Here is a 141,123-nt window from a genome sequence, read left to right on the forward strand (position 1 = left end):
AGGTAATAGCATTTTCTTACCTTCTCTGCACACTGAAACCTGACCCCTAAAAGCCTTAGAACACAGAAAGGAGGATCACTTCTACAGAAAGGCGGTTCATTTCCTTGGAGGCTGATGTCTACTGCTGGAGAATGGAGAAGCATGATTAATTTCCATTGAGATGACCAGGAAACAGTTCTGGAGAAGGGAGGGAAGGTGATACTGATGTACGAAAAAGAGATTAACTTCGTTTAATCACTGTTGTTTCTGGACACTTTTTCCATCATTACTAGACTAGACATTTAGCTGATAGGTAACAGTTCCAAAGAATTATCTATGCTTGATTTACCTAAACTGTGCATTATGAACTGTGAATGCTTTCAGTGTAAACTGTAAAAATGTTTTTGTCATGGTCATGTTAAGAAACATGCTAAACTCTTAGCTTATCTCTTAAAAGATCAACTGCTTCCCTCAGGACTTGCAGAAGAAAAAAAGCAATGTGTACAAATTCAAGCAGTTGTTTGTAGTCAGAGAAATCTGCAGATATCCAGACCTGCATTCTGAACAATCCCTTGTCAATTAGACATTTAGCAGAAACTTAACAGCCTTTTATTTCTTTGAAGGGAGCAGAGATAGCTTGTAGCTAGTATAATACAGGCTATTCTGCAGCTTTTTCACCCTACTTTCCCATTTTCTATCTCCCTGGGCTTTTTACAGCTTTTCTACACTGATCACTCTCTGAAATAAACTTCTTTTCTTAGGGGTTTTAAGTATGCCTGGAAAGAAGTATGGATCCTAGGAATGTAGTGTGTATTGCTGTGATTTCCATGCTTCTGAGTACAGAAGATTTGTGCTTTTCAGCACAAACAGCCTGGAGCACTCTTTAAAATGAGCAATCAACTCACTATGAATAAAACTAATTTTGTCTGAAGTCCGATAAGAAACTAGAAGACACCTCAGCTGCAAGATGATATGCTGAGAAATCTCCTTTCCTAGGGAATACACCCTGACCATTACAGATTTCTCATGAGGATCTGCAGTTCATTCACTCAACCCATGCACCCTTTTGCCAAGATCCGTGCACTGAATTGAATCCCTGAACAGCTAATGAGACTTGTTTGGACGTTGTCTTTGTGGACAGTAATGATGTTCAAGTCTTCCTTTTCCTTAAAAATATCAAATATATGGTTTATCGTCAAGTCTGAGATTTAGCAACTTACCTGCAAAAATTCAAGGACAGGTCGTAACTAAAAAAACTAAAATCAGAAGAATTTGGGCATAAGGTCTTTTCATATTTTATTTGACAACAGTGGGCGGTAAATTAATTACCAATTACATGGTAGTACTGAGGTTTTCTGGTCCTTCACACCACAACAAAATAAGCAGGTGCAAGGCTGAGGTTTCTGACTGGAGTAATTATTGTGTTTCGGGTAGTGGGCACAGTGAGAGTCCTTGACAGAGCCGGCATTACTGGTAGGCGGCATTACTGGTGGTTCTCTTCTTATTGCGTAAGAAGTTGCTGACCTCAGTGAACAAAAGTAAATGCAGCTGGGACAGAGAAGGCCTCATACACTAACAGGATAAGCAGGGCCAGGCCATGGACTTTGTAAAATTACTCTTATCCCAGAATAAGGCTTTTATTAAGTGCTTTCAACTTCAATGTCTCCAGATGTTTTCGAACTTTCTCTCCAAGCTCATTGTTTTGGGGTCGAAAATGTCCACCTGGACCATTGCACGTGTCTCTGCAAGAAATTTAAAGCATCATTTGTATTTATAATAAACAGGGAAACTACTTGGGAATGCTGACAAAATCCAAAGAGGCACTCATGATTTCTTTTTTCATAATGAACACAGAGGGTATTCCATTACTTATGCAGAACTGGAAAAGTAGTGAAACTGCAGAAAGAACACTTAACTGTTGGCTTGGCCAGTTAGGAAAGTTAACTATCTGACACAGGTAAACACAGACTGACCGAGTTTTACATTTTATCCCTGTAGGAACACAGGATGTGATTGCCAGAACAAGAGTAACCACATGAAAACCTGGTTTGCCTTAAAAACGCTGAAACTTCTGTAGAGGAGCAGTACGTTCTCTGTCATCTAGTGAAATACCGCCCCCTCAACAACAACAAAGAACCTTTCAGTGACAACATAAAGGATTGGGACTTCAGTGTTTGCTAATAAATTTTTGCTTCCCTCTTTACAAACCCAAAATAACAGGGAAGATTTCAACAAGTAAATATCAATACCCAGAGTTGTCTAACGTTGAAAACTATTTTCCTTTTTTTTCTGAAACAGATATCTAAGATTTAAAAAAGAAAGACACTTACGGTTATAAAACCACTCACCCAAGAAAGGCACCATCCCGCACTGTATTGCTGTGGAGGAGGAAGGTCACTCTTTAATTACACAAGCTGACCCAAATCCCCATGTTCTGACAAGCAGTGTCATAAAATGTAAAAAACAGCACTGAGGGTGACACATCTACATTTTTACAGCAAATTCTTTTCAATCAGTGCTGTAGTATTCACAAGACAGCAATCAGTGTTTTGTCAGAGACCTCACAATACTGTTTTAAGTTTAAAGGCTGAATGGGATTTCAATGCCAATCAAATTATTCCCCTCTAAAAGTAAAGCAGACATTCAAATCTCTTGACAGCTCTGAAAGTTTCAGGTTATCTTGCACATCCTGGTATCCAAGCCACATCATGACCACTTTAAAGAGAGGACAACTGTTGGACAGAAATGAATTCACTTGCTCCAAGTCCCACAAGGACTGTGAAAACAGAAGGTTAGAACTCAGGACTTTCACCTGTGCTGCTCTGCAGTCACTCATCACCCACACTGCCGGCTGCAATGTGTGCTCGGGGAGGGTGAAGCTCGACAGAGCAAATGTGAAACACTCCCAGGAAAAGCAGGAGAAAAAAGCACCATGCCAGGGGGAAATTCTAAGGGCCCTTTCCTCTGCAGGCTTTAATAAACACCTAACCAAAAAGGTCACTGAAAAGCAAAAGTCACTGGTCCAAGAATGTTGAATATCTCTTGAGAAAGCAAGCAACTGCCCCAAGTGTTAGATCATACTGATATAACCAAAGGCAATGTGTCATGTTCACAGCTGCTTTCTGAAGTAAAATGCAGAGACTGAATTTGCAGTGCAAATTTGCTCAAAGTACTAGATCTGCATCCCACTTGTGATAGAGCCCCTAGAGGATCTCAGTATGACTTTCTATGCAATTCTGAAAGGGATGCTTTGTTGTGCATAGGTAAAACCCTATAAAATGAAGGCCTTGTTGCCTTTGTAAAATCATGGCCTAGTCCTGTTACTTTGGCTAAGTAGAAAAGGATTCTGGGTAATGACTCAGCTGGAAGAGAGGTGGAAAACAAGTTACGTAACTGTAGAAAACAAGTTACATAACCATCATGTGTTTATGTCGTGGTTTATGGTAGTTGGTTAAATTATGTTTGTTGTATTTTAAAAGTATGCAGCTGATAAAAGCCTAATTGCTTAAAAAGGCCTGGTTTTTGCAATAAATGAGCTCCCTTTTGCACCTGCCTGAGGACTCTTCGTTGCTTCTTATCACAACAATGCTGACTTCAGATTCCTTTCCATTCCTCTCTCCTAATTTCAAATTATACCTACCTTGCTTTTTTTGCTGATTCTTCTTCATCTTCTTCTGAGAGTGCCTCCCCAATCTGTGGAAATTCAGCTCTCACGATCTCTGAAGTAAGAATCATGTTGAACTCAGCTTCGTCTGTCTCACTAAAAATTAGTAAGATGATGAACAGCTTGTTTTTGTCCTTTTGAAAGTATTTTTTTTAGCCAACAATAACAAAAGTATGTTTTATGTAAGAGGGACTTTGTGCTTTTGCCTTTGAGGATCTCTTGGGACAGGTTTTGACACATCCATACATCTTGGGACTGGTTTAGACACAGTCAATCACACCATATACAGAATAGAGGAGAAACTTACTGGTCAATTATGCTCTCCTTGTCTCTCTCAGGTAAGTCAGACAGCACTGGTGGTACATCTCTTGGAAGCATATCTAAACTGTAAGGATCCCTGTGATGGAAATGGTACCAGTTTAATGTATTAATACTAATGGTATTTTTGTATTTTGAAGCTCCACAGCAGTTGCAGTTACAATGAAGATGAGGTACTTTTAAATATTCGCAGAAAATTTGGGTGCACCAGAAACTGCTGTGATATGAGGGAATGTGAGCCTGAGAGATGTTGGCTACCACTGGGTGCAAGTGTCTGTAAGTTAAAGGTTTTACAGACAGACAGAGTTTGCACCTCCTGGGGTCTTCTAGGACTGAGTCAACAAGCTTTCAGGAGAGATGTTATTGAAAGCCCAGACTGGAATTCTCCTTCCTTGGGCTAGCCATTTCTTCTAATGATACTGCTCTTAATCTACCCTTCTAGGAGTCCAGTAGGAGTTTTTTCTGCTGGTTTTGGATTTCTGAGCAGCAATTAATTCCACCTGTAGGGCCACTTTCATGTGTGGGACTAGTGACGGATCAATATAGTTACAGGCAGCTGAAACTAGTGCAGGGTAGAGGCATTGTATATTCAAATTCTTACCTAGGTATTGTATTTGTCAATGTGGGAATGTTAGAAAAAGTGGAATATTCCAACGGTGAGAATTTTCTCCATTCCATTACTCCACAAATCACTTCCTGAAATGACAAGTGCTACAACAATCAGACCTCTAATACATAATGCAGTGGGGAGAGAGGTTTGCAGGACAGAGCATCTTGTCTGAGAATTGAATTTGGGGAGCTGAATATTTCAGATCCTTCCATCACTGTAAGGAAGTGAAAATACAACACTGAACATATGGAAAGAGCAAAAAACCACTCAGGCATAAATAAGAGACGTGGATAAAGCCTAAGTAGAACTAGTTATTCTGACTCGTGTACTGACTATTTAAGTGCAGGCATAATTTATATTTGAAAATATCTTCTATCTAGAATGTCTCCACCTTTCATTTTGATTCCTTAGAGCAAGTTCTCAGCAAGAACATACCCAAGGCAGGTACTCATACAACAAACCCAAAAGGCCATACCTTGTGATCCAGAAATTTCTTTTGTGTGACTGGAATACTGGATCCTTTGGGGCATTCCTTGGTAAGGGTATATTTTGGATGAGGACAAAGATGATATTCAATATTTGATTCACAATAGGCCAAAGGAAGTAAAAATGGAACTAATCCTGGAGTGGGGTTCTAAAAACAATGAAGAGATAATTTTAATAAATTGTTCTGAGCATCGTAACAAATAAAATTAGTGAAAATTCAGTTCTTACAATTAAGGTAGTCTCCCCAGACGAACAGCTTTGTCTCACTGTGACTGTTCTGTTTGGTGTGATCCTTCATTTTCTGTCTCTTCCCCTCATCCTACAATCTCGTCTGATTTATATGTGATCCCTACTGTCTAAAATACAGCAATTTAGCTGTTGTCTCCAAGTCTGGAAGAAAAAACTATTGCCTAATTACTCTGAAATCCATTGCTGATTCTCTGAACAGTTCAGAATCCAAGAAAGGAAGCTGGGCTCGCTGTGGTGGAAGCTAGTGAACATTTTGCCATCAATTTCCCTGCACTAGCATCTGTTTCTGGATAAAACCCAAAGCTGGGTAGTGTGGATCAAGCTGTGCCTGGCTTTTACACTGATATGACAGAGGGATGAAAGAGGTGCACAGAGGATCTCATCAGCAAGTCCACTGGAGTCCTGGCTGCGTGCAGGGGTGACAAGTCTACATCACAGATATTATGCCAAGATCACCAGACTAGCACAGTGGGCTCTGGCCCCTTGTAGCTAAGAAGTGCTGGGAGCCAGAGCCACCCAAGCCAGGCCCAGTGCCATGCTGGCTGGGAGATCTGCCTGTGCCCATGCACAGCACTGCTCTGAGCCCTACAGCTGTCTCTGCCTGATCAGAGGCACCTCGGGGACCTCTGGGCTGTGCTGCACTGTGTGGGAATTATCTCTTGCAGCTGGTGCCAAGTAGCACAGTCTACATGACAACAGTAACAGAAAACCCTCCCATGCAAGTGGTGGTGATTTCTTGAATCTCTGGGCCTAATAACTTGGAAATGTGGTTTGGGATGCTCTGAGAACTCTTAGAAACTGTAAGGCAGCAGGATGCAATGCGAACAGAGTTTGACTTCACTTTTCTCTGTTCACCCAAGGATTAGGCAGAACTGTAGTCCCCCAGCGGAACAGCAGGGAAAGACTGCATCTGTCCTACTGACCTGGGCAAGAGTGTGAGGTTACAGAAGGACTGAGATGCCAGGATCATGGCTTTTCCTCTAACATCCAAACAGGGAAACAAATGGAGAAGCAGGGAGGGGTTCCACGGTGTTCCCAGAAATCCTGTGATCACTGATCATTTGTGGAGTGTCAGACTGAAAGGGTCTCCAGTTCTCTGCTTTCACTGGAATTTTGTCTTATCATCCCTCCCCTAAACTGATCAAAATACACCCTAAACTGAAATGGTGCCCCTCTCAGTGGGATTGAGCTCTGTGACTCCTATCCACCAGAACTTGCACCATGAAGGATTACTCTCACTCTGGATAGTTTTATAACCAATCTGAGTAAGAAAACTGCCCATAAATTCCACATCAGGCTTCTGATGAAACAAGCACACTTCTGCTCCTTCCTTAGGTTCTTCATGGAAGTCAACTCGTACTTACAAAAATGCGAAGTGGGTTGCTCTCTGTTGGGTGGACTAAAGCTTGGGGAGGAACCAAGTTTAAGAGGCTGATATCCCCTTCTGCTGCTTTTTTGTGAAAATCTGTCCTCTGAGAGAGCTGCTTCTCAGGAGCAGGAACTACTTGAATCAATTCATCCTTGAAAAACACAGACATCAAAGGTTTTCAGAGTGTAGTAAATCTTTCAGTATAAAATGCTGAGGTAAAATTAATCAAATAATTGTAGAAATGTAGCATTAGGAGTGACTTTGTTACCTGGGCTCCCTGCCTCAGTGGTCGAGAAAGTTTTACAGGTTTGTAACTTGTAGCTGCATAGTGTGTACAAAATGGCTGATACTTCATAATGTTGCAATGCTGAGGAACCTAAATTCAAAGAAAAAAGATGTGCAGCAGGAAATGACAATAATCACTTTCTGTTAACTCATAAATGGAATGGAATGTTTGGCTTTATCATGGACACATCACATCTCCATGGTAAAAGACACTTGGAACACTACTGCAGAACACAGTAGAAAACCAAAACTCTGAGAAGCCATACTTCACTAGGACTTTGATGTTTGAGATACAATAATTCCAGCTGAGGTGATTCATCTCTGTCCGGAGAGAGGGGACTATTGCTGGCTGTAAGCTGGTTACTTATAGGAACTGGTGAGATTTGGTTTTAATAAAAGCATGCTAATCATACAGCCTCATTAAGGTAACATTTTTACTGGGCTGCACAGAGGCCACTGAATCAGGCTGAAAACGCTTAACTGGACAGGTAAGAGAAACATGAGGGAGCTGTACTGACTCACCTTCAAGTCGTAAAAAGGAAGAATGTGTCTGACTTTCACGTCTACAGATTCAATAGGAACTAGGCCAAGAGCATCAGGTGCCTGAAACAGAACAGTATTTAAAACCAGTAATATGGATGGCATTTTGTTTTGTATTGGCAGCAATCCATGAGTACAGCTAATTGAAAACATACGGAAATAATTATGCAAATATTTATTTTACATAGCTTGATATTTCTGCTGTTCCTTCTTAGACTTTGGCATTTCAGTTTTTTTCTTTCTTTTTTTCTGAAGAATGGATGTTAATCAGCTCTGAACATTAATGTATTGCTCACAATTTTCGGATACAATTAGGAGAATGAAAAGATTTTTTTACTGTTTTCAACAGAACCCTCAGTAAATCTGAAGTCCTGAATTAATTTGTCAGAACCCCAGAACACCAGCCACATTGTGAAATTTTAATAAAGGGACTACCAACCCTGGAGCCAATGTCTTCAACAAAATTCTATCTAGACTGCTGACTAACATTTTAGTTACTATACCTACCAAATAACTGTGTAGTTCATGTGAACCGTAAAAGGGGAATTCAAAAGGCAATATACGATCTTCAGATATGCTGGAAGAAAAGCCCTTATGTTCTTCACTCTTTTCTGGTTTGCTGAAACTCCTTCTTTCTGTCATGATTGGAAAGCAAATATTAAGATTTTGTAATATATCTTAATGCACTGTTTCAGAAATGGAATCAAGTCATAAAACATATTTAACATTTTCCTAAACCGGGATGTCTAGTAATTTTAATATAAAAAGTAAGTTAATACTTCCTAAAGACTTTAAATGTCTCATCTACAAGACATGAGCACAACACCTTGAATAGCAGACAGATTTCATTTCCCCTTTCCTAAAAAGACATTACAACCCACTCCATCCAGCACAGTTCTCATTAAGGCTGAAAGAAGTCAGAGGCCTTTCTTACACTTAATGTCATTACACCTTCTATTTGTAGCATTCTTGCATCTTCTGCATCCTGGGAATTAAAAGTACCTATCTGAAGGCCGGAGATGGAACAGTGTTATGGGGAATTATAAGGTAGAACTGGGTTGTGAGCTGTTACACCTGCCTGCAGAGGCACATGGCAGCACAAAGGAGCACATGGCAGCACACAGAGGCTCGTCTCCACCGGGCCCTGGGGGGAGGAGGTGTCACACGGCAGAGCCCTACGGAGAGGAGCCTGCCAGGAGCTGACAGAGGAGTGAACAGCAGCGAGCACCCCACAAAAGGACATTGAGAAAGTGTTGCTGAGTGGCAGCACGGGATAGGTCACATAGTGAAAATTGCCATACAAGGAAATACTGTGCCTTAGAAAAGAGTACAAAACCAGCTCATTCCTTCGAATAAACGATTCAGATTCCCTGGCGGTCTGGGTCCAGGATTCAACCACCGACAAGTGTCTCAGGAGCTGTCAAACTGTGTGTCTACAAGGGACTGGGAAATAAGAGATCCAAATTCTTCTCTGTCTCCCATATATCCAACTGTGACTCCCATCCAAAGCCAGTTTTCTTCTATGATCTTAAATAACAAGTCACTTTTCCAGACCAGCACTTTCATTTCAGTGTGATAAAAAAGTGATTGATTAAAAGCACTTCTATGAGAAAACAATGAGGACAAAAACTCAACCCAGTACTGGCAACCTGGCAATGTGTCTCATGGTTCCTACTGTATCATTTCACTGAGTTCAGACTTCACCACATTCAGGTGTCTTTCCCCCCTCCATCCCCCCTGCAATAAGCTCTTCTCATCCTGTGTCTCTCGCCTCTTGGGCTCCCCCTGATCTGTTCATCTCCCTGTTTCTCATGCAGTCCCATCTGCCCTTTCATTGTTCCTCAGGCCTATATGTACAATCACAGAACGGCTGGGTTAGAAGGGACCTTTAAAGACCACCTAGTCCAACCCTTCTGCCAGGGGCAGGGATATCCATCACTACATCAGGTTGCCCAAAGTCCCATCCAACCTTGCCTTGAACAGTTCCAATGATGAATCCACAGCTTCTGCCCTGTTATTATGTAGATAAGCTGCATGGCTCCTAAGAATAGGAATTTTAAAATCTGGTAAATACTGTGTATGAAAAATAGATGTATTTTGACTACAGCCATTTCCACCTTTTAGCAGGGCCTGTTGCCATAGGACACGGGGTAATGGTTTTGAACTAAAAGAAGGTAGTTTCAGAGTAGATGTAAAGAAGAAATTTTTTTGCAACAAGGATGGTAAAACACTGGAACAAGTTGCCCAAGGAGGTAGGGAATGCCCCATTCCTGAAAACATTCAAGGACAGGTTGGACAAGGCTCTGAGCAACCTGATCTAGGTGAAGATCTAGGTCTCTGCTCATTGCAGGGAGGTTGGACTGGATGGCCTTTTAAAGGCCGTTCAATCCAAATCACTCTATAATTCTACCTTGTCACACTTCTATTTTTTCTGGAAGACTCCTTTATAAGGACTCTGTCTTTAAGTTTATATGTAATGAATCTGACACTGCAGCAGAACCTGAATTATCATAGCCCATGGCCAAAATATCAACTTGTTCTTCTAATCCTTACCAGACACAGAGCCCTCCTCCAGACCTCCAGCCTCCCTGGTCAGTCCACGGAACAGAAGCAATAAACGATTTAGACGAATCTGAACTAAAATCTGAGAGAATGATTTTTAAATTTAGGTTGAACACCCTAAGATTTACAGCCATAGAAATACAGTGTATGTGTTACATCTGTATTTATTCTCCAGAGCTCACTCAGAAATCTCCATTTAAGAATTTTTAATATAGTTTTCTGTTCAGGAGAAAATGAGAAGGAAAGATGTAGAAAGGATCTCAATACTATAATGACATTACACAATAAATACAGTTAAAACCTTAATTTAGTCTTACACATTAATCAGACTTTTTGGCTAGGTCCTAATCCTTCAGCTGTGTTTACTGGCATATACAGATTAAACAGAGGGTGAACAGTCAGTTAACCAGGGCCATATGAATATTTGTGGCTCTGAGAATGAGGAGAGTAAACAGCAACCTGCACTGTGTTTTGCCCAAACCCCACAGGGTAATAATGAAGAATACAAGGTTTTAATACCACATGGGGCCATTTAGTTACTTCCTTATTTGTGCAATACAGAAAAGAGCATTTAATTTCAAGATCTCAATATTGTGAATAGATTGAAGAACATCCAAACTGGACACTAGAAGAACAGGACATTTCCATCTTGCTTACTACATTAAGATTTATTGGGGAAAGAGCAGTGGACATGCAAGATAATATTTAAACCAAAAGAAATAAGTGATTTTACTGATTAGTCTTTTTCTTCCAGGTCTATACCTCCCTTATTTAAATTTATACCTGTTGTTTCCCATGTTTCCATCATGTACCATTGCAAAGATCCTCCATCATCAGTAACGTCAGAGGAGTGTGAAGGTGCTGCCCTCTCCCTCTACTTTCCCTCTCCAGATTAAGTGTCTCCTTACAGAGTGAGTGCTCTAAGCCCTTGGTGGCTCTACTCACTTAAATAAACTCACTCCAGTTTATTAAAGTCTTTCTTGTACTGGTGCAATATTTTATATGCATTTTCAAATCTTCTTTTTTGTACAAAAGTATTCTTGAGTTTAAAAAAAAATCTGAATTTATCTGCATTTGTTTAGTATCAATTCCAATATGAAAGACCAGCTGAATACAAAACTTACTCCAGATCCTTATTTCCTGGTGAGGTAGGGGCATATTTACCAAACTACCAAATCCCTAGCAGGCTGTGAACACTCCTTATGTGCTGGTTGCACATTCTTTTGTGCTGTTTCCCAGGTGTCATGCCATCACACTATACTCTGGTTGTTTGCTTTACCTTGTATGCTGCTTGTTGGAATTTCCTGAGCATCCTCTTTCTGCTGTCCCAAGGGTCATTACGGAGCAAGTCGAATGTGGGATGGGCACTTGGTTGCTGCATGATGCATTTTTAAGAAAGGAAACAGAAAAGAAAAAGGACAACCCTTTTTACAACTAGATAAGGGAGAACTTTTCTCCATCCCAAGCCATTCCTTGGCTTGAATCCATATGTTACTTCTAAATACTGAAATTAAGTCCAGTGAAAATATTTGCAGCATTGGCATTTAACCAGAAGTCTTCACTGCAGGGCTTAATGGGAGGTAATCACCAAGTACTAGCAGATGTAGTATGGGGAATGCAGAGATAAGATGGCATGGTCTGCATCCACACAAATGACCAACACAGACTACAACTTAAGTGCACTCTATGGGCAGTTGGACAGCAGACAGAATGGACAGGGGCTCTACCAAATGCATACTTCATCTTGCACAGACATGAAGTTGGAATAGCTGTAAGGACTCAAACCAGGTGCTCAGCAAAACCTTTCTCCAATAATAGCACATACCCAAGGAAGGGTGAAAGATGCCCCAGAGAAGGGCAAAAAAAATCTAAGTACCAGAAAGGTTCCTGTCAATCTAACCTGCAGGCAGAGGCTGCAAACTTTGTGATATGCTTAACCTTACAATGAGGCATGGCAAAGCTTCCCCTGAGAGATCTTTCAGAAACAAGCAATATAAGTCTCAGGTTAGGCCTGCAGATCTCCACTTGACTCTCATACTAGATCAGAACATTAGAAGATGAGTTGTGCATGTAGCATAGTGCTTGCCCTAGCTAAAAGTAAAATGGGAAATAAGGCACTGATACAGAAGTAGGAATATCAGGAGGAAAAGTATTCAATGTCAAACATCTATGGCTGTTTGTTAGCTTGGGAGGTGATAATAGAGCATGCACATAGCAGGCTATAAAAACATATGAACAAACCTGCTCAACATGCCGGGTAACACGTCTAAAGGAGACTTCTATTTCATCCCTTTGGAACTCCTGTTCTATGACAGGTTCTCCTCTTCGGATCTAATTTGAAGAAGAAGCACATTAGCACAAAGCACCCAGGAAATTCTTTCCTCCATTACAATTAGTGAAACTCACAATGTAACATTATGGAGGTGCTTCACAAAACACAGACTTCATTCTCTTCTAGGGAGGGATTATTGCAACCCTTAAGCAAGTCAAACCAAGTAAAAAAAAGTATTTTCAGATCTGAGTTTCAATCAAATCTCTGTCCTAATGCAACATGGTTTTCCTTGCATAGCCAGAATCAGCAGGTAAGAAAATAGATGCTTCTAAACAAAGTTAACATACATCTAATTCAGTGATACACCAATCTCACAATTTAGATCCCTTTTTTACTAATTTCCTTTTTAGTATTAAATATAATGTTTTATATTGCCTAATTCAGTGTATAAATCAAGCCTTTATCCTATGTATAAATAATTTCACTCCCACAACCAGTTGGAAGTCAGTGGGATGTCAGAAGCTACTTGAATAGACAGGAGGCAGGATAAGAGGGACAGGCTCCACCTGTCCCTGAGGGCTGTGCCACACAAAGAAAGATATTTCGTGCCACCAAGTAGTGCTTATTGCTGTTATCACCTCTGTGGAAGAGGACCTGCAGTCTGTAGTGACTGGAAGAAACCAAAGAGAGAGAGGGTGAAGATGCAGAAGTACAACCTGATATTAATCTCCCCACGGCTCTGTGTGGGAGTACTGACTGGATCTAGCTCTTTGAATGTGAGCCATTCAGAACAGCAGCTCCTCAGAGGTACAACACAAACAGAGGTTTGGATGTGGTCTTGGTGCTGACAGGATTATGCTGGAATGTGGCATTCTGATGAGACTGGGTGGCTGGGTGCAAATCCGCTAGGTTGGGCAAATATTGTTATATTTCTGGTAATACCTTACCCTTCTCTCTGTCTACCTTAAAAATAAAACCATCCCTGAAACAGTGATGCCCAGGCACAATAAAGATATGACTGCAGTAAAAAGCACAACTAGCACAGGTTTGCATTGATTAACAAAGAAAAACTGAACATGTAGAGAGCTTGATACAATTCACTAGTGCACTGCATAATCTGAAAGTATAAGTTTGATTTCAAATTTACAGAAAAAACATCAAAGATTAACCTTGTATTGCTCTTCTTCCCTTTGTCGGCTTTCAATAATCTCTTTTTTAAACTCCACAGAGATTGGATCACTTCCCTTATGAACTTGCCTGCATTTGCAGTGGAGACAAGAAAAATGCTTTACTTAATGCACAGTTTGCTTTATTCAAAGGCTAACAGACTTACTCTCCTCTTCCTGAGGTGCCTAGGTGTCCATGACATTCAGTGCATGAGATGATCTGTGGATTTCAAATAAAACCATGATGTGCTTACAGACCCAACTACGTTCTGCTTTGCACCATTTGATGTACAACAGAATCATAAAATAAGTAAGGTTGGACAAATGTCTAAAATCATTAAGTCCAGCCATTAACCTAACACTGCCTAACACTCCACTAAACTATGTCCACATCTATCAGTGGGACATATCAGCACTACATCTACATACTTTTTGAATGCTTTCAAGTGTAATTCTGCTCTCACTTCATTATTCATTTTAACCTGAATATATTGACAACCATGACAAAATCTTCTTTTGCCCTTAAGGGGCACAAGATGAGATGTCTGAGAACAAGGTTAGGCAAACAAGATTTTGAGCAGGTTTCTTTTTGAATGGAACCATAAGGCAATCAAAGACTTCATTGGGTACTACTATGGATTACTACTGAGTCTGCTCTTAGCAGGAGAGAAAAAAAATTAAATAAAACAACAGTAACTTAGGCTTAAAACAAACCTATTGGGACACGAAATGGCACCATTCTGCACTAGCGGATATTTCATACATCATTCATAGAGACCTTGGTTAAGCAAATCCCAGTCTTGTTAACATGGTTAATTAACATGGTTAACTGACATGGTTAACTAATAATTACCGCTTTAGATGATTTGCTTCCTCTTCCTGAACATTTTGTTTGACTTTCAATTGAAATATAGTGTCCTTCATCTGCCTGGTTTTTATCCCTTCTTTGCCTTGGGACAGGGCTGCAGGAACATCAGAAAGCCATATACACCTCAGTCTAGATTGGGTTTTTAATTGTGAAATCCCTCCATTAAGATAACTGTACCCATTAATACATAAAGCTAAGGTGAGATTTCTCACAGAAACAACAGTTACATCACCTCAGCAATTCTGGAGCCAAGTTCCTCATCAGACCTACAAATAATGCTAAGACCAAGTTTATGCTGCTTAATTACCTTCTTTTATGTCCTTTATCTTCAATTTTCCTGGTTTCTGAATCAAAACACTAGCCACAGCATATGGATTTGACAAGTCGGTGGGGAATCTGAGGTTCTGGTATTCAATTTCCTATAAGATATAAATTAATAGGAAGAAATAGAAACATGGAAGATTTCCTGCCCAGAAAAGTACTTGTAATTATTATCTTTTCACACCTTTAGTTTTGCAATAGGCTTTGACTGTAGTTGGCTGAACCGGTCTCTTCTCCACACTATGGATTTTCCAGACACAGCTTTTTTCTCTGGATGACATTGTTGTTCATCAAAATGTTCTTTTCTAGATGTCAGAAGGACACATATTGCTTTCATAAGTACTCTCCAAATGGCAATAAGTCCAATTTTTTCCCAAAAAAATTAAGTACAGCCCAAAAGGCTCAAAACCCCCTGCATCTTGCAAGGCCTTAGCAATAAGAATAATAATGAGTGGGAATGATAGAAGCTGAGGATGCTCAATACTTCTTTAAGGATATGTAACTTCTCAATATATTTATTTTGCTTGTTTCACTTCATATAGATTAAGGATGTTCTGAGCAAAGAGTGTAAAAAAGGAGGTATATGTATCAAAAGTAGAATTACATCAGTGCACTGTAAGTCTCCGAAGATACCAATGCTTAAAATGATCATAGCAAAACGGTATAAAATCCTATTACATGAGTATTTTTTAGAACAGGGCAAAAATACTCAAAGACCAGTCAGCCACACATACATCAGAGCCAGATGTGGTGTTGATGTTCCTGTGAATACACACACATAGGGTTTTGAGTGAAACTCTAAAATCCGTAACTGCATGGCCATTTGTGCTGTTCCATACTCAAATGGGGAATACTTCACAGTTACTTTGACTTTTCCATTGCCTGGAATGATTCCTGTGATTAGAGGAGAAAAACAGTGAGAGTCCATATAACATGAGCCCACTTAAGTATGCTGGAATTGATTCTGGGCTACTTTTTTTTAAACAACTTAATGTTTGAGAGGATGGCAGGAGGCATGGAAAATATTTCAGGTCTCAAAGCATCTTTCAAAAACTATGTCCATTGCCAGATAATAGAAGATATTTTACAATAGCTGAGAGGTTTGACTGTAGACCTATAATGTTTCATACTGCTGTGAAAATGACTGCCTGTTTATATGTAGAAATTCTTCACTTGCATCTGCTAGACTTAAGTCTTTGGCACTTTCTGCTTTCATGGACAAAGCATTATAAACATATTCCTCTGTGCTTTTCCAGGCTAGGGGACTCATATGGATTTGATGCATTACCTGTCTCTGCTTGACCTTATTTCCTTACTACCTATTCCATTATTTTCTCAACCACTTTAACCACCATTCATATCCCTAAACATTCCCAACCTAAATGACTCTATGATTACTCTGAGCACAATGGCTTTAAGTAGGAGCTGAAACTTTTTAGTGCTTTAAAGATGGCCTTCAGCCATATTTTCAGGCTACCAAAATTTCTGACTTAAGTTTTACTGGGATGACCCTTTTTTTCAGAGATACTCTTCTGGGAAGACAAAGGCCACACAGACTGTTTGGAACATCACATATTTTGTCAGAGCTCGCATTTTGTCATAGCTGGACATTGCCTAAAGGAACTTACAGCCAAGTTGGCTATTTGCCATGAGGCTGCAAATGACTGGCTGCATTTACCTGCAAAAACTTTACCAGAGGCAAAGGTTTTTTCTGTACAGCACTGAATAGACTGTCACAAGTAACTACATTTCATACATACAGATTTAACATTTAGAATTTTAAAGAAGTCAGTCTACCAAATGTTGGCTGGACAGTGAAGGCTCTGTGAGGCTGAATAATATCAATGTGGAATTCAAAATCTATGGGACAGCTGCACTGCAACGGGATAACATACTCCTTACTGAAAAGAGATAAAAGAAGAATTAAATTAATCAAACTACAGTTGTTCATCAATTACAAGTTGGGAAATTGTATTATACACACCATGCACTAAATTACCTGCATTCAGAGGGGTGGGTTACTTATTAATGTGAAAATCATAATTCCTCACTGTTCCAAAATAGCAAAATATTTCAGATCTTTCATTCCCCCAGGAAATAAGAGCTGAATCTTGATTTGAATGCTGGACATTACTTTCTCCTACCCATACAGAATTTGATTACAGAAAAATTTTAAAAATCTGCTTTTTGAAAGTTATTTATGTCCATCCTCAAATTCTTGCAGACTGTAATATCTAGCAAGTACAAACAATGCAAACTGGAGCAATGAGTACAGAACCAGAAATCAGCCTTTGCCCATGGCCCTCCTTGTGAAAGATGATGAGAAAAGAAAGTATTGAAAACTCCAACACAGAATGACTGGACTTCAACCACTGTAGAAATTACGATGCTGGGGCCTAATTTTCGTAATAGCCCTTTATGTCTCATGCACGTTGTGTGAGGACTATTACTACACATCTTTTCAACCTGTCTTGCCTTTGTATGCAACTGTTTTCACAGACCAAACTGAAACACAAAAGCTTTGGTGCACCACCATTCATCACCCTGCACATCAAGATCCATTTACACAGGCTTATTTCTGGTTTTTATCAACTGTCTGACTGAAATCCTACCCTGCTGATCAGCAAAGAATGCATGCTACACACAGTGTTCCTCTGGAAAGCACATTTTAAAATGCCTAAAGAAATAAGCAATAATAGCCAAGTTCTTTTATCTCTGCCTTACTATGGCCTGTTCACAAAGAAGATGCAATGGCAGACTGGGCAGGCAATTTGTTTTAGGGTATAGTGCAGCTTGAACAGTAGCCAAAGTGCCTCAAAAACAAGCCAAATATGCCACCTGTTGCCTGATGGACCTTCTGTACCTAAGGGGAATGGTGGGTGGTAAAATACAGATTTTATCCTACATTTATGGAAGTAAAAGGCAGTTTTTCCATTAACTTCATGGGCTATGGACTGAGCCCAGATTCAACTGGGTTCTGTAAAGTACCAACTATCTCAGAGAGCTTTCCTCTTTTAGAAAGTTTTTAGTAGTTTAATGCTGAAAAATACTGGTAAAAATTAAGGTTTGAAACCACAAGTTTTCTCTTCAGGAATTCTTCCAAATTTCCTCAGGAGTATCTTCGAGCATCCCTGCTGTGTTGAAAAAAATTCTCATTATTTAAAATTATATTTTGTTCCCTTTCTAATATCTTCTCTGTATTCTGAGAATATGAAAGTTCTGTATACTTCAGTACTAACAGGAAGCAAATAACAGAATCACATCATGCCTAGAGGCCCCCAGAAAGTCAGGAGTTATGTTCAGTCCTGTGAGAAAGCTGCAATGTTACAATTCACTAAAGTTTAACAGACTAAAGGGGATTAGAAAAACAAACAAACAAAAAGACACAAATGTTACTCTGCAATGCTGGACTCATTTCTACTGCAGAATTTTGCATGTTTCTTATATGTGCTTTGCCTATTTATATTTCCATGCTTCAGTAAAATTCATGAGTTACTTTCAACTCACAGACTATGACGAAACCACCTGCTAAGACTTTCACTTCCTAGAAGTCACTCAAATCTTTACACTCATAAAAATCACCATAATTTTAACTAATATAGCCAATATAGTGCAGAACTAGACCCTAATAAACAGAACCTGCCTTCTCCTTTTCCTCTTCCCAGTTCCTATTAACAACTATTACTGATTACTTCGTGAGAACAGTCAGTGTTACAGCCATGCAATAGACAGAGTAAAATGAAGTCTAAGTCATTAAATACTTTTAAATACAAGAAGCAAAAAAACCCAGCTCCATCTCTACATATGTTTAGCCTGCACAGCATTTACTTTATGGTGAATGGCACCTGAAACAGTTTATATACAGAATTATTTTTCAGTCCAGATGGTAGCTGAGTTTCTTAAGGCTTTCAAGACATCAAGTTGTAAAAATAGAGAAAAATGAGATTTTTCAGTTTTTGGGCATGTCTCACAAAATGTGGACAAATGTCTGTCCTTAACTCACCTCTGACCAACTGATACATCAGACAGATTTATAAATGATGGAAATTCTACAATATTCATAGCAGGGTAAGCATGCATGGGAACAACTAAGGTATCATCTCCCTGCAAACAAACAAACAAACAGGTGCAAATATTTATCTCTTACAATTAGTAAGGCATAGAATCATAGAATGTTAAGGCTTGGAAGGGACCTTAAAGATCATCCAGTCCCAATTCCCACTGCCATGGGCAGGGACACTCCCACTAGACCAGGCTGACCAAGGCCTTATCCAACCTGGCCTTGAACACTGCCAGGGTTGGGGCACCCACAGTTTCCCCTAGGCAGCTGTTCCAGTGTCTCACCACCTTCACAGCAAAGAACTTCTTTCTAATATCTAACCTAAATTTCCTGTATTTCGATTTGTACCCATTACCCCTTGTCCTATCACTACATTCCTCATGAACTGTCCTTCTCCAGCTTCCCTGTAGCCCCTTTCAGATACTTGAAGGTTGCCATGAGGTCTCCATGCAACTTTCTCTTCCCCAGGCTCAACAGTACCAACTTTCTCAGTCTGTTATGGAAGTAAAAAGTTTCTCTAGTATTTGGCCAGTAAGACTTTGGGCATAGAACATCTTCAGGTTTATCACTGTGTTGTACCTCAGAATGTTACTATTCTACCTGCTTTCAGTATCAGTCTTTCCATACTTTATGCAAATCTCTAGAGCTCCTCTGAGCCTGCTCAGCTAAGAAATTACATCAGTGTGGCACAAAGACTGATCTACTGGCAAAGAATAGCAGAATAAGTTATATAACCTTACCTACAGCTCTGGGATGTTTACAGAGAAAAAATTTTAATGTTTAAAGTTAAATACTCCAGTCAAGACTTACTGGGAATAAATCCATGTGTCTCTAAAAGATTTTTATCATTATCATCATGCTCTAATAGTTGTTTCATCCGACTCCTCATCCCATTACAACTCTAGCTATACTTTGCAATGAATCCTCACCTCACAGTGAATTCGAATGCAGTCATAGTAGTATCGCCACTCATCAGGACAAAAATCAACAGTAACCACAAGGGACAAACCAGGGACAAGCCGGTGCTGGAAAATGACCCAAAACAAGATAAAAGGTGTGTAAGAGCTGCTTATATGACACAAAACCTGTCCTGCATGCAAAGAGCAGCGTGAAGATTTCCTGACACTTACTGTTTTGCTGTATTTTATCTGAAAATACATTGTCTGGGGTGGTATTATGTGAAGGTTTAGTGCATTGGTAGAAATATTTATCAGCTTCTGCAGAACAAAAGAACACAAAGACCACAAAACACTTTACAATATAAGAGGTCAATTAAGAATGCCAACGGTACTTTTTGTAAAACCTTCCATAGCAAAGACATAATCAATTTTACTTTAGTAGAAATAATACTAAATATGCTCTGAATTCAAAAGAAAATTATGCAAAACGTATATCCCATGTCTTTATTCTTTGGAAACAAGTCACAATTCTTAACCAAGGAATAAGTTAGTCTTGCTAGAAAGATGCTACTATTGAATCAAATTCTGGTGCTGTTTTTCTTACGTGCAAAAGGAACAAATAATGAAACAATTTATTGACCACTTCTAGGAACATCTGAAACAACAGGAATTGTATAATACTCTGTGGTTCTGTCTTGGTTTTCTAGCAACAAACCTTAGGATGGTGGCAGTTCAGCCAAGCCTATAAAAGCCTCCTGCATTTGTTTACTTTCATTATATTTGGAGAACCTAGGCCACCATAACCACCCAACCTCTGTCTCAACACACTTAAAACATGAATAAAAAAGGCAGACAAAGGCAGAGCAGAGAGTAGAAAAGGAAATACCCAAACCATTCACAAGGAAAGATAATCAAACCTATGCATACAATTTCCTTTCTCAGAATAAATTGTTCTTGGCAAAAGACCAGAGGTGCTTTCAAAACTTTCCCACCAGTGAACATGTCTGCAGACACAGTGACAGTCCAAGGACATTTTGAAAAAACAAGTCTCCTGTGGAGTTAAAGCCCAAATCCTTCACTCATGATGTGCAAACCACATATCACTAACACTGATGCAGACATGGGAAACAGGGAGTATAAAGGAGGGTGATGCTCACAGCCTGGTACTCGTCTCTTTTGTAACCGCAGGGCCACTGAATTTAAGTGCTGCTTTTTAGAGCGCTCCACAGAGCAAAGGCCTCATGACCACAAGCAGTCGACTCAGATTCTGCTGTCCTTTTATGAGCCCCAAGGGGATCCCCACTCCAAAACTTACCAGCATCTGTTGGTGATGTTTTCCAACTTCATACCCTCCATAGTGTAACACAGCAGGCTCAGCCTGTACAAACCTGCTCCTCTGAAGTTCTGAATAAATCTCTATATATCAAAAAATAGAGAGAAAAAGAGACCAGAAACACACATGATGAGTGGTACTTACATTGATGTAGTCTAGTTATGCTATACTGATGTATTACTGAAAGAAAAAGATATTATTTCTCCTTTTAAGTGGGCATGAGTTTATAAATGGAAAGTCATGGCAGCATCCACTACCCCAGCAGATCCATGATCCTGCCACTAGTTCATCTCTTGGCATCATGGCTTCAACAAGCCACCCCAAAACTTTAGGGTCAGCCAGGATCAGCACAGCCACTATTTACTTCCTGATTACCCCTCCCATTATTTGGGCTCGTAGGAAGCTGCAATTTAAGCAACAGGATGGGAGTTTTCTCAGTCAATTGCAAAACAAATAACAGCCAAGTGTCTCCCAGAATTGCCACGAGGCTGGGAACAGTCAGAGAGTAGGAACTTACTTGATTCCAGCAGGTGATGGGGGACAGCTTGTCTTTTTTCAGGTTCCTCCACGAGGTGGCTCAGGACACTGGGTACTTTCTTCAAGGACCCCCTAGAGACATTACTGTCTGTGGAGGCCGATGGAACCAGATCCATGTTAGGACAGAAACAGGATCTCAATGGCACTAAAATTCCTCAGTGCCTGGGGTCAAACAAAAACAACATAATGATCAAAATGTCTTCTCTTGCACTGGAAACATCTGCTGCCTAAAACTGCCTTGAAACATTTAGGAGAGGGAGCTACTTTTTCCCTGCTGAAGTAGATTACTCTGTGTGTGTGCTAAGTACAAGGAGAGAATGATTCCAGGAAACCTGGCTCCCACTGCAAGGCCTAGCACTTTGGGCATCTGTTCTAAGGCTTGTTGGGGACATCTGCCTTTCAGGTCTGTGTAAAACACCTCTCTCTTCCTTATCCCCCAGCAGAGAGGAAGAGAGGAGGTTCTGTCAATTCGACCATCTGAACTAATTTCTGCAGAGATGTTCTTCCAATGTCTCCTGGGTGTTTGAGTTGTTAACTTGCAGATTAATTTTTAATTTTTAAATATTAATATGAGGGATAAGAAAACTGGCATTTGAATCTTTTGTTTGGATAGCACCATCTGGGTTATTAGTTCAGTGAAGATAACTGTAAACGCTGAAAGCCATGGGCATTACAGATCCTGTGTTAAGTATGCAGTTATCAGAACATAAACTTCTCTAATGACGAGTGCAAATTTTACATAATAAAGACACCAGACACGATCCATCCACCAGAAACTATCTTTGTAAATATAGCACACAGAGCCCTTGACTCTTGTATGAACTGGAGAACTGCATGGAGAAAAAGACACGATACTTTTGGAACAAGTACTGAATTCAAAAGCCATGCTGGGATTTTCAGTCCTCATGCAGGCACCACTCAACAGTTTCAAAGCTGCATTACTCCACCTCCCCCATTACATTTTATGGTCTCATCTCTGGTATTTGTCTGGTTTTCCAGTCTGCTTTCGATCTTTCAGGCACAACTTGAGAGGTGCTTCAAGCTCATAAAATGCTGCTTTGACTTATGGCTCTGTGCAGTATTAAATAATAAATAAGCAAGAAGCTCAAGATAATGTGCCATCAGGACCCTGGCCTTCATAGTATTTTCCACTCAATAACTCCAAGCACAAATTTTCCACTCACAACAGAAAACCTGTAAGAGGAGCTGCATTATTGTGCACTGCAGTAAATTTCTTCTGAGGTAGCAAGACCAACCACACTCAGACAAAAACACTGCCAAAAAATTTCTAAACATAAGGATAAGGCTTACATTTTTTCCACTTGTGTTCTTCAACTTTAATTTGTACCACTGCCACCCTCCTCCTCCTGGTCAGCATTCCGCATCGGGAACGCAAGGTTGGAAAAGGTGTAGGCAGACAAAAGTCTCCTCAAAGGATTCCTGGTGTAACCTTTTCCATAATTTACAGTGATGATGCCATCACGGCTCACCAACTTCAATAACACTGCGTGTTGCTCAAAGGGCTAATACAGAACAAATCCTTAAGGTCCTGGAATGTCTGAACACCTGATATTCTTAAATTTTCCAGGACAGCTGTGTCTATCGACTTTTTGTGTGTGCGTGTGTGTGTGAAGCCAACAGAGCTGTGAAATCCTGAGAGCCCATGGCAAAATTCACCCCAAACGCCCTCAGACCCGGTTATCGCCCTTCTCCTTGTCAGCGCTCGGGCTTTCTAATCCCTTCTCGTGCCTCGGAGCTCCTCGCACTCCTCACCCCACCAAAGGATGCGGTGCAAAGCCATTACAACTGCGTGAGGCTGGAAAAGGCATCGCTGTACACACAGCACGTACCTCCTGCTGCCACAGCCGCCCAGCCCTCCCGGAGCCCCGGCAGAGCCCGGTTCCCCTTCTCAGCGCTCCCGGAGCCCCGGCAGAGCCCGGTTCCCCGGCAAAGCCCGGTTCCCCCTCTCAGCGCTCCCGGAGCCCTGGCAGAGCCCGGTTCCCCCTCTCAGCGCTCCCGGAGCCCCGGCAGAGCCCGGTTCCCCCTCTCAGCGCTCCCGGAGCCCCGGCAGAGCCCGGTTCTCCCTCCCAGCGCTCCCGGAGCCCCGCGGCCCGCCGCGGCCCGGCCCTCACGGCGGCCGCGCGGCGGTCGCTCGGCAACGAGGCAGCCGCGCTGGGCCGCACCAGTCGCGGCTGGGCGGGATCCCCACAGCGGCACTCCAGCTCCTCTCATGGCGAAAGTACAAAAACCAGGAAAAACAACTTCTCTCTTTTTTCTTTTTTTTTTTTTTTTTTTTTTTTTTTTTCTCCCCCCTAGTAAGGGTCGTTTTCAGGATTCCCAGTGTGGTCGCAGACAGAGCAGAGGCACTTCTTTCCCTTTAAAAACTTGGTTTAAAACATATTTTGAATGTTTTATTACAGTTTAAAAAAACCCCCAAAACCTTCTTCCCCCCCCCCCCCCTTCCCCCCCCGCTTCCTATATGTTCTCGCTTTCAGCATTAAAGAGCCATCCCTTGGAAAGTAATCCTGAAAACCTTTCTTCAGTGTATTTTTCATACCACCCATAAATTATGAGGGCTTTTTAACCTAAATGGGTACAGGGGAGAAGGGGAGGCAAAATTTTCTTCCTTTTTTTTCTTTTTTTTTTCTTTTTTTTTTTTTTCCCTTCAGACAGGCGATCTGGACCAAGAATAAAATGATTCACTTTCAGTTTTTCTAACACAGAGGTAAAATGTGTCCAAAAGTAGTGCAGCATTCATTTTGGATAAAAAAATAAGGAAAAAAAGCTTCAGATCATAAAATTCAGATCCCAGGACATAGTTCCCATACTTAGTAAGATGTAATTGCTCTTGGTTAGGAAAAATTATGCCTACAACCTTGACATGATGTCTTAAATATAGGCTTAATATAGAAAGCCAGAAATATTCCCAGAATGTTTTTCTTCCTAACATATTTGTAGAATAAAATTGTTCACTTTCAGTTTTTCTAACATAGAGGTAAAATAGAACATATTTCTCCTCCCAATTAACACGTACATCAGTCTGTTTGGACAATGATAGTTGAGTGTAAACCAAAAACCATGTCTGCTTTCGCATCAGAGGGTTTAAACATAATGCATCTCTGGAGAAGCACTTTGTAAAGTTTCCTGGAAAGCAGCAAATGAGTAGAAAAGGTAGATGAAAAGAGGGGATTATCAGTCAACAAACCTTCATATTTCCTTGGGAACGCTGATATAAATAAAGATTGTTAACCAGGATTTAAATAGGTGATTCTTGCCTCAGTTTCGTCTCTATATTCTAGACGTCAGATGAAAAATGTGTGGCCTGATTGTCAAGCTGTAGTAGAGGCATTGCAAACAATTTAATTATTTAGCAAAGGAAGGAGAAAAATTCGTTATTTCCAGCACTAATGGAATTTTTAAGTATTAATAAATAAATACGTACAATCAAAGTTGGTTAGTGTTTGATAAGTAAATAATCCTACAATCAGAGTAGTACAAAGCAAAGTAATTTCTTTTATTTACTCCTAAAGTTAAAGTGAAAAGTCCTTCAAAATTGTGTGAACAAATTCAGATGCTTTTTTCCTGGTTTTGACATGGGACTTGAAAGAAATTCCATCTGTGATAAATTTACAAGGGGTATACTTAGTAGGTATAAAAGCAAATGCACACAGACATTGTTTAATTAAACAAAATTCTAATTTGGGGCTCTGTGAATTCTTGATAATAATTCTCTGTAGTCTGCTGCTGCTGTTAGGTTTCCCAGCTCTCACTGTCTGTCCCACTGCGCTGACATCTGCTGCAGTTTAAGCGACGGTTTGCACAGGTAAGAATTTCCCAGGTTTTATTTTGCATCCATCTTCTTTCAAATGCTCAGCCTGACCATGAATAAAATGGGAGGGTCACAAAATATTCATTCACACCATTGGTGCTTAAATCTAGCATTCACTCTCCAAACTCCTAGGCCTATTTTGGAAAAAGCCCCACACTCCAAAGTACATTCAGAAGCAAAGCTCTCTCCATTACATAAATACAAGAAAGAGTGCTGGGTTTCAGGCAAAGATGCTGCAATATGAATGGAATAATAAAATATTCCTTCAGCCAAAGGAAGAGAGAGAAGGACTTGGCACCCCACTGAGATGATGCAGCATTGTCAGTGTGGTTTCTTCAGACTACTACAGTGACATTGTCTGGCTGCCTCTCAGACCCCCTTTCAACAGTTTGTTCAACCCTTTGATATTTTCAACCAAACTCTGTGGGAAAACACATGTCTTCAAGAAATGAAAGTCACTACAAATTTAGTGTGGACTAGGGCAAGGAAGACTGAAGCATTTGCCATTTTGGGGGGAAAGGATGCTGTGTGAATGTGGTGGATGAGCAGGACAGAGCTAGTGTGGGGTTAAGCAAATGCTGCCGCTTGCCTGACTGCTGCTCTGGGACTGTGGGGAGAGATGAGGGCGGTGTGTAGGGAAACAGGGAGCATTGCAACTCAGCGATCTTCCTGAGCACATATAGAGAGGAGCTGGAGTCAGAATGGGCATAGAAAGGACAGCACTTGCTAGGAAACCCAAATTCCTTCATTGTGCTGCTCGGCGCATGACTTGTTTAATCCAATGGCTAGATTTTCAGTGCACAGGCAATTAGCCATATTTTTTCTAGTCATTGACTTTACTGGTAAACCTGGAGCACATCTGTGTTCTGGGCACCCCTTCATTAAATTTGACCTGTCTGGTGGTGGTAAATTGGAAGAGGTGGTAAAAGATGTTTTGAGACAAGCTGAGGACTGTCGTGCTCTGAGAAAGAGCACTGGTACACAATGCAAACTTTGGCTCTTTTTTGAAGCCATATTCAGTATTGTGCTACAAGTGAATGTGACAAGCAAGGGTTTGGAGTGCCTGCCTTGGCAGCTGGGAGCTCACAGCCAGGTAAGCACACAGCCCCTTTACAATAGTTTTGCCACAGAAACAAAACTGGGAATAACAAAGCGTGCTCTGCTGATAGGCGAAGGGAGTGCCAAGGAACCATCTTTGGGGAACCCCGGATGTCTGGAATCTATATCCCAACAACGAGGTACCAATGGGATCCAAATGCAATGATACCTTGCAGCCTAAAGCAGTGGGATGAAATGCAGACTGGCTGTTTCTCCAGATATTGGATAAGAGGATGAAGTCTAGGGAGTATTTGGAGTCCTCTTTGGAAGGGGAGGGAAGAGCAGATCCCCTGTTTATCCCAGACTCGAAGTTGTCTTTGGCTCTGGCAGCTGTGCTCACCTGGGCTTGGTGGGACATGCAGGCAGCTGGCTCACCTGCAGCAGGGTCTGCCAGCTTCCTGATTTCTCAGGGATGTGTGCTCCCTATGGGAAGCATGTGCAGAGATGTCGAGAGCAGAAGCAATGCAGGCAGCCTGAATCACATTCCTCCAACTCGGCTTCTCAGCAGAGCACTTATTCCGGGCTGTACTTCCCCTTGATTGATTGCCCCTGCCATTATGGGGCTGACATCTTACAGGGGAGTCCTGCTTGGTCCCTTATTGTGGAAGCATGAGGAATGATCATTCCCCAGCGACACCCGTCGATAACAGTGAATAATAGCCAGGAAGGGAGGCAGACAACAGTAGGAACATGCTCAAGAGAAGTGCTGTAATTCTTGGGACAGGGCACTTCTGCAGAGGAGGAGGAGGAGAGCTTGCAGGGTGGACGGGAGGGGGGCGTCCTGTCACTGTTGATGCTCTCTAGAGCTCAGCAGCTGGAGACAAACATTGGCTAAGGATGGTCGAAGCTGGGAAGGAAAAAAAGCAAGGAGGGGAAAGGATGAAGTGAAAAGAGCTAGGAGCCACGCTGGAGAGTATACAAACAGCCTGGCAACCTCCGATGCATGAGGGATGAAGAAAACAGACTGTGATTCACTATGTGGACCATCTGGGTAATCTTCTGGATTTCAGCTGTCCCGGTAGGTGCTCAGATCTACTTATTCCTGTTTGCATGGAATCATATGTTATCTGAGTAATTCTGCACACCTCTATTCCATTAAGTTGTGGTGTCTCTGTTTAAAAAAATCTGTGTAGAACCTGGGATTTTTAAATTTTATCCTCACTTCTGCTGCTTGCTGCACTAGTTGACAGTGGCCAGGTGACTAGATGCTGGATGCCTCAGTTTCCCCACCTTTATAAAGACAGCAGTGTTACTAATCCACTTTGACAAACACAGCAGGTTCTGTGATGAAGGAGAAAAGATTTGACACCTTTCAGAGAAGCTTTACCGATTTACACCACCTTAATCCCTTAAGAGGCAATGCCCATGTCTAGCATTGCCTCCCTGGACTCAGATTGAAGGAACCTGCAGCAATGTTTAAACCACAAAGTTTGTTTTCTTTTTTTTTTTAGTTTTATCACTTTACTGAGATTTATGTGGCAGATTGTCACTGCTGAGCTCCAGGCATTGGATCAGTCAGAAAGGAGAGTGGAACCTGGGCTGTGATCTCCAGGTGCTGCTCAGGTTATGCAGATTTTGAATGCATATAAAACAAGGGGTGAAATATGTCCAGCTTGGGTGTGAGAAGTTAGGAAATTATCAAATCACTGTTTCATTGCAACTAATGGAAAAATCAATTTATTTGTCCTAGCAGGGGATTTGGTTCCAACTATGAGAAAACCTGAGCTCTGCCTAGACTTTTTAATTGCAGAGTGAATGCAATCTTCAAACCTTTTGCCTTTTAATCATCTTCTGCAATAGAAATAGTGACTGTGATGGTTTTCTTGTAATTTTAATTTCTTATTCTTAGTACTACCTAAAGAAAGGACTCTGTAAATAGATGTCATTGCTCAGGGTATCCCCAAGAGCACCTCCTTCTATTGGTTCTTTTTCTAGTCTTTCAAAATACCTATTTTGATTTTGCCAGGCATCTTTTGTTTTTTAAATCCTATCATTAAACTAAACCCACTTATTTTAAAATTAAATGGCTGTGAATTCTGTGAATTTGAAGTGTTTATATCCATTCATTTCACACTTTAAAAACTGCTGCTCCTATCAATATTACAAACTGCAGCTTTTTGCCCGTTCTGGAGATCTATTTATCACAGCTATCTCTGGAATGGGTTTGGTATCTTTAAACAAAATATGAGGATGTCTTGTTCTCTGTCCTGGTTTCAGTTGGGATAGAGTTAATTATCCTTTTAGTAGCTGGTGAAGCGTTAAGGAGATCAAAACTGTTTCAGGGAACTGTTTAGGAAGAGACATAGAAACCGCACGTAGAGGAGCGAGCCCCTTTCCCTGCTCGTTCTCAAGCAGCAGGACAGGCTGTTTGCTCCCACTTGTGGATGGTAAACACGAGTGAGACTGAGCACAGCTGGTAGCAGAGTGGGGTTATCTGGCCGTGGCATGGGAAGCGGACTTCGCATCACTCCGCAAACATCCACGTGCTCGCACCCAGCCTGCCCCGTCAGATTGCCAGCGCTGGCAAAGACTGGCTCAGGGACTTGTTTGTGGAAAACAAGGTCTTTAAACCAGCACCTGGAAGCTCTCTGCTTTAAAATGAAACAGGGATTAAAATCCTGTTAGCTGCATATCTATTACCAGGAAGTGGTATCCAGCTGATTAGAAATATAGGGTGAACATCACTTTGTGGGGTAAAACAGTAATTGTAAGGCACTACCTATGTTGTAATCCTGCTTGAACAATACATTTAATGTAAGAAAGTAATGCTGTATCAGATCATCAGGGTGGTCTTCACAACTGAGTGTGCTAAAAGCATGTGGCCTCATTCTAGCCATAAAGAAATAACACAGAATTTAAATCTTTCTAAACCAAAAACTTTCTTAGGACCCACATTTCTTAAAAGAAAACAGTGCCCACACAATATAGAGGCTTATTTAAGATGAAGTACTCCCCTATTCCTGAGATCATTGTTAACATGATTCCTTGCATTTATTTTTACATATGTTCAGTATCATCCTAACAACCCACACACAAACCAGACTGGTTATGTTGGCCACTTCAAATGCTCAGCATTCAAATCCTGGCATCAGAAGACAGTTTCTTTCATACAAGGTCTTGGAATGTGTGATTCCAGAAAATTCATTACATTGTGCAAAAACAGGTGGTTTCTAGTTTATTTATTTCATTACACACAAAGACAAGGGAGAAATAGAATGAAGTTAAACACACCAGACCAATTAGATGAGGTATGATACACTGCTGAAAACGTCAAACTTTGTTCAGAAATACAATACTCAAAAAATTTCCAGCCAAAATAGTGGGAATATGGTCTTTAATGTCTGGTATGCTAAAATTTAATTGTAGAAAAGGAATAGTTCTCATTACAAGGTTTTCAGGGATTGTTCTTTCTCCCTAATCTAATCTGAAAGTGATCAGCAATGCTACAGGATTTATTAGGTTGAGCAGTAATGTGATGCTGCTAGGTTAACTTTCTTGAACAAAGAACATAAACAAATTCTATCTGATACTTTTCAACTAATAGATCCTGATGATTGGCTTTTAATCTCCTAATTATGTGTATACATACATATGCATTTTTATATAAATGTACATAAAAGTTCCATAGTGAGAATTTATAGAGATTTTGGGTTTATCCATGAGAGAGAAATTTTCTAGTTCATTATAATGAGAGTCCACTTAAATTCAGGTTTCTTGTGTCAAAAAGAATAGACACTGGTAAAATAACAGAAAGGATAAAAATACTTTTTTTCTGAATGGTGTAACTGTTAAGACCTTGTTCTGCAAATAATTTTGCAATGATTTTCAATATTTGTCATTTTAATGGTCTGTAGCTGTTTGGTTTTTTCACTCACTTTGGTCCAGCTGCATAAAACATAAACACACATTTAATGGCTACATCAGGATTGAGTGAACACTAACATTTCCACACGGTTTTATGAGAAAGGAGGATGGGAAGATGAGAAAATAACCTTAGGACAAATTACCATCTAGGTTCTCACAAAAATCTGGGTGAGATTTTGCTTTCAGGTGGGCTCCTGCAGCTACCAGATGGTAGCAGTGAAACAGGCTTGGGTGGTCTGCAACCAGTAGGTGTATTTAGATCACTTGTGCCCAGGAAAATGACCTGCCAGGTGTATGGTTTAACACTGCTATGGGTGAGTGATTAATTCTCTGTTACTCTAGGAGACTCCAGCAGTGTCCTGGATGTTTCTACAGTCTTTTAGAAGAGCATCCTGCTCATGTACTTAATTTAGCAGAATAACACATTTTTCTCAATGTCAGTAATGTCAGCAAAAGGGAGAAGACATAAACTCAGTCTGTGCTTGCCTGCTGCTACTATAAAAATGCAGATTTAATTGGGAAAATTGTCTGTATTTAAAGGAAATATTGCCCATAGTCAAGTGATAGATTTGCATGGGGAATGTGAGCATAAAAAGGGTAAATTCTGTCGAGATTTTAAGTTTTGAGAGGAAAAATGATTCCACTGCTTTTAAAATTTGTAGATCAAATCTGTTCCACCTGTCTGTGACCTCCTGAGTGTCCTGAAAAGGGAGGAAGAAAAGTGTTTGGAGACTCTTTCCCTGGAGGCAAGGAACAGAACAACTGAAAATGATCTGCTCCTGAGCTCAGGTAAAGGCTGAACAAATGCACATGATAAAAGCTGCTCTCACATGAACTGGGTGGGTCAAACTCAGATACCCCTACATCCCTTCCCATAAGAGGCATGCACTTAGTATACTATGTCTCCTTTAGGAGCAGAAAAACAGGTAAGATCTGTTACAAGGTTTTGAGAGTGGGATTTGACCTTACTGTGACAGGAAGAGTTGTGGGAGCCTTCTAACCCAGTTGCTTGACTGCAGTCCTCACAACTAGGGAACACACCAGCAACAAAGTATTGCAAATTGCAATAATCTCTTTGTGGACAAGGATAATTTAAAAAGTCACCCTAGCAAGTGTAAATTTACTTAACTATATTTGCCTTAAAAATCAATGAAGACCAGCAGCCAACATTTAAATCACGTGGCTTCAAAGTCCTCATTACTTCCTCCTTGCTCTAAGTTACTGTCACTTAACAGAGTTCTTGAAATTCAGCGAGGATTTATCATCATATAAAGGAGTTTTTTGGCCTGGGAAAGTTGTGGTACTGAGTCCTCATCATGTAGACAGCTTTGCTTTCACAGCTGAGCAACTGGGGTCATGTGCAAGAGATTATTAAACCTTGCCTCTGAACTGTGTGTTAGTTCCCCCAGGCAGCTGCTGGGTCAGCATCTCAGAGAGAGCACTGGGTGTAGGCAACATATGTGACTATTTTTGGTGTGTGACCAGCCATCGCCACCAAGGATGGGGTTGTGTGACTCACAGCACCTCGCAGACTGAACTGATTCTGGGTGGCTTTTGTGAACTGTGACATGGGCAAAGTCCTCACCTGCATGAGAAAGGAAGGAGCTCCCATGAGATGTGCTGTGTGCAGGCTATCTGGGCCACAGACAGGCTACCATGCAGAGCTAAGGTGTTTTCTTAGTTTCAAAGCCTTCCTCTCTAACAGAGAGTGTTGGAGACACAGAACAGTCTCACTATGACCTGGCCCAAGGGCAGAACTCAGAGACAAGATCTATTGCCTTGTTTCTTAGGATGCCTAGCATTTTTCCCTGTCACTGTTTTATCCCTGTCCCTTGCAGACTGATGGGTGTGAGCACAGCTTCAGGACATTACAGCCACATAGCAGTGACAGGATACCTTATGGCAGACTTCCAGATACTCCACAAGGCAGACCTGTCTCATTGCGTATAAGAAGTTTGATGATATGAATAAATCAGTATTGCTTGTTTACTTCAGCAAAGAGGAAACCTATTTATTTTTCTGCTTAGATCCTGTGATATGGCTCTAACGTTCAGCTCTGTATTTGCTTTGCACCAGAGCTCCACAGATGCAGACAAGTAGAACTCCACAGGACTGTGCAGGTGTGGACCCACTCTAGCATTACCAAGCAGTACCATTGTACAGACAGTCTTGTTTTATCTCAGTCAAATAGTAGCTTCTCAGCAGAGATTTAATCCAATTTTGAACTGGATCCACATCTTAAAATTCCCCCAAGGCCTTTTGTTATTGGAATTTTTAAACGGGATAATTCTACCTAAAATTCTACCAAGCTCTAAGAGGGATTTGTTACCTTGGTAAATTAGGGAGTAATGCTTCTATTCTGGGAAATAACACACCTGAAAATACCTCCAGCTTTTAAGGTATCTGCATCCCTGAAGTCCATGTGGAGAAAATCCTATACAGGGATTTCAGTTTGAAGAAGAGAGAAACAAAGCTGAGGAATTTAGTGCTTACCCTTGGTGGGTCATGCAGGGAGAAAGAAAGGTGGCTTTGGAGGGTGTGGGGAACCTTCCATACCCCATCCTTCCTGCACCTGCCCCAGAAGCTTTGACTGGCATGGGCAGGGAAAACGACAAAGCAGGGGACAAGCTCCCACCATGCCATCTCTGCCACAGTGCTCACATCTCTGTGAAGATGGCACAAATAAAGGAATTCATTTCTGGAGAATCAGGCACAAAGTACCTGAGCAGTGAATGTTTCTTATCCTCCTGCAGTAAAAGGAAAAAGGGACTCTGCCCTTGTGATAACATTCATTTGGGAAAGGGAGCAGTGTAATATTAACGTAACCCAAGTCATGGTTATGGTCTTTTTTGTGCATGAGTGAAGACAAGAAAATTTTCTTGGGAGCAAGGAGCAGGGCAGGGAAGCTACTGGAGACCTGGAACTTCTGATCATGATGACACCATGTATTGCTGCTGGGAGAATGCTGTTTGCTACTTGAGCCCAAAGAGCACAGGGCTGTGTGAGAGAAGTGTTGCTGTCCTTTGTCTCCACCCCGAGGCTCTTTATCTAACTGGGGGTGGGAGGCACCAGCTTTCATCCATGAGGAGTGGCAAGAAGCCCACCTGCAGGAGGAATAGCTCAGCTGGTTTTTGTTTTCTCTTCCTGGATGGAAACCACCCAACATCATAATTTTGCCAGGTTTTTCTGTGCACTGAGTCTGATTTGGGGGTTTTATGCCCCTGGTGTTGGCATAAAGGTTCGATAACCCAAACAATGCAGCGCGTTAAGTCATAAATATCACCCAAGGTGAAGTTTTGCTTGCCTTTAAACTTTTGCTTTGAAGTAAATCCTTAGCAAGTCTTATAAACATTGGCACAGGGAGGACACCAGGGCTGAGGTGCCGCCCTGGCTGTGAACAGCTCTGTATTTTCAGGCACTAGGACTGTTGCGCAGGAGGAAATCAATACATTTCTAGAAATGTAAATATTTTTGTCAGGCTAATGGTGGTTGGCCTTATAAAGCATGAAATGTTTGAGGAGAGTGCTCGGTCAGCACTTCCTCCCCTCAGCTTTCAGGGAGCGTGCAGGGCAGTCAGCACACGTCTGGGTACAGCAGGCACAGGGCAGTCCTGACATGCCCCAGTGGCCTTTTTTTCCCCTGTTATGTTGCAGAAACCACAAAGAAGGATGTGCTAAAACCATTGGCCAGTGAGTGGAGGCAAAAGGGAATGAACCTGAATGATTTCAACCTGTATCTGCAGAAGAGCAAAATAAGTAAGGGTAGGATTGCAATTTGTCTGTGGTACAAAGAGCATCAAATGTAGGTATTCTCCAATAACACTCTGCACCTCAGGCCAGAATTAATCCATGTCAGCCTCCAGCACCTAAGCAAGATGCCTAAGTAGAGATCACCATCATACTGTGCTCCACTGACCACCAGATCGGCTCCCTGAGGCATCTCTACTAGCCCTGCCAGCAGGCAACAGAGTCAAGCTGAAGGTGCAGCTGGAAAAGCCTCCCTCTCTCCCTGACTGTGAGAGGGGACCACAACAAGCCCATCCTTAAAATAAGCAGCCCTTGCACATAACTGAGGGAAATGGGGTAAGTCTGGGCAGCCACATTCAGTGAGTTGTTTGTTGGCATTCTTCACTTCAGCACAGCCTAGGCATAGTGAAAGAGAGGAATATTTATGGTGATAAAAGGAAGACATCGATACTGTTCCTCTCTATCCTTTCCCTGGTATGATGAGATTAGCTCAGCTGGTTAGAGCATGGTGCTAATAATGCCTAGGTCGTGGGTGTGATCCCCAAACGGGCCATTCACTTAAGATTTGTACTCTCCTTGTGGATCTCTTGCAACTCAGAATATTCTGAGTTGAGTTAATTTAAGTTAAATTGAGTTGATTTAAGTGATCTGTGGTTTAAGTATCATTGTGAAGCTGTTTAGACTCCTAGTCACAGAATTGCAGAATGGGTGAGGCTGGAAGGGACCAGTGGGTCATATGGTCCAACCTCTCTGCTCAAGCAGGGTCATCTAGTTGCATTTTTTCCTGTTTACAAAAATATTATGTAAGGAAAACTTCAGGATGACTCAAAGTGGAAGCTTTAGAAACACTGAAAGTAAGGTAAAAAATTCCCATCTGTTTTCTTTTATCTTTCCAGGGCCATTCAGTAGTTACTAGCAAAAAGATACATAGCAAAGGGCCTGATGTGATGTTCAGAATGACTCTAATTGCTATTTGTGTGTCTAGTAGAGACCAGCGGGGTCAGTGACCAGACTGGGACAGGTCTGGGAGCTTGCTGGGGCTGGTTTGAAGCAATCAGGACCTCCTCTGTCCTATCCAGGTCTCAGCAGGACTTGCTCTGTCTCATCCAGCTTGTTTTTCAGAGCACTGAGCATCTTTGTTCCTGTAGCTGCCTTGGTGGGAGATGTTGCATGGCGTTGTGCTGCTTGGAGGTGTCTCCCAGTGTTTCATTGTTGGAAGAAGTTGGAAGGTGTTATGTCACTGGGAGATGCTGTATGGTATTTCCTTGTTGCCCCCCCAGGCAGATGTGCTGGAATGTGGGATAACATGAGTTGCTGGCCTTCATCCACTGTGGGACAGATTGTCAATGCTCACTGCCCTGAATTCTTCCAGATGCTGACTGGGAAAAAAGGTAATGCTAAAATGATGTTTTTCTTGCCCAGGTGCTTTTTATTAAACACTTATTTTTAAACACTTTATTTTTTATTTACAAAGACCCCACTCTCAGGTCTGAATTTGAAATGAATTTTTTTCCCTCCTTCTTTTAAAGAATGAAAGCTACTTAGCAGCTGTAAGTTTCCAGCACTAAGCTAAACATGAAAAAGCCTCGAATTAAAGTAGCAAGATCTTTTTAGTGTTTATTTTTTCTAGCCAGTTGGGAAAAAGTGCAGGAAGTAAATGCTATCCTGAAATGCAGGTTTTTAGCATAGTTTCTTAAGGAAAAGAGTTTTCTCCACTCAGGTTCTGTGTTTATTTGCGTCTTTCCCCTTTTAATAACTCCTAAAGCCAGTGGCTGGTCCCAGATGAGCTTGATGGGGACAAAACTTCACAGAGCATTAGGTTCACACAAGTTTTGGCAAACATCCAGCTTGGCAGGCAGAAAAGATCCCCTTTTTTGCCTTCATTAAGAGGAAATCTGCACTGGGGATTTCTCTCTTGGCTGTGACAGGAATCCACACAAGTGGCACAAACTCATGGAAATTCAGGTTTCATGGCTCATGAAACAATTCACTCAGAGGCGAGCTCAAGCAATGCTTTTTGTCCTTTTTCTCAGATATCTAAACTAGAAATGAAGTGAAATTTACTCCCAGTAGGCGACAGTAATCATGAGCTATTAAGTAAGCCTGCTTTCTGTTCATTTCTGCTTTTCAGTAATGCCTTAGAAATGTGTTTACATTTCTCTTTAGGGAGTTAATGATTCAAATGAGAAGAGGCTTTTGCATTCTTCAGTTATAGGACACAGATTAATGAGGTCCAGTACTTACAGAAAAGCAGACAGATTGATTTTATGAAGGGAGGAACAGGAGACAAAGTATTAGATTGTCTAATAAAGATTACATAACTCAGAGGAGAAGCACTTAGTGCTCTCTAAATGAAATCAGACATGAGCCACTCAGATTAAAATAAAAACCGTGCTACTTTCTGTACACACGAACATTATCTGCCCTTTGAGCCCTTTAATCTGGTTTAGAGTAAAGGATAAACTACACAAAGGCATAGATCGCTGTCTGGCATCCACATCTTTAGCATGGTGATCCCGGCCCTTAAATGCAGTAACTGAAATCCCTGCTGGTACAGCCACTAGAGGGAATTGTTCCCTGCCTCTGGCCTTCTCACCGGGGAGGAGGCAGGAATTTGTACATTCAAAGGTCATAATTACATCTCAAATGTTCACTGCCTTATCTTGGAGATAGTCCAAGAGCTTAAACTTTACTTGCCCTCCTTATCGAGAAGCTGATAAACAATAATCAGCATTACAGTGTTCAAAACAGAACCCCAAGACCTGGTCCATCACCACTAGCATCTTATTTCAGTCTCTGCATCTGGAATTTTGGGTCAAAATCAGCAATAGTTTAACCTCATTCTCATGGCCACATTTTTCTTTGATTTAATACTGGGGTTGGCTTTTGACTCCTGACTTTATTTACTGCTACAGTCATTGCCCTGTTTGAAACAATTTTGAAAAAGCAAAACAAAGATCTGCTTGCCTCAAAAGAAAAGCAAAGGTTTTCTCTCCTCACCACTTACAAAGCAGATGGGCAGCCACAAATGCCAAAGGCCCATATGTTAAGCCATGTGGATGGCTCTGAACTCTGCCCAAACCCTGATCTCTGTGCTGACATCTAGATTTGCATTTGCTGCCCAGACTGCCTGGTCCCTTTCTACATAGCAGACCAAAGAAACAAAATCATCTGGAACCAAGTAGCAGAATTGACCATGGTGTCTCGGGCAAGATATGAAGAAAGGTGTGACTATTGTGAAGATTCAGAGGCAAAGGCCACATCACATGGTCCCAGTTCCACAGCCATCCCTTTAGCCAGAGTTCCTTCTTGCCTAGGCAACTCCAAAAGCCTCCAAACTATGATTAAACACCAAGCACAATCCTTAGACAGACTGCAGACCCCCAATCTGCTCTGAGTGGGGCATGCTGCAGTTTCCCCAGTGGTGTGTGTCACCCATAACCAAGGAGCATTGCTAAAATTTTCCTCATGTCCATATGATGTGCCTGGCATAATCCCCTGTGTTTTGCATATAATGCAATAGCATGTGCACACCAACACAGAACTTCACCTCTTCTTGCCTGATCTGCTTTGACAGCCTCGGGCACAAAACAGTCACAGGCATGTTTACAAGTACAGTGCTTTGCTCCAAGTTAAGTAAGGGTGTCTTAGTAGTTGACACTGAAGTAGAGAATCTGCCACCACACCACCCCCTTGCTGGGTGCCAAGGCAGGCTGGGGAGAACCGTCTGGAGAGCTGTTTCTTTCCTGTTGTTGCTGCACTGCGGCAAGGCATAGAAAACCTGGCTTAGAAAGCAAGCCTGGCCCTTTCAAAGATGCTAAACTGGAACAGGATGTTCAAAAAAGCATCAGAATAATAGTCTGATAAGGACACACCCAGATCTCTTCCCACTCAGAGTTCTCAGCATGTTTGCTGTGCCTTGCAGGTTTACAGAGGTGAGTTCAACTCAAGTGCAGACATGTTGTCAGGTCATCAGCATTAGCCCAGAGGTAGCAGGAGCCCTGACTCTGTCCTGACAATTCCAGCAGGGCTCCAAAGAGGATAAACCATTGCCAAACATTGCTGCATATGCATCTCCCTCAGTTCCCTCAACACTGCAGGGATGTTTTGCAAGAGCCAGACAGCCTGAAGTCCTCATGGCTAAATATGTGGGGAAAAAAATGGAATTTTATAGAGCCCTCTGGCAAGGCTTGTACTAAGAAGGACTGCTGATTTCATGTCCCCTTTAAGTACCTGCTAGCATTGCCATCACTGCAACAAAGCCAGGATTTCACTTCATGTTTCTAAAGTATGATTCTTACTGGACAGATCAATGAGATTAGGACAGTGGGCAGTGGTTTTACTTCTTTGTAAAAGTTTCCCTTCAGCACATGCCTGCTAGGGCCACTTTCTTCCAGAGACATTGTAAGTGGTGTAGGGCAGGACTTCCCACTTCCACTTTAGTGCCAAACATTAATATGGACGAGTTCCAAACTGTCCTATTCAGCCACGTGCAACTTGCTGGGCATTCATCTCACTCAGCTTTAGGAGTTTAAAAGTCAGACATCCCAGCAGAAGAAGGTCAGACAAACTGCCCTTTGCAGATACCAGTCCAAAAAATGAGTTGAATTCTGCAAATGCCTACTTTTCCCTGAAGACAGCCACAAGGGACACAGTTGGACTCAAGTACTCAGCTTTCCAGAAACTGAGCTTAAATGAGGGAAATTTCCTCCTAACATTTAATTTGCAAGTAAGCAAGGAAATCAACTGGGCAAAATAATGCCCAGTGCGGGGAAAAGACTTAGTTTTCATTTAAATCCTACTGAAAATCTGTGACCATCTACAGTTTTGTGTTCTATTTGGAGCATGACAAACCACAGTAAGGAGGTGGAAGCATTCAGTAGAGTATCAGGTTTGCATGAAGTTTGAATCTGTGATTGAACAAGTCGTGTGTTTGCTGATCTTGGAATAGTGGCCAAGAAACACCAGATGTACTGAACAGTATTATTTATGTTGCAATTAATAAAAACACATCCATCACAGTCATCCCTGAGTGGGCAAACAATGTTATGACCCACACAAGTACACTGGGCAAGTATCAACAGAATTAGCTCAGCTGCATTTCGCCTCCAGCTATGCAGAGTGCACTGCCTGGGGGAACATACTCTCCTGGCTCCTGGAGCAACCCTACATGGTGATTGAACCCTGAGAACAACAAAAATACAACTGGAAATGATCATACCCCATTCTGTCTTTTTTATTGTTACCACACAGGTTTTGTGTACCGAAACTGTACAAGCGAGGGCTGGTCAGACCCATACCCGAGACCTGACATTGCTTGTGGCTACAATGTCAATGACACAACCAACGAGGCCAGAGTGAGTCTAAGTGCCCATAACCACAGATCTGCTGCTCTGGGGTACTGGGGAGAAATGTGTCAAGGAGAGACTGGTTATGTTGTGATTTAACTCAGGTGGGGCTACTGCTATTGGTGGTTTTCAGCATGAATGCTTCCTGCAAATGATTGGAAGTGGTTGCTCAGGCTGAAATTTCAGTAGCTGATTTTACAAGAAAATTTATTCATTAAATACAAGGAGAGATCTTTTTCTTGGTGTGGGCTGATCTCTACCAGACAGACAAGGTAAAGATGTGATTATATGTTCCCCTGCAGCGTTCCTATTTCATGACCCTGAAGACCATGTACACCATCGGATACTGCACCTCCCTTGTGACGCTGATGATAGCCTTAGTGGTCCTTGCCTCCTTTAGGTGAGGAGAAGTATCTCTGGTTTGTGTTTGGCCAGGACTTCTGGTCATCTCACCTGACACAAATCCTTCTACTTATTTCAGGGGAAATTAAAAATTGAAGTATTTCTGAAAACCTTCACAGAAATCAGTGACAAAATTTATCTCTGACTCCTGTCTCCCAGAAAATGTCAGGACTGCTCATTATGTTGTGCTCTCCTTTTCAAATTGTAGCTGGATGCATTTTGCAAATGGCATCTGCACCAACTCCCTGATGAGGTCTTCCCATGATTTCAGTGTCCCTTAGGCAGAGTGTCTTTCCCTCTGCTGCTCTTTTCCCCACTTGAGACTGTGGCTAAAACTTTGTTCTAAGTGCCACTGCATTGACTTCTGGAAAGGTGTTTCTATTAGCAATGTGACATTCAGCTTATCTTCACTCATCCCTGTAACCTGGAATTTGTACTGTGCTGCTTATTCAGTGAAATTAATTTCCCTTACAGTAAGTGTCAGGGCGGCTCCTCTGGGCAAAAGGAAACCAAACTACTTTGCAAATTTATATTCAGGCTGCATGGCCTCTGGACACAGATTATGTGGAGATTTAACACAGAAAACCCTGCAGGCACAAGTGCACTGTGCTGGCAGAATAAATAAATTCATCCAGGTGTGAATAAACACCCTGGGTTCATGTTACTCTGGAAAGGAGGGAGGAATGCCAGAACAAGCATATTGGCATGAAATCACAATTTTCCTGGCAACATTCAGCTTGTTTTAGTACCTGAGTGGAGCAGATGTGACTGTAGCTTTTTAAGGTCTTCTCTAGGATATCCCTCTTGGGAGATGCCTTAGCCTTCCTTTCACAGACAGAACAACACTGTTCTTTATTTGTCAGTTTAACACTACTAAGGATTGAAACCTGCTGTTTACAGCCACAGGCTCCTTACATTGGTAAAGAATGTCACTTCACTGGATCTCTCTCTCATTTTTTTGCAGAAGACTTCGCTGCACAAGGAACTACATCCACATGCATCTCTTCACATCGTTCATTTTGCGAGCCTCGTCCAACTTCATCAAGGATGCTGTTTTGTTTTCCTCTGAAGACACAAATTACTGTGGGGCATACACGGTAACCCTTTGCCTGCCAGCTTGCTCCACCCCTCAGTTTCCCAGCAGGATCCTAGCAGGATCTAGTGTGCAGGGAAGGAACTCTCCCTTCCAGCTTTATATTCATCATGAAGGGTTATGGGAGAAGAGAGGTATGCTTCTGCCCCTTCTCTGAGAACACAATAAATATTGCTGATGTACACTGCAGTGTGAGACCTGATAGTAAGATAAGGGCTTGCACTCAGAGAGTCTGGGACCTCTCAAATTTTGAAAGGTTTTAGCCTTTTTCTTTTTATTGGCAGCAAAATATTTTGAAAATTTGGGGCTGAGGAGGGGTGAGCAACACTGCAGATGATGGTCAATGCTTTAAACTAAAAGACAAGAATTAGGGAGAGTAACAAAAATAGGTTTGTTTTGTTTTACCCCACTGGTTTTGCTGGATTTCTGTTGCAGAAAAATAATACTTTGAGAACATTGTCTTTATCAACTGATTTTCTTGGGGAAAAAAGATTGACAATACATTCATCTGCTTCTCTAAGGTGATATTAGTGTTACTGGTACTAAGAAGGTAGTAGTAGTGAAATTCCCCTGAGACAGTAACCTGAATCCATGTGTCCATGACACATTCAGTTCTTCTAGTGAGGCAGTTGATTAATGCATTTAGGAGCGCCAGCTCTGCTTTCTTGTCATGTGAACCCCTGTCTCAAGGACACCCATTTAGTCCCCTAATTGCTATAAAATCTCTATTTGCCAATTAATTTACAGCTCGCTCTTTCTGTTAGAAGGTAGGCACAAACCCAGGCAGGAGCTAATTACCCTCTCTTTCCTCAGGCTGGCTGTAAGCTCACCATGGTCTTCTTCCAGTATTGCATCATGTCTAACTACAGCTGGCTCCTCGTGGAGGGACTGTACCTCCACACTCTCCTGGTGATTTCTTTCTTCTCGGAAAGGAAGTACCTCTGGTGGTTCATCGCTCTCGGATGGGGTACTGGTTCTCCCTTCAGCAAGAATAACTGGGTTTTTTCTGCCTCTGGGATGAACTCATGAAGCAGTAACTGGTTTTTCCAATTGCAGGTGCCCCAACAGTGTTTGTGGCTGCATGGGCGACTGCTAGGCAGCTCCATGAAAATATTGGGTGAGTGGTATGGAGGGGGGAAGCTGGCACGCCAGGGGAAGCATGCAGCCCCTGTGCAGGCAGTTCTATGGCATCCTGCTCATTTCTAATTGCTGGGAGGAGATAAATCAATCAACACCCTGCTGTGGTGGGAGCCTTCATCCGAGTGTGGGTGTGAGTAGAGGTACAGATGAGCAACATGAGAAGAAGCTTCCAATTCCATTTCAGCATTTTCAAGGGTAGGAGGTAGCATTCAAGTATGAATTCAGACCACAATGTTTTCCGTATCTGTATTTAACTTTCTGAATAGTGAAACTTTGTTTCTTTCTCTTCTCCCTTTCAAAATTTTGAACAGTGTTTATACTTTAAGGGAAGGACATATTTCTGTCCAGTGCAGGTGGGCAGCTTTCCATCAGACATGTTGTACCACTAAGTAAGAACAGTAAATTAGTTTTGTAGAGAAGGGAATAGGGGCCTATCTAAGGTACAAAACAGACTAAACCTGTTTGAAAAGATACCAATGTTTTGATAACTGACTGCACCTTCTCTTCTATTTTTACAGGTGTTGGGACATTAACACTGATGCCAATACCTGGTGGATCATTAGAGGCCCCATAGTTGTGTCTATTTTTGTAAGTCTTTTCTGGGACAAGCAGATTCAAACTGTATTTTCAAACACTGTGAAGTCAGAGCTCATCTACTCAACATGCTTTAGAAGTGTGTTAATGAACTGATCTTAGACATGTGTCTGAACTGGTGTGACCCATGAGTTACTGCTTAAGCAACTTCTGCTCAGCAGGACTTAGTAACTAATGCCCCAAAGCTAAGTTCACAAGGAAAGCTAGAATGTCCTCCCAAGAAGCAAGAGGCTGAAGATCAGGTTTCCACATCCTGTTGATTTCATATGAACTTGGCTGGTTTGTGGAAGCTTGTTTTGGACTGTTTCAAGGAAATCTCCGGAGGAGAAACGAGCGGCTGTACATTTCAGTACAATTACTTTTGTGTCTGCCGGTCAGTGCCTCTCTCAGCAAAGCCAAAACCAACTTGCCTTACATGACCACTGGCTTTTGTTTTCAGGAATGAAAACAGCTCACAGGCTGCATGCACCACGTATTAGTGGGCAGCACTGAGGCACTGCTCAGTGAATTAAGGCACAGGCGTTGAAACTCAGTGTGAGCCCACCCAGTGCAAGGCAGCAGTGATGACAAGAGCAGTTCGGTGGATATAATACTCAGCACCTGTGTTTTGAGCATTTGCTGATACTCTCCTTCAGAGCCTTAGGTACCAGGGGGCTGGAGCTGCTGCTTGGGATAGCTGTTCTGCCCGATGAACATGCTCTGGGTCAGACCATGCTTTAATGACCTGTCTAAAACCCTAGCCCAGAAACACGAACTGCTGGTTACTCTCAAGTAACCTGTTGACACTCCAAGTGAGACCCCAAGAGCTGGTTGAGGTTTTCACGTTTCCAGTACGAACCATTATGTTTGCAAAACACAAACTGCAACTTCTGCACACTCTCAGAAACCCAGGCAGCTGAGATGGTGGGTTAAAGTTCTGCTCCCACTGACCAGTGAGCAGTCCTGCATCCCCACAAGACAAGCACCAGACAGCACAAGTGATTTGGGATCAACTTAACCAGGCCATGGCACTTATTTTTCTTTATGAAACAACCCTCATGCTAGGAGCCACTCAGCAATATTTAAAAGCCAACAAGACCCAGGCATTCTGCAAGACAGAAAGCACAATCTTAATTTATCTTTTGGCGGTCCCCACCCGCTATCGCCTTCCAAGTGTCCTCAGAATGCTGATCCTGCCTGGTTTAGCCACTGAAGACAGAAGCCGGCTGCCTGACTCTGCAGGTTTTACCCAAAAGAGGCTTTACTCAAGCCCTTAACCAAACAGCCAGATCTTAAGAACCCAGATCTAATCTTTGTATTCCTCACAGCCCCGAGCAGTTCAAAGGGCAGAAAATCAGCGCCGATAAACACCTTTGTGCTCCCAGGCTCACGCTCATTCCTGCGCTGCCCGCGGGCAATGCCTCCCGGCAGGAATCGCACCGCTCCCCCTTCCCCGGTGGTTTTTATCAGTGAAAAGTCCTGCTCATTCTACACGGCTCGTCCCTGGCCTAATGGGTTAAAAAACCCAGAATACCCCGACCTGAACCTCCTTTGCTCCCCACCACTCATGAAATATTTTTTTCCTTCATGCTCTCCACCTCTACCTCCTCCCAGCTCTACTCCTTTCCTCGTCCCTCCCCAGCTTCCCCAAACTTCCAGCCCTCTCCAGACTCCCTCAGCAGCCACAGTTGCTCCCTTTCCATCCAGCAACTTTAAAGAACTCAAGGACTTCCTGGGTCTGTCCCATCTCCAGTAGGCCCGGTTCTTTTAGGAAAACCCACCACCCCAGAGCCCTGCTCCAGTGCCCACAGGCACGGACGACCCACCATGAAGAGGATGCACCTCTGCAGTGGTGTTTCCCGGCACAGGGAAGGGTTAAGGGCCTGCCGCGGTGCAGGGTGTTGCAGAAGGGGTGCAGATGTGGCGGCTGTGCAAGCCAAGGGCAGAGCAGACCGAGGTCGCTCCCCACGGGGTGCAGGGCACTGGCCGCGGGACAGACACACAGACACGCTCAGGCGGCTCTGCCTCCCTGCAACTCCCACTCTTTCCCTGAGGGTCAAACGAGCAGAAACAGCTATTGCCTCATCTGCACCCAAACTGAGCAGATCAGCATTTTTACCTGATATCCACCCTTCAAGACAGGGGAAATGCGAAAGGAAGAACTCCAGTGTCGACTCTCTCCTCTCCCCATTTTTAACTAATTTGCCTCGTGATCCTAAACCACACTGAGTGTTTCCGGCAGAGAGCACACAGCACTTGCAGTCCCAGATAGCAAGTGATAGCTCCAGTGCTGCCCCTTTGCTGGCATCCAAAGTGGGGCCAGACTGTGCAGAGGCTGCCAGAACCCTACAGCCACAAGGGGCCAAACCGATGCTCCTGGTCTCCCTGTCCTTTCGTGATTTGCCTGGATAATACTGCCTGACCATCTCCATAACTAAAGCTGCAGCAAACCAGCAGGGAAAGCAGCCTGCATCCAAGCCCAGGGTGGCCAAGCAGGCTGGAGAAGCAGGAACAAAGACTAGGATGGGAACATGGACACAGGCAGGCCAGCCCCAAGCCCTGTAATCGAATCCCCAAACTGGCTCTGCTGATACGTGGCAGTTATGTAAGTGGATACTGGGTTTGTTGTTTGGTGGGTTGCTTTTGCATTCTTACTTTGGGGTTTTTTTTCAGATTAATTTCATTCTCTTTGTCAACATTTTAAGAATCCTGATGAGGAAGCTCAGCTCCCCTGAAAAACGGAGCAGTGATTTCAACCAATACAAGTATGTCCCTTACACCCCTTATAAGACATGCAAGGCCACCTGAGCATTTCTTGCTCCTTCTACACCAGCTTTTCCCTCTGTTTTCATTCTCAGGAGACTTGCAAAGTCAACACTCCTCCTCATCCCTCTCTTTGGGGTCCACTACATCATCTTTGCTTTTTTCCCTGAGGACGCAAGCAGCGGCACAATGGAAATTCAGCTGTTTTTTGAATTGGCTCTTGGATCATTCCAGGTAATATTTGACAAGCTATTACTTCTTTAAAGTAAGAAAAGGAGGTAGAACATATAACTCTGCAACAGACTAGAGCTTCCAATGGCAAAGCCAAGCTGTCTGATTTCCCTTGAGATGCCTCATCCCCATTCAAAAGCTGAAACTACAGTTCTGTGACCATGGTTCTTTTATCTTTTAGGGCTTTGTTGTGGCTGTACTTTATTGTTTCCTTAATGGTGAGGTGAGTTTGGTGTATATAACACTCTTTTTTATTGCTGAAGCATGCCTCATTAATCAGTGGGATACATTCCCCAATGAATTACATGTTTTATCTGAGGGTTTTCTTCCCAGCTACCTAACATCACTCATGAAATTCCTCCTAGACCTGGCAAGCCTAGGTAATTGTATGCCAGATGCAAACTTCACCTCTCAACTACTGCAACCCTTTCATAAATCAGATAACATTATTACTGTCTGGGAACTGAGGGTGGGAGCACCGTCCCTCACACAGTCACACTGACAGCCGACTGGTTCTGACGTATGGTACCATTATCTGTCATCCCATCCATGGCCATTTTATTTACTCAATCCTTAGGAGGGAATTTATCAAAAGCTATACCCAGTCCAAGTATATTAGGACTCTTGTAAGGTAAAGCTTTTGGTAGAGAGACTGTTTCCTTTGTAGTTGCATGACAACTCCCAGGCTTCTGGGGTAGAACTTGCACTCTGAAATGCTGCTGCTGGTAGAGGTGAGGGGAAACATTACACCAACCTGGAAGATCTAGAGCTAATTGGAAGGGGAAAAAAAACCCAAACCAGTGCCTAAGGAGAAAAAGTCACTTTGAAATGACAGAGGGTTTTGAAATACCCTGACTGATCTTTTAACTGGGTTCAGAAAAAGTGGTTTTAAAAAGAAAATCTGTTTGGTTTTTTTTACCTTAGAGTGCCAAAATGTCCTGGTTTTATATCTAAACTTCAGATTCTGGAAAATTCTAAACCAAACACTTCATAAGGCCAACTAGATTCCATGAACAGTTTCACCTGCAGTTAAATAGCAGATTGTGTGGCTGAACAACAGTATCACTAGAAGTGTCAAGAAACAGGCCTTACCTTAACCCCTTAAACAGGGGGTTGGTTAAATAAATAAGCAAACCCAAACCTTGGCAAAGGTAACCCACTCTCATTTTCCTGTTATACTGCTCTCTGCAGTGCAGGGCTCCAACATAAACTAGCTGAACTAAGTATTTTGTGGCCTTTCTACCTAGGTTCAGCTGGAAGTTCAGAGAAAATGGAGGCAGTGGCATTTAAGCAAACACTGGCGTCAGCATCTCAGCACCTCAGTGAGTAACGGAGGAAGTGGCTTGACTCAAGAGATGCAGATGGTGAGGTCCAGCCCACCAGAGCACAGGAGAAAAACCCTCCAAAGGTCAAGTGTGCTTTAACACTGTGCACCTGAGGGTACCTCCATGCTCAGATACACATGGTTGTGTCCCATGGACTGAGCTGGGAGCCTTGTGTACATATCTGACAGCAGGACTTGGCTGTAGATCAGTGGTTCTTGGAGCACATCTGTTCGTGTATATCCTGTGCAGCACCACGGTTATTCTGCAAAGCAAAATGGGCCAAAAAATTATGCTTCTCCTTGAGTTTCTGGCCACAGTAATTTCTGTTTCTTTCCACACCTGCTGCTAGTTCTACCTTAAATATGACCTTCCATTTTCCATGTGGCTCTCCAGTGTGTTCCAGGCTAAGCCAGGCTGTTGAGTTTTTGATGTTCTCTATTTCTTCTGCTGCAGAAGCTGGGAGGACATTCAATTTTATCTGATGAAGGTTACATGCCATCCTCCAATACAGCCCATGGGTTTGAAATGTGAAACTAATTAATCCCTCAAATCTACCAAGGTTCAAAGACTCTCTGTTGTGGTGATGTATGATGGACACTGAGAACATAAAGCATAGCTGAACTTCAGTTTCCCCTCTGACTGCATATCCATTGCTCCAGTGACAATGCTTCAGACAGCTTTTTGCCTTTGCCTCTTTTAATAGTGGATACCTTGGAAAAAATAGTGGTCCAATTTGGATATTTGTATCATTTTGAAATGGTGAAAAAGCTATTACAGCATATTCCAAGGGTGACCAAAAAAACTTCAGCAAGATAGCTGATTCCTATTGTGTCTGTACCTCTGAGACTTGACCAGTTTGTATTTGAAGGGAATTAATGGAAGCTCTTGAGACCTCTAAAGCTCAATTGAACTGGACAGTAGAAGCTATCTGGTGAAAAACACTACCATAGTGGTTATCAAAAATCTCAGTAGAGTTTACAGTCCCTCACTGTACTGAAATCTGCAAGGCTGTGCACTGTAATATGCTGTCGAAAAGTATCTGAGCTACTACAGCTTTATGCTCTTAAGGACATAATTAAGCAAATTTCCCTGTTTTGAATGGGAAAGGGATACAATAATTCATCTGACAAATGAAATCAGATCTCCTACTTGATTTTGTATCCACATTTCCCTAGTTGGGGCGATTTTTGGCTTTGTTTCTTCAAGGGCAAAGATGATTGAACCAAAAGCAAATGGTGTTTATCACTTCTCCCTCCTACAAGACATTGGCAAAACATGCATGGCATGTCAAATGCTGCCTGAGCAGCACTCCTCAGCCCCCTCTGCCAAAACTGCTCCAACGAGCTTTTAATCACACCAAATGCCTACATGGTAGGCTTCTGCCATTTTATCAGAAGGCAAACATGCAGACAAGTTAAAAGGATATGTTCAAGGTTAAATTACCTGTACCGAAGCAGGTTTTTGAGTGCTGTTAGCTCTGTTTGAAACTCTGAGATTCGGGAAAAAAATATTTTTTTCTCTGGCAGTGCTGACAGTTACCCCACACCCTCCCTGGTGCAGCAGGTGCTGCAGGCAGCAGCACAAGGAGGGCAGCCAGGAGAGGAAGGGCACTCAGCAGCAGAGAGAGCTTCATGGTTGCTCCAGCCTGCCCTGCCTGGTTGGCTCATGCAGGTCACCCAGCAGTAGGACAATTGAACCTCTTTTCCATGAAAAAAATAATGAGATGCAAAGCTGTAAACTAGGAGTGTTTTAAGGAATTACTGTAAACTCATATTTTTAGAAATAGCAAGATTTCAAGTTGGCTTTCTCCTTTAAAAGTCAGCCAAAACAAGTGGAAAGAAGAACAGAAGCAGGATCAGTCCCATGACCAAAGGAGAAGTGAAAGCCCCTTCATGAAGGTTGGAATGAAAGATCTCACTTTTTGCTGACTCACCCAAGCCAAGCAGAGCCTCTGAACTCCTTGGCGGTTCACTCTGTCCCAGTGCACTTAGCAAGTGAGATACTTACAAAAAACCATAACCTTAATTTTCTCTCCAGCCTATGAAAGAGACCAAGAAGGGTGAAACAACTTGTATGTTCCCTGAGAATTAAACATTCATCCTTCAAGCCAAAGCAGCTGTTTGTTTTAAATGCAAATGCCTCCTTCCAGCATAAATGAAGAAATACAGATTCAGAGATACAATAACATGCAATTAATTAGATCTGATGCAATTACTGGCTCTCACACAAGCCAGTGTAAGAGCTCAGCCCTGCAGTGCATAGTTAGGACCAGCACAAGATTGGGTGGAGCCCAGGCTGAGCGTGATACCTATATGTACACGGGCATACCACATGCCCCAGAAAAAAATGCTTCTGGTTTTTATATTTAAAAGCCCCCAGTTCTAGCATAAATTATTTTTTTACACTTTTGGTTTTATTTGTCTTGCCTGGAATAACCAAGAAAAAGGAATCATTCCCAGATTCCATATTACATGTTTGCTTCAGGCATCAAGCACAAGCCTTGTTTGTATGAAGAGCTGAGGCTCCATAAAAACTCCTAGATGTCAGCTGGAATTTGGAGTCCTCAGCTCTTGGGGAAGAGCACATCCACTCGGGAAGATGCCAGAAGCAGGCGGCCCCTGGAGTTACGATGCTGTGACCTGGTCCTGCTTTCCGCTGGGTGTAGGAAGCTGCTGCCAAACACCACCACGGGGGAATGGGTTCTTACCTCTCCCATCTCCTAAGCAGGCAGTGCAAAGGCTGCCTGCACTGCTGGGGATCTTGCTTGTTTAGCTGTGCTGAAGGATACTAGAGAAAAGAGCTGCTTAGCTCTGGGGACGTTGACATGTTTATAAGCAGATGAAGAGGAACAGGAAAGCAGATCTCAGCAAGCAATGCAAAAAGCAGGAGATGAAGGCACACAGACTGAACACAGACTCCATATTCGTAGGCTCCACCCACCTCCTTTTCACTGCCCTTGCTCCTGGGTAATCAATGTAAATTACCAGTAAATAGGACCCGAGTACCACCTTTCACACAAGTAGTTGTCATTGTTCAGGGACACTGGTGACAGCCTCTGGCTATTCACTCCAGGTGTTCTGAGGAGCCAGTTGTCCTTCTGCAAGCCAGCAAGGCAGCCAGCAGCTCCAGCAGCCGAAGAGCTAATGTATTTAAGAGGAAGTCGTTAATGAATTTTCTCTGCGACACAGCAACAAGGAAGTTCCCAGCAAAACTGTCAGAAGCAAAAACCAATAGTTGTGCCGTGAATAATTACACTGTGCAATGCCTGAGTGCAGGGGAGCTGAAATGGGCTGTTTCAGAAGGGTTGGTACGGATTCAATGGGGTTGGGTCCAGTGAAGGTGAGAGGCCTCAGGAATTCAGGCAACACCCCTTCCAGGACAGTGCCTGGGGCAGACCTTGTTTTCACCCAGAAATGAGGCCCTTCTTGTATGTGCCAGCTGACTTAGAAGGTTGAGAAGAAAGGCCATTATCAGCTTACCATAGGCGCCAGCAGAGGGAAAGAGAAAGCAGGTGAGGAAAGTCACGTAATGTATCTTTGTAATCACCTTCCTCCGGCTTTCAAAAGCAAGTGAGGCTCAACCCCATTCCAGGTGTCCCTCCAAGCACAGCTGATGAATGTACTGGAGACTAAAAATCAAACCGAGATGCTCTAGGGGACCCTGCTGGAGCAGGGAGGCTGGACTAGATGACCTCCAGTGCACCCTTCCAACCTTAACCATGCTGTGATTCTGGAAAAATACAGTCCAGGCAGGATACCTCCCTAGCTAGCATGCCCTATATCAACATTTCCTTATTCTCATCCACAAGCAATGGCTTGTGTACAAGTGTCCAATTAAAGTTAGTAACTACATCTAAACGGCTCATTAACAAGAAGTGATGTTCATTACCCTGCTTTTAAGAGATGTTAAACTGCCTGAGACAAGCCAACGACCTCTCCTGTTGGAAAGAGAACACCAGGTGCTAATTAACTTGAGATTACATAAACTAATTCAGTGGTGTAGCTGGGAAGCTATTTTCCTGACATTTAACTAAACCTGCTAATACAGTGAGCTCTGAGAAAAATACAGAAATACATTTGTACTCCGACACCACTTCTTGCAGGCCAGACAATCAGAGCTTGAAGAAAAGAGCAAGGATGCTTCAGACATGGGGGTGCAGTGTGGGAACAGGAAGGTGAAGGACACAGGAAAGAGCTCTTTAGCTGGTAAGGAACACATGAAACAGCAGGAAATCATTGAAGAGCCTACAAGGTTATCTCAAATTCCCACGGACCAGCACAGCTGACTGCCCCTCTTGTTCTGCAAGACAGGAAAGCAGTGCTGGCTTCTTGGGCTGGTGCAGACACACTGGAGGGAAAAGGAGAGGGGAGCGTGTGGTGGCCTCACAATTCCCTTGGTCAGAGCTTGGCAAAGCACCAAGCAGTCATTTCTTCATCAGTTTAGCTGGGTAAACACACGGAATGATGCCTGGGAGATTATGTAAAACTCTACTCATCCCCTTAAATCTGCACCCCAATATCTAAATATAAAAAGACTGAATTACAGTTCTTATTTCAAATCAATTTATTTAACAAACTTCAGGAATATTGCTTAACACTTCCACACGCTTCAGAAAATGAACAGTGACCCACTTCTGCACAGGTTACTCTATAGAAGGATATCTCCAAGACAATCAACTCTGTTTTGTAATATTTAGCTGTCAAAATGCGTCTTTTCCCAGCAAAATTAAGTTGAGCAGTACTATACAAAACCGGTTGGAAAAAAAGTTACTCTATTTTCCCCAGAGGATTCCCTACCCCCAACAAAAGGCCTCTTCTTCAGCTAGCAGAGGGCATCCTAAAATACAATTGCACCACGTCTAGGGTGAACTCAATGGCCAATTGTCCAGTCTCTCTCTAACCCAAGTGGGAGGCACCAGCCTGGAACCCAGTCTGGCTATGGCTGCCTTCCAAGGAAAGGCATGGAGGCATAGCCTCCCACTAGCATGAGGGAATGTCACACAGAAGTGAATTCCAAGTCTGGATGTCACCGAAGCATCACTCTGAGGTTACACTAATGTTTCTAGACAAGCCATAGACACCCTTACGTGTAGGGGAACTGTCCTGCCTGGCATGGGCAACACAACTGAATCACTGGTTAGATAAGGTAGTCCTGGTGCAACAGTTTGGGACTAGACCTCACAGGGTCTCTCTGGCCTAAATGGCTCTGCTAAAGCAAACAGCACTAGCTCACACAAACATCTTCAAGTTCAGCCCACCAGTATGTCTTCGACAGTGCAGTTCAGCAAATCAAAAGCACCTTATCAAACAGACAGTCACAGCGCAGTTTTCCAGAAACAAGTTAAAGGCACAAGTCCTTGTCCTTGAGAGTGGGCCAAGAGACCCCAACAAAGCCCCAGACATTACAAGAGCTTCAGGAGCTGTCTGGGTAGCACAGCTCTGCATCATCTTGACAGAAAGATGTGCAGATTTGTGTGCAAAAGTACAACTGGCACTGTCCAGAGTAAGCCAAGTCTGAACCTGCATTGCAAACTAGGCTTAGGAATGTTGTCTTTAAGAAGTTACAGAAATCCAAGAAGGAATGGAGACTGTCCTCCTGAAGGCAAGCGAGTCCACAGGAGCACATTCATCAAAGTGTGGCACATTCAGCACAGGCACGGCTTAAGATTCTTAGCTTTCAAAGACAAAGCTGTTTACTCATGGCTCACCTACACAGGCTTTTTGGCCTCTGTGCTATGATGCATTTGTTTCAGGTGAAAAATTATGTCAAACTTGTTGTACAGGAAAATAAAACCTTGCTCAACAGACAAGGTACAGGAATGAAACACACAAACATTTGTTCTAAAACAGATATAAGCAGCTTTACCAGTGGATACAAAGCAAACAGTAAACCAGAAACCCTGAAATACTCTGAAGACATTTTTAACTGTGGGCAACCGAGTGCTGTGTGTTGGACAGGGAGAACACATGTAGGGCAATCTACTCTACAAATGAGGTCTTCTCTCCTTTTACGTAAGACACCATGGAGAACTTCAAAGCTGTAGCAATTTTAGAGATCTTGACTCAGACATTGGCAGAAGGAAGACCAGCCTTAGTATGATAATTTTGGCCAGGTCTCTCAACATTTCTACCAGTGGTGACAGATTAGAGCTGCACCCATCAGCCCCTCCTTAGGCAATCACAGGCTGCTTCTCCTCCCAGGCTCACTGTTAGTCAGGGGAAAAAAAGGACCTGGTCTGGTCAGGAGGATCTAGGGCTTTCTCCTCCCATAAGAAATGCTCCAGGAGACTCTCAGCTACCGGATAAGCAGATTTCCCACTGCCCCAGTGGAAACCATGGTAATGAAAACACATCCCAGAAGCCATGGTGGTCTCTGCATGGTCTGCTCAGCCACAACACCCCATGAAAGCTCCACAGAGCTTGTCCCTCTTGCCCCAAAGAAACAAAGAAAAAAAAACCTAAGAGCAATGCCCTGTTACCGTAAACTTTGCAAGGGCTGGGAAAGAGCCAGTTTGGTTGACCAGCTGGTATGTGTCCTTCAAGGGTGCCAGGAGAGTGGTGACACTGGGGAGAGGCCACAAGCACAGGGACATGCATGGCTGCCTGAGGAAAGCATCACATCCCTTCCCTGTACACCTGCATCACCCAGCACCTACCCCCGGCCCCAGGACAGCACCTCTGTCTGAAGTGTCCCCAAAAAAAGCTGACCGAGGCAAGGACAGATAAAGGGAATGTGCCAGAAGGAAACAAAACCTGTGACCAGATCAAGTTCTGCGTGCCTTCTCTTTTGAAAGAAAAATGGTGAAATAAGATCCAGTGAAGATTTTCAGTACTCCACACCAGTGAGTGTGGCCAGGCAGAATTCATCCATCCCCAAGCCAGAACAAACCCATGAGACACTCCAAAGTTGTATCACACTCTTCACAGGCTCTGGAATATGGGGAAAAGCACAGCAACACCAAACCCACAGCAGTACAGGTGTTGTGCAAGCCTCAGAACAACACGTGGGATAGATTGCAGTCTTCCAAACCTTTGCAGGTTTAACGGGACACCCTCTGCTTTAATCCACTCCTCCAGAAAACCACACTGCAGGAGCAGCCAGTCCCAGTCTCTGCTTGGCTGGTGTTGCACAGCCCTCCATGCTGACCAGTGGGTGGGTATGTCTTCTACAGGCATCAAGACTGACTCATGCTTCCCCTCCTTGCACACAAATTAAGACAGGGCATCCTTTTCAAACGTCATTAGGCTCTCTTTTTTCCAGTCTAATTGGCAAAGCTGATTACACAAAGGCAGAGATACATCCTTTGTGCCTAGATTTTGCCTCTCCCGTTCCTGAGGTGTGTGAGGCTGTTGATGTGAAGTCCACTGATCCCGTTAAGGAAGAAGAGAAATGCAGCAATGAACTCACACCAGTATGTCAGTGTAAAACCTGTGAAGGTGAGGTGATCCTTCACGAGTATGGAGAAGCTCAGAACACCAGTGGCCGACAGCAAAAAAGAGACGAGGATGAGAACGGAACCCATTGCCCATTTCCGCCTTGCACTGGCATCATCACAGACTTGGGACACCATCAGCAGCTCCAGGCCAAATATGGCAACCACAACAGCAAAGGACACCATGCTCCTGATGGGAATCACCCCCACGCTCAGCCCCTCCACCTGGGCCAGGCTGAGGTTGGTGACACACTTCAGGACGCTGTCGTTGCTAACGGTGCAGAAGTGCCACAGTCCAAAGAGCTTCCCCCTCGCAAAGAGCCAGCGGCCATCGCAGATGGAGATGGACGACAAGACCACAGCTATCGCCACGCACAGGATGATCAGGCTCCTGATGAGCGTCTCAAAGAAGGATTTCTGTGGTCTCCGGTGCACCAGCAGCTGCTGTGCCCGAAAGGAGAGCATGAGGGAAAAAGAAAACAAGAGTTAACAGCGCTACTTCAGGGTGAGATGAATCCAGGGGGACAAAGCTGTGGGATTCAGTATTTGAAAATATTTACTTGTGCACATCAAACCCCTTCTCGCAGGGGAACGCTGTACACAGGAGAAAGGAAGGGTGGGTGAAGCTCTCCCGGGTCCCTGGCTGCATAAACAATGCTCCCACGTCAAGGCCCGGGACCGGCATCACAAAAGCTCTCGGCTGAATCAGGTCCCTGCCCTACGGTCTTGCGGCACAGCCTCCTGCTCTGGCAGGGCTGGAGGAAGCCACCGGCCCCTGGGAGGATGGAGGCCGGTGGCTGGGACGGGGGAGGCGGCAGCCGTGGGCAGAGTGGGCTCCTAGTTCCCAGTACTGCCCCCCGGGCTGCAGCCAGCCGGTCTCTCCTCCTCGGCCGGCAGCAGCAGCGGCCCGGACCCGAGTCCTCACCCCGGGGTCGCACGGCTCCGTTGCCCAGGGGCTTGGTGGGGGGGGGAGGGGATCTTCGGCTCCAGCCCTCGCGGACCCGCGTGGGCGACGCACCTCCCCTCCTCACTGAAACCCTCCAAGGGACCCGAGATGTAATGCAAAGTCGAGCCAAGCGCTCGCAGCCCCCTCGGAGAGCCACGTGCGGCCGGGAGCGGGGAGCGGCCGCCGGTCGGAGAAGGCGGGAAGAGGGGATCCGGCCGGCTGCGCCCCGCTGCTCAGGGAAGGGTCGGAGCTGCTCCGGGAAGGGTGGGAGCGACCCCGGCCGCGCAGGGACGGGCTGAGGGCGCAGCCCCGCGGCGGGAGGGAGCGGCGGACGTACCTGCGCCCCGATGGCCGTCATGCTACCGGCGGCGCCGAGAGACGCGGGCGGGCTGCGGCGGCCGCTCTTTATCTCCCCGGAGGGCGGAGGGCAGTCCCCCCGCCCGCCACGCCCGCGGGGCCGGGGCGCCCTCCGGGCCCCCCCGCGGCTGAGTCAGCAGCGCGGCCCGACGGGCGGAGCCGGGCCGGATTGGGTCGGGCCGAGCCGAGCGGGGTTGCTTCCCCACAGCCTGGTACAGCGCGGGGGGTAGCGCTGCCCTGGGCCGGTGGCACAGACTCGCCCAAGTCCGCTCTGGAGCACGGCCGCCGGGCAGGAGGTGTCCTGGGCGGTGGCGATGCCTCTTGCTGCGCTGCAGCCTCGCCCCGTCCCGTGTCCCCGCGTGTCACCGGCTGCGGGAGGGCTCGGAGTGTGTTCCTGCCGCCAGGAACAGTTTGTGGTGCAGCGCCGGTGCCAAGCACTCGTGGACGGGGAGGCAGCCCCAGCCCTGCCCGCTCGCCCGGGACACCGCAGGAGCCTCCGGGAGCGGCTCTGGGGCTGCGGTGATGGGCTGCGGTGAGACCCAGCCCCGGGGACGCCGGTGCGTACAGGAGCAGCCCATCCTGCCCTCGCCGCCCGGTGCCCGCCGTGTCTGCGCCTGTTTGTGTCCCCGAAGCAGCTCGGCACCGGCTCCGGTGCAGCGATGGCCTCGCACCTTGGGCTGTGTGCGCGCTGTTCTCTGTTACCAGACTGCTCTGCCTTACCTATCTGTACCTGTACTGTCAGCAAAAACCTCTCTGCTCATAAAGTTTTACGCCTTTGCTCTTTTTCTCACTCATGTTTTGCCATCCTCTAAGGAATTACTGATTACTCTTTTTTTTTTTTTTTTTTTGGTCTGAAACAGCTTTTAAAAAACCCAAGAAAGTTGGGTGTTGCTGTGTCATCAGAAACTCTTGTTTTAGTGCCAAATTCTGATTTTGACTCCAGCACAGAGTCTGCAGTCCAGTGGACAGACCCACAGGTCGTTGTTCTCAGCCTCCCTCATATGCACAGGGGTCAGAATTTGGCCATTCCCTTTCTAGACTAAAGGACTTGGAAGGATCTCCTTCTCCAGTATGGGGTGGTAGAAGTTATTGTAACTTTACCCTTCTTCCACCTTCCATTTCTGAACTAATCATCTGTCCATACAGATTGTCCCATTATTTTAATCTCGATGCAATTTCATAAGGGCTTTCTGTGTTTCCTTTAAAACACCATTCATGTCTGCTATGATTTATCTGGGGGTGTTTTCTGTAACACTATTTCTAGTAAGAGTGAGTGCTATGAACAACGTTTACTTTAGTTTTCATACTTTTAATTTTAATGATAAATACTGACCTTTTTCTTCCTGCAGAATCTTTTGTTTAAATGTTTCTCTACAAAGCTGTATACAGTGTTAGATTATATTTCTATCAGACACCAAATTGAGATTTTCTGCTTTTGCAACCCACAGCAAATCTTTGCAAGGTCTGTTGTTCAAACTTATTTTTGTGGGTTTGTGGTTTGCAACATATTTTATTTCTGAATGTGCTACAAAACTAGCAAACTTGATGCTTGCCACATCCATTTCATCTTAGGTTCACCAGTTGATAGAAGAGCTTTATGAACATCCTGAGCTCTTTATTCCACAGGTTAAACAGCATTTCTGCATTGCATTGTGCAGACTGATTGCATGCATTTGCTGTTATAGCCTTCCACTTCAAAGTTCCAAATTCAACTATATATATCTATTTTTGGCTCAAAAAGCATAAGCAGGTCTTGTTGTCTCATTTGTTGCATGAGCTGAATAAATGCTGCTTACATATAACCATGCTGAGCAAATGCAGACGAACAAAATACACCAACTCTTATCTGGCAAAAACCTCACTAACTTATACTTCCTCTAACATTGGCTCAATCCTGCAAAGCATTAGGCAATTTGGCCCACAATTAGCAAAATCATTAAGCATAGATCTGCATTTAAAACATCTGAGTCATCCTAATGATTTCAGCAATTAAAAATCCTAATTTTTAACGGTGAGGAGCATTCTGCTGAGCAAGACAATTTTTTTTCCTGTAAAAGCCCATGGTAAGGCTCACATGAGTAAACACACACATAAAAAGCCTTGATGAATGAGGAAATTGAACTGGTTACTTTGGAAACCACAACTGCTCCCCTGTCATACCTGTATTCTTTAGTAAATATATAGTTATGAGCCAAGCCTGTTCTTTGAGGAAAAAGGGTGGTTGGGGATGGTACTTTTTCTGCAAATGAGAAATAGTTTTAATGTTTTGTATTTAGTGTCCCCAGATATAAATGAGAATGAAACTTGACCTGGAATTATAATCAGCATTGAATAGGCACTTTCAGAGTCACTTTTGTGAAGTCACCCCAGAGAGGATGATTGTAACAAGTGAGTGCTTCATTTCTGCACTTGTTTGGCTGGAGATACCTTCTGGTAAAGCTGTCTGGCTTTAGAAAGCCTGTGAGAACTCTGCACCTTTTTCAAATGTAATGAGTTTATCTTCATTGTCTCATTACAAAACAAGCCAAACATATTATCTGACTTTAAAAGAAAAAAAAAGTGGGAAAATGCCTCTGTACTGTTTTTGAAAATCATATGTGAAAACAGTATTTTACAATAAAAAGAGCCCAGTGCCTTAAAAGAAAAAAAAATTTGTCTGAAAAATACATTACCTATGTAATAACAACACAGTAAATGACCTTTAAAGCACTTTAGAAGTATTTTTGGTTCAGTTGTGTTAATGTAGAGTTCTTGGTATATTGCCAGTTTCATTATTTTGTTTAGAAAGTCCCTTTTCTCTATTGTTTAAGTAGGCATTTCACATCCTATCCCTGGAGAGAAAGTTTTCGGGGAAATGTGTTCATAAATAATGGAAATTACCAGAGACCGTTGTACAACACAGAAATAGGTTCATCTGGTTCATTTAAAACCATGAGAAGTTTGACACTGAAGAATCTGTTCCAGCTTTTCTCCTGCAGAAGCTTGGAGAAGGTTCAGGACCGAAATCTGAGAGTCACCAGGGGCTTAGGGAACAGTTGCCCAATGAAGTGAAATCACTTAGAGGTGAAGCAGAACACGAGTGACTGAGGCACCACCAGTCCACGTTCATCTAATCTTGAAGCCAGTCACTTCTGTACATCCATTTTTCTGTTTAATAAAATTCTTTCTGATCACATCTTTAATTCTTGGCATAGCAACTCACCTGGCAAGGCATTTAAACCCTCAGTTTTGTTAGATCCCTAGTTCAAGATACCTCTCCAGGCAGAAGTTGACCTGATCTTTGAGACAAATAGATCTTGAGTATCTTGCAGACTGAGACTTTGGCAGGTGTCCAAGATCTGTATGGGGGGAAAAAAATGTTGCTATTTTTTTATATCTTCTCAAAGCAGTGAGCATGTAGAAAATGTTATGAGGAAGAAGGAAGAGGCTAGGTGTCTCCTGTCACTGTTCTTTTGCCTTCTCTTTTTCCTGGTAGTAGACTGAAAATTCAGGTTGAAGAAGCTGCATTCAGCTCAGGCTGGGTTCAGCCTAGTGGGGCCAAAACAGAGCTTCTGGAATGGGGCAAAAAGTCAGCAAGCTGCTGGCAAGCTGCTGAAGCCCAGCAGCTTCTGGGAACACAGGCAGTCATCCTAGGTGAATCGTGCCCCAGGCAGCAGCATATGTACCAAAAAGGGGTTTGTGTTGTGCCAAGGCCCACACAGCTCAGACCAGCCCCTTATCACAACTACTTTACCTCACGATTTTCCTCCCATCACTGCAAGTTATTGCAGCCAAGTGGACAAACTCATCCTGGCATGTAAAAGCACGTAAAGAGGAGAAAGCTTCTGGGCCAGATGGTTTCACTTTGCCTCCTGCCTGGACACCTCTTCTGTGCCACAGGAAGGCAGACTGGCCACCAGACAGGGGCTACCACGTGTCCCTGCAGCCCCAGGCTCTCCCATTCACTGCTGGATGTGCATGGGAGGCCTGGGCTGCTGCACATGGTGATAATACCCAGTAATACCCACCACCGGAGTCTAGGTCCTATTGTCCACCCACATCAAACATTACTTGCTAAGGGACTCTGAGCTGGGTTAGAAACACGCTGATATTATGGGATCCATTACAGTGATTTTAGTCCCCACCTCAGTTAAGTCTAAGAAGAAGAGAGATATTAAGCAGGACAGGCTTAAAGGAATACGTATTGTATCCCAGCAAAAATTGCTTTCACTTCTCATCAGTTTTTGGACCTACCTCAGCATCACATTGCAGAGATCCAGCACTGGGTGCTCACTCATTATGCTTCAGATTCAGCCTTTTTCAGAGATCACTGGCTTAAGATATGCCTCAAAATATTTGCATCTGACCATTCTGACAAATCTGCTTTGAAATACACACTCAATACAAAAACCCCCCCAAACTTCAGGCCTTTTAGCACTACTAGAAAAACTTGGCTCCATATTTTAATACTATGTAAGTTGGGGGAAATCATTCAGTTTCTCAGCTGTCACATACAGATTTCTTCTCTCAGTAAAAACTCAGATCAATGGATTTAAAAATACCAAGTACATTAAGCTGGGGAGTCCATCTCTCAAATTCAGAACTTACTCAGAGGAGCAGTGTTTGTTAGGAGATGACATACCATTACCTCAGCCTTCTGGGGAACACAATACAAGTTGGTGCCTTGCACATTTTGATGGAGACAAATAAGGTGTCTACCTGGCTGTGTTGGCCAAGTAATTTAATTGTTTTTCTGCCCAGGGTGGGGAAAGAAAGCGTGTGGTGATGCTTCTTTTGATGTAGCTTATAACTGTATGTGTACAGGGAATAACTGGGAAAGAAAGTTAAAAGATCACTGCAGACAAGCACCATGTGAATTCCCTAAAGATAACACAACTAAGATGTGTTTAACTTTCACAGATACCCTGGTTCTAGAAGAAATACAAGGTCATTCTATAAATGATGAAGACACATCTAAAATGGATTGATGTTATTTGTACTTTAAGTGAGCAGCTGAAGATTGGTTAATTCATAGATCAGAAGGTACTTCATAGACTTGTGGGTAGGAGAAAAAAACATAGATTCTATTTTTGTTCTATTAACTTTTACCCTTCTGAGTTTATTACTGTGAATGCACTCAAATGTCTTGCATCAGTGTAGTACCAACTTGTCTTATTTCTACACAGCTTTGACAATTTGGAAGACTCTGTAACCCATTTCTGGGGTGACTGCTCTTGGTATTTAGAAAACTGTCCCAACCAAAATACACTTTCTTTTTTGTCTCCCCAATTTATGATCAATCTTACAAGATGGCTTAGATGGCCAGTCACCCCCAAGTGGTGTTGCCCAATACTGTTTGCCCTGAACACTCAGTCGGAAGAGCAAATATTTTGAACAGCAAATGCAATTGTCATTTATTTTTAGCAGTATCATCAGGGTCAAATAAGTTCAAAGGTTAAAATGCTTGCATCATGAAACAAATACACTCTAGATGAATACTGAATAATTTTGGGTCAGTTGCACACTGCAGTCAGCCTTAGAGCGCTTTTTAATCAAACTGAAAAATTTACTTCACGGGGTTGAAAAATCTGTTATGGATCTTAAGCAACACACCAAAACTGAATTGTTAAATCTGTGCTAGGAGTGTTGCACCTCCACATGTTTGTTAATAGCAAACAAAACCTGTCAGAAAGAGATTTCCAAGGAAAACATCATCCCCTTTCTTATCTCTACCTGCAGTGGGTGCCAACCAGCTCTGTGCTGCTCTGTGCAAGAGCTAATCATGGAAGCACGATAGAAGGAACACCGTCTTATCACACACAGGAGTTAACATTTGTTATTGCCATATCCAAAGTCCAGGTTCCGTCCTGCACACTGCAAGCTCAGCAGAGCAGAGCTGAGTGTGTGTGTGCCAGCTGGCCTCTGACCTCCTGCGTGTTGGGCTGGCTTCAGTGCACGTCTCTCCTCCTTCCCAAGCACTGCGAGGATCAGGATGTTGCTGGCCTTTCTTTGATCTAACAAAGAGGAAATAGCAGCAACTCCCTGAGTGGGTGTCAGAACAATCCCCTGTTTTGCAGCAGTGCCCAGGCATCAAAAACATCTGATCCTCCACCTTACTGCAGGCAGAGCAATGGCTCTACAATTATATTTTGGTTTGAGGCTTGCTGCTTCTGTTTCCGATCTCAAGGCTGTATATGATAACGGTTGTCTCTTTTTACCACCTTATTAGTTTAATAAAAGCAATTCCCTCTACCTACAAATCTGTTTGTAGATGCTCTTAAACCACCACTGCCCAAGTGTTATTTATGCAGCCCAGGTGCCTCACACACCTGCGAGCACTAGGCGGTCACTAGGTCAGCAGTATTTTCAGGCAGCCCAGCATCCTATACATTTACAGACATTCATCCTGCTGCTAGACAACCACAGCAGCCCCTCAACTCAGCTCCATCTGTTTCAACTCTTCCCTGCAGTGGTAGCACTCACAGTTACTACCTGTCCAGCCAAATTTTGTGTTGCTGCTTCTTGTCACAAACACTGTACGCAGTGACCACCAGTACCTTTGCTTCTGCCTTTTGTAGTCTATTACTGCAGAGCTTTTATTTCCACATCTTTAATTTCTCAGCTTGCTCCTGAGACACAGTTGATTGCCAAAGCGCAAGCTAAATAGTAAGACCAGTGATGTTACTTTCTTAAGGATGGTGAAGCTGCAAGCAGAAAGGTGTTACTACAGTAAAAATAAAGTATCCCAATAAAGACATACAAGGTAGAGTTCTCAATCACTTGTATTACTTGGCAAATGGCATTATTTGTAAGCCTGGCCAAGAGCAAACTGTCTCCGGGATAAGCACTGTGTACAGAGTGATGTCTTCCTAATGCCAGAGGTATGAGAAAGGAGAGCAGCACTGTAACAATTAATTGTCACAGGGGAAACAAAGCCAAGTGAGGACTGGGATATAGAACTTACTATTCCCAGCCATCCTTTAGACGCAACTCCACGGCAGTCAAAAATTCTGACTACACCTGTTTTGACAGAAAACATGCTGGCAAAGCACAGTGTGCTCACAGTGCTTCCAGCAAACAAGAGCAATGTGGGAACATTTGCTGGTATGTTTTGATAAAGGTTGGCAGAATCCTTCAAGGATAACCAAAAATACAGCTGCCAAGATGGAGCTGTATCACAAAGATGTGGAATTTAGGGCTAGAGAGGAGGAAAAAGCATTTATGTTGAACATCTGCTCTTACCCCTCTCTTGCAAAGTGAATTTAATTAAGACATTCTCGAGTAACAGAGCATACAAGGGCAGGCAGAAAAAGCCAAATGCTTATTTTGCTTACCCAGAACAAGGAGGAACAAGAATAAATAGCCTTTTTTTGTTGTTCTTTATCCTAACACATTTTAAAGGACAAAAAGCAACTCTAATAGCATTCCCCACTAAAAGTAGCAAAGGTGGAAGTTTTAATTTTTGAAAGCATGTGAAGTAATCTCTAAATCTACTACTCACCATGTATAATTAGCTACAAAACTGTATTTACCTAGACAGACAGGTAATGGTAGTTTTCATCCCTATGTAGTTCTATAAATCAATAATAAATCTTATCTGAAGAGTGCTTGAAGCCCTCACCTATTCAGATGCTAACCAGTACAGCAGGAATTATAACGCCTTATTCCTGTAAAAGGTTGGGATTTCATTCTCAAATGCTCTATGCTGGAATAGTTGAATGTCCAATTTTAAAAGCAAACTTCCCTTTCCATCATCAGCAGCTCTAAGAGACTATACCAGGCAGACCAAAACAATTAAAAGCCTACTAGAGATGGTCACAAGTGTGTGTTTTGTAATCAAACTTTTGCTGATGATCACTGCAAGTCTTTCTCTTTGAGCAGCCTTGCCAATGTTCAGCCAGTCTATACAGGATTCACCCCTCACTGCAGCCTAGTACATGGCAACACCAAGTTGATTCTTTTGCTTTTACAGCATCAAGACAATCAACTCCACTGCCTGTGGAACCTTTCCTTTCCCAGGGAAGGTTTTGTGTTCAGTATTTGCCTTTTCTCTAGAAGCCCAACACTGTTGTTGGGAAATAACATGTTCCAGAAGCGTTTTATGAAAGATGATTTCGCAGTTGTTGACTAAGTCTCTGAAAGCTCCGGGCAATAAGTATCGAGCAACCTTGTTCTTAGCACACACAGCATTAGAGATAACCTTTTCCAGATAAGCTCTGTGGTGCTCCAGCTGCTGTGGGTTGCCACTCACCTACCTGGGAAAGGAGGCAAGGCCGACTGGTGTGGACACGAGTCAGCAGTGCCCGATCTCCCTCTAGTGGCACAAGGGTGGGGAGGACGGCTCTGCTCGGCAGCAGCAACACGGCAACTACGGGATGAGCTCACAGAGGTCCTAAGGGACGACCAGCACAACAGCTAAAGTACCAAATGCACTTTAATGAGATCCAGATTTTGTTCCCAGAAGGAATTTATACCGTGTCAGTGTATTAGGCAAGAACATAATTTCTCCTGAACTACAGGCATGAGGAGAATCCACTATGACATACTAGGTATCTAAGGTTACTCTTAGAAACCAGTTTTCCACATTATTAGAAATAAGGCAGGTTTCAGGCGTGCATGTAGCTGATTTATCCAGTCCTCAGATGCCATATTTGCCCTTTAGTTCTTCCACTTTTGCTATGTAAGCTTTCATTGCATCTTCTTTGGACATTCCTGAAGGACAGAACACAGGAAGCAGTCAGATATCTTTTACAGATTAAGATGCCTTTTACAAGTCACAATTCCTTGCTATAGCCCGTGCCACCTGAGAGCAAAGCAGCCAGGAGTGTCACTTGGCTGTGAATCCACTGATGAAGTTTTAAACAAATGTGTTCCAGCAGCGATGAAAAAACAGTGTTTCACAGCAAAGTTGTTTTTACACAGACAGCAACCAAGCAGTGTATTAGTTCTATTAATGTCACTGACAATTATTACAGGAAAGCTATTCCTTAAAATACCAGAAAAAAAGCCCCACTGCCATAGATTAGACTACTTGTTTGGCTCCTCATTTAGAGCTAAGAGCTCAGTTGTTTCTTCTAAAGCTTTCCTAACTAGAAGATGCATAACAGATGGAGGGAGAGCTCAGTCTTTGGGGGTTCCTAGGCTGGGACCAGGAAAACAAATTTAGGTTTCTGCTGCTGTTATTGTTCTTCTTTATTTAACATCTTAGGCCAGCTGGGCATTTTGTACCCTAATTCCCTTTCACACGGGCCATATTTTTCAGGATTATTTCTGCCTTGCAGAGGTAATCAAAAGTAAAAGTTTATTATGGCATTCTGAGCTTCTAGAACTCTTGTATTGTAAGGTACCACTCCTCTGTTTCTTGCTGAACTATATGTGCCTTTCTGACTAGTTTGCCATTGGTAATTTTATTCATTTCTTTAATCAGACACTTACCTTTCAATGCACTCCAGGCATCCCACTTTGCTTTGCCTTTGAAGTCCAGCATACCAGGGCGCTCTTGAGAGAGGATAAGCAGCAGGATTAGTTTGTGTGATCTGGCTGTAGGTAATACCCACTTGAAGGCTTAGTTAGCTCTTAACCATGACAAAATACAACGGCTCATCTCTGCAGCTGTTGCATGCTAAGCTGTAGCCAGCAGATCACCTCGGGAATACGTTACAACATTGTTGGTGACAACAGAAATAGACTTTTTCAAATTCCCTTGAGACAGCAGCATTTGAGCAGAAGAGCACGAACTATCATGACGTGGTTTAATTGTACTTTCTGAAGAGCCTGATGTCCCATAAGAGCTATCCAATAAAGAACACCAGCTCTAAAGTAAAGCAGAAATACCCTGAGGTCCATTACAGGTAGAGACATGAAAACAGCTGTTTGTAGTAACATACAGCTTAGAACTCATTACCATCAAGTTAGTGGTGTGTTTCTAACCTATAGTTCTGCATCTGCATTTGGAAACCTTGGAAATCTAACTCACTTCACTGCAGGCTGTGGTGTGGCTGAGTAGAATGACGTGTATATGGTTATGCTTCACGTATGGTATTCCTCACGTAAAATCTTTGTGATTTTACTTCCTTTCTCTCTCCTTAAAGACAATTCTTAGAACTCACAAAGGGAACTGGGCAGTATCCACAGAACACCCTTGTGCAGCTCCCATGGCACAGTGACCTGTGGCTCCAGTTGGCAGCTTCACTCCTCTCCAGCACAAAGCCCACCAGTCACCCTCCCACAGGCTGCTTCTCTTCCAACTCAAGTTGGCTGCTGCTTCACAGGAGTGCAGCCACTTGCAGGAATGGTGGCACATTCATAGCTCTGGAGCACTGTTTCACCCTGTCAAGCACTAATAATGCTGAGGTCCAACCACATCAAAAAGATCATATCTTAAACCCAAAGTCACTTCTTTTCCCCCTCATGCTGCCCACTTTGGAAAAAGATTAAATTACTTACCATTTCCTGTACACTTCACTGCCAGCTTTTAAATCAATGGACACTCAATAAACTTTGCCAGCTACTGGGTTAGGAGGCCAGCACTCCCAAGAAATGACCTTTTCCCTTTCTATTTCTAGCTACTCCAGTGTCGATAGCTACTACCAAGGTCGATAGAGATACGCTTCACTCTAAATGTTATTCCAAAGGCTGAGCTGCCATCGACAGCAATGTAGTGAGAGAAGTAGCCAGAAACATTCTGCACTGTGTCCTTGCAGACACATCATTGGTACAGTCTTTCTAAAGTATAATATTTAATTGCAGCTCCTATAAAAGTTTTCTCCCGTTCTTCTGGTTCTGCTTTCCAATACTATTTTTAGCAGCCAAGCCACTCTAAATAAACTGTGTCATCCCCTCCAGTACTGCAATTCCACACTTGTATCGTTTGCTTTGCTGTTTAAGTCTGTATAACCGAGAAGTGTTTGCATTAAAGCAGCACCCCTTGGCCTGAGCAGCTACTTACTGACAGAGGTCTCCAAAAATCCCAATCCCAATATTTGCACAAAGCTAACACAAAGCCTCCTCAGGCCCTCGCTGCACGACGAGGTTCATACAGCGGCAGCTGGGTTAATCTAAAAACCACGAATTGCACAAAGCCTTATCGGGTCAGCCTGTGCCCTCCCGCACAGCAATCGGTGCCAAGTCGGCGCTGAGTCACTTTCGCTGAGCCGCGGGATTGCGGGAAGCGCAATGGGGGAGAGGTTTTGCCTCCCGAAGCGTCTCCAGCGCGGGCAGCCCGGGCGGTACGTACCCGTGTTCACATCGCCCACCGTGGCCTGTTTGTAGTGGCTGTAGATGTCCAGCATCTCCTGGTCCGCGGGCTGCGACTTCAGCTGCTTCACCTCCTCGGCAGCTTTCTGGAACGCGGCCTGGGGGGAAAGCGGCAGCGGGTGAGCGAGGGGAAGGTACCCGGAGCCCCCGAGCCACCCCGGCTCCCCGCAGTCCCGGCGCCCCCCGCACCTCGGTCATCGCGACGAGCCCCGCACGGCCCCTACCCCGCCGCTTCTGCCGGGCCGCCCCCGCCGCGCGCCCGCCTCACCCCTCGCCAGATCGGCCGCCGGCCAATCGCAGCGCCGCGGGCCCCGCGACAGCCAATCAGCGCGGGCCGGGGGCGGGCGCAGGGCGGGCAAGGGTCCAATGCGGAGGCGGCGCGGGCGCCTCCCATTCACAGGGCACCGGGGCGGGGCGGGGCGGGGGGCGGGGACAGGACGCCTCGTAGCCAATCGCGCGTCCCGCGGGTGGCACCGGAAGGATGCGATTGGAGGAATGGGGTGGGGGCGGGACCCGGAAGTGGCGGCGGAGAGCGGTAACGGGCCCGGGCGGGCGGGCGGCGGAGCGAGGCCGGGGGGCTGTGCTGGGCCGGGCGGCGGTCCCGGTGCTGCTGCCGGTCCGGGAAGGTTCCTCTCTCCAAGAGGAATGGGCCACCGGCGCCTCCCACCTGCCTTCTTGTCTCCGTGGAGGTGCGGGGTCGTACATGGTCGCAGCCCTACATGCGATCGGTTTTAGTAAATATGGAAATCGGCGATTTCTGACTGTGCTCCCGATTCTGTGTTCCCACAGTGTTTTTCCATGCTGCTGAGGAGCAAGTGAATTGAATGCTGTGGCCTTTACTGTATCCTCCAAGTCGCCAGCCCACGTGGAATAGCACCAAGAAAACATCCATCTTTGCCGTTTAGTATAAATCGAGTTATTTTCAGGTGCAAAGTATATGTTTTTTTGATTGGCATGTGTTATTTGTGTGTTGGGTGATACACACAGCTCATTTAAAATAGAATTGGAACTCGGGGAATTATTAACCAAGGGGGTGTAAAAGCAAGCTGCCTTGTGTGGTGGAAGGTCTTTGTCCCCGTTCTGCAGATAGTACTCGATGAAAATATTGGTAGTTCGCTTTGCCAGGGTATGGCTGGCACAAATACAGCCAGGGTTGGGGTGCACCTGCATGATGGTGGGGCACTTAAATAACCTCACAGCAAAAAAAGGGAAAAAAAAGAAAGACACACAAAAAAGAACATAAGAAAGAACATAAGGGGATGAATAGGTAAAAGATTCCCTTTCAGGACTGGAGGTGGTGACTGAGATGCCTGCTCAGGGATGGGAGGTGCAAAGGTTGTGCTGATGTTGCAGCATGTGGGCTGCAATCCTTGCTCGTTGCTGCAGCAGCCACGTCAGTTTAGCATGTGGGCAGGAAGCTGAGGGATGCCCAGCACCAAAAATAGAGAAGTTTGTCAAAGTAGAAAAGAGCTTATTTTCCTGTGGAGAGGAAAAACTCAGCAGAGCAGTATGTGAGCTTGTTTGAAGAGGGACTTGGGTTGACAAGGCCACTCTGTTGTAGGCTCTGCTCTCTGTTGAGGTAGTATAAGCCCACAGAGCTGTTCTAGAGACCAGCTGTTATAAATTAAATCCCTTAATGATGCAGTAGTGTACCAGGAGAATTATCTGCCTGTGTATGTGGGGGCAGTTTTTCACTTTTCCTGGGGAGGTGAAAATGAGCATTGTATAACAGCTTAGGCATTTTTCAGGGTGTTACACTCTCTGCAGCATAAGTATATTAAAAAGGCTTTGGGTTTGTTTGTATTGGGACATTCTTCTAGAGCGCAGTGCTACTTGCCCAGCAGGTCAAGTCTTCAGTCACTTAAAACCCAAACACCACACTTGCATTTATCCATAGCCCTTCTGCGTGTTCAGTAGGGAGTCTGGTGTGGCATTACACAGCACAGACACTGGAGTACGTGGTGTGCAGTGTCGGTAATGCCCTGCTTGTTTTGAGACCCCATTACTGCTCCAGTAGGAATCATGGAAGTGAAATCCTGAAAGGCACAATGCCATTGAGTTTCTCACTGTGTTTTACCCTTTGCATGAGGCCCACCTGCGCCTTGTTTTCCAGCTGTGCTCATACACAGAGGAAAGGCAATAATTCCTCCCTTTAATGTTTCCCAGGTTATTCAGAATTAATTCTCATGTCAGCGGAAAGCTCAACCATCACAGTTCGTCTTGTGCGCTCTTTTGAGCACCGGAACTTCAGACCTGTGGTGTACCATGGAGTTCCCTTGGATCAGACAGTGAAGGAGTTCATCGCTTTTGTGAGGAAGGGTAGGAGGTCTTTGTCTCATTCATTTGCTTCAGGCCCAAGTGTTGCTGTCCCTGCACAAGAAAGTGGAGGGGAGAAAATGAATGGGAATTCTGTGGCTTTGGTAGAGGTGCCAAATTTGTGTTTGCATCCATTGTGTGCTTTTCTTCCTTAGATGAAAGGTCTGGAGTTAATAAGGGCTTCTGTAGTTGGTGTGCCATGCCTAAATTTGGATGGACTGCTCCCCCTGCCCAGATCCTCATGTTTAGTCAAGAGACATGGACAAGTCAAAGAGACAAGGACATTGCTGCATTTGGCTCAGTGCCTCAGGCTCCTTGAGTGGTGCTGTCAGGCAAATATTCATAAATAAATAAGAAGAAATGAATAGAATTTAGAAAGTCTTTGATCCTAACGACACAAATATGTGGAATGCAGGAACGCAAGTCTGTTTGCTATTTGTGAGAAGAGAGAATCTTGAAAATTTGTTTTTGACACTGTGTGGTCTCACTGTGCATGTTTGTTTCTGAGTTCCTGTCTCCATTTTGAGTTTTGTGGTGCAGATTTACTCATCTGTGGGCTTTCTGTTTTAGAAGCCTGGTTAAAAGTAACAAAAGTTAAGTACTGCAGACCAGCCCACACAGTGACTTGGTAATTAGGGTGTTACTCTTAATCTTGCAGCTGTATTTCCACACACCTAAATGGAGACATTCAAAGGGTACAGAATAATATAATTTGGTTTTTTTGCATGAAGTCAGCTTAAACAAGTCTTGAGCTGTTATAGATGATAACATTTGAGCGACTCCTAGGACATTGCCTTGGGACTCACGGGTGTATTGTGTTTGGCAATTTCCATATTTCTGGACAGTGATAGGCATGGCAAGATCTTAGGATGCTTTTAGAAAACTGCAAGCACTTTCAGAACATATGGCACAGCTGCTGTTATGAACAAAAAAATAAAAAACAATGCTAAGAAACTTGCTTTTGATGTGTGCAGTATTGCAACTCGCTGTTATTTGAGACAAAGCCAATGTCTTGAACAAGACTTTTTAGAACCTCATTCCAGAGGGGTCTAAAAGTCCTGTTCTTTCCTTTACTGTAATCTGTTTTGAAGGGGCAGTTTAAGATAAATTTTTAAACTACTGAAGAAATCATGGCTTCAGCCACCTTGCTGCTGGGCACCCCACAGCTGACTGGGCCTTCTGAGGTCCTGTTTAAGTCACTGGGAGCACTGACACCAGGGAAGGTGTCAGCATTCTTGCAGTTACTTATGGGCTGTGTCCTGCAAGCAGCTAAAGAGTTAATTTTCTACAGTTTGGCTTCCTTTTCGTGGCTGGTTCTCATGGCTGTGTTTACTGAACGATTCAGTTATGAATGACAGTTGTCAGCTGTTTGTATAAGGTAAAGAGAGATGCTGGGAAAACCATTAAAAGGATGTTCCTGGCAGATTTCTGAAGGATCAGACTCCCGTGATCATACCCTAATTGCACTGTCCTCATGGGGTGTTTTGTTCAGAGGGACTTCATGCTCAAATGGAGTTATTCTCATATGGAGTCACTATAGAATCTGAGCCAAAGGCTGTGTTTTAGCATTTGATGCTCAAACAAGTCTCCTATGTTGCAGATTTATTTTGATGTAAAGGCTGCCCGGGGGATGCATGCATTGCACAATAATGGAAAATGAAGTATTGGAAATAATTTAAAAAGAGAGCTTTGTTTTAACTTTGTGCTTTTATTTTAATAGATGTGTCTTCAAGAACAGGACTTCCTCCTCCTTTTAAAAATTACAAGTATGGTAGGTGTTTCTTATATTGCTTGTTGTAATCAAATGCCCACATAGTATTTTACACCAGCATTTATACAATTTAAAAGATAACTGCTGTACAATCCTAATGTTGGTGCCAGTACCTGCCTACATTTGTAACTCTATCCAGCTCTTGTAGCTGGGGCTATGCCACTGGGATCTTGTCTGCAGAACTTGACCATTATTTTAAAGATCTGTTCTAATCTTTAAATTAGGCTGCATGGTTTACATTATTTGCTACTGGGTACTGATGGGTTTTGCTATTAATTTTTTTATTACTTTTATAAGTGCCTTTTTAACTGTGTCTTTACCCTAATGAGCAGCTTGTGATCTCAAAACACTTTGTAGTTCTCTGGGTGCTTATGTACTTCAGTATCTATTTACTGATGGTGAAGCAGAAGCTGAAGGCAAGAAGTAGAAAATGCTTAAGACTTACATACTTAAATAGTTTACACAAGATAAGAGAAACAGGGGAATTTTGCTCCAAGTAGATATGAAAGCTCTTAAATACAAGCTGGTGGTATGAAATAGCATGATGGGAAATTTAAACTGACTTTATCCTCTAATGTAAAGCTATATGTGTATTTCCTTTTTGTGCAAATTGGCATGAACATGTGCAATTCATCTGTTTGGGACAGAAAAAACTTTTTAAATATTGCTAAATTACTTCCTTTCTTGGAGTTCGTAAACTCGGATGTCAGTCACATATCTTTTTCTAAACTTGGCAATTCTCAATGTTCCCTTGGAGTTTCCCTGCAAGTGATCCTCTGTCTCCCATGTTCTTGGAGTTGACAAACTCCTTCCTCTATGGTGATGTAAAGAACTGAATGAGAAACCTACTTAATACATGTGAATGGTAATAAACTCTATTTGCCTATTTGAAAAAAAGGCAAGGATTTCATTTTGTGCTCTTGCTAATGGTAAAACAGAGAGTGCACATTGAAGCCAGAAAAAGAGTTAGGGATTAAGACTGATGATACATCAGTGGCAAGGATTTGAATGTTACTATTATTTTTAATGTTACTTAAGGTCTTAACATCTGTAAATGTAAGTTTGAATTTGGAGGTGCCCTTCACCCCATCTGTGCCTTTGGATGAGGGGTCCTGTCTAGAACTGCTGCTCTCAGTTGTATCCCTGGTGTTGCCTATCCCAGCTGCTAGTTCTTTCATCACTCAGAGATCAGTTTAGTTTCTCCCACGGCGTATGTGATGGCCGAGGGCCTGATTGTGCTGTGTAGGACTGAGCATAACTTTAAAACCTGTTGCACCAGTTACTGGGGGCCTGCTCTTACTGTGATGGTGCTAACTGCAGGAAAATTTTCACACAGGAAAATCAAAGCCAGGTTCCTCACCTTCCCCTCAGGCTGTGAATCATCCAGGTTCATGTTTTTGGCATCTCTGCTGTCTCTACAGCGCTCTACTGTCATGTTTTTGTGAGGAAAGGGCAGTGAGACTTCTGCATGAATAGTGCCAGTAACACACAGATTTTTCCCCCCGTTTTGTTTGGCAGTGCCAGAAATCTCGGTTGGATCTGGTTGTCTCTCACCTTGCCTGTTTCATCTTCCTTCCCTGCAGAATTTGGCACCACTTTGTTCTCTTAACATCCTATATAATGCCATCACATTTTTCCTCTTGGATTAGTGCTCCAATTCACATTTCAAAGCTTCTGACTTTCATTTTCTCTTCTTTTCTTTGTATGGATCATTCTTGTTCTTGGTCTAGAACTCTTCTGAGTCAGTCTTATCTTAGTACCTTATCATTGCCATCTTTTCACTGATGTTGGCAGCCTGGGTGCCAACTCACTCCATAAGCTGCTTCTCAGTTTTATTTCCTTTATCCACGAATATGGAGCAGTATGTCAGGTAGTTCATAAAATCACTTAGTGGTATCTTATCAATTGCCATGATAGACCTATTATCAGAAAAGGCAACATAAAGAGTTGGCAGTGTGATTGAGTGGGACTAAGTGGGGATGAAACAGCAAAGGCTAGTGAGAGGACTTAGCTTATGAGAAGAGACTGTAGTTTCATCTCTGTAACAGAGTTAGAGAAGCCATTTAATAGCTCAGATGAAGACATGGTAAACTGCTGGGTGCAAGGGATGGAGTTCTGAGCAAATAAAACTGAGACAACACTTCAGGGCATGACGGCACAAAGAGAAAAGGGAACGTGTCGAAGTAGACGGAGGAGCTTAAAACTAACAGGTGCAGGCTGGGTTTATTTGCTGTAGTAGAGAGGTTTCATAATTGCAATATATTTTTTCTGTGATTGCTTGGTGTTTTTGTAATGTTTCTATGCAAGATGGATCCTGGCAATTGCAATTTAATGTCTGTCTTGCTTCTAATAGCACAGTTATTACAACATGCCAAGGCTGCCTTCTCAGTGACCTCTGCAGTGATAATACAGAGTACTTTTTATCTTATGTAGTGTTTTAAATAGTGTTCAAAATGGGCCAGAATGGTATGGAAGCAAACTTCTGAGTGGGAATGTGATCTCCGTTATTCTGAACATCTGACTACTTGCTCCTGGTAGTTTGAAAGTTGGTTTAGCCAATGTTTAACTTTGCTGTATCCTTCTCTTACCAGACTATTTCAACGTGAAGTGTTCACTCAATGCACAAAACTAAACTAGAACAGAAAATGAGCAGACAAGCAGAACCGGTTTTTCTTCTTTGCTGGAAAGGCATTGATGTGTTACTCCAAGTTTGTTCAGACACAGACTCTTTAGAGTTCAATCTTTTCTTTTTTTTTAGCGTTGCATGGCTTTAAGCCATTCCCTCTGGATCTTCACACACATCCAGTTGCTTTAGTGTTATTTTCCCCTGTTTTCCCCTTCTGTTAGCAAAACCCTGCCCATATTGCCAGAAGAAAGTAGTGCTTTTAAAAAAAATTTCTAAAAGCACTACACTGCACAAACATGAGATAAAAATTATTGAAGAGAGTGTAGCATTAAAAAGAGAAGAGGCTGTACGTGTTCGCGGAAAATGAATTTGCTTAACGAAATTTCTACCATGGATGGTGGGTGTTGTATTCATGAGAAGGAAAATTTCAAGGGATGATCTGAAGTGGTCAGGTTACTGTGTCTTAATCACTTGCTGCCGACCAACTTAGCTGTGGTAGTTGACAGTGCATAAATGCTGTTGGTCCTGCCCCAATTGCATGTGTAAAACCTATTAAGTTAAAACACCCTAAGTGGCATTTAAATTGATGTGTTTTGACTGGCAATTGAGACGGTCATTAGTAGGTTATTGTAATTCAGCCAGCAGACAGAAGCCCCGTAGGATGTGGTACCTTAATGTTGCATTGACTGCTTTAAGACTGTGGCCCAGGACTTCGAGATTAAGATGTTTTCTCTTCTTTCAGGTTCAATACACAAAATTGTTAATAACAAAAGATCTTGAAGCTTCCTGCTTTGTTTGTTTGTCTTTCCCAAGTACACCTTTTAGTGTTGTCTGCTTATTAAGCCTTATTTTAGGAAAACACTATTTTCTTTCAGATACAATGAAGATTATTCACCAAGCACACAAATCGAAGGTAAGATTATTAGGTGTGTTCCTCCCCTTTCGCATGCTTTGATGCAGGCAGATCTCTGCACTGTCAAACAAGACGGGGCAGAGGCAATCAGTAAATTCTTCTTCTTATCTTCCTATTCTGGTTCTCTGATTTGTAGACTGGTGAGCTTGTAGTGAGTTTGGAAGATGATGACAAACTGATTTTGAAGGAAGACAGTACGCTGAAAGCAGCTGGAGTAGGTGGGAGTACATTTGTATTGACTGAAGATGCTGTTCCTTGTGCTAGCATTAAACTGATAACTGGCTGATTATGTTTGGACAGGCTGCCGAAAAGTAAATGCTATTCCTGATGCTCTTTACACGACTTGATAATTATTCAGGGAAGCATTATTCAAATCATTGGTCTGAGGGCAGCAGGTATCTGCACTCCGAATGTTCAGAATGCAAATTGTGATTTTTAGAGGGTATGCTTATAATTCTGCTGAGAGTAATTTTAAATGATTGACAGATAGGTTATTAGTACCGTGTCTGCTTAGTCTTATCAGTAACATTTAAACTGATGTTTTGGTTAGAAATGTAAGTAGTGGAACCAGCACGGAATAATGAAATAAGATTAGATTTGTTTAATGTGCAGCATACAGTGCCTGATAGCCAGATTGCTCAGGAAAGTTAGAGCAGAATCATTTAGAGAATGTGCTGAACATAGCAAAGAGTTGAAACTTGACCTGATTTTTCACATTTTGACAGGAGACTACATATAGGGCATGTCTTTTGATAATAATGTAAAGAAATGTCTGTCATGATAAAATTGATGGTCCCTGGATGTCCTTTGGGCTTCTCATAAATGTGGCTGAATGACTTTGTGGCAGCAGGGCACTTAAGGGATGTGTTTGCATTCCACCTTGATATGGACATTTGCTCATTTGAATGTGATTTGCCTGGCTGGAAAGCATTAACTGCCTGTGCTCTAAGTGCAGGGGCTTCACAGAGGAGGCACCCTCCTGCTCCTGGTGCTCACTGATTGCTCCCCAGCTATGGAATGGGATTTCTTTCTCATAGGTTACTTGGCTCTCCTGTTTCCTGCAATTTATTTTCTGGTTTTAAGTGACTTGGGATGTCTCTTCAATGTTCTGCTCTGGTGTGAACTGCAACTGATCTCAGTATACCTTTCCTAAAGGTCTTTAAATGTTCCTATAATATGAATAGTAGTTTTTACTACACCAGGTCATTTTGTCGGGGGGGGGAAGATGACGATTACTGGCACCCAAGCCTTACAGATTTGTAATTTAATTAGCAGAAGATTCATTTAATCATGATCTTTATCTATGTAAGGCATAAGAGGCAGTGCAGTTCAGGAGAGGGACTGATGACAGTGCCAAATGTTGGATTAGAAACAGCAAAGCTGTCTTGTTTCAAAAAGGTATGGATAAATATTTGTATATATTATCCATCTTTGAAACTGGGTTTGTAGCTACAGCAGTGAAACAGTTGGACATGATCTCAAAAAAGGTGTCAAAACATCAGACTAAGTGTTACAGTGAAAGGAAATAGGAATACAGCAGCCTGTTCTGTGTCTCTGTACAAAGGGAAGGGTGGTTCATTTAGGGCAGAAAATGAATTAAAGCTGGTTTTTTTTCTTTTTTTTCTGAATAACAGCAGTTATTAGTCATTACTGTATAGAAGATATTTGTGATAGAAGGGGAAAACCCTTTCTTTGGATAATGCAATGTGCCATTATGCCATTTTGAATTTGGATATGTTCCAGTGTATCTTGATGTGAAAATGAACTAAGTTAGGAGTGGGGTCTTTGTAGTAAAATCTTGAAGATTTTACTTTTCTTCTTCACCAAGAACTGGAATAAAGTAAGCCAAGAAGTGAAATATGATAGCATGTACCACAGGTCCTCATTTTGTATAAAATCACAATTTTGTACATTTGCTTTAAAATCAGTAAGAAAATTTGAAATCTCCTATTGACATATGAATTTTTTCCAACATCTAGTCTGGACAAGACTTACTGGAATAAAGCAGCCAGAATCACCATTAGAAGATCTGAGAAATTCTGATACATGCAGAACATTTTTCCTGAGCTGCAGTTGATTGCCCTTGGCTCTATACAGGGGTGGGCTAGAGAGTTATAAATTATGAGGACATTAAATAAGTATCCTCAGGAAAGCCTCTGTAGTAGTGATTATTATTACAGTTATTATCCAGTCAGCAAAGTTAATGCTTACATTTTTTTTTTAAGCAGGGTGTATGTTAATAAAGTGTTCAGTATTCATTACAAAGTCTTGTCTGTTTTCTAGTTGAGATTCTAAAATCCCTTCTACTGTTTTTTTTTTCTTTTTTTTTTTTTGAAGACAGGCAGACTTCATTAACTTAAGGTTTAATTTAAAAAGCGAATGTGGAACTTATTGGCTCAGCACCTTAAAGAATTCCATGTTTAATAATTGTGAAGGCTTTCCATCAGATTTGTCTCTGTTCTGAATTAGTAATGTTGCTGACTTATTGTTTTAGAAGAGGAAGTCCTTGACCTACTGGGTTGAAAGAATTGTGACTGTTCTGAACCTTTGTGGGTCCTTTAGCTCTGCCATATCCCCTGTGAATAATTAGAGGTATTTGAAGGTATTGCTGGAGAAGCCAATTTGTGTCTTTCACTTTGCATATTGTTGAAGCCTCATGAATTAATCATCAGCAGGGCAAAAAATTAACTTCTTCAGACACATATTTTGATGGGTCATGAGGGAAAATGTAAAGTGATCTGTAAAATATTCTACTGATCCTCTAAGTATTAAATTATTATACCTACAGGCTAATTTAATGGGAAAAAGAAGTTTCTTTCTCCCTCTCCTAACAGAAAAATGCACAAAAAAAGAGTATATAATGCTTCATTACTTTCCTAGCATTTGAAGGTGTTAGAAATGCAGTCACTTAATTTGCTGAATGCTTATACAAACAATTCTGAAGACTGTGTTAAACAAATCTTGAGGGGTCTTGTGTACATATTTACTTCCTTATATTCATGTTCTTTGTGGTTTTGTTTGTTTGGGGTGCTTTTTAACGAGGTTAAATGACATCTTTAATACTGGAACCTTTTTTGCAAAAATATGAGGAAGAAAAAGACAAGTGTGTGGTGATTTATAATTGACCATAAAGTTGCTAATTGTCTTCTAAGATTCTAAATAGCTGGCTGTTGGTGGTTCATTTACTGGTGTGCTAAATATTTAATTTTTTATTCGTTCTAGCAAATGAGACAGAATTAGCATTCTTCTGTGAGGAAGATTACAGAAACTACAGAGCTAATCCTGTTTCGGCCTGGTGAAGATCCCAAGAGATTGTTTTGTTTTCCCATACCTGTTGTAAATTTTCTTATTCTGCTTAATGAGATTTTTCTTAAAGATCAATAAATCCTAGAGGATTTCTTTGCAAACAGTGCAATTCCCTTCCTATAGAAATTAATTTCTGTCAATATGCTAAGGCTGAGAGAAGGAGAACTGGTGGACATAAATGACTTTTTTTCTTCCTCCCTTTTCTTTTTGCTGGGCTTGGCTCTTGAGCCTCAGGCAGTGCCATCCCTGGCCTGTGACACACTTTCGTGGTGTGATCCCACAGCAGACAGTAACTGCATATGGAAATTATACAAGGCACAGGAAGATCCCAGCCCAGTACTAACTTCTAATGAAAATGCAGTGAAACCTCCTTCAAGTGAAATGAAATGTTTTATGGCCAAATCACTGGGTATTTTAAAGAACTTGATAATCTTTCGGTTTCAAGTCACAGCTTTACTTCTCTCATGTTATGTTTGGTCTCTTTTGTTTAAATAGTGCAGACTGGCCAGTGTTTCATGCTTTGCAGTGATGAATGCTTTCCATTATCCTCTCTTCCAGCCCTCTTTAGCATGCTGAAAGGGACAAATGTCTGTTGGGAGGCTTTTGTGTCCAAGGACCAGCTTGCCTGTTGCTAGCTTTACTTGATGGAGACACCTTCACATAGGGGTAGCAGCTCGAGTTCTGCCAGGACATCAGTGTGCCTAAGTAGGAACTGGGCATTTTTCCAAATGGAGTGAAAGCTCATGGTTTCAGTTTTAAGAATAAAACCTGAATGATTGTATTTTTTTGCAAGGAGAGGCCCAGTCTGTGAGCCACATGTCTTCAAGACTGGAATTGATTCCTTTATGCTTTCCATGAGCCAAATACTCTGTGTGTTTGTTCTTGGAAATTCCAGGCTTTCCTACTACATGAACCAAATTAAGAATGACAGAAAATAATCATGCATCCAAGAAAGTACCTTTAGATAGATACCACTTATGAAATGCTTTTTAGGGGGTACCAACATGGGACACTGTGCCTTTAAGCCTCCCTTCATTGAAATAGGAATGATGGCTCTCTGCCTTAGCAGCCTTTTTGGGCATAGGCTCTGCTCAAATGAATGAGACCTCACGTGCAATTGCTTTAAACCTACACATCGACCCTGAGCTCTGTGTGAGAGCTGACAACGCTGTTTCCATGAGACTTTCTGGAGGAGTAACCCTGCCATTTCCTAGAGCTTTGATTATTGTTTTTATTGACATGTGTTTATCTAAATAAAATTTCCCTTTATTTTAGATGTTGGGCCAAAGAACCCTCTGTGTATTGTTCCCACCTCATTTTCCTCATCCTTCCTGACACCTCTTTGGTCTAGGCTGTTTTACTCACTGACAGCTTTGCTTCAGAGTTTTATTTTCTTGTGAAAGAATGATACCACTTTATCAACTTGTGATTTAAATGATTTTATCTTAATCTTGTAAGGAGGAGTCCTGTGTCAACTATGTTCTCCTGGGATGCAGATGTTGTTGTGCACGCCCTGATGAATTTATGAGGAGAATTTACCTCTTGCCTTCTCTTTCGGCCCTGGCAGCCTCTCTGTTGCTGGTACCTGCTCCCCAAACATGGTCCCATGCCTCAGCTACCTTACACAGTCTGTCACTTTTGCAGATTTATGTGGTTAATACAAGTTTGTGCTCATCTTCTCAGACAGTTCAAGCTGATGCATTGCACTCCAGACTATCCCATCCTTGTTCAGCCAAATTTACAATAATGAAGCTAACACTGTAAGAATAGATGGTGTACCAGAGAGATCAGTGTCTCAGGCTGGCCTGCCAAGGCATCTAAATGGTGTCTGTCAGCCCATGCAAGCTCTCAGACTGAGCAAGCACTGCCATTCTTTTCCTCCTGTTCTGGGGATTTGAATTTGGTCTCCAGCCCTTTCAGACAGATTTGGATTAGTTTTGTGATCCCTTTTCTCTAAAGCATTTGTGTTTGAAAGAGTCACCACATCTTAACAATTGTCCTTCCTGGGCTTGTACAGTTCCCAGCTTGCAGTGTCACATCAAGTGTGGTACAGTGGAAGAGCAATTCTACAGCATCACTGAGGAAATCTGTAAATGTTCCATTGCAAATATTCCAGAATGATGTGCCTGGCACTCCAGATTAACTTCTCTTTCCAAGGGAAGAGTTAAACTGCTGCTTTGTGAGCTCAGTTAGCTCTGGCAATGGCACTTCATTGGCTTCTTTCTCCAGCAGTACAGTGGAGCCTTTTGTAATGCTCTCAATGGCCATACTTGTAAACTGGTTTCTTCCTGAAGTGTTTTTCTACTGTGTTGGGTTTTGTTTTTTTTTTTAAATGGGACTTTTAGTAATGTTTCTTTCAAGTAAACCCCACAAAACCACAGATAAAAACTGAAAACTTGTTAGAAAAGATGCTGTTCCAACATTGTTTTGGTGGGATATGGTACAGCCTTGTATCAAAGTGGCTTTGATTCCAGGATTGTTGAGTACTGAATGAAAACTCTGAACACTGGCTAATAAATTAGTAAAGGCTGAGATGCCTTTGCCCATGTTGTCATGAAATCCTCTTTCTGCTGAAGGAAATCACAGAGTTAGTACTGGGGTTTGTTATCCTGGCAGAAATCATAAACTGCATTGGTTTACAGTTGCTTTTAATCAAAGGTGGAGTGTGGCAAGTCATACAGCTTTGCCAGTGTTCTTAGGCATTGTTCTTAGGGTTAAATAAGGATTCGTGTTACAGTGGGATGTTCTTGGAACCATTCACCATTTTTTTTGCTAAACAAAAGAACAACATCCAGAGAGGACACTGAAATAAGATAAAATTTATCCTGGGTTATAACATTCTAGCAGGGAAAGGCAGTCAAACTGGAACCCCGGAGTGGTATGTCAGGCTTGGCTGTTTCTTGGAGAAAAAAATCACTTCAGAGAGACTGGAGTTTTGATTAGGAGGTGTGAAAGCTACTGAAGAAGAAAAGACGAAATTTGGAAAGGAATTATAAGTAGGAAGAAAAGGTAACAGTGTAACTGAATAAACAGCAAAATCTGCATGTGCAACACTCTTGGTGCAGAGATACCAGAGTAGTGCTGCTTTCTATGGAACTAAAGGTATAAAAATCGTGCTTTTTCATAATTTTTGGAATTGAATTCATGAACTGCTCAATTAGGCATCTTGTTTTTTCTGAGTTTGTCACATTATACTTTCTTCATTCAACAGTTTTAATTATTTTTCTGCTCAGAGGTAGTTATGTTGCCTTTTGAAGAAGCAAGAGTTAAGAAAAATCTGCTGACATGGACAGCTGGGTTAAATGTTGACCAGTGACATAAAGGAGTCCTCAAAGATCTGATAAGCACCAGTGTTACAGTTAACTGCTTTATTTGATGTAAACATTCTGACTTAAAGGTGATCCAGAAATATGCTGTAAACTGTGGTGTTTCTCTTTCACTCCCTGGGAGTATTTAACATCCCCTGACACATGATTTATTTAAAAATGAGGTTGCAAGCAGCAGTCCAAGGGTTCCTTCCCATGGCCGTGGCGGGACATCTGTGGGCCCTGTCCTTGGAAGCTACGGAAATCCTGAGTGTCCAGAGATCAAGAAGCTAAAACCAGAACATGGGATACTCATTCTTGGTCTCCTGTGACTGACAGGATCCTGGATACAGAGCAGGGCAGATGACTGGAGGCATTACAAATGCCTAAGGCAAGTGCACAGTTGAACAGTTTGGACTGAGCTCAGGCTTCCTGGTGGGCACCTGATCCTCCTTTCATTGCTTCCTTTCCATAGTTCTACTTGGCACAGATTTGCAAGTGATTAATGAGTCAAGAAACACCCAGGAGACAACTTTTTCTGCTTTTCATTTTATCAGGATATTGACTTTTCTTTGCTCCCCATTTCCTATTGAGTCAGAGAAACAGACACAGCTTCAAACATTTCCCCAGCCACTTCCTTTTGCTTCTTCTGCTGATTTGCAATGCTTTAATGGTTAGGTTTGCACCTCAACTGGTATGCAATGGCAGCATTTCCTGTGGCAGTGAATGTACATTTTAAAAAATTTGTTCATGAAAAAATATGCTTTGAAATTGAGACCTTTTCTACACTGTCACTAATGGTGCGCAACAAAGGCTCCTTTCTTGCTTTGCAGAAAGACTTGCATAGGACAGCACTGTCTACCAGTCAGTGGAAACAAAAATGTTTTTATCATGCTTTGTATCTTGTAAGGAAATGAAGAAGTTACATCAGGAATGCATTAAAAAAAAAAAAAAAAGGCAGTGAAAAGCCAAGACCTATTGCCACGAACTCTTTGCCTGCGGAGAAAGCCACCAGATGTCAGCACAGCCTGTTCTTTGCTTCTCCAGAACCTCTGTCAGCCAAGAGGTGTGTCAGGTTTATGAAAAGTGCTTATCTGCAACTGGTTTAGCCTGAGAAGTCTGTGCTAGGGTTCTGGTGATGAAAGCTGAATCTTTCCTTGCAGAAAGTACTTATTTTTATATTAAAATCAAAAAGTGGCAAATCGAACTGGTTTCAGGGCTTAAATTCCTCTTGTTAGAGAGCATCCTTTGCGGAGCCAGTTCCCAGCGTATCTAAATCTTTGCATGCTGTGAGGAAGCATTTGCAGAACATTCATCTGAAGAATTGTCTGGAAAAGATCAGTGTTAATTTGCTGAGGTTTTGTAAAGTAGATTTTAAGTATGCCTATTTCTTTTAAACACTAGGAAAACCATCTGGAAGAGACACACATGCAAAGCAGAGCAAAACATCTTCAGCAACACAGCTTAAACACACAACAAATGTATCCTCCATGCTTCTGACCCTAAGCTCCCACTATTTCTTCCTTGTAGTGCAAGGGTTGAGGAGAACCTGGTATTGCATTCTCTGGGTCGTGCTTCCTGAGCTGGGATGAGCTGAGGTGGGATATGAGTTTTGGAGCCCAAATCCAAGCACTGTGCACAGCTTTATGCTGTCAGTGATTAGAGCATGCATAGATGCTGCCGGGTTAAAAGGCTAAATTTGAATTTTTGCACAGGGACAAGGTGTGACAGAGCTTTCTGCTCAGATTCCCATCACTTTCCTTGCAGCAGCTTGCAGGTGCCAGGGAGGTATCGAAGAGAAGGAAGTTAAAGTGGCAGGTAGAGCCTGGGTGATGTAAATACTCCTTCCTCCTGTTTTGGGCTGCTTGTTTAGTTCCTTTCTTGTAGCATTATCACACTGGGCTCATGCTAGGGGTTTGCCACAGCTTGCTGTGGGAACTGCTTATTGATTCCAAGCTATTACTATAACCCTCAAACACTGCTCACACTCTGAAGGTGATACAAGAGAAATTGCAGCTGTGCAGTCTTGGGCTGTGTGCAGGGGAAGACTGTGGTGTGCATGGGTGCAGCCAGCGTGGTGTGCAGGTTGTTTAGGAGCTGTTATTCTTGCTTCTGTCCCTTCTGCACAACACCCACTTCTGCTTTGCTGGGGACCAGGATCTTGTCTGGAAGCTTGGCATGCATGGCAGATAGATGAGAGGTGAGTGTTTGGGGTGGTGGTGCAGTGCAGGAGATGATGGGGCACAGAGCTTTCATGTCCCAGTAGATGTGGTATTTTTGATCCCATATGGATTGTAACTTCTGTTTGTTATCATCCTCTCCCTCTGATACCAATAGATTCCTTTGTAGTGGGACAGAAACAGCTAGCCAGAGGAGTTGGAGTTTGTTGGTAATGAATACATTAATGGGGTCAGTATGACAGATTAATATAAGAATTTACCTTTGTCTGTCCATTCCTGCTCTCTGGCAGGTGACTTACAGTGTTGTGTACTAGGAATGTCAACAAATACTGTAAGAACTGCTGCTGTCTGCTCTCATTCCACACCTGAGAAGGTTTAATTCTGCTTTCTAACCTAAAGCCAATGGAACATGTTATTTAAGAACAGTTTGGGAAGCCCCTTTTCTTCAGTGAACTGGGATTTTTAAAATAGAAGGCATGGTGTTGATCTGATTTCAACACTACTTTGAGGTCACAACTTTGCCTCCATGCTTGTATTTGAGTGTTGGTCTCTTCCTTCAAGTTTCCAGTGACAGGACAAGAGGAAATGTCTTCAAGTTGTGCCAGAGGAGGTTTAGATTGGATATTTGGAAAGATTTATTCACCAAAAGGGTTGTGAAGCTTTGGAAGAGGCTGCCCTGGGAAGTGCTGGAGTCACCAACCCTGGAGGGATTTAGAAGACTTGTAGGTGTGGCACTTGGGGACATGTCTGAGTGGTGGGCCTGGCAGTGCTGGGGTAACAGTTGGACTCGATGATCCTAAAGGTCTTTTTCAACCTAAACAATTCTCTGTTTCTATGATTGTGTCCATCCAACTGGAGGCATCAGCTGCCTTTAGAGTCAAAGCAGCAATCTAGCTATAACAGCTTTATATCCCAGCAGCTACTATCCTGGCCATTTCTTCACACCTATTCCCCTGCCCCATCTCTCCCAAATCACATACAACTGGTTCTGCAGAACACAGGCTTGAATCTTGCACAGTAACTTTGTTTTCTAGAGTGCTGAATGAGACAGCTACTTGAAAGCAGACATCTGGCTGCAGACAGCTCTTTAAGGCAGCAGGCTGGCATGCAGCAGCTGAAGGTAGCTAATTGCAGATCAGATATGGGAAACAGATAACAACAGTAACTAACCAGCAGAACAGCAGCTGTAGTGCATCCTCCAGTGTTGAGATTTCCAAATCTAAAGCAGATTATTTTTCTAGGAGGATGCGCTTGTGCCACTTTAAGTCTTTGAAAGGTTTTATTAATACTATGGCTTGTGATATGTGATCCTCCTGACTGGCCCCAGACAATGCTTATTTTTAGTCTTTGATTATGAACATCCTGTACATGCTCTGCTAACAAGAACTGTCCCTAATCATAGATGGTATCTGTGTATTCTGTGCTTAGCTTTAACATGTGTGTGGTTCTCACACACAAAAAAAACCTCAAAAAACTTGTGCAGAAATTCTCCAAAACTGATGCTCCTTATTAAGGCACAATAAACAGATAAAACAAAACTGTCCTAGTGTAACAAATCTCGTTCCTCAAACCCAAGGCACAGTCTGCAAATCCCGCTAGCTCAGGGTGTGAAATTTAGAGCTCAAGAATAACACCAGGTTTTGTTGCTGATTGTAGCTGTGCTGGCCATCTTGGACAGACTGGAGGAAATATATTGCACAGAGGTGCTGAAGCAAGTGCATCCCTCTAAAGATTTAACTACAGTTTGATATATCACTTTGTGAGGAAATCCCTGAAGAGCAAGAAACAAATCGCACTGTTTAAAGCCTTGTATTATAAAACTGAAGGAGTGAGAGAACTGTACCTGCAGAGGTTAATCTTCAGCTCAGGAATTTAAATGAACTCATTAAAATCAACTTACAAATTAGCTCATTAAAATGCAATGCTGCAGATCCAGAAGTTGGTTGATCTGGCATGCCACTTGTATGAAAAAGTGACTCGAAGCAGAGAACAAATTTATAGTATTAAAACTCCATCTTTCTTTGCAGTCCCCCATCTGGAACGCCTTCTTCCTTGAACTCTGTATCAACAGCACTTTTTATTTAGTGAATTAAGCTTGTTTGATCCTGTGCTACAAGTGCTGTGTAATATCAGTAGCCCCCTGTAATGAAATATATGTCTGTACACACTTGTGCCCTTTCACATGCATAGGAACTCTGTAATTGAGCCCTGGCACCCTGGGTCACAGCAATGATCGTTTTATTACCTTGATAATGAGATTCTACAAGCTGCTGGCTGTAGTGGGTTTTATTTCTTAGTGGTTAAATTCTAGATAATCACACTACTCTACTACTGCCATTAAAGTAATGGTTTTGTTTAGGGGGAGGCGGGAAAAAAGACTCACACAAGTTCTAACTATGTAGACCTGTTCAGAATATCTTTATATAACTACAGAGGCCAGTGATTAAAACTGGCCTTACTCTTACAGCTTTTCATTTGGTTCTTACATATCCCAGAGGCACATAGTAGGCAGTACAGAAAATAAAAATACAAAGATTTTTACATTCCAGCTATATATTCTGCAATAAGATATATATATATGTGTGTGTGTGTGTACATATATACAGACAGAGAGAAAAACTTCAAGTACAAAACCAGTTAAATGGTAAATTTTAAGCCAGTCTCACTGAATGTCCTATGCACATCAAAAAATGCTTAGGGAAAAGATAATTGAAAAATTCCTTAGTTTCATTTTCAGCATTCCAGGATCAGAAGAAATTACTCAAACTGTTGTGTCACATGTTTTAAGGACCAGAGGAATACAGAGGGCATCATGTGAAATGCTGTTCTGCATTAGAGGAATTGGTTTTGGTCTTCAAAAGGGATGGTGGCTGGCTGGCCAGTCTGTTGGCACAGGCATTACCTGGACACACCTGACCAGCTTTTTTTTTTTTAATGCTGTAGAGCTGCAGTAGCTGTGGGGATTTTCAACTGGCTTGTCTGTCCCTTTGGGCTTGTGTCCATCTGAAAAGCCCCATGCTGACTTGTTGACTCCCTTTCTGCTCATGGAAACTGTCCCTTTGCCATGGGAAAGGGTTTGTAGGCATGAAAGTCCTGTAAACAAAGTGAGGGTGCAAACCTTCTGCTGGGCAGAACAGTGAGTCTTTAACCTTGCAGCGACTCACAACAAAACCATGCTTTTCCCCTTGAAGACAAAGCCTGCAAGCCTGTGTAATGTTCTTTCCCTGCCTCCTAATCTTTTTTGGCTGCCAGACAGTAGTCTTGCCTGACCTAAAGATGTGAAAAGAAACCTATGGGGGGGAAAAAGGCATTCAAATACACGATAAAGTGTGTAAACTGGTGCTTTTATGTTGTCTTTGCCTGCTGATGAAATGGAAAAGACAAATAAAAGACCAGGCTTTCTGTAGCCAGTTTTCCCTCAAGGATGAGTTAAACTGGAGTGGGTGAAATTATATTCAGGTGAAACTATCTCAGATTCATGTGGAAATTTACCCTATCACCTAACCAGAAATAAACAGTGTTGGGTCATCAGTCTGCTTGGAGAGTGATTTGGTCAGGTGCCAATCTGGGCTAAGTTCTGGAGGTGGTTGGGGAAACCTAATAAACAGCTTGCTGAGGGGGACAGTGGGAAAGAACGGTACCTTCCCCATGTTGCCCAAACCCCATCAAAACAACAAAAAAATCACCTGATTATGAAATCTAGGCGTTTCCCTCAAGCCAGTTTCTTTTTATTCAGCCAAAAGAAGCAGCTTTTGGAGACTTTATTGTAAGTGTTAGGCAAGAACTAAAATTCCTCAATATCATCACTGGCGACATGAGCAATATTTGGAGAATGTTACTCACTGTAGTTACTTGAGGCTAAACAGAGAATTCTTACGATCCTCTGTTTGTGTAGAACTCTTCCAGGTTACTGGAGCAACGCTGGCTTGTAGCAGGGCTTATGTGCCCTGAAGTTGATAATTCCCCCTGCCCTTTATATTAACTGCTCCAGTAACAAGTACTTCCTTGTCCCACAAGCTGTACCTCATTTGGTGCTGACAGCTCTTGTTTCTCAAAGCAATACTGAACACTGAGTGTCTTCTCCTTAACTGCAGGAAAATGAGGCTATTCCAGGCATGTCCTTGTACCTGACCTTACTGAGGTAGTATTCTTGTGTCATCCCGACTGCTTGCTTTTAAATGAGCTTTAGTGAACGGCTGTCCATTCACTATTTGGTGATTTGGATGTCCAAAACTTAAAGAATTATTCTGATAAAGAGTAAGAACTTGATAGAAAGTGACAGGTGAAACATGAAATTAGGACAGAAATCTTCTTTGCCCTGTGCCTTGTCTACAGTGGTGTGAGGTCAGAAGAGCATTTCATACCTGTTTTGTGATCTAGCAAGTGACTTTTTAAGGTGTAACGCAATGAAGGACTATGCCCAAAATGTACAACTGCTATGTTTTCATGTTGTGGTCAAGATTTGCTGATCCCTTTGCAAGACTGTTCAAAGATCTTATTATTGCTAGTGAAACCAGTGGGTTTAGAGCTGCTGTTTTGTTTACTTAAACGGGAATGTTCAGGTGACAGCGATTTCTAAAAGCGTCACCCTATTATTTGATGTAAGGCCAGCTGGAAGGCCTTGGTTTTCTCCATGTAATTTTGTGAAGCAGCAGGCCTTTCCAATAATTATCCTCGCTCTGTTTCAATCAAATACTGCTTGAAACTTTGGCTCAGTATAACAGAGAACATGGAGCAGTAGCTGTCACCTCAGAGCCAGCAGTGCAGACCAGACGTCTGGTGTTGGGGATGTCTCTCTCTCTCAAATGCTTATACTGCTGCAAAAGGTGCTTTATTTCCTCAGCTTATGAACATGCACCAGGCACAGCTTCCAGGACCAGAAGTGCTGTCTGTATTTGAGAGAACAGGAATACTGGGCTTGCTGTCAGATTTGATGATTTTAGTAAAATCAACTGTCACAATAGCATGGATACTGCTGTTCTGACTTGTCCATAGAGTTCATTGAGGAGAACAAAACCAGAGGCAATTGATCTTTCTAAACCTCACTGCCTTGATTGATCCATACACTCAAGAGGCAGGGTATCTTTGCTGTCATAAACCACAGAAAATCTGTGCTTTTTTTTTAAAAAAAAAGCATTGAAATTTATGAGAGCAGCTAGGAAAGCAACTGAGGAGTACTGGTTTGGGGAGCTGCCACCCAGCACCTCAAGTGACTGATCTGACTAACAGAGTCCATCAGTTTCCCATGTCTATTAGTGCTGCTAGCTCGGCTTTCCCAGTCATTTTTAAGGCAATAATTGTCTTAGCAAATCAGCAATATAATTTAACTACTACTGTCTAACCTAGTTTGATGGTCATCTATTTTCTAAAGTCACCAAATTTTATTTTTATCCACAATACCATTATACCAAAACATACATATGTTTAAGAAAAAGAAACACCTTTATAGAAATGTTGATAGTGCTTCAAAATCCTCAAAGCTTGAGGGCTATTAGACGTTGCTGGAGGTCTCCCCGCTTGAAAATTCCCCCGTTGTGCTGGGCAGAACAAACTTGACGTATCTGCCCTTCTCCCAGCCCCTCCTGATTCGCAAAAGTCTGTGCTGGATGCAGGGCAAACTGAAGATGACTTTTGCTATGATCACAGTGCATGGGACGAGCAGTGTGAGGGTGTAGGTCGGGGGCAGGTAGAATTTGTACTGATTCTCATCGAAGGCCCTCGACCAGCCATATGTGAGTGTGTGCAGAGTGCTGATCACCAAGGCAATAAATCCAAGGGAGGACTAAAAGGAAAAGAAACACACACCAGTTAGCAGAGTACCTTGTGCCTGGCTGTTTTCCTGTATTTTTAACATTATTTTCTAAGTGTACGTGACACAGAGAAAGCTAAGGGTATTCCTGTGTTGCCTGCACAGAATAAAACATGGCTGGAAACCTTTCCTGGGTAGTGTGCCAGACTGCGTTTTTCTTTGTCTAATCAGAGGTTAAGTGTGACATTAGAAGCTCAGCATGGATTTCCCAGAAAGTGCTGCCAACTCAGCAGAGAGGGGGGCTCCTGCATCCGTGTGAAGCAGCAGCCCCAGCCCCTGCTGAGCAGGTGGGCACACGCAGCTCCCAAGGGCTCCTCCCGAGCTGCTGCTGCCAGCTCTGCTCCTGCCAGTCCCTGGCTGGCTGAGGCTGCTGACCAGCAGGATGAAGCATCAGTGTTGTGGCTCTGGACCACAGCTGGCACTGCTGGAAGTGGGTGAAGCCACAGCTCCACACAGAGCAAAGACATCTTCAGGTGACTGGCATCATCTACAGGAAAATGAGATTGTGTAAGCAGAAGTGCTCTGTTCTGAGGTGAGCAACAGCCCTCAAGGGCTTCCTCCTCTGTCTTAAAGATCTGAGTTGGTTTGAGAGCCAGACCATCAGGCTGTGTGATAGACTAAGCCCTTGGACTGGTGAGTCAAGAGCCCTTTATCCACTCATGGAGGCAGCAAGAACCCAGCCCCTGTTCTACTGGCAAGAACTTCCCCCATTTTCAGCTGACGTGTTCCCAAGCACCCACAGGGATTTTCCCCTGAATATTTCCAGCTCCCTCTGAGGGTTGCTCTCAAAGATAGGTTTTAAACTGTTTCCCTCATCAGTGGCTTCCTGCCAGCATCAGAGGTGGTGGCTCTTGAGCTTGTCAGCTCCCACTGCCTGCTGGCACCCTGCAGCACCAGGCACTCGCTGTATTTTCCTTTGTACAGGTCTTTGCTGCTGTATTTTCAGAGAAAAGTGCAGGTGTAGCATCTTGCTCTGCTGCCCTCCTTTGAACACTTGGTCTAAGCCTGCAATAACAACCAAATTTCAAGATGCCTAGAGAGGGAAAATTTTGCTGCTCACATCCCTAACTTAGGGAAGAAAGCCTTTACAAGCCAAAATACCTGTCTTGGTGCAGAGATCAGCAAGAAACACGGTCTTCCTGAAGATATGTCCAGGAAAGAGGACATGGCAGGGAAATAAGGAACCAGGGCAAGATGGGAGGAAGGACTCATCATCTTTTGAAAAAATAGTTTCACCCAAAAAACTACTCAATTCAAAGCTTCCCCTTCTATTTTTGATTGCTGAGAAGCAATTAAAAAACCCAGACAACTTTTAAAAATGTACTACCTTGTTACCAAAAAAACCAGACTAAGACTCCTCTAAACTTCAGAGCTAAACTGAATTCAGAGCAGCTGAGGGGACTGGGCAAGGGAGGGAAGGAGAGCTCTAAAATGTGCTACCAGATCTAGGTACTTCACTTTTACAGTATCTATCAGGCACTCATGTGGGTGTTGCTGAGTCCTGCCAAGCAGGGAACAACTCTTCTCTGTGTTACAGCTGAGCACTGCTCACGGCCATGCCAGGAGCCTCAGTCCTGTGTGCAACCCCACACTTTCAGGGACAGATGTCCTTACCAGAAGCCATGTCCATGTCCTAAACCAAAGTGGCAAAAAGCAGCAAACCCAACAGGGTCAAGACTAGTTGCCCTTGGAAAATTAAGTAGGAGTTTACTGAAATATGCCATGGTCACAGTTGAACCTAACAGCAGGACCTGACCTGCAAATCATCCATCATTTATAGGTTGAGCTTCTTTCCAACAGGCAAAAAACCCCCTGGGTGGCAAAAGGTTGGAAGTACCAGCTTAGGACTTGTCTGGCAAAGCAGGGAAGGAAAAAGGGGACAGAGTGAATCCAAAGGCAGCAGATGCTTTCTGCCCTGGGCAGAGGGTGCATTCACAGTCAGCCCGAGCAGAGCTCCGTGCATGGCAGAGATGTCAGAGCTGGAGATGAATTACTTTGTTCCTCTACAGTTTCTCTTCAAACTGCTGCTGGTACTGTGGGAGAGCAGGAGTGGAAGTTAGTAGGACAAAAGGTGACACACCAACACAGGCACTCCGTGACTGACCCACCTTTGCGTGGATGGCGGGGTGGGGAAGAAACAAAAAGGTTAATTGGCAACAAACACTCGGCTAAGCTGTGGCGTCTGGAGACAGGGCTGGCAGCTCCTCTGATGGCAGTGATGGGCTGATCTGCTTGTAACACAAACAAGGAGCTGACTGGGGAGAGCAGGGGGTGCCTGGGGGGTCCCAGTGCTGATGCTGGCTGAAGGACCCACGGCTGCACCCGCCGGACAGCTGGATTCAGGCAGGTCTGTAAGTGCACAAAACCCAAAAGTTTTGCTGATTGCAGCTTGGCTCAGTATTTACAGCTCAATATACACCCAGTATAGTACAATGCAGAGCCTGCTGAGCACCTCAGGGGGCCGATTTGCCACCATGCCTAGCCCTGATACCGCTCTTTTGCTCTCACTGATCCTCTCTGTGCAGTTTCTGGCTATGAAATCTATCTGGGTTTTGTTTTAAACAGTGGCAGAGGTGGTTTTTTTGTGCTGTCACAACACAGGGAGTTTGGGGCCAGCACCCCTGTAGGGTGTTAAAGCTCTCTGAAAGATGCTGTATGAAGATGGTACCTTCCTGATGCAGGCTTTGCATATATTTTCTATTCTGCATTAACTCTTCTACCTTCCTCACTTCCTTGGTGCCTGCAGGCTCCCTGTAATGCATCAGCAAAGGCAATCCAGTCCCAGGTGGCTCATTTAGAAATGCCTGGGCAGCACTGAAAGCAAAGACCCCAAAAATTCCTGACCCAGATATGTTTCTGACTTGTGCAGCCATCAGTACTATGAAATTATTAGGTCAATGGAAGCAGCTCTGACCTCTCACACTGTCTCGACAGGAGGGCTAGAAAAGGTCTGATTACAGATCCTTTACATCTTACGCTACATGAACTATGAAAGAAACCAGGTCAATTCAACCTTCAAATTCCAGGAGGACTTCTCAGGATGGGAAGGTAAAGGCAATCATACACATTTTTACACCTCAGGCAATTAGAGTTGATTTGTAAATCACTGGGGAACATTAAAAATGTCTCCTATAAGTTGAATTACATATAAATCATTCCTGTTAGCCAGTGTTTTGATCCTGTACATTTTCTGTTAAAACTGGACACACGGGGGAACTGTGTATCCAATTTAACTGTATTTGATTGAAATTTGTGTATGTGCAGGAGCTACTGTGAAAATTAACTTTCTTTTCCTATAACTTTGGCAACAATACAAATGGGATTTTCGACCCATGAGGCAACAGATGTGTATTTTAATACTGTGGCAGTACATGGCACTAATACAGGTGTACACACTGGCTGCTGGAAAATGTCAGATTTGGGAAGCTCTGGGTAAGGAGGGGACTAAAGTGGCTCCTGAATTTGTTTCACATGTGGCTTTTGGTACGGCATCTCTCAAACACCATCCAGTTCAACTGAGATGGGAACAAATTACTGCATTTTCTGGAAGGCATCTGTCTGGGCTGTCTGCACCCTGCATTTCACCTCTTTTATGCTGTAGAAGTGCTAAAAATTCCAAATATTTGAGAAAGAAGCCTCATGCTTCGCCCCTTGTATTTACACTGTGCCACTGTGCATTAATTCAGGAAGGCTCACACTGAGCTATGTGAATGTAACCTCTGGAGCCTGGAAGCAGTAGCTGTAGCTGCTCTTTTAATTTCCTCAAGAAAGGCATCACCAACATTGAGGAGTAAATAATTTAAAAGATCTCTCATTAAAAAAAATATATATGGAAGCTAACATGCCAGGAGATCTGCAACCTGCTCTTTTTACATGGTATTTCCAGAGTAAGGCACAATAACAGCCATTCCTCTCCTGCATGTGATCAGCTGGGAGCTCTGTCACACTGTGTCACCTGTCACGCTTTATTCCATGCAGACAGAAATAGGTGTGAGTATCTTTCCATGAACTAAGCCAGGCAGTTCCCATGTGGAGCAGCCAAGAGCTATTTTGGAACCCAGCATCACGCATTTGTGTGGTCCCAGTTGTGACATACCCTTGGAAAGGCTCGGGAAGGGCTCCCACAGGGCAGGTGCGACAGTCGTGTTACACGCACTACCTGCCACGACAATGTATGTGTTACATGACACAACGCCAGCACCCTCCAGGACAGCTGCCAGGCTGCCTGGGGAGCCAAAGGCGGGTTTCAAAGCCTCCTTCCAGGCTGCAAGGAGATACTTCCCTTCGTTTGGGATTCCTGGTATGAGATGCCTAAGTCAGGACTGATTTTTCCAATGTCCCAGCAGCTGCAGCCCTCCCCTGAGACATGCTGGTGAGAATTAATATGCTCCCATTGTCCAGTCTGAAAGAGAGGTTTAAAGTCAGGTCTCCCTTCTCCTTGAGGGATGATCTCTTGGGGTCAAGCTCTCCTGGTGCAGCTCTTCTACTCAGTGTAAATAATTACTGGCTAGCCCACAGCAAGAGGGGGAAGAAGACAAACTGGATTGCTCATTTGGTGATTGGGGCACTCGTGGGAGAAGCAGGGGAGCAGGCTTCAAACTCCTACTCTAATGAATATTGAATTATTTATATACCACTGAAGAGCTTCAGCAGAGCTTAACAGAGGCTGGATGATAGCTATTCACCTCTGCATCCCTGAACCCTGCCCTCCCCTTTGGAAGGGTTAGATGTGTGCCAGTGTGGTGCCCAGGGAGGCTCCACAGGGAAGCTGCAAGGGGATGGGGTCCTGCGGGGGCTCACGCATGTTGGGTGCCACGGGGGTCACTGCAGTGGGACACGAACCCTGGTGCATGCTAAGCAGCCCTGGTGTAGGAAACACAAGTAACAAGGGGTTTTAGTGCTGTGGGATATGACTGTGACAGAGTGAGCAGAATCTGGCCTCAAAATCAGCTCTAATGTGCAAGGGGATACTTGAAAGGTTCCTTCTCTGCTATCCCTGTTAATTAGCCCTAAGCCTGGCTCCAAATATATCCCTGAAAATGCTGCGGCCCCTCAATATGGTGTCTGTGAACATTCCATGGGGAAGATTCAGGTCACCAAGGGAATTTGGCCCTTAGGAGCTTGGCCATTACTGCAAGTGGGAGGAAGGCTCCTAAATCACTGAGAAGGAAAATTACATTCCTAATTCAGTTTTTAGAATCAGACATGGCCTTTTCATTGAAGCCATACCCAGTTCTCTGTGCTGCTTGGGCTCTGGCACTTCACAGACCACTCTGAGCTTTTTGGACTTACTGAACACGGGTGCATGCAAGCTCTGCCAAACTTGTCTTTCCCCTGCACTGTCCTCCCAGGCACTTTTCTTTTCAGCAGCTCACTCTCCCTGAACAGGAGACAAGGATGAATCAAGGACAGATCTGTGTCCTGTAGCCAGCTGTCTCCACAGTGAGTTCTCTGCCTGCCCTCCACAGTCTGCTGTTCCCCACAGCAGCTCTGCTGCTGCTGATCCTCATGTGGATGCCCGTGACACCTTGCATTTTCCCTTCTCCCAAGAAAAGCATCTTCCTTAGGACAAGCCCTGTGTGAGAGTAGCACAGCCCTAGGACACACCACAGCCCTCTGCCCCTCACTGCCTCTGGGTCTCACCTCCTCGCCGAGGGGTCTGTGGCTCTGGGGTGCACAGGAAGGGTTTGCTGCTGACACCAGGGCACAGCTTGCAGCTGCCATGCCAGAGCAGGATGTGCCGGGAAAGCAGGTCAACCCTTGCCCTCCCTGCTCTGTGTAAGGGCCTGACTCTGACTGCAGAATCACTCTCTGGCATCAGCAAATGTCGACTTTACCTGAATGAAACTGAATTCCCTCCAGTTGAGAGAGTTTGCGATGGATGGAAGTGAAGTGATGGCAAGTAGCGACAGCAAGCCCAGGGCAATTATTCCAACAGAGATATAAATCTCCATCCTCCAGACTTCCTCCTCTACCCAGATTGTCATCTTCTTCTCCACAGCCTGGCATGACAATGAAGGTTTGTTAAAACGGAGCGCTTAGGGACAGAAGAACTGAATTTTATCTGTTTTGGTTTTGGAAGCAGGTTTCCTGGATGAGCGCTGGGTCCTATTCACACCTCCAGCACTATCTGCCTGTTTGGGAGATGTGGAAGTGCTCTCTTATCCCACAGCCATTTGGCCAAAGCTAGACCTGGTTTGAAGCCTGCTGGGAAGAACTGCTGAATGCTCTCAGCTCCCATGCCTGTAACCACAGCAGCAAGCCCTAAAGTCACATTTGGAAAGATAATTACAATGAGAACTCAGTTTAAAGCCATGAAAACAAATACAGATGCTTGAATATGCAGTAGTCTCCTAATAACCTTTGTTTTAAGTGCATTTAGGGGGGAAATTGTTCATGCTAATGGAAGGGAAGATGGGTTTTATACTGCATGGCAAAGAGGAACATTTAGAACTGTCCTCTTTAGCCCATTAAATGGGTTTAATTTACTAAACAAAGATGTTGCTAGAAAACAGGAGGTAGAGGGGAAATGAACACAGAACGCTTGCCTGAGATTAATGTGCAACTGTGGCAATCAAGAAGAACCTGCTCAAGGCTGGAGCTGAGAGGCTGGGAATGGTGTTTGATGGATGCTCTGAACAGGCACTGCTGCCAAAACCAGCCATCCTGCTCCCCTGTGCCCCCACAGCTCCTTCCCTCCTTTTTGGGGCAAGCATTTGGAATCACTTGGGCAAATACCCCAGCACAGCAAGCGGAGTGGTTGTGGGGTAATTCCTTGATCATGTTCCCCACTCAGCTGCACGAAGCCTGTGCCATCCCAGGAGGGAGCACTGTGGTGCAGTGAGAAGTCAGGGGCAGCAAAGAGCAAATCCCATCCTCCCATGGTACTGCCGAGCTACAGAGCTGGCTGAACTGCCTGAAGGCAGCAATCTCACACTGGATAAACACTGCTGAGAGTCTCCATGAAGCAATAAAGTCCTTTTCCATTTCCTTGTTCTTATATAACCAGTTCTTCACCACCATTTTGTTAAACTCCTGCAGGCACACGGTGATGAGGACACAGAACCCTCCCTGGATTATGATGTGGTTATTCCAGCAGGCACAATTATGAACATCAGTGTGAACCAACAGGGATCTCCCAAGATTTTGGGAGCTGAAGGAAATCTGCTCCCTCCACCATTTGATTTCTCCTCTCCTAGCATTTTTCCTGCCTCTGACCTAGTCTCAGACACACCAGTGCTGGGCAAGGCTGGTTTCAAAGGCTTATCTGTACTTCTGGGGAGCAATGGCACAGGGAGGGTGATCCTAGCCCTGGCTGTAAATGCAGAGGGAGCTGTGTATCCAGGGAGATGGTAGGTCCTCAGCACAGATGGGCGAGTGCCCAGTGTGTGGTGTGCAGCTGACCTGTGCGGGAAGAGCTCCTAGAGGTAACAGCTTATTCCCACTGTCCCACACCTGCTTTGGAAAATGAATGAAAAAGCCAAGATATTAAGCCCACCACCCAACATCTGTATGCGTTTAGAAGATTCCTGCAGGTGCTGCCCTGAGGAGCACCCCGTTACCTGCTTGACGGCCGTCTCGATTAACAGGTAGCGGTGGGAGCGGCGCATGGGCAGGCAGAGGCTGTACACGGCGTGCAGGGCGGCACAGAAGAAGCTGAGGAGGCCAATCTGCTTTCGGTGCAGGAGCCACTGGTCCAGCCAGTCTGGGAAGCACCTGTACTTGGTGCCATAGTAGAGCTGGGAGCAGGCTGCCAGCACCCCGGGCAGGTAGACCAGAGACAGCATGACATAGGACACGCACGGCAGCGTGGTGTTGACCACCTCGATGGGGATCTTGTACAGCTTGTTCTTCTGCTCCCTGATGTAGGGGTGGATGACCTGCCGGATCAGGTTGTAGGTGAAGAAGCAAAGAAAAAGCCCCAGAGCCAAAAAGATGGGGATTTTCCAGGCTGGCAAGAGGCGCAGGGGAATGTTCTCGATCTCACGGGCTGATGACATGCAGCCCATGTCCACAGGGGTGAATCCCATGACTTGAGCAATTTCTGCTATGGTGCGCTTGGCTTCTTGGTTATTTGAGCAGATCAGAACCTGCATTGAACAGAAATACACACATAGGGCAAAGAAATCAGGCTGCTGGGATTGAGTGCATGGGGAGGGGTTCTGCGTCACAGGGAGCCTACATTATTCCACTGAGCATCATGATTCCTGGCAGGCTTTTTGACAGGGATTTACCACGGCTGCCAAAGACCTCTCTCCTGGACAGGTTTCCTTTCATGTGTGCACTGCCAGTTTGTTTTACGGGCTCTGTTTAGATAAACAGACAATTGAATAATACTTTTCACTTAGGCAGATGCTCCGAAGACTACAGAGCATGAAGTGAGTGAGGGTACTTCATTTCTGGATAAAGAAATGCAGAAGCTAAGGGGTGGTGTCTGGGTGCCATGGCCAGCACTCAAGACTCCTTCTCCTGGAGCCTAAGGCCATTTGCTGATGCTGCCAGCCCTCAGCTGCTGGAACAGTTGGGATTTAGCCCTTGCTGGAAGAAAACAATACCTGCTTATTTCCATCCCTGGCACCCGACTGCAGCGTCCATGCAGAAACCACATTAAACCCCTTTACCACGGTGCAGGCTGGGAACAGCGAGGCCAAGTACTCCGCGTTGGATTCTTTGTGATGGTTGATCTCGGTGTTGTTGCTAACATCCACCAGGATCTTGCCTGCCAGCACATCAGCCAGGTCACAGAGGGTGGAGTAATGTTCCCTGAAAATGGCCACGAAGATGACATCTGCCTTCTTCACCGCCTCTGCCTGGAAGGTGACCTCTGCTGCAGCAGGGAAGAGGCTGACTTTGCGCTTCGGGTTGCGGCTGCCGACCACCACCTTGAAGCCAGAGCACACCAGGCGGATGGCCAAGGACCGCGCAAAGTCCCCGCTGCCCAGCACCCCCACGGTGCGTCCAGCCGGCGGCGTGGGGCTGGAGTCACCCTCCATGCTCTGATGGCCCAGCAGGGGTTTGGCCATGTCTCCTCTGGACATCCTGGCAGGAAAAACAAGGAGAAATGGAAATTCACTGTGAAGGTCTCACAGAGACCCAGACCACATCTGAGGTCACAGGGGAAAATGACACTTAGGCCACTCGAACACACGGTTTTGGTCCCAGTAGCCCAGGATCCATGGGCCAAACCCACCAGGAAGTGTGCAGTAATGTACAGGCACCACTGGAGGGGCATAAAACACCATGCTGGGTTGGAAGGTGAAGGCTTTTAGAGAGGTTTCCCAGGGCTGTGTCATCCAACATCTGCTGGATGCACGCATCCATCCTCTGCTGTTCTTCACGCTGGCATCTCACACTGCAAAGCCACGCCAACGCTAACAGCAATCAGGACCAGTAACTCTCAGATTCCCACGGGGCTACCAAATACCTCCAGAAAAAGGGGTCCATGGAGATCCCTGAGACTACATTTGGAAAAGCTGGAGGGGTGCTTCTGATTTGCCGGAGCAGAATCAAGGCAGGGAGTTCAAGTTGAAATGAAAGTGTCCTAAAAGCGGTAAACGAAGAGAGTTGCAGCCCTTGCCTGTTCCAATATTTAGGTCTGGCAAGTGCTGTTTGCTTCAGATCTTTAATGAATAATGAGAACTTACTCGTGACATTTAAAAAATATATTAAAACATGATGGGATTTGCTCATGAAAGATCTTGATGAGCTTTACAAACGTTAATGAATTTTGCCCTGTAACAGATTAGATATTGAGGGCATGGAAAGGTTTTAAGCAGATCAATAAATTCACAGGCAGCACAGCAGCTGAACCTGGAGGCCAGAAAAAACTTGGGCAGGGAACTGCCAGACTGTTCATGGGCTGTGCTGGAGGCTCAAATCTGCCTCACAACTTAAGGAATAGCAAATTTACCCTAAAGGATTGGCAAATTCCTGAAGGTTGGATTTTTAAAGGGCTCAGGAGGCAGCCCAGGGAACTTATACACCAGGACCTCTGGCTTTTGTATTGGCACACTGCTAGAGATTATAATAAAGACCATAATTAACAGACTCGTGATATACTGAGGATGGAGACAACTTGACTTTGGTGCAGTCTTGCCTTGTAGCTGGTCAAGTTCTTTCGAAGTGAAGGTGACCATTTGGATGGGGTGACCTGGTCCCTGGTGCAGGTGTGTTTTTCATGGGCTTTTGGAAATGTCCTTCACCCAAGGCTTTTCTGGGATTGGCACAGTAGTGGTACAAAGGGGAAGGGCACTTCTGCATGAACAGCTACCAATGGGAAACAAAGGGTGAGAAGAAATAAATTATTTTTGTAATGGGAATAGGTTGCCAAGGGATTTCCCTGAGGATTTATGCTGTTCAACATGCTTATAAGTGATCTGGGAAAGGGAGTGAATATTGAGAAGATGGAACACATGCGTGGTGATCACAGAATCATAGAATGGTTCTGGTTGGAAGGGACTTAAAGATCATCTACTTCCAACCCCTTGCCATGGGCAGGGACACCTTCCACTAGACTGGGTTGGTCAAAGCCCCATCCAACCTGGTCCTGAACACCTCCAGGGATGGGGCATCCACAGGATCTCTTCGCAACCTGTTCCCTTGCCTCACCGCTCTTATACTAAAGAATTTCTTCCTAATATCTACTCTAAATTATTTAGGACAGTCACTCTTTCTTGTGAAGAGTCTGCAAAAGGATTTCCTCATTTGAGGTGCCTGAGCACCAAAGTTCACTACAGACACTAGAGACACATGGCAAGAGCTGTGCCCGGGCATAAACTCCCCATACCATATATACACTTTAATGAGCTGTAAATTTGTTAAAACCCCTCAGAAAAATGATCAAAGGGTCACATTACTCTGAAAATACCAACTTGGTGGTCCCTGGCAGACACACATCGAGCACAGCCGAGTTACTAGAGGAGAAGATCTCTCACACAGCAACCACGATCTCAATCCTGCTCCTCACTGAAAGCCTGCAAAACACCTTCAGCAGATGGACTTTGAAACTATAATTCACTGTCCTGGGTACAAACCCATCATGGTTTCAGTGACAACACTGTTTCTATGGCAGAGGTCTGTCTGCTCTCCTTGCCTCTCACCAAGCACCCCCTTGTCCCAGAGACCAAAATGTGTGCTCATGGAAGAAGTGCTATCAGGGGGAAACAAGTGCCAAAGAAAGGCACACTCACTTCTCCCCTTTAAAAGCACATGTCCACCGTATAAATACAGAGATCAAACAGCACATTGCAGTTTGGCTCATTCCACTACTAAAAAAAAAAAAAAAAAAAGGGGGGGGGGGGGGTAGAATAAACGTAGAAAAGTGCCAAAGGGAAAAAGTGAGAGAGATGACTTTCAGAGCTCTGTCTGCAAAGATGCTGGGTTTTTTCCTGGTCCCTTCTTATCAGACACTTTATCAAACATTCAGTGCTTTACTTTTCAGAAACCACCTTGCTTCACCTAAATTTGTTAATGTCCAGAACTATTTGTTCTAGGGCCAATGCCATTGTTCAGCATAATTAGCTTGCTCTCCCATACCCCCCCTCCCCTTTTCCTGTGCACACAAAATATTACCTCGAAATAAAGAAAAGCATCTCTGGCTCTCAGCCACAGGGGGAGAAATCAGCATTCAGGGTGACAAAGTGATTGTTACCCACAGACTCATTTCATAATCGATTTAAGGCACCTCAAGAGTTCTCTCTGTGGTCCCACTGGGATGTAAATTTTGCTGCAAGCAATTTTTCTTGTGGTATGTTTCCTCTGTCCTGCAGCTGACACTGAACATGTAGAGAGATGTTGGCAATGTTTGGAGATAAACATCTTTGCTGTCTCCAGTTATTTTGATTAAAAGGGATGACAGAATTAAACAGCCTTTGAAGTCAGCAGGATAGTTACAAAGTAAGAAGACTCAAAATCTCTTCTTTGGATTTTGGTGCGATTATTTCAGTCATGCTCTGACTGGTGGGGCTTTGGAGCAGGAACCATCCCCGCTGCAAGCCCTTGGTGGGATGGTCCCTGCTGCTGGCTGCTGCCTGTGGGCTGCATTGCTGTCACTGCCACGCCACTGCCACTGAAATACTCCTGAGAAAGGAGGGGAACATCCCTCTTTCACCCTAAACACATTTCACTGAGACAAACACTGTGGTCTCTGCCTAACAGATGCCTGGCAATGGACTGTCTGATTAGGCAACAGCTTTTTTTCACTTCTGTATCTCTGGGGAGCACGCAGACCCCCTGCCTCCTGCCACCACCCCTGACTTACCATGTCCATGCTGCTTTTTGTGCACCTATGGACATGTTACCTGCTAAAACTCTCCCTCCCAAAGCTAATTCACTACAGCAAGGTCAACCCACCCACAGTCAGTGCAAAGCACCATGGCCAGGATGCTGCAAAGCCACTCAGATGCAGAGGATCTCATGAGTGAATACCACAGTGCTTGGACACATCTTTAGCATCTCCAGACTTAGATAAACCTCATTTATTGATCTTCCTTATCAAAGAAACCGCACCCTTGCTGAGTTATGGCACGTGCGATTCAAGGAGATCAGTTTCTTACCAAGGAAGCTACAAGATGATTTAAAGCACAGCAGCCCAATGGGAATAAACAAGCTCCAATCCTAACTAGGCAGCAGCTCCCTAACTGAAATATTGAATGCAATGTACAGCTGCCCTTCAGCTAGGCTGCTAATGCCACCCTTACATCACTGCTGTGTCCAGCTGGAGCACACTTGTTCCCATGTGGAGTTCAGCGACTGCATTGCCATTACTGCTATTAATTGCAGGGCAATAGCAGGGATGGGCAGTGAGCAAGATGGGGAGCTCCCCTCTGCTGGGCACCCTACAAAAACTGGCCAGAAGGCAACTTCTGCCCCAAGGAATGGGATCAGACAGACAGCAGCTGCATGAAACGAAGCAGTCGAATCTCTGTTGCCCAGGCAGAGGGGAGGGAGGAGTTCTCACAGAAGAAAAGCCGGGATAATTCTACATATTTGGCACCTGAGGCTTGGCAGAGGCTGTTAGCTTAGGCTAGGTGCCAGGCAAAGAAGGTTTTTTTGCCTGTCTGCCCACACTGAGAGGCCTCACTCAGGTTTTGCAGCAGGACAGCTGTTCTGGATGAAGCTGGGCTGCAGGAGCCCACTCAGGTGTCCCTGGGCTGACAGCAGAGTCAATCTGCAAAGCAGATCATCCCTCACAGCTACTGGGGAACGGGCACACTTGTTATCCTCTTTCAACAGACGTGGGGGACCGAGATACTAACAATGATGAGACTCCAGCAAGTTTGTCTGGGACGACCCAGATATCTTTGACCATGTCTTTAACAATGAGACCATCTTTTGGGGCCCCTTTCACATCCTCTGGTGCAAGAGGATAGCCTTGCTGGTTCCTGTAATTCGCAGTCCAGAGGTGTTTGAGTTGCACACCCTGAAGAAGGATGGACCTGTGGTGGCAAGGCATGAGCTTTGCTGCAGTTCTGGACAAAAAAAATCAAGATTCATTTCAATGCCCTGGTGTTCAGATTTATCAGATAAAAGACACGTTAGTTTTTCAATAACTCTAATAAAAAGGCAGTGTTTTAAACATATCAAACCGTGCTGAAGAATATGGCAGCAATCTCATATGGAGCTCCAATGAATGTCCTGTCCAGTGAAACCAAACTGGTTCCTGTTTGCACAGAAACTCACCTTTGAGCTCAGCCTCACATACTCAGTCTGCACGACCTTGGCTAAAACAAAGGGCTTTTGTGTCTTCCCCTGAAGTCAGTGTTTGTTTAGAGCGACCACATCTGAGTCTCCAGAAGCTGTGGATTCAACCCCTGCAGGTCATCAAAGAGCCTGCTCTATGCTTCAGCTTCTGCTTGGGTGTTACTCGAGATAAAGCACATGATTATTATTCACATTCCTTAATGAGCACATGTGTTGAAAGACCAGCAAGGCCCATGAGGAATCAAATGATGCAGCAGAGCCTTTGGTCCGGTCATTGCAGAGGAACTTCTGCACTGGGAAGGTCCCTTTGGGCCCTGCCAGCCATGGCTGGCACCCAGAGCATGGTCCCACACACACACTCACTCCAGGGACAGGGGTGATCTCTGCCCCCAGGGGACTTCCAGTCTGCACAGATGGACCTTTGAACCATGAAGCCAAAGCCCTCCAGCCTCTGTTTGCAGAGCATCTCTTGCTGTGTTAACCCTCCAAAAGCCCCAGCTGGAGAGGAGCATTCAGCACCTGAACCGTTCCACTCAGGTCTTGCTGTAAGCAGAAATATTCATTTTTTTTGGCTAACACCATTTTATTTCCAGGGAAAATCAAACATTTCAGTCTCTTTCCCACACACAGAGAATCCCTCCCAGGAGCACAGCAAGTGCCATGAACCTGAACCTGTTGGAACTGGAACAGATTTAAGTAATAAAAGAGCTTATCCAAAGCTGCTTTAATCTCAGCTCTGGTGCACATTTCTGGAGACCTTTCAGTCCTGCCCAGGCTGACTGGAAATGACTTCCCTGGCTCTGCAGGCAAGAGCAGGAGTCAGGGAAACCAAACTTGCTACCTCTTTCCTTCTTTCTCTTTCCAAAGCAGTTATCTCCCCAATGGTGCAACCCAGGAACTGGCAGAGGATGTAAATCAGCCTTCCGGAAAAGCCATGTTGCAAACCTACCTGGGCTGCCAGCCAGGAGCGAGAATGAGGAAATGCTGGGAGCTGGGCTGTCCCCACTGCTGTCCTTCAGCCCCTTTGCCCACAGGCACACGGGACAGGGAATGGGGGGGGGGCTGTTCACCCCCTGCCCCTGCTGCTGGGGTGGGGAGGTGAGACAGGGACCTGTGGCAGGGGAGGTGGTCCTGCCCCGAGCTGGCATCACTGGGTGCTGAGTACGTCCACTGCGATGCAGTGGGGACAGACCTGCTGTGGGCTCCAAGGACTGCTGTGACCCCACACCTGCCACAGGACCTGCAGAGCTGCTGTGACTCCAGACTGGCTGCGGGGCTCCAGGAGTTGCCACAAGTTCCCCTGCAACTGTCGTCCACCCTGAAGCCTTTGCATTCACAGGTCCTCATCCCTCCTCCTGCCCCAGGGCAGCTCTTTATCTCATTATCTCATTTATCAGGTATTTATCTGCTAAAACCACTTCCAGAAGCTCCTGCGGAGCCCTGCTTTCTCTCCTCTTTATCTCTCAATCCAGTTAACCTTATCCCTTCCTCTTTTACCCCCAAAGGACACGGCAAATGATTTGCCTTCTCCTCTGCAGACAGACACATTCTGTATTTGGAGAACAGGTTTCACATCTCCCTTCAGTTTTTCCTGCACAAGTGAAACCCAATTCTTTCATCAGAGCTGTTATTTACCGAATGTCCAACAACTCAGACTCTGTTCCTTGCTCTCATTTTTCTTGGAGGATGCCCAGAACTGCATTTTCCAATTGAGCCCCTAAAAGGCACCAGCTGGAGCGGAGACGACGCTTCCCCAATGCACCACTTCTCTTTCTTCATCTCAGGAAGACTGTTTGCTTTTGCACAACTGTGTGACCCTCTTGACTCACGGGGCACAGTGTCCCTGTCCTCTGGCTCCCCGTGGCCACTGGCTGGCTGGTCGCTCACCTGGTGTCCAGGCGGTCAGTCAGTCCTACCACACAGGACAGAACACGTGCCCTGTTTTTTAAAGCCAGCTCTCCAGCTTGTCACAATCTCTATTTCTCAGTCTCTTCTCTAAAATGTTTCCAGTCTCTCCTAGCTCAGTGTCACCTACAAATTCAGTGTGTGCCTCCCAATTCCATCACACACTAATGAAAACACGGGCTGACAGGCACTGACCCTCCCTACTCCCTCTGGTTTACACACTGAAAAATATTGAGAATGTTGTTTTTGGAAGCCAGCAGTGAAGCCTACGGCATGTCCATGTTCCTGACCACACGATGTTCTTCCTCAGGACTAAAATTCAAAAACATCTTTCAAAACAGGGGAAAGTGGAGGAGACAGGGCTACCAGAATTTCCCACAGGGGCGAAATAGCCTCTTTTTCCCACACAAGCTCAGACATTTTGGCTACAGTTCTCCTGTAGAGCTACACCAGCCTGTGATCACTTTGCAGGGACAGTTTCTCTCCCCAAGGATAAACACTCCACTTTAATGCTGAGCAGAAAAATTACCCATCTACGATAAACAACTGGAAAACAAACCTTTGGCCTGTTTCCACCAAAACGATGTACTTTTAAGCAGTTACCAGTAGGCTCTGCCATAGATACCCTCAAACTTCTGTCCCCCAAATTTGCCTCCATTTGCAGTACCACTTCTCTGCAGCAAAGTCCTTGTCTGAAGAGCTTCCTCTGCCCTTCTGCAAAAACATCTTGCTGCCTGTGCCCACTGTGTTGATAGAGTAATGAGAAGCCTGAGAAAGACCTGCCCTGTAATAAAACATCATAAAATGGGAATCTGAAAGCCTGGAAAACCCTGAGGTTTTACTGTAAGACCGTGGAAAGCCCAGACCTGAAGCAAGATGGAGTTTGCTAGAGCAGTGCTGATGCTGACACAGCACACAAGAGCTTATCTAGCTGATGTGACTCTGAATGAGAAGGTTATTTTCTCAGCTTAGCATCTCACAGTTCTTAAGTGACATACAGGGGTGGTTTACAACAACTTCAGGTGCTGTACCTAAGTCTTATGTGGCTTCTCTTGCTTTCTTTTGGGGTCTTCATTCTGTTACTGCTCTTACCAAGTTAACAACTCAGTGACCCACCCGTTTCTGAGCCTTCCCCTCCCCAAGTGCAAGGAGAGCAGGAAAGCAACCCAAAGCCTGGACGGTGGAAACTTCTCAGGTAGATCTAGTAGTTCCCTGCAGCCAGGCACGATGGGAGGAGGTGTTCCTGCCTAAAATTAGCTGGGGCTTCCACCCTTCTCTGGGGCTTCAGAGATGGGAAGACCTGAGTTCAGCAGTCAGCACAGGGAGCTGGCAGGCTCCAGCACTTTAAAACCTCTTTGTTTCTTTCCAGGAAAGACATGGAGGGATTGCATTGCTTGTGCATGGAAATATTTGTGTTGGCTATTTCCGTGCCGCAGCGCCTGTTAGAAGGGTCTCCAAGATCAGCACTCCCTCACCTCTCTGATTTTGCTTCTCCCAGTCACTCACAAGATGCACAGGACCACACGGAGAGAGGACAGCGTGGGAGGCAGAGTGGGGTAGAAGGAAGACACAGCCTATGGCAGAGGGCCAGCCCAGCTCCTGCCGATCCCTTTTTCCCCCTCCACGGAGCACAGGCATGACACACAGTACAGAGGTAGCTCTGAGCCAGCCTTGAATAAGCACAGCAGTGAGAACAGGGAGCTCAGCCCAGGAAAGGCAGTGAAGCTCCTGTAGGGCCATGTGGTGCCTTTTCTGCCTTTCCCAGCAGCTCCTGGGAAGCTCCTGGCAGAGATGGGGCAAACACAACTGGCTGACCAGGTAGTTAGTTATCTTTCAGGATCCAGATGGGTATCTAACCTGAATGTTAAGAAGGATGTGGAGACCTGTTGGAGTAAGTCCAAAGAAGGGTCACAGAGATGCTCAGAAGGCTGGAGCACTTCTCCTATTAAGACAGGCTGAGAGAGTTGGGGTTGTTCAGCCTGGAGAAGAGAAGGTACCGGGAAGACCTTAGAGCAACTACCAGTACCTAAAGAGAGCTGGAGAGGGACTTTTTACAAGGGCTTGTAGTGGTAGGACAATGGGGAATGTCCTTACAGTGAAGGAGGTTAGGCTTACAGTAGATGTAAGGAAGAAATCCTTCACTATGAGGGTGGTGAGGCACTGGCACAGATTGCCTAGAGAAGCTGTAGATGACCTGGAAGTGTTCAGGACCAGGTTGGACAGGGTTTAGAGCATCGTGGTCTAGTGGAAGGTGTCCCTGAGCATGGTGGGAGTTGGAATAAGATGATCTTTAAGGTCCCTTCCAACCCAAACCATTCTGTAATTCTACAATCTATTTAGTGCTTGCACATGATCAGCAGTTGGTATCAGCCTCCGTCAGTGGTGGACATGTTGTCTACAGACCCTGATTCTTGAAGCCTACATCCATCCCCTAGGGAGCTCTTAGGACATTTCTGCCAAAGACTACAGTGGTGTATCATACTAAATGGAAATGCACGTGTTACCAAAACCAAGGCTTTACCAAAACCAATCTGAGAACCTGGAAAAAGGATGGGAGGAATTTCTGTCTCACTACCTTAAACCCTGGGAAAATTTTCAAAATGTTTAGGCCCCAGAGTATGAAAAGGCTTTTGGAAATGTGTTGGAAGCTCCCATGTCACTGACATACTTTTAGAAGCTTTTTACTTTCATTTAAGTGACAGTTCACTTAAACTTAGATGAAGATGGGAAGCTGCTTAATCCACTGTAGGTCTGCAGGGAAAACTACTCTAAGAAGAAGCAGTAAACTCAAATTTGAAAATAGCATTTTCTTCCATTATGAGGTTGACAAAAAAGCTAACTCTAATCAGTGATGGTAAACTTATAGATAACAAATTGGTGGGTTTTAATTCCTGGTGTGTGACATTTCTTATCACAGCTGCCACTGCCTTTCCCACCTCTCAAGAGAGCTGGCATGGCTGGCCTACTTCTTCCATCATCGGAAAAAATGTGTTTCCCCTGAATCTAAACCTGCTTCTATTTATGGGTGGGATGTTACAAGGTCACAGTCAAAGCATAGTTCTTAACAATAAAACAAAAATAAAAAGCAAAATAAACAACAAAAAAATTATTATGCTTTCAAAGAGCATGTTTTCCTGGGGTTTGATGTGGTTTTGTTAAACACAGACTTGTTGAGTCATCAACATTTTGTTCTTTACAATCACAGAGGAAATCAAATATGTGCAGTGAATGCGGCATCTTATATTACTGTATATTTATTTCATAGCAAATGTGATTTTAGAAGAAGAGAAAACGAAAGCTTGATGCAGTATTTAAATCTTATTAGTCCTGCATCTCCTCAGCCCACAGGAGTATTGATGCTGTAGGCGACAGCCTTCCTCTGGTGCTGTCTCTCAGTTTTGGTTTCTTGTCACAGGAGGCAATTTTCTATGTGTTAGTTTTATTTAGACTACTCTGATGGAAATGATCTGGGGTCCTCCGTACCCCTCTGCCCAGCTGAGGCATAACGAGCACAAACACTCCCCCAAGCTGCCCGCTGTTCAGCAAAGGGGCCGTCATGGGCAGATATCACACCCTGGCCAGGGCCACAGGACAGGGCCACAGGACAGTCCCACCCCAGCTGCCATCACCTGTGGGATGCTCCTACTACAAAGTCACCTCTACAATTGCTTCACAGCTTTCATCCCTTGTTATTCTTACACGGATCAAATGCTGAAGTCCCCCCACAAAAGCATCCAACTTTTGTAGCTTTTACAAGTCCCTGCATCGGTTCAGAAACCACACAGCCGCTCCCTGCTCACCCCTGAGGGACCCTGGGCCCTGGCCAAGATTTTCCCCAAGTTTTTTTTATATCTCAGTGCTGATTTCTTCCTGGCTGGAAGAAGTCGCTCATCTCCTCAAAGCATTTAGCGAGCTGAGAATGAAAAGTGAAACCTAAGCGCCAAGTGCTGCTCCCTGAGGAGCGCAGCCTGAGCGTGCATCCATCCACCCATCCATCCCCGCTGCGCTCACGAGGACCGCATCCCTTGGAACAGCGAACTCGACCCGTTCCCGGGGGTTTGTGCCCGGTGCCAGGGAGTTCCCCGCACCCGCAGGGATGTGCCCAGCAGCCACGGAAAGGAAAGCGCTTCCCGCGGGAACTCCGCACCACAGCCCGGCGGACCTGCCGGGGGCGAGCATCCCACCGACTTCTCCCCAGTGACCGCCGGCACCGAGACACACCGGTCCCCGCGGAAATCTCCGCCCGGGACCCGGCCCCAGCCCCAACACCAACCCTCGCACCGAGGCGGCTGCGTCCGGAAAGCGCCCTGGGGGCCCGGAGCCCCTGTCCGAGCCCAGGGGCAGAGCGGGCCGCGGGCAGGAGCAGCCCCGCTCCCCAGCCCCGCCGCGGGGGTCCCGGGCCGGGGGTGCGGCGGAACCGGGGCCCGGGACCCAGCGCTCGGCGGCGGGGGAGTCCCCGCGGGCCCGGGACGTTCCCTCAGGCAGGGCAGCCCCGGCGACGCCGAGCCGAGCCGAGCCGAGCCGAGCCGAGCCGAGCCGAGCCGAGCCTCCCCCGCCCCGGCCCGCACTGCACGCCCGGCACGGGCGGTCCGAGCCCCGGTGGTTCCTCGCCGCTGGTGGCGGTGCCCGTCCCCCGCCGTGCCCGTCCCCCCCGCGGTGCTCACCTCTGCGCGGCGGCGGGAGGGCGAGCGGCGCCGTCCGGGAGCGCGGAGCGGAGCCGTGATATCAGGCCGCGGGCTCCGCCCTCCTGCCCATGTGCCCGCCGGGGCCGCAGGCACCGCTCGGCTCGGCTCGGCACGGCACAGCCTGGCCCAGCACGGCTCGGCACAGCTCGGCTCAGCGCCCAGCCCGGCACCGCCCGGCTCAGGGGGAGGGCGCGGGGGCGCTGAGACCCCCGGCCCCGTCCCCGCTGTGCTGCCCGGGCGTCACTGCCATGCCCAGGTTAAACACACGCGAGCAGGAGGGCATCGCTGCCAGGGCAGCCGGGCCGCCGTGTCCATTACAGACAGGAGTCGAAGGCAGACCTTAATTCTCTATTTATAAACGCATTTCAGAGCCAGCCGGTGTCTCATTTTAATGGGCGGGTGCGGCTTGTTGCGCCTCTGCCCCTGCTATCAGGGGCCATGCACTTGTTCTGAAAAGCTGTGCCGAGAGCCGTGGAGCAGATAATGATTCTTCCCCCCACACTGGGAAAGAGTTGTCCTGCTGCAAACACCCCAACACTGCCACATGGCCCCGCTTCGATAGAGCGGCGGCAGCACGCTCCCAAAGCCGCCGGGAGCGGGCACCAAAGGGAGTGTCTCCAGACAAAAGCACTGGGGCAAAACCACAGGGACTCGAAAACAAATCTCTCTGGAGCTTTGGTCTGCTCACTCAGTGGAGGAGAGGAGCACGGAGGGAAAGGACCTGAAGGGATTGTCTCATCCGTTCCCGAACCGTGGCATAGCTGGGGGGATGTGGTTGCAGTGTGCGTTTGAAGCCCGGGCAGAGGGATGTGCAGCCCCTCTAAACAGCCTTAAGTGCTTCACTGCCCCTGCAGTCAGAAGGGTTTTCCTAATCTTTGCCGACTGCCATCCCCTCTGTGTCCTCCTTGCACATGGCATATGTCTTCCTGGGATGAAACAAGCCCCACTTTTTTTCTCTCTCCTGGGCAGGCTGTGATTTTAACTATCTCAGCCCATTCTCACCACTGTCCTATGAAGATGTTCCCTCTCTCTGGTCTCTGTGCTGCCTGCAAATGGGGCCAGATACCCGCCAGGGCTGTCCCAGCTTGCACAGGTACTCTCCACCTCTCACATCCATGGGGTGGGAGATACAGAAATCTGCAGATATTTGTCTGCAACAAAGATGTGGGATTGCTGAGGAAAGTTCCCATTGGTGTCTCCCAGTGACTGGACCCTGGATAAGAGAGAGCTCCAGAAGTTTGGGATGTTCAAGCTGCAAACTTTGAGATGCTGTGAGTTCCCTGGGTATTGGACAGTTGGAATGGTTAGGAGAAGGAGGATCACTGGGATAGCTGGACTTCATCACACCTCTGCAAAGGCCATCTGTGACTGAATGCAGTTGAGAGAACCAGATTACTCCTTAGCCCTTTCTTGCTTGTTGTGGCCCCTGCCTCCTCATGCCTATCATGGTGATAATTTATATGCCACGTTCAGCTCTTTGTGGAGACTGAAGGAAAGAACTCTCCTGTGACTTCTGTATATTGTTACCTACTCTCCCACAGTATGTAAAGGACAAATTTTTCCTTTAAATTTATTTACAGAACCTGTAGTGGTTGGCTTGTTTGCCTTGGTCATTGCAATTCATCTTATAGATTCCTCTTTGCTCTCTCAGGTCTCTGCACTGTGTGGGTCTCCCCCTGTCCCTGCACAGGGCAAGGCTGCTGCCGTGGCAGTATGATCACTCCTGTGGGTAATGACCAACCCTCTGGAAGTGCTGAAATCTACTTCTCCTTTTTTAGATTGCACTTCCTTTTCTGCAAATTAGCAAACCTTCCACCGAAACACCCTCTGTTTTTACACCTTTCTGTTACAGAGAAGTGCCTCAGAATGAGCACTCGTTTTATACCTGTCTCCCTATTCTCAAACCTGTGGCTGGCCCTGTCCAGGCCACCTGTTTGCTGGACAGTTGGAGTCCTGCAGCTCCATATTTCCTGCAGCCCTCTCAGCAGGAGAGATAAAGCCTTCTCAGCTCCCAAACCTTGACTGGCTTTATTGGTTGTTCAAAAGATTCCCTTGGGAGCTCTCTTCCTGATGAGGGACCTGACATAGGCTTGCAAATTGGCTTAATTTCTCTCCTACCCTGAGAGACCCAATGTGCCAGGATCATGCTGGACTTGGCCAGTGTTTCCATGTGTATATCTGGGGTTTTTCCCCCTTTTTCTTTGCTGGTCCTGAGCAGGGGCTTTTCATTGTGTCATCTGGACTGTTCTTCTCGCAGCAATCCTCTTTCCTGGCCCATCACTTGCTGGTCAGAGCTGCAGCTCTCTGGCAGCACCATCTGTGCCCCTGTGCCCAGCTGGCTGTGTCCTGCCGTCCTCTCTGCTGCAATGGCACCTGCACCCCCTCCTCCCTGTCCTTCCCCTCCGTGGGGACAGGGAGTTGCTTTCGATCTGCTCAGGGCTGGGGCTGCCAGGCCCCACCAGTGCCCGTGTGCTGGCACAATGGCCCCGGTGAGCAGATGAACCTCGACAGCTCCTGGCTGCCGGGGCAGGGAGCCATGGGGAGTCCCCATGTCCCACACTGTGTCTTGGGGGGGCTCGAGCCATCCGAGGTGACAGCATGGAGGGGTGCACCAGCCTGGCTCAGCTCCTGCCCTGCACCCAATCAATAAGGGGGGTGACCCAGGGCATTCCCAGGCTTTGCTGTACCCAGACACAAAGGCAGTGGTCCCTGAGCCTTCCCATGCCCCTTCCCCCTTGCCGGCTCTGTTGGGTGCATCATGTGCCAGCCCAAGGGCTGGTGTGCACCCAGAGGCCACTGGAGATGCAGAAGTGCTGGGCAGCAGTGGCTGCACCTGAACAGATGCTGTGACAAAAGCAGAGTTTGGGGACACCGCCTCACCCCGCCCCTCGCAATGTCACAGCAAGGGAATGGCTCAGCTTGCCCCTGAAATCCAGAGGTAATAAGTGGCAAACTTACCGCTGGGAAACCAAACCTATTTGGCAGGGCAGTCAGTAAACGTAGCTCCTCCTCTGGCTGTCCCAAAGCTGTGTTTTGGGCTGGAATCTGCTTTCTTGGGGCCCAGTGGTACCGTTTGGGTTGGGAAATTGGGTTATCAGCACAACAGGGTTCTGTCTGCTCTGGACTGGCACATGACCCGGGGATGCTGAAAATGCCAAGCTCAGAAAGGAGCTGAGAGGCTGGAACATGTACAGTGTACATGCACAATGGAGGTGGAGATAACGTGGTTAATTATTGCCAGTGAGCAGAGGCCAGGAGTTAGTCTGGGACAGTTGTGAAACAGAGAGCTCGTGTAGGGGAATGAGTTGGGGACTGCAAAAGTGGGATGTGGGAAGATTGATGGCTCTGTGAAGTCAGAGCTGGGCACACAGTGTCTTTGTTGGGTGAAGAAGTGGTAGCTCATGCTGTCATTTGACCTTGCTGGGTTACCTGGAAGGACTGGGAGTGATGCAGACACCTGGCAGCTCTGGCTGAATCCTCATGGAGCTGACAGGAGGGAGCAGGCAGAGGGAAGCAGCCTCTTGGCAGGTTTCAGGCATGCCAAAGCACTGCTCTGTCCCTCTCAGAATATCCCAGGGTGGGCTGTGGGGGTACTTCTCCCACCTGAAGGCTGTGGGGGGGCTAAAAGTCTGGTCTGTAGCCACACCAGTCATGCCATCAGCTGCATGTCTCCCACTGATGATCCAGAAATGCCACTGAAATGCCTGGTTTTTGGACCAGGCGTTTGAGGTGAGATGTGGCTGAGTTTGGGTGACTGCACAGCTGTGCCAGACACTTCAGCCCCAGCATCCTCCTTGCCACTGCCTTGTCACAACTGTGCTTGCCAGGGTGCTCAGCAGGATGTCTGGGCTGGAAGTGTCCATAGAGGGTTTATGCACACCTGGGCTATGCTGGATACAGTTTCTGGATGGGCCCCATTACTCCCCTCCCTCCTGGGGCTCTGGCAGCATCCCTGGGTAAGTACAGTTAACGTGGCGCTACCAGAAAACGGCTTCCTGCTGCTAATCAGCTCCCGGCAGGTTATCGCCTTCTCAACTGCCTGGCTTTTCGGGGAAAAGTGTCATTTATCGGCCCTTCACGGAGGAGACCTGTTACAGATGCTCCCCGCCGGGGCTCGTCTCCGCCTGTCATGCAGGCGCCATCTAGTAGGAAAAGGAGAAAACAGACAGAAAGTCGAGGAAGGTGGATGTAGGAATTCAGTTTCTCTCTGGGAAAACTGTTTAATCCAACACAAAGCTGCTCTGGGGCACGGCTCTAGTGCTGAGCCTGTGGTTTGGGTACTTGCAGCAGAATTCACTGCCAGGAAATGATGAAGTGTGGAGATGCCCCAAAAATGGAGCACATCTTGTCCGGGATGGGTCTGGATTTATTTGATCTAAAAATAGACTTTGACATAAAGAATCATTTCCAGGCAGCTCCTTGATAACATTGTGGGGGCTGGATTTGATTAATTAGCTGTAGGGGTTAATTGCATTATGCTAGCTTCTGCTCGTGTGGGTGACAGATGCTCCTGTTTTGAGCACCGAGGTCGTCTCATCAGCTGGAGTCTTTACTTACAGCTGGAAACCTCTCTCTGCCATCCGTGCATGTGCAGTTCACATCATGGAGGGATTCTCTGGTCATACTGCATGATTTTACCACAAATCCCATACTGCTGTTGTCACCTTCTAACAGCCACATGGATTTTCAATGTGATTTCCCAGCCCTAGAAAACCTCCCAAAATCAACCCTTCTCAGGGTGGAATAAAAGCAGCCTATAACAATAATTTCCTTTGAACAAGAAAATAAAAAAGAAAAAAGATTTTTCACCAATCTTGCGATTTTTGCGCAGCTTGACTCATCCTTTCCCGTGTGGGGAGGTGATAAATGCTGGGTGTCTGTTATCTGCTGAATTCCTGCTGCCAGGCAGTGTGTCCCCTGCCGTGGATACATGGCTGCACACCCCCATGCAGCAGGTCTCTCCTGATATGCGCATGCTGTGGCGAGTCCTGCTCGAGGCATGTCACACTCTGGCCTTTCCCCTTCATCCCCCAAAATATCAAGAACCGGAGGCCAGGGATGCTGCAGCATGAGGGATGTCACCCAGGTCCTGGAGGTCCAGTGGCTTCACCCTGCCAGGGACTGCACAAGCATCATTGCCCTTTGCCTAGAGCAGGACCTTAATTCATCTCCACTTTCACAGATAAAAGCTTGAATTAATTAAAGAAGAGAATAGAAACCACTTTGATTTCCAGAACACCGGAAACTCCTAATTATCACAGCTCCCAAAAGCACTGCTATAATTAAGGGGCTCTCACTGTTCCCACTGCAGACCCAATTTTTGCAGAGATTTATAAATGGAGCCTACATCTTTTGCTTTTGGTGAAGTACGGCAACTGAAGGCATGAATTCTGGCTCCAGGTGCATCCCTTAAATCAGCCAGAACACCACTGAAACAGCATCTAATTCCCTCATGGATTTCTTATTAGAAAACCAGAGTCCCCAATGGCAGTGTGCTACAGACAGCGTCTGCTCTCCAATTATAGTCTGATTATACAAAATAATAAAACTGGGGCCCTTTCTTTCTTTGCCTGCTGGTCTTTCCATCTTCAAAATACACTTGGGGGCTGTTTCTGGCTTTTTTATCATGCCAGCATTTATTAGTATTTAAAAAAGGTGGTGGAAACTGAATTTCTCACCTGATCTCTGGTCCTCTGGTTCCTGTAACCTTTCCAGAAGCACTGAAAGCATCATGATGATACTGATGGTGAAACAGCCCGACTTTGCTGCAGCATGAAAGCAGCAAAACATCCCTAATGCAATAACTTGAGGAAATCTCATAGGAGCGCTTTCCCTGCAAATGCCAGATCTTGTGGTCACTGGGGAGAGCAGGGTGCTCCTAGTTGCCTTTTACACTCTTGTGTCAGACAACTGGACAGGTAAAGATGTAGCTGATAATATACATCACCTCTGTGTGCAGAGGCGTATCCTGGGGCTGCAGTGGCTTTTCTGTCTTTATCCTGAAATAAGGTAGGTTTAGAGGATATATTAGGAAGAAATTCCTTACTTTGAGGGTGTTGAAGCACTGGAACAGATTTCCTGGAGAAGTTGTAGATGTTCCATCACTGGAAGTGTTCAAGGCCAGGCTGGATGGGGCTCTGAAGCTACTGGTCTAGTGGAAGGTATCCCTGCCCATGGCAGAGGGGTTGGAACAAGATGATCTTTAAAGTCCCATTGAACCCAAACCATTCTGTGATTTTCCGTTCTATGACCTCCTTACTGAGTGTTGCCTGAAGTCTTTCCACTGCCAAGAGTTTTCTTGATGAGTGTCAGCTTCACCACCAAGGTGGTTCTTCTGCTCCCTGGGTGCTTCACAGCTGTTCACAAAACTGTCCTAAAAATTCTCCTTCCTTTTGTCAGCTGCTTTCCCTGTCTGTTAAATGGCTCTGGTTTTTTCCCAGGTCTCCCCACCCTGACCAGAAGGTACTGTCTGACTGCAGAGGCCTTGTGGGACTTCAGAGTTGGTGCACAGCTTGCAGGAGGGATGGGTTTGGATCCAGTATCGGGCAGTGAGCTGTGCTCTTGTGCCTGGAGTGCTGAGCTGCAATGCACTGAATATCAGACACTTGAAATCAGCAGTCAGACTTGCTCTGAGCTCTTCCAGGTACTTAAAATCCATGTTTAACACCACCCTTTCCATGGAACACTTACTTTTCTCTCTCTAGAAGGGGTAAATGCATAAAGGCTGTGTTTTGAAGGGACACTTAAAAAAGCAGAGGGATGCTCCTTGACCTCTAACCACCAGGTTTTCCACCTTCACCTGCCCATGCAGGAGCCTGTCCCAGCCTTGCTGCCCCATGACTCTGAGTTTCCTCCCTGCCACGAATGCCCCAACATCAAGCAGAGGCAGGTAGCCTGTAAAAAACATATTTTCCCTCCCAGCAGCATTGTTTTAGTAGCCATCACTCATGTATGGGCAACAAAAACATGATCAGGCCGAGCCATGGCTCTGCTCTTATCCCATGGTTGGAAATTGGTTTTGTTAAGCAAAATGTCACCAGCCTGAAAAAAAAAATAAAATAAGGGAAAGTAAAAGGAACAAATGTAAAATTTGCCTGTATTAGAGATGCAAGAAAGCGTTGGAAGTTAGGAAGATCACAGACAACTGAATTTAATTGAAAAATATGATTAACTAGAATGAGACTTGAATATGAAGATCTAATTTGAATTAAAGAAACAAGCCAATTGCCTGAAGAAAGAAGCTTGAGGATTAAAATTATTTTGTATAATACGGGTTCCAGTATAATGGGTTCCAGCTCTGCTTATACAGGATAGCTCATAAAAACCCCCTCAACTGCACCTTCAAAGTGCTTTTACCATTGAAATTACAATTTTTTTGAGATGGTCACAGGCAAACTGGGCTCTTACTTGATCTCGTGGGCCAAGGGGAGATTTGAACTATGGATGGTAAAATGGAAGAGCTTGATCCAAGACTTAGAGCTTCCCACCATCATCTCAGGTCTGGTAGCAAGGCTGGCAGCTCCCACCTTACAGGGAGGGGAACAAAACACAAACCCATGGAGCAAACCAGGGGTCAGTGACAGGTGGACCCTTGCCTCAGAAAGGACAATGGAACATTTCCAGGCTTGTCAAAGCCTGGTGCAAGTGGCTCTGAGCAGAAGCCCCCAGGGGCAGGCAGTGCTGGCAGATCATGCACAGTGGTCATGGCCAGGCTCAGCTCCCACACCAACTCCTGAAAGCAAAATCAGCAAGAAAATAGTTTTAGGGAAAATGAATAGTCTGTATTCACAGCACAAACAGGAAAATTATATACCAGCAAGTAGCACAAATGGGAAAAATAAGAGCTTAATTCACAGTATTTTTGTAGAGTTATAAGCATCTTTATTCCAAGGGAGTTCTCCTCAAAGTGGCAAAATGGTTTAGTGCTTCCCCCCGCAGCTTTTTTAATTTCCACTTGGCTGTTGCACCCTCTGCCACAGCATTTCCAGCCACCAGCATCCTCCTCCCCACTGAACAGTCCCATGGGCCATGGTGACACCGCTGCGGCCATGTCCCGCAGCTTCCTGCAGGCAGGCAGAATCCATCCTCTGTGGGATGGGCCATCTGGGAGCCCATGAGAGGCCACAGGCTGGCTCTGTGCTGGGAGCAGCTGGGCGTGCTGGGCACTGAGGATGAGCCAGCAAAGGTCACTTCCATGTCACCCTGTGGCATGGCTGGCTGGGAGAAAGCTGCGGGCACACCGGCCGGCACGGCGTGGCACAGAGCCTGGCCAAGGGGCTATCAGAGCCCTCGTGCTGGGAGTGGGCATGGGGACGGGGGAGGGGGGGCTTTGGAGGATGGAGAATTTGTTGGACCCTTTCCAGATGATAATTCTGACATTTTGTTGTCTCTTGAGAATTTTGAAATAGGAATAAATGCAGCGTCAGTGCTCATTTGTACTGACTGTCACTGCGAGACTGGGGGCTGACCTGAACGTGCTTTTAATGCATATTTAATGGGTACAGTGGTCGCTTGTCCCTGTCTTTAGCTGCTGCACACCTGCACTTTGACACCACACGCCTGGGCCGATCACAGTGCACCCATTGCCTGCCCCTCCTCGCCCGTCCCTGCCGTGTGCTTCATTCCCAGCCTCCCCTCGCCTCCTCCAGTCCCTGCCCAACCTGCATCTGCTCCATCCCAAGAAAACACAGACAGGGATTTACTCCAGCACATCATGGAAGAACATGAGCAGGGTAGTGCATGTCCTGCAAGCTGGTCTGGTAGCACATCCCAGAGCCGGTGATAACCTGCCCCACACCCCAGGGATTACCCCAGGGATTACCCTCTGCCCCAATATTGTGTGAGGATCTCATTTCTGAGCAAAATCCAGCTGTGGTTTCATTAAAGAGGCTCTTGCTCCTTGTGCTCAATATTTAATTTAGCACAAGTGTGTGTGTTGAGTTCAGGGTGTTGATTAAGCATGACTTGAGATAGAGGGAAATTAGTAATATGGGAAAGTGCAGTCAGTATTTCATGGCAAAGAGTAATTGAGCTAACAGTTGACATATGGAGTTGTGTGGGCAAACTAATTAAATTTTACATCTTCCCAAGCATTTGTGAGTTTTATAAGCATTTGATTTATATATTAATTAAACCTCAGAGTGAAATAAAGAGGACACAACTATTTATACTGCAAATGTGTCCATCAAGAGGAAGCGCTTTAATGTATTTTCAAGCAGATGCCAAAGTACCTCTGTGAGTCCCCAGCTCAGCTCAGTGGTGACATCCCCTCTGGTGTCTCTTCCTGCTCTTCACCACCAGGAAAAAGCTCTGTGCTTTTTGGTATCTCCCTGACGGGCTGCAGAGCCCAGGTTTCCCACTGATCTGTATGCTTTGCAAGTAGCTAGTGAGAAAGCTATTACATGATTTAAATATTTTTCTTTTATTATTATTCTATTATTATTATTATTTTTTTATTATTGTTATTATTCTGCATTAATAAGGCACTAGAGGTGGTTATGGCATGTCCTGGGGTGATCTTGCTGAGGATTTTTGGAGTTGTCTTATTCACATTATTTAATATTTAAAGGGAACTTTCATTGTGTTTATTTTCAGATAGACAGAAGGACACGTGGAGCATTCATGGTGGCCAGCATTGTTTTCAGCCTGGTTGATGCTCTATGGAAAGGAGTTCCTGGAGTTATAGGGTCAGTCATGCTCCTTGGGGTTTGCACCCTGGGATCTTGGGCATGGAGCCATTTCTGCAGCTGGGAGGAGATGGTGTTTGGGTTCAGTGACCGTGAGGAGTCCTAAAATGTGCAGCCCTGGCCCTGATTTTTCTTTTTGGCTGTTGTGCACTGCCCACCACTGACACATCTCTCTGGAGGCCAGCACACAGCCCTGGTCTGTTTGGGTGGGGTGGGAGACCAGTGTGGGGCTGATGTTGGGGCAGTCCTGGGAGGTGCAGGGCTGGCTGGGGGCTTCTGGCTGTGCTGGGATGAGCTAAGAGCCTTTGTGGAGTAGGAGCACTGAGTTTTGTTCCAGGGTTGAGTTCCAGAGCTTGGGCTGCTCCTGCCCAGGGCAGTCTGGTTTACTGCTCCAGTGAGTGTCCCTCTCCAGAGCTGCTCCTGCTAAGCCTCCAAACTGCCCTTACTGCCGTGTACATTTTATTCCCAGGGGTTACAATGCCTACAAACCCCTCTGATTCCAAAATAAATAAAATAAAGAAGTGTTTATATTCTGCTCTGCAATGATGCTTCCCCAGCAGCAGGGGTGATGGGGCCATGCCATAGCGCTTGCATCCACTTCTGCATCCTGGCTCTGAAATCCTGGTGATGCTAAAAAATAAATCTGGCCTTTATATTCCCTATTATTGATGGGTTATTTTTGCCTCTTTTGAATGGAGAAACAGGAGCTGTTTATGTCAGCAGTGATATAGTATTCAGAAGACATTAGGTTTTGGTAGGAAAGTGGAATTACAGCTAAAACATGGGTATTAAAACTCCCTTAAATTTGGTAAACTATTGAGGTACATAGCATATTCAAATCTACAGGTACTGTGAAATAGATGGTAGCTATATTAAGAGTCATTCTGTGTACCACCTCGCTGTCCCACCTGGCCTCTGGGGACTCCATCAATCTTGTGATGGCCAATGATTCCTGTTCACGGTGTCAGTGAGTAATATATTGGCCCATTGGAGAGGAGGAATTACAAAAACTTAGTGTTTGTGCGCAGTTAGAAGCTGTGGGGGCAGGAGCAATCAGGACCAGGCTGGAATGAAAATGGGAGGAAAGCATCAAATACTTTCAAGAATTGGTGCTTTGTAGAACATCTTCCCCAGAAACCTTGAGGAAAGCAAGATGCAAAAGGCTCTATGTCACATGGCACGGGGGAGTCATGCTGCCTCCTGCAGTGGTGCATTGCAAGCAATGTCTCAAACCCTGGAAAAATGCAGGACACTGCCACATCCTGTGGGCTCTGCCCTGTCTCTGAAGAAGGATTCACTATGTGAGAAGCAAACATCTCCTGAACCCTATGATCATCTGCCTGGATGTGACTGAAAGGTATTCTTGGTGCAGGGACAACCTTACGGAAATCAAAGCTACCTGGGAGCTCACTGTCTGGAATGAAGATCAGATTCTGCTGCAGGTACATGCTGGTGTTTGGAGAAGACCAGGGGCTAATCCACCCCCAGTGATTAAGCACCTATAATTAAATAGTTGACAGCAACTGTAGGGTATTGATGATCCTTGAAAAACCTTGGGACAAGCATGCCCTTGCTAAGGTTAACATCATCTGAGGTCAAACAGACCAGCACCACTTTTACCACATGGGATTTCAAGAATACCCAGCAGCAAGCAGACCAACACCTCTTCCCCCTCAGTTCAGCCTGACTATTAATACACCTGGGAACAGCTCATGTCTCTATACACAGCATTACATTTCACTGGCATTTTCGCTCTGATGTTGGAGTACAATGTGCCACCAGCTTGTGCATTCCTCATCTACAAATCAGTGTGGCTGATACAACACGTGGTACCTCAGTTTTGCTAGCAGTGTCAATACTTTAAACCTAGGAATGCAACCAGCACAGTGAATTTTAATTTCATATGATAATGGGACCCGCAGATCTCTTTGTATGTAATGAAACCAGAATATTAGAATAGGGTGCTTTGGAAACAGCCACATGCTGTGTGATAGAGGGGAAAAGCTGGAAGATCACCTTGAAAGGGTCTACCTTGATGTGCTGGAGTACCAGAAATTGTCCTAAATGGTCATGTAGTCCATGGGGGCTTTTGTGTAATGTCACCTGTAGAATCAATAGCCAGCCTGGGGCACTAAATAGGTGAAGCAATGTAAAATCTAAGCAGCCTCTGTCCTCTGCTGGCACTGATTTTGAACAGGCAAGGGTGTTCTTGGATGTCCTGCATAAGTGCTATTTATCCTGCTGGAGCAGGTACCAGGTTAATGCTGCAGCCTTTCCCAGGGCTGGGGCTCTGCAGGATGTGGGGATGCCCATCCTGGGGCATCTCTGCTCCTCAGCATCCCTTAGCCCTGGTGGCGCTGCTTGGCTTTCTCTGCATAGTCTCTATGTCCCTAGCTGCTTTCAGAGTAGTGGGGACTGGAAGAGTCACTCCAAAATAACATATAAATAGGAAGTGAAAGGTCAAGACTTCCTACAGAGTAATTTGCCCAGAGCATCAGAAAACATAAGGGATGAAAAGGGACGAACGACTCATGCGGTGATCAGCCACTGATCAGCTCCAGGTAGCACAGCCCTGGCCCTGGGCAGCCTTCTGGTTTCTGTTTCCTCTCTGGTTTTTGCAAACTGTCCTGTCAGACCTCACTTACTGAGAAGACCCATGTGCAATTTTTAAGATGCCATTGGCTGTTCCTCCTCCATCCTAATGTGAAATCTGTCATTACACTCTATCAGGGTGCCTTTCTGCCTGCATCCTGTGTGAGCTCCAGATTGCTACTGATAGGCAGGAGAGCCATGACAATCTTGAGGAAATCTGTGATCTGGTCCTGGCACATTTGACAGATAACACTCCAAATACAAATGTCAAAATGCATTTAGGTTTTTTCCTTTTTCTAACTCGCCCTGAAGAAAATGCAAACACTTTTTGACAGAATCAGTTCAGGAGCCTCCTCTAAGCCAGACCCTGAGTGTTAGAGGAATCTGCTTCTTAAAGCCATATAGATCCACTGCTGTTGTATAAAAAAATGTTCTTTACCCTGAGGCAGAATTACTTAAGAAAATCCTGACATGATTAGACACCACTCTATTCTGAGAAAAGAGTAACTGTACTATTAAAGGATAACTGAGATGCTGCATAAACTGACAGTATTTAAATTACTTGATGTTGCAGTTCTGAAACATCATTTGGCATGAGGGCACAAGGAAGGACTTGAATATTTTCTGAGTACCACTGTGCAGCTATTCTGTAGCCTGAGTATGATCTGCTGGGAGCACTTGCAGGTGCTGCCCCTGCCCTCCACCTGCTGACATGAGGTATATTTAGGCTCTGGGTTTGTAAAATTTATAAATACAGGCTTGAACAATTTATAACAATAAATAAATAAATAGTGATTTTAGCATAAGCTTTAGCATGCAGGAATTCCTCTTGCCTTAAATCAGTGTAATGATGTCAGTTAAACAATTATCTTACTTGTAGTGCCTACGAGCCTGGCCCCACCACTCTGTTCAATGATACACAGTTTAAACACAAAGCCAGGGTCTATATTTATATGCAAATACCATCAAGTTCAAGCTTAAATCACAGTATTTTTGAAGACAAGATTGTGTGTTAAACAATACTCCATGCATGTACGTAATTATACATCAGTGGTGTAAAACCCTTCAGACTCCAACCCTAAACCACAACAGGCAGAGGGGCTGAGCCCAGAGCACGTGGATAACCACAGCCCTCTCTGGCTTGTGTAGATTTTGGGGGGCAGCATGAGTATTTTGTGCTAGCTCAGAGCTCGGATCCAACCAGCTTTGATAGCTCTTGGGAATATGTGTGATTAACCAGCCCAGCCACAATATGTCACCAGCACTCCACACAAACAGCTCTGCTACTGCTGGAGAGCACACAGAGAGGGAAAACATCACATCCTGCAGCCAGGGGAGGGAAAAATAGCATCAAAGGACAGGGAAGAAACTTGAGAGGAAGGTGATATGGGAGAGAATGGACATTCCTAGAAAAATGTTCATAGGGAAGGTGAGGTCAGCAGCAGGTTAGGTGGAGCTGCATGAGTATGAGAGGAGCTGTCCTGGTCCCTGGGGTACTCTGGCACCCCAGCACTGGGCTTTACAGGCTGTAACTTAAAAGCACTCATTCCTTCAACTTTGCTTTCCATTTTGAGGGATTGTTTTTCCTCCTGATCGTATTAAGCCTTGCCTGTTGTGAACTGGAACCACTCAGTACATTAATTAATTCCCATTCCCAGTGCTCCTCTCCTCTCCTCTCCTCTCCTCTCCTCTCCTCTCCTCTCCTCTCCTCTCCTCTCCTCTCCTCTCCTCTCCTCTCCTCTCCTCTCCTCTCCTCTCCTCTCCTCTCCTCTCCTCTCCTCTCCTCTCCTCTCCTCTCCTCTCCTCTCCTCTCCTCTCCTCTCCTCTCCTCTCCTCTCCTCTCCTCTCCTCTCCTCTCCTCTCCTCTCCTCTCCTCTCCTCTCCTCTCCTCTCCTCTCCTCTCCTCTCCTCTCCTCTCCTCTCCTCTCCTCTCCTCTCCTCTCCTCTCCTCTCCTCTCCTCTCCTCTCCTCTCCTCTCCTCTCCTCTCCTCTCCTCTCCTCTCCTCTCCTCTCCTCTCCTCTCCTCTCCTCTCCTCTCCTCTCCTCTCTTCTCCTCGATGCAGGGAGGTGGCTGAAAGCCATGCTCAGCTCCAAGCACTGGGAATTACCAACAAAAAAGCTGTGTCAGAAATAAAATGCATGAAAATAATGGAGCTTCAGCAGCTACATGCAAGTGTAAAGAAAACACATCCCGATGCAATGAGCGTAGAGCCCTGATAGAGCACGACCTTTGTCAGGGGCTAGTAATCATTCTTGACAGTGTTTGCTCATGAGGATTAGGAAATGTGGGCAGCCCATTAACCTGTGCCATTCAGGATCCCCATGGCTGAGCATCACAAGCACGGAGTGACTGAAACAGCACTTACAGCTCTTGGCTCTCTGTGCTGGGTCTCACAGCACTGACGGGGACCGGGGAATTCACTCGAGGTCTCATGGGTTTGGAATGGAAGGGATGAAGTGCAGTCCTATCCAGTGCTGTAGTGCAGCTCCTTCCTTCCCTTCATGGCCCTGGCAAAGTCATCAGGTGATGTTGCTGCTTGGCCAAGTGGCAGGGGAGTTGGTCAGTCCTTCTGTAGACACCTGGAGATTTGGGAAGCCCAGCTCCGTGTGTTTGCACGAGCACTGTACATGCTGATACCACTGGAAACAAAGCTGGGGTGATTACCAGGCACTGCCTGGGATTTAAGCAAGCATAATATATTCGGAAACAGAAAAGAGGATGCATCTCTTCATGGATTTGCTGTCTTTTTGCTATTGGGTTAGAGTTTAAGAATCTTTAATTCCCAATTTATAGGATAATATGCAGTTCACCTATAGATGTGCATTAGTGTGTGTTTGAAATGAATCTCTTTGTGCCTTTATATGGGGAGCAAAGCTGCAGGGAGGGAGGAGGAAAACATTTTGGTCAGACACTTTAAAGCTTAAATCAGCTTGCCTGGCACTATAGGGGTTTGGGGATGCTGAGGAAATAGAGATGTGATGTCAAGGCACAGTATTCAGCATGTGTAATACCAGGGGAGTCTCACTGGGCAGTGACAACCCTGTCAGCCCACCCCAGCTGGGATGCAGTTCCTCTGGTCAAACCCCAGGAGACCCAGCAGCAAGGCTGGGGTCTCTGTAGCTGGAGGAGAAGGCTCAGCCAGCCAAATTTATCATGCAACATAGCCTGAGGTGTGTAAAAAAGAGTTCTGACTCTATTTTAGTATAAAACTCTTTTTCTTTAACATGAGGTATATAGTAAAATTATTTACTAGATAGCAAAGTGGTGGACACAGGAAATAAAAACATACAGGATATTCATGCTGTGTGATGCTAAGCACCTGATTATAAAGGCTTGTGTCTGAGTCTCTCTACAAGTAACAGAGAGAGATGTTCCCCCAGAGCACAGCAGTGTTGTGGCTGCTCTGAATTATCCTCCTTTTCCCTCTCACTCTGCAGAGACACTGGTTGCATGTGATCCCTGGAAGGAAGAAAGCCGCTTCCTTGGTATCCAGGTGGATGCCCTGGTTTCACAGTTTCTGAACTATTTTTAGTTGTGTGCACTCACCCTGATACCCAGCCCTGCAGGCTGCCTGCTGTGCTGGCTTGGTTGGTGAGAGTGTGATGGGGTGTCTGACACGGGCCCGGGGGGCTCCAGGCTGTGGTGTAGGGACATCAGCCTGCGAGCAAAGCTGGCTTCTGGCTGGTGCTGCCAGAGAGGTAAAACCAGAGCTTTATGCAATGGTGTGTGCAGCACGCTTGGGCCAATTAACTTGGAAAAGGATTACTGCTATGCCACTGGGATGCATCTGTGACAAGTTCAACCTCGGATGGCCACTGCGTAAGGCAGTGCTGATGCAAAGCATCCCAAATTGTCAATGCATTAATAAAACCAGGAGCAGGAACTCCCTAAGGGTGATTAAAACATTTAAGTCAGCATTGATTTAAGGCTGACAACTCTTATGGGCACTGGAGAGAAGGAGAGGAGGATTTGGGGCCAGGGTCCCTGCAGTGGCCCTGGGGACATGGGGTGGGAATGTCTGTGGTGCAGGAGGCACAGTTTCCCAGGCAGGTTTATCAGGAGACCCTGGAGGATATTGCTGTGCTAAAGCAGAGTGCAAGGCGCATCGCAGAGATGAAGAAAAGGCAATGACAAATGTGAAGTGCTTTGTTTCTGTTTTTATATCTGTGTTGAGGATGGGTTGTGCAGCTCAGCCCTCACTGCAGAGCTGTCGCTCACAGGGAGCCTGGAGCGGCTCTGGGTACGGGCTGTGACGTGCGGCCGGTGCTGCTGCCAGCCTTCGGATGCGTCACGCTCTCCTGAGCAGCCATACAGGGGTTTTGCTTGCTTAAAACAGTGTTCAAGTCCAGGAGACGTTCTCCAGTGCTGGCTCCACAGCAGGATTCTGTCTTTCTGTGGCACCTTGCAACCACCATTGGTGGATTGTGTTTACCTGTGTCCAGCTCCCTCCTACCAGTGGCAATGTTTTGTGTGCTCCTTGCCCCTCAGTCCCCTCACTGACAGCCAGTGTGCCTAGAGGCAAAAAACACAGGGGGATTTAGACCATGAAACTTTTGGACCTTTCCTCCTGAGGGTCCTACTGTGAGTTGTGTCCCAGCTCTCTTGTGTCTGCCTGAGCATGGGGCTGAGCATGACCTCGTGGAACTAAAGTGGCCAGTGAAGTGTCACAGTCCCTGCCTTGATTGAGGCAGGTCCCTACCTTGGCTTTATGTGTTCTGTTAAACACTGCCTAAGTCTCAAACTCTGTGTGATGAATAACAAGGATGGTATTGAAACCAGCCAAGAGGTCTCCACACTCTACCAGGGTGTCAGCAAGCGAGCAAGACTTCAAATGGGACTGAGAGCACAGCAGCTGGGACAAGATGGACTTGATGTGAGGACCTGATCTCACATCCTTGTAACAGCTGAACTTCAATTTTACACTGTATTGTGCTCAACTGCTCTGTCAGATCAACAAGAAAAGCCCACTATATCCTTTCGGCACCTTTGTTCTACATATTTTGCTGTTAATGGGGACAGGAATTAAGGTGGGATTTCGTGGTAGCTCTGCAGGCTCAACAATGCTGCATCTGCAGCAAAAAGCCCATTCCAGCCCCTACAGTGTGGGGCTGCACGTCCGCATTCCACAAGCAATTAAAACTGCTTAGTAAGGCAGACAGATCACTTATTACTTTTCCACCCTGTCCTCTCCCATTTTTATATCTGTCAAGCGGGCAATCACAGCTTTTGCAGAAGTCCTGAGAGGAAGTTTTACAAGTCATCCTGCCTTCCTGTTTGTTTAAATGTGTTTGTAGTGAGGTTCTGTCAGTGCTGGCAAACTCAGAGGATGAGAATCCTCCCGGGGTTTCTCCTAAATGACACTTTCAAAGTCAGATCTGCATATGCACTGCATCACACACCATTTAGAGAGCACATGTAAGATCCCGGTTAGAAGAATCACATTTGCTAATATTTTCCCTCTCTTTATTCTGGGTCAGTGTGCATTATAGAAGAGGCAGAGATGACCATGTTGCTGAGTTTGATGGGATAATGGCAAAGGGAGAACAGATGAATTTGGAGAGATGGGAGATGCTGATCCAGTTTTGTAGGACAAGGTAGGATTTGCAGGGCATCATTCAAAATAATTGTGAAAAGTATAACCGAAATGGTGGAAGCAGAACAAATCTGAATGCACTTTGTTTTTGTGGCAAAGCATTATTTTCAGCTAACATTGATTTGATTTGAAAGGAGTTTCACTAGAGTGAAGAATAAATGAAATATGAACATTGTTTTCAGATTTCTCTGTGATACAGAGTGATGTAGAAATGAACCTTACTCTGTTCTAAGTAATACAGACTGTGATGTCTAGTTAAGATGTCCAAACATGGTGAGATTAAGGTTTTCATTGGATTATAACTTTACTAAACATTATCTCTTTGCATGGAAGTTTTTCAGCCTTTGGTTGGTACAAATCTGGTCATTTTATATTTGCTTATATGTACCAATGCAATTTTTCAGCTTAGAGAATGCAGTTATTCTTGGGAATAAATATAGAGAAATACAGGCAATTAATCCACATTATAGAAGTTGCTACGGATGTTTTGCCTAGAAGAAACTCCATGCTTTGGAGTGGAAGCTCCAGATTTGACAGCAGGGATGCTCTCCAGGTGGTATCACCCCTATTTACAACCCCAGACTGGGTGAAGTGATAAGCCTGAAAAATCTCAGTCACATGAACTTCACAGAGAGACAGGGGGCCCAGTGGCTCCTTTCCTGAAGGGTTCTGCCATCACTCAGCAGAGCCTCTGTGTGCACTGCTCTGGAGGTGATGGGAGAGACCTTTACGGACCAGGCTGTCCCTGTCCCTACTCACCCTACTGGGATGCTGGGCACAGCCTGGGGAGTGTCTCCTGGTGCCCTCCATGTTCCCAGGGTGAGGGATGGACCTTGCTGGGCTGCTGTTGTAGTGAGCTGTGTGGAGTGCAGTGTTTACAGTGTTAAATGAGAGATGGGAGTTAGATTTGGTGTAGCAGACAGACCTCAGTGTGAGGGAGAACCACGGACAAACCACCGGGTCCAGGCCTTCTCCAGGGCTGGTTCTACAGCAGGATGCACTGCATTTGGCTCATCATCATCCAGAGTGGTGAAATCTGGGCACTAGAACTCCAATTCCCCCTCCTGCTATCTGCCCCCATCCTGAACTCTCCCTGACCCATGGAACTAGGACAGTTACTCATCAGGAAGCTTTAAAAAATCCTTTGCTTTTAAAAATCAGAGGAAAAGACACAGTGCTTCACTTCAAACTCATTTCCAGGGGCAAGGTCTCCAAAGGCCAGAGACTCTCTGCCCAGTGCCATTTGACTTCCTCCTGCATTAGCATTACACACTGGGATTTGGGCTGATGTACAAGTTTCTTTTCCAAGATGCCAGCCTCAATTGGTGATGTTTTGCCTGGGTTTGGGATGCAGGCTGGGAAGCCGGGAGCAGCAGGGAGCCAGCCCCAGCTCCTCTCTGCCAGCCATGCAGCAGTGACTTTGGGGAGAAGCTGAAGCAGATCAGGTGGTGTTGGAAACCACCAGAGCAAGGTTTGCTGAAGCTCATTTATTGTCACCTCCAGTTAGTAACCCCAGCTGACCTCAGGGGGTGTTTTAAGGTTGCATTCATTAGTGTCTGTAAGAAATTAAGATGCTTCAGTGCTATAGCTGTGGAAAAGTACAGGATGAAATTTGTGCAGGATTTAGATGCACGGAGTAAGACATGTAGACTGATGAAGAACAGAAGCCTGTTTTCCAATGGATTTACACATTTTTCTCCCTCCATCCGCCTCGTCCCTCTGCACTGCAAGCACCACCCTGTGTGTGACACTGCTGGTGGTTGGCTGAAAGTGGCCTCCTTGGCTGGCCTGTCCTGCCAGACATGGTGTAACCCTTGGGGACACTGTCTCCTCTTACCAGAGCACTGACTTGTGCCTCTCTGATTTTCACGACACTTGTAGGAATGTAATTTTTTGAAAGGCATTGTCACAATTTGGTTGAAGCTGTGAGTATGGGCCTTGCCCACTGATGAAGGGACAGTGTGGTTACTCAAGTGTCATCTCTTTTTTAGTAACCTGGATAAATATCCTCCTCACCACCAAGGGGTAAAAACCATCCTGTCCTGGGGGCCTCACGGAGGCCTCAGGGAGGCCTGCATCTTACTCCTTGCAGGCAGACAAGGAGGAAGAGTGTTACTTTGATGTATATTTAATGTGACATACACAACAAGGGTAAGCAGGAAAATGGCAAATTTTTTAATGTCCCATTTTTTTTTCACATTTTCTTGCTCAGTCTTAGCATCACTTTGGGGTCAGCTGATACCACCACAGTGCTGATGCCCATTCAACACAGTCATGCAGATGATTTGGGATTGGGCCCAGTGACTTCAAATAATTTTACTCCTGATGTAAACAAGAGCAGAATAGAGCTGTGAAAGTTTATAAATAACAAGAGCTGGGTTTTGATTAAATCTATAGTATTTCTTTTCTGGCATTCACCTTACATAAATTAAGACATTTCCATAAATAAAAAGAAAACTTAATAAGCCTCAGAAAGGTTAGTCTGTTTCCACTGGATTTTATGCCTGTTGCATAAATCCTACCCAAGTAATTCCATACTTTGTGTGGACATAATTTTTTTACAGTATAAATTCCATTAACACATTCATGCCATATGTGCCATATATTAAAACAAGCAGCCTCCTGCGCTCCCAGTAAATCACTAGCATCCATGCCTGCTTCCCAGTTCCATCAGCATGGATCTACTGGGGCAGTGTGGTGGTGAGACATCCTGTATGGAGCCTCGGGGCTGCATTCAGCTGCAAAACCACTCCTGTTTGCAGTGAGGCTCTTCCGTGATAAAAGACGATATCCTTGCTGTGATCCCATGATAAAGATGATGAGCCCATTGCATTGGCTCTTCTTCTCTTCTCTTCTCTTCTCTTCTCTTCTCTTCTCTTCTCTTCTCTTCTCTTCTCTTCTCTTCTCTTCTCTTCTCTTCTCTTCTCTTCTCTTCTCTTCTCTTCTCTTCTCTTCTCTTCTCTTCTCTTCTCTTCTCTTCTCTTCTCTTCTCTTCTCTTCTCTTCTCTTCTCTTCTCTTCTCTTCTCTTCTCTTCTCTTCTCTTCTCTTCTCTTCTCTCCTCTCCTCTTCTCTTCTCTCCTCTCCTCTCCTCTCCTCTCCTCTCCTCTCCTCTCCTCTCCTCTCCTCTCCTCTCCTCTCCTCTCCTCTCCTCTCCTCTCCTCTCCTCTCCTCTCCTCTCCTCTCCTCTCCTCTCCTCTCCTCTCCTCTCCTCTCCTCTCCTCTCCTCTCCTCTCCTCTTCTCCTCTTCTCTTCTCTTCTCCTCTTCTCTCTTCTCTTCTCATTGACACTAATAACCTGGCATGCAAAGAATTACTTTAATTTCCAGATGTTCTGAATATCCTGAGAATTTGTAAAAGAAAATTATCCTCTTTATCCTAATCAGAAGTAATTAAAAGTACACTTAAAGAGAGCACAAATCTGTGCTTAATTCCAAATGTTTTGCACGTATAAACAACAGGAGTTGTTACTAAATCTTCAGCTCCAGAAGCAACAGCAGAGCCCACGTTTTGCTGTCACAGGTGCTTTGCAAACACACAGTCACAGACTTTCTGGCTGGAATACTTTAGCTTGGTATTGGCCTGTGAAGATCAAAACTCCATAAAATAAGATGAAGTTTCATTGCTTGACACAACCAGTGCCATGATTTAGCTTCTAAAAACTGGTTTATTCTGCACAACAGGAGTGGTGCAAAATGCCACATTCTCTTTACCTTGCAGTCTTGGAGTGGATGCATTTTACTCATTCACTTCACATAACTATATCCTTGCCATTTTTCCTTCCTTTGGACAGAGCTCTTGGCTTTCAGACAATTCCTGCAGACCCTGCAGCAGTTGTGTCACCATAAGATGTGTCACTCAGACTGGGAGCAGTCAGGTTTGAAAACCAAGGAGCTGCCTGACTCGCATCTGAGGTGCAGCAGACAGTGAGTGAGCAGACAGCAGGAGGGACACAGACAGATGAAGTCTTCTAGACTTAAGCAAGGCTTACTGCAGTTAAAACCAAGCCTTAAATATGGCTCTTGATAATGCTGGTAATAACTACTTTTTTGGGACTTCTAGAAAGAGGTGGTCATCTCATTTTGTGATAAAACAGGTTGTGCGAATGGTCTCATTTTTCCAGATGCGAAGTGTGATAAGGAAGGAGTTGGCATATCCCTTTGGGGTAAAAACAAAGTTAATTAGATTGTTAATTTCTTGGTACAGAATCCATCTTCCATTTCTGATTTTGCATAGCACTTTGCACAAAAGGGTGCCGATGCATAACAAGCTTCCTGGCAGCTACCAAACCATGCAATACTCATGTGGTAGAGGGATAAGTGATAGCCAGCACATGCATCTAGGTCTGGTACTACTTAGATCACTAGTAGAGGCACTGATGATGGGATAGGGAACACTTACTAAACTTACAAGCACATGGTGACAGCTGGCAGGCTGAAGGAGAGGCTGAGAAGTCCAAATAATAGTGGCAAATCACGGATTACACAAGTAGACCAGAAAGTCATTCAGATCAAAAAAAGGCATGAACCATCAGAGAAAGTCCAGGGGGAGCAGTGGGAATGACCAGAACTCTAGAAAAAAAAAGTGATTAAGAAATGTGGAATAGAATGAGCATCTGGAATATGGACTAACCAGGGAATCAAGGTGGCAACTGTCAAGTGTGTGAAAGGCTGCCACAGAAAGGGAGGGAATCACCTGCTTCCTCTGTCCATGGTGGATAGACAAGGAATTCGAGGCTTAAACTGCAGCAGAGAAATTAAGGTCAGATCCTTATGAAATTTTTTTTGTGTGTAGTAGAGATTATAAAGCATTGCAACAGATTTCTTGGGGAGGTTAAAATGTTTCTGTCCCTGGAGAGACTTCCATGTGTTAAACATTGATCATGGCCAAAGGCAGAGAAAATGGTTGCACACCCACCTTCCAGATATGCCATTGACCTTCTGCTACTGTGAATTACAAGAAGACGCCCTTGCAATCAAGGCAGTGAAGAAAAAAATTAAAAATTCAGGTTTAGATCTCAGGTGTGGCAGATTTCTTTTGTGAGCCTACCCAGAGAGACAGCAGTGTCCCGGAAGCCACCTGAACCCAGCAGTCTGCTTTCAAGGTGGCTTGTTTCTGTATTCTAGAAATTCTTGGATTTTCAGAGAAATCAGTGTCTGTTGTCACTGTTTGAGGTCACCATTGAGGACGCATTCTCAGGACAGTATTTTGGATTTCCCATGGAATCAGATCTATAATAATAAACTTCGTATTGATGACAATATGTGGCCAGATGTCTGTTACCTTTTCTGTCTAGCAGGAACTGAACTAGATGGATTTAGTATTTACTCCATCTACAGCTTTATCTACAGTTACAAGAGTCAGTGGGCCTCAGACCTGCCACACAGGGTGGGTACTTCTGGCTCACAGAAGTCCATTAACTCACACCAGGCTTTCATTCCACACCACGTGAGGCGTGGAGAAGGGCTTGCAACCCTGCTGCCCTTGGAGGAAGGTGACCAGCCGTTCCTTCTGTCATTGCCTCTCCTTCTTCTGTGTCCCTGTGGTCTGCAATTGGCCCTGCTTGCTCAGGAAGAGATGGCTGGAGGTGAGCACTTCGGGAGGGCTCTCCTCCTCCTTCCACCTGTTTTTCATTCCTTGACTCACTGGCTTTAAGCCGTAAGCAGTGACGTGACAGCTGAGTCATGGACACACCACCTGGATGCTGTCAGCATCAATCTCTCTTATAAGGATCATAGAAGAACAAATAGAGAAGGCTCTTAGGGCTTCTCATTCGTCTTCCTGCCAGTGGGGCACCGAGTCCTGCAGTGCGGTCTCTGGCTTTGCCCAACCTTGCTCTCGAAATCCCAAGCAATGGGATTCCATTGTCCTTCCCCAGGAACTGTTCTGCAATTCAATAAACATCATTACCAAGGAGAGTGCTGCTTTTTGATGATTATTATTTACCCTAAGTACTCCTAATGTGAGCAAATAGCTTCTTACTAGAGGGTTTTTTTTTCTTGTGAAGAAATTCGGTAAAGTTGCAAAATCAGAGATGAAATGTTTTATTTGTGTTCTGTTTAACAGTTTTAAGAATGTCCCTGCTGTATGCATTGTTGTACACAGTGGATGAAAAAACCCAGAGATGCAGCCCTGTGCCCTGAAGAGCTTGCACTTTTCATTTAAGCAAGATACAGTGACTGAGAATGACAAGTAACGAGAAGGCAGGACAAGAGTCATACAAGAAAGGTCAGGATGTTTCTAAATAAAACCTATTGTCATGCTTTTAATTTGGGTTTATATTGAAGACATCATACATGGCTACATATTTTTGAGACAATTTCACCAAGTTTTAATCAAACATTTTTAATCTCACAAAGTCATCTTGCCTACTTTGGTTTGGTGCTTATTTAAAGCTTCATTTTAATAGAAATTTATGTTTTTCTCTCACGGTTACTCTTTCAGCTTGATGGGCCTTTTGCAAAAACAGTTGTTCGAGTTAGTCTGGTTATTAATTCCCTGAGTGTCTCAGAGGTACAGGAGGTTTTCTGGCTGTTCCATGCCACTGGACTGCTTCTCCTTGACCTTTGTCTCCAGCTCTCTGTCTCCTCTCTGCAACTCCCCAAATTGACCCTACTCCAGAAGTGGCAGTCAAAACTCTTCATCCGTTAGCCTGTGAGTAACAAAGCACCCTCTCTCTGCACAGACCTTACAGCTGCCTCTGAGCAGCAGTGAGTCCTCTCCTGGGCACCAGTAAACCAGAGCACAGCATCACTGAGCCAAACCATCTGCCCCACCTCCTCCATATGCCTTCTCCAGCTTTTACACCCTGCTCACTGTGTGTTTCCTAGAGCTGATGGAGGGGTAAAGCCAATTCCTGACATCCTTAGCTTTGGGTTTCCAATCCACACATCTTCCTCTTCACGCTACATGATTAGCAGAGGAGCACATTTAATTTTGGGGGATGCAGGGTAAAAGTCTATGATGGTAACTCAATGTTATTCCAACAGATGTCCATTCAATGCCATCTGTCCCACCTGTGGCTTTGGCTACTATTTCTTACTAATTTTAATCTTGTCTTCGCCTTAAGGGGACAAATCCTTTCTGGTACCTGACTGCAGGTTTAGCAAACTCCCTGAGGGAAGCCCAAATGCATTTCAAAAGCATTTTTAATGTGTGTCTTTCATCCTGGTGAAACCAGCTGTCCATGCACATCAATCCCCTGCAGCAATTCTTCCTTTCATGGAATAGAAATATTCAGCCTCATGGTTGGGTATGGAAATTTTGCTGAATTGAGACAGGGGGTCTGCATAAATGGACTGAATTTAGTACTCTGGCTTTCCATGATCCCTCTTACCTCTTCTGAAGGAAGTCATGAAGGCTTGAGAGCTGAGTCCTGCTGGGAATTTCAGAGGGCTTGGAAGAGAGATAGGTGATTTTCAGCTGGAGAACCTGCCAGGGCTTTGGTTTTATGCACACACACTTTGCTGAGCAGCTTGGCCAAGCGCACACCTTGTACTCAGAAGGCAAGGGGAGGATCTCTTTCTTCTACTAGACCTCCCAATTCATGTTAAAAAAGTATATACTTAACTATTACTAAATTATTTGTATTTTGTGTGGAAGGCCCTAACTCAATTAAAAAAGGCAGATGCTTGTTTGTATAGATAGTGCAGAATTATTGCAGCAGTCACACTGGAAAACCATTAGTTATCCAAGGAGACAAATTGAACAAGACGAATCTAGGGCCAACCTGTTTCTCCTCAAGCAGTTTGTAAACACATACTGAGAAGCAGAGAATTAGGAAAGGAGAGTTGAACTTGCTCTTGCTGTGACCCAAATTCAGCTGGTTAAGGGCAAGCTTCAATTTAATTTACTGTTTCTTAGCAAGACATCATTCGAAGCTGATGTTTGACAGGTGGTAATGCTCACATACTGCCTTTTCTTCAGGACAGTTTTGTTTCTCTCCAAACCTTCTTTATATCCATCTGAACACCTGCTCTGCGAGCAGGGAGCTCCCAAACAGCTTGGAGCTCCTGTGATGTTTCCTCCACCACCTTGGCTGCTGGGGCCAGGTATCAGCTGCTGCTCTCATACTATTCCTAACAGTTTCCTGGGCACAGGAGCAGCCACATACGCTGGGATCAGGCATCGTCAGCACCAGATTTAGCCATTGCCTGAGGCTGCTCTGCTCTCACTGAATTTATCTAAGCTTTGATGCATTAACTTCAGGGTGTAACCCTACTGTGAGAGAAGGCAAGGGCAAAAGTCCCAGTGGGACAAAAGTGGGAAGCAAGATTCAGTTGCTCTGATTAATTTTTTCCAGAAAATACAGGCTGATTTCTTCTGAGTTTGGTGAACAGTACCTATTTTGGGAATATGAAGGCATTTGGCTCTCACTGATCCTCTCCACACCTTTTGGTATTTCTCCAAGCAGCGCCCTGAAGGCAGCTCTGGGGTTTGTGAACTGCTCTCTTGTAAACACTCAAAGGTATTTGTCCAACAGAGGGAGAGCCAGCTTCCCTGTACAGCAAGTGGATGTGGCAAAATGCAAATAGCAGCAGTTCACAGGGATCGATACCTGCAACAGAGCCCATCCAGCTGCAGTGTCTGTTTGGAAGGTGTGCAAGCTTCTCCTTGTGCAGGATCTCTAATGGACACTGGGCTGGTACAGGGGGCTGATTCTGGCTATATGGACAGAAATTTATGTATTGCTACAGCAGCTCAAGTGCCTGTGGGCTATTGCAACTCTGCTTCACAGGCAGTAAGACAAGGGCCAGCTCCCCTCCTTGTTCTATGTAATAAAATGCTTTTGCTGCTGTGCAGGACCTCATGAACCCACTGGGTCCATCAAACAGGAAGGAGTGAACTGAGCTTTGTGCTCTTAAGACAAGTCCTATTGGAAACCCTGGGATAGGTCAAAAAGAAGCACACAATATTTGTGGGGAATGATGGCTGCTAATAAAATAAGCCTAACCATTTCTAAACTTTTCCCTCCATTAAGCAAAAATAATCGGTGTCATTACATTTTATATTTTGTGAATGAAAATAATATTATATGCATTCTGAACATCAGCAGATTCGAGTTTGCTTTTAGCAAGAAATGTGAACATTTTAATGCCAGGACTATATGTATTATATTTCACTAGCTGTTGAATACACCAAGTTCCAGATGGTTAGTTTTGGCAAGGAGAAATATCTTCTGATGTGATAAAGGCAATGAATGAAGCACTTCAGAGGATCAGAGTGTAATGTTATCCATAACTTTCATCAATCATGACAAAAGACAGCAAAACAAAGCTACTGGGATGGATGAGGGTACTGATCTAAGGGTACTGTGCCTTTACTCAAAGTAATCTTGATTTCAGCTTCTTAAAAGTATTTTACCATGGCTCAGGAAGTCCTTAAGCCATGGATTGATGGAGATTAAGAGACAATGCCAGGGCACTATCAGCATAGACTTACTTTGATCTTGACATTTTTGTTAGATAGGGTATCTGAGCTGGTACAGTTCTTATATTTTCAAGTTAATGGCCAAATCCAAAAAGTAGCTAAAAGAAGGAATTAAAGCAGAATATAAACATCTAAATCCAGCATTGAAATAAAAATATTCTCGCAGCTCCTGTCCAATCCTAGAAGCACCTAAGGAGGTACCTACCTTCGGTTTCCAAGAACCTCAAATGTACTACAGTCCACTTGCACCAGTGCCTGGAACATCCACCTCCTCAGTGGGTCTGAATCCTGCTGTATCCTGCCAGGGTTACAGATGGTTCAGCTCTTGTTGGACTTGGAGCAAACCACATGCTTGAATTCATGAGCTCAGTTTGTGCAGCTGAGAAGGCAAAAAAAAAAAAAAAAAATAATTAAACCTTCTGAGAGAAAAGAAAGCAAGTGCAGAAGAGTCTTTAGTTCAGTCAGGATTGGTCTCTCAGGAAGGGGAATTGTGTGTGCACCTCACCCTCCTGGCTGGAATTCACAAAGAGCTTTTGGAGAAAGACTGGAACTCCAGATCAGGTAGGTGCTCTTGCCACTAAACTAAAAATTATACTCACCTTTGGTCTTCCTCTTATAGCTCAATGAATCTTTAATTCTTTTTATGCAAAGAAGAACAGATTCAGCAGAAGGGCATGCAGTGCTTTCCTCCTTACTCTCCCCTTCTCCTCTGGGTATCTTGCACCCTGGAAGACTTTTGCAGCTCCCCAGGGAACACAGGTTGGTATTCCTTAGGCAGCAAATTAAGCTGAACCCAGATCTCCTCCTTGTCACCCTGCTGACAACCTCCCAGAGAAATACAGATGGCCAGCTGCAGCCTGCAGGAGTGTCCTGTGTTTGCCTCCCGGTGGACAGACTGCCCATATCCTGAAAGGTGGCTCAGCCCTGGTGACAGGCATAGTTTGAAAGCTCATCCCTGAGCTACTTCAGTCATCAAATTGTTTTCTTTGTGTCTCTTGGAAGGGGGCATTTTACAGCAGAATAAATCCTAGAGAACATGCTGACAAAAATCCAACCCACAACACCCAACACCTAGAAGTCTGAGACTACTCTCCTGGAAGACTGGAAAGGGTTTTGAAAACCTGCACCGAATCTGGTAAATGGTGAAACACTGGAAGGAACATCCAACCTCCCAGGCTGGTGTACTCACCACTGCCTGGTATGTATGTAAGTGCATGCAATAGTTGTGAGAAGCCCAATCCAGCAGACACTCTGGAATGACTGTGGGAAATGGATCTGATATAGCACAGTATCTTTTGAAAGTTACTAGTAACCCGAGGTGGGTGGCTGACTGTTCCTTGAAGCAGAAATTAAGGAATGGAAATTCATGTGCTCCTGGAATTTTGGAGCTTCAATGCAGTGTCTGGGTTCTTGGCCGGTCCAAATTTGGGAGCTGTGTCTGAACTGTCAAGCGCTTCCCTGAGTGGTCAGGTTCCCATGTCGTTACACCACATCTGAAAATCATGTTTCAAGGTGCTTAAAAATTTCTTTGGCCAACAACAGCAATCACCAAAGCTCCTGCTCAGCCACCATGTGATGCCGAGATCCAGACAGCCTTTGTGTTTCACCAGGGATGCTGTGTGGGTGCCTTATTCCCCTCTGAGTACACCCAGAGGCACCTGAGTCTTGCCAGCCCTCAGCATCCTGCAATGGAGCACTGGCCTGACTCACTTTTTGAAAGATGTGAAGTGCCTAACTCTACGAGGGGCTTTGGTACTTGTCACCCTAAATTAGGAAAGATGCCTCTCTGCAGGGCTGGCGGTACCTGAGACACTGCCTCATTAGCTGATTTGGTAATTCTCTGCTCCTTGCACTGCTGTGGTGCATGCCATCGCACACGGAAAGCAGCTTCCCAACAGTGTAGTAGCAGCCTGTATGAAAATTGTAACCTAAGTGTTGCCATGTACCTCTTTGCAACTATACTCGTAATTACTAGTGCGGGTTCAGTAAGCGGTACCAGCTGCCTCGAGGATCACAGCGCTACGTCTTGAGGCACAAGATGCTTTACATCAGTCGGGCAGGAAGTCCAGGTCTCCAGGAATATAGATCCTACTGGAATTATACATTAAAGTCACACTGTGTTTACCTTAAAGCAATCTGACGAGGGATTAACTAGGTGATCACTCCATCTCACCACATCACAGAGGAGTAATTAAATTATTCTGGAACAAAATTGCCAGAATTTGACACCTAATCTAACTGCTGGTATCTGTGTAATCTTTTCTTCTTACTTGTTCAAATGCTCAACCTTCCTGATTAGGAACTGTGCCGATTTTGTCCTCCAGAACGTTAGAATATATTTCTTCTTCTTCATTTGTCCTTGCTGATCTGTGGGAATAACAGACCCCACCACATAAAATTATTCTGGCTTTGCAGAAGGGGCTGGTGAGCCTCTATTTGGAATATAGTTCCCAGTATTGGTCACCTCATTAGAGAAGTGAGTTGCTGCAAATAGGAACGTTCCAACAGAGTCCAAATGATGCAAGAACTTAATTATTCAGAGACGGGTTAGAAAACTACGGTGTGGCTCCTGCCTTTGGAAAACAGGAGATTAAAAAAGCCACTTTAGGCGGGTTTGCAAAGCTCTGGGGGAATAGCAAGGATTCACATACACGGGGAGAGCAGAGCTAGTGACAAATACGAGAACAAAAGGGAAATTAACAGAAGCTTAAGTAGGGATGAGCAGCAAAGCAGTGTAATTTATTTGTGAATTTATTTGTATTTAGCACAGTTAATATATGGAAAATTATACTAAAGCTGGAACAGAAACAACTATTAGAAATCATTTTACAGGGCTTTAGACACGTGTGGGGGCTTAAAATAACTCTGTGGGATGCAACTCATAATTCAGAGGGGAGAAAAAGGACTTACGTCTTCCTCACAATCTCGTCTCTTAAAACATTTAGCTCCACTGTGCTAGGAAATAGACATAGTTACTTTAATGTGACTATCCGTACAATTCTCAGGGAAAGAATTAATCTTTACAAGATTAATTTCCCTTCCAGCTTCAAATATATAGATGTGGGGGAAAATAATCAGAAGCACTCGAAGGAGCAGGGCTGAATTCTGATCTCAGCAAAAGCAGAGTGAAGCCCGAATAACTCCAAGAAAAATTCTGGATGCACGCAGGGATGTAACTGAGATGAGATCTGGTCCTGAAGTGCTGCACTCCAGCAGAAAAACCTTGATGTCTCTTCCTTAAATTTCAAGGAAAACTATCAGAAGAGTCCCAAGTCCTTTTAGGGCATTTCTACAGTTCTTGGACGAAGCCTGTATGTTCTCATTTGCATATAATGCCTCCAGGCCATCAGCTTCAGCAGGCGTTGGATCAGACTGGGCGGCTCGCTCCTTCGACCTGCAGCTCTGCCCGCTTTAAGACCAAACAGACTGCCTTCAGCTCCGGCGAGCCCGCTGGGAATTCACCCTTCTTACGCACCAAGGGAGCTTGGGACACCGGAATGCTGCCCTGAGGCAATCTGTGTAAACCCCGTATCTCTCTTTTCTTTCCTTCCAGGACGGGTGCTTAACCTTCCGCTCGGAGACACGTGGACAAGATCCCAACTTTCTCTCCAGGGGAGATCCCCGCAGGCAGTTTACGATACCAGAGCTCTCGCTGAGCTACCACCGTTTACTCGGAAAATCGCAGGCAATTAATCACACTTTTCTCGGGGGAAAACCCACTTGATTTGGACCCGTCATTACGCAGTGAAACTACAGAACACTGTGCTGTAACCTAACCTGAACTCTGCTAAAGGCATTTCTTCCTAGGGCTCCCCTTTCACTTGGCAAGCCCTGCGTGTGTTTGGAAAACCGGGACGGACTTTGGTTACACTTGGGCGTGTGGAGGAGCAAGATGCACCCGCGATGCTGTCCCGCTCGTCTTTGGGCCGCCGAGGCAGGACGCGGGGAGGCTGCGGAAGCCACGGGGAGTACTCTGAGGTGACCTGCTGCCTGCGCGGGGCTTTCCCGGCCCCCTCCCGCAGAGCTGTCGCGTAGGCGGCGGCAGGGAGCTCACCCCGGCGGGACCGGGACTCCGACCGCCTTCCAGGCATCGCGCAGGGGCCGTCCCGCTGCGAGCAGAGGGACGGAAGGACGGAGGGATGGAGAGATGCAGGGAGGAAGCAGTTCAGGCGGCAGGTGAACGGGGCAATGCGTCCCCCACCGTCCGGGTTTCAGCGGGGCGCAGTTTGGGCGGCACCCGCAGTGACTCCGCCGGTGACGGCGAGGCGGGCGCGGTATCCCCCCGCAGCCGGAGTGCGCGGGGACGTGCGGGACGCCCCGCCGCCTCTCCCCTCCCCTCCGCCCGCCCCGCCCGGGGGGCCGCGCCGCCACCGGCGCTCGGCGCGGCGAGCGGGCGGGCGCTGGCAGA

General features: G+C 44.9%; 6 protein-coding genes across 15 annotated transcripts; 2 read left to right on the plus strand and 4 right to left on the minus strand.

Moving 5' to 3' along the window:
* Window positions 1–1,258: 1,258 nt before the first annotated feature.
* On the minus strand, window positions 1,259–23,630 carry CFAP221 (cilia and flagella associated protein 221). Of its 5 annotated transcripts, none has more exons than XM_032113944.1 (25): window positions 23,369–23,630; window positions 21,499–21,680; window positions 20,964–21,064; window positions 19,880–19,966; window positions 19,679–19,774; window positions 18,693–18,793; window positions 16,487–16,590; window positions 15,424–15,583; window positions 14,874–14,994; window positions 14,676–14,787; window positions 14,354–14,462; window positions 13,504–13,591; window positions 12,304–12,393; window positions 11,342–11,437; window positions 10,054–10,144; window positions 8,008–8,135; window positions 7,483–7,563; window positions 6,944–7,051; window positions 6,671–6,826; window positions 5,047–5,205; window positions 4,563–4,657; window positions 3,951–4,040; window positions 3,620–3,739; window positions 2,328–2,357; window positions 1,259–1,721 (listed from the first exon to the last, which is right to left on the minus strand). In XM_032113944.1, exons 2-25 carry the CDS (start codon window positions 21,632–21,634, stop codon window positions 1,598–1,600), a joined length of 2,583 nt encoding a protein of 860 aa, XP_031969835.1. In that variant the 5' UTR covers window positions 21,635–21,680; window positions 23,369–23,630; the 3' UTR covers window positions 1,259–1,597. The 5 variants fall into 5 exon arrangements, with proteins under 5 accessions (XP_031969835.1, XP_031969834.1, XP_031969836.1 ...); XM_032113943.1 differs by having other exon boundaries at window positions 23,196–23,630; XM_032113945.1 differs by lacking the exon at window positions 2,328–2,357 and having other exon boundaries at window positions 23,196–23,629.
* A 2,780-nt stretch (window positions 23,631–26,410) lies between these two features.
* Window positions 26,411–49,042, plus strand: SCTR (secretin receptor). Its single transcript, XM_032115369.1, is given in 13 exon segments — window positions 26,411–27,463; window positions 30,972–31,098; window positions 35,336–35,446; window positions 39,309–39,412; window positions 39,706–39,803; window positions 40,770–40,902; window positions 41,712–41,865; window positions 41,955–42,015; window positions 42,557–42,626; window positions 45,285–45,376; window positions 45,470–45,608; window positions 45,787–45,828; window positions 46,853–49,042. Coding segments are annotated over 13 exon segments (1,383 nt in total). The 5' UTR covers window positions 26,411–27,388; the 3' UTR covers window positions 47,030–49,042.
* Window positions 49,043–51,469: 2,427 nt separating this feature from the next.
* TMEM37 (transmembrane protein 37) lies at window positions 51,470–55,745 on the minus strand. The gene is made up of 2 exons (XM_032115371.1): window positions 55,646–55,745; window positions 51,470–54,812 (listed from the first exon to the last, which is right to left on the minus strand). Exons 1-2 carry the CDS (start codon window positions 55,664–55,666, stop codon window positions 54,240–54,242), a joined length of 594 nt encoding a protein of 197 aa, XP_031971262.1. The 5' UTR covers window positions 55,667–55,745; the 3' UTR covers window positions 51,470–54,239.
* An 8,315-nt stretch (window positions 55,746–64,060) lies between these two features.
* DBI (diazepam binding inhibitor, acyl-CoA binding protein) lies at window positions 64,061–67,156 on the minus strand. Its single transcript, XM_032115376.1, has 4 exons — window positions 67,090–67,156; window positions 66,881–66,998; window positions 65,080–65,142; window positions 64,061–64,356 (listed from the first exon to the last, which is right to left on the minus strand). The coding sequence occupies exons 1-4, from the start codon at window positions 67,096–67,098 to the stop codon at window positions 64,283–64,285; spliced, it is 264 nt and encodes an 87-aa protein (XP_031971267.1). The 5' UTR covers window positions 67,099–67,156; the 3' UTR covers window positions 64,061–64,282.
* C7H2orf76 (chromosome 7 C2orf76 homolog) lies at window positions 66,784–80,362 on the plus strand. 4 transcript variants are annotated; one of them, XM_032115373.1, is made up of 7 exons: window positions 66,784–66,872; window positions 67,690–67,826; window positions 69,067–69,219; window positions 70,937–70,987; window positions 74,489–74,526; window positions 74,663–74,744; window positions 77,749–80,362. In XM_032115373.1, exons 3-7 carry the CDS (start codon window positions 69,087–69,089, stop codon window positions 77,823–77,825), a joined length of 381 nt encoding a protein of 126 aa, XP_031971264.1. In that variant the 5' UTR covers window positions 66,784–66,872; window positions 67,690–67,826; window positions 69,067–69,086; the 3' UTR covers window positions 77,826–80,362. The 4 variants fall into 4 exon arrangements, with proteins under 4 accessions (XP_031971264.1, XP_031971263.1, XP_031971265.1 ...); XM_032115372.1 differs by lacking the exon at window positions 66,784–66,872 and adding an exon at window positions 67,375–67,435; XM_032115374.1 differs by lacking the exon at window positions 66,784–66,872 and adding an exon at window positions 67,375–67,435 and having other exon boundaries at window positions 74,663–74,740; window positions 77,749–77,837.
* Window positions 80,363–85,712: 5,350 nt separating this feature from the next.
* STEAP3 (STEAP3 metalloreductase) lies at window positions 85,713–112,582 on the minus strand. Of its 3 annotated transcripts, none has more exons than XM_032115366.1 (5): window positions 112,376–112,579; window positions 97,682–98,165; window positions 96,689–97,216; window positions 94,964–95,128; window positions 85,713–89,099 (listed from the first exon to the last, which is right to left on the minus strand). In XM_032115366.1, the coding sequence occupies exons 2-5, from the start codon at window positions 98,162–98,164 to the stop codon at window positions 88,809–88,811; spliced, it is 1,467 nt and encodes a 488-aa protein (XP_031971257.1). In that variant the 5' UTR covers window position 98,165; window positions 112,376–112,579; the 3' UTR covers window positions 85,713–88,808. The 3 variants fall into 3 exon arrangements, with proteins under 3 accessions (XP_031971257.1, XP_031971258.1, XP_031971259.1); XM_032115367.1 differs by lacking the exon at window positions 112,376–112,579 and adding an exon at window positions 109,397–109,502; XM_032115368.1 differs by lacking the exon at window positions 94,964–95,128 and having other exon boundaries at window positions 112,376–112,582.
* Between the last annotated feature and the right edge of the window lie 28,541 nt (window positions 112,583–141,123).

The sequence above is a fragment of the Corvus moneduloides genome, chromosome 7 (assembly GCF_009650955.1).
Source record: "Corvus moneduloides isolate bCorMon1 chromosome 7, bCorMon1.pri, whole genome shotgun sequence".
NCBI lineage: Eukaryota > Metazoa > Chordata > Aves > Passeriformes > Corvidae > Corvus > Corvus moneduloides.

What these genes read in the sequence shown, in the direction of transcription:
- CFAP221 (XM_032113944.1), bottom strand. Translation starts at nt 21,634, where the DNA reads ATGGATCTGGTTCCATCGGCCTCCACAGACAGTAATGTCTCTAGGGGG. An exon ending in TTACCCGGCATGTTGAGCAG is followed by an intron (nt 11,438 to 12,303) that starts GTTTGTTCATAT and finishes TGCATCATGCAG; the next exon opens with CAACCAAGTGCCCATCCCAC. An exon ending in TCCAACAAGCAGCATACAAG is followed by an intron (nt 10,145 to 11,341) that starts GTAAAGCAAACA and finishes TCATTCTCTCAG; the next exon opens with ATTTTAGTTCAGATTCGTCT.
- TMEM37 (XM_032115371.1), bottom strand. Translation starts at nt 55,666, where the DNA reads ATGACGGCCATCGGGGCGCAG. An exon ending in TGACGGCCATCGGGGCGCAG is followed by an intron (nt 54,813 to 55,645) that starts GTACGTCCGCCG and finishes CTCTCCTTTCGG; the next exon opens with GCACAGCAGCTGCTGGTGCA.
- DBI (XM_032115376.1), bottom strand. An exon ending in GGTGGGCGATGTGAACACGG is followed by an intron (nt 65,143 to 66,880) that starts GTACGTACCGCC and finishes TCCTCTCTCAAG; the next exon opens with AGCGCCCTGGTATGCTGGAC. An exon ending in TGCCTGGAGTGCATTGAAAG is followed by an intron (nt 64,357 to 65,079) that starts GTAAGTGTCTGA and finishes TCTGTCCTTCAG; the next exon opens with GAATGTCCAAAGAAGATGCA.
- C7H2orf76 (XM_032115373.1), top strand. Translation starts at nt 69,087, where the DNA reads ATGTCAGCGGAAAGCTCAACCATCACAGTTCGTCTTGTGCGCTCTTTT. An exon ending in CATCGCTTTTGTGAGGAAGG is followed by an intron (nt 69,220 to 70,936) that starts GTAGGAGGTCTT and finishes TTATTTTAATAG; the next exon opens with ATGTGTCTTCAAGAACAGGA. An exon ending in ACCAAGCACACAAATCGAAG is followed by an intron (nt 74,527 to 74,662) that starts GTAAGATTATTA and finishes TCTGATTTGTAG; the next exon opens with ACTGGTGAGCTTGTAGTGAG.
- STEAP3 (XM_032115366.1), bottom strand. Translation starts at nt 98,164, where the DNA reads ATGTCCAGAGGAGACATGGCCAAACCCCTGCTGGGCCATCAGAGCATG. An exon ending in TCGAGACGGCCGTCAAGCAG is followed by an intron (nt 95,129 to 96,688) that starts GTAACGGGGTGC and finishes TTGTCATGCCAG; the next exon opens with GCTGTGGAGAAGAAGATGAC. An exon ending in GGGAATTCAGTTTCATTCAG is followed by an intron (nt 89,100 to 94,963) that starts GTAAAGTCGACA and finishes TTTTCCTTTTAG; the next exon opens with TCCTCCCTTGGATTTATTGC.